The 130,656-nt window shown below is 30.3% G+C and overlaps 2 protein-coding genes across 2 annotated transcripts; both read left to right on the forward strand.

Annotated features, from left to right (window-relative positions):
- Window positions 1–2,664: 2,664 nt before the first annotated feature.
- On the forward strand, window positions 2,665–82,663 carry Tsp47F (Tetraspanin 47F). Its single transcript, XM_075362065.1, has 6 exons — window positions 2,665–2,727; window positions 51,349–51,537; window positions 54,086–54,256; window positions 62,441–62,671; window positions 69,130–69,191; window positions 82,471–82,663. The coding sequence occupies exons 1-6, from the start codon at window positions 2,665–2,667 to the stop codon at window positions 82,592–82,594; spliced, it is 840 nt and encodes a 279-aa protein (XP_075218180.1). The 3' UTR covers window positions 82,595–82,663.
- An 8,351-nt stretch (window positions 82,664–91,014) lies between these two features.
- Window positions 91,015–116,909, forward strand: LOC142324049 (uncharacterized). Its single transcript, XM_075364646.1, has 5 exons — window positions 91,015–91,268; window positions 97,632–97,865; window positions 101,581–101,857; window positions 107,202–107,373; window positions 116,486–116,909. The coding sequence occupies exons 1-5, from the start codon at window positions 91,121–91,123 to the stop codon at window positions 116,696–116,698; spliced, it is 1,044 nt and encodes a 347-aa protein (XP_075220761.1). The 5' UTR covers window positions 91,015–91,120; the 3' UTR covers window positions 116,699–116,909.
- Window positions 116,910–130,656: the final 13,747 nt, after the last annotated feature.

Genomic DNA, 130,656 nt, shown 5'->3' on the forward strand with positions numbered 1-130,656 from the left:
ATAATCATTCCAAACTGAAAGAGATAGCCGATAACCGAAAAACATGGTTCGCCAAAAGGCGCAGAACTGAACGAAAGAGAACAATGAAAAATTATCGGTTATTAGGAAGTTAATACGTAGGAGGCAACTTTAAAATTGTATTGAGCAGAAAAAGGGAACGTAAAATTGAGTTAATTTAAAAAACAGTCAAAAGAGAACATTTTTTTGAAGAGGAATTTCAGTGATGAAATGAACGAATGAATGAAATGAAATGATAGATTAACATATAAACCAAACTTTTTTTTCTTGTTTAACCTCCGGGGACCACCGTTAGGTATTGCTTCAGAGAATGAGATAAATGATCTGTAGCGTGTATGAAAAATGCCATGCCTGACCGGGTTTTAAATCCGGGACCTCCGGATGAAAGGCCGAGACGCTACCACTCGCGCCACGAAGGCCGCCATATAAACCACATTTGGAATAAAATAAGACCACGGTTATTATTTTGCCACCACTATGAAGCAAGATATAAACCTTAAAACATTGGCATAAACATAACGGATCTAGAATAATTTTATTTTCTTTCTTTTTCACTCTCTCTCTCTCTCTCTCTCTCTCTCTCTCTATATATATATATATATATATATATATATATATATGTGTGTGTGTGTGTGTGTGTGTGTGTGTGTGTGTGTGTGTGTGTGTGTGTGTGTTGTGTGTACGTGTTCAATTCTTTAAAATGTATTTTTGATGTTTATAACTCATTGAAAGTTATTTTAACGACAATAATTCAAGTAATAATTCAAGTAAGTACATTTCATTTGTACATATCCGCAACCATGTTTTAATTATTTTTATTTAAATATTATTTCTATATTTATAATCTTAACGTAAATCTAAAATTTTGTGATTATTATTTTTCTTTTAATTTGATTACTAATTCCTCAATCGAACTCGAAGCTTATGCGTAGGAATATGGAAATAGAAATATTGTCGCGTAAGAAACCTGGCATACCTGTAACCGGAATTCGAACCGGTGATCTTCCGTGTGAAAGGCCGAGACTCAAAGGATAATAGTGTAACTAGAACGGAAGGCAAAGTACGAAATGAAAATAAATGTGTGGAAAAAAATTATGATAATAGAGAGAATAAAGTAGTCAAAACAAAGTAATAAAGAATACATCGAGATGAAAATCACGGATAACTAGGGAGTATGCTCACGGAAAATCGAAAGTGTGAAGTAGAGATCGAGAGGAAAATGAGTAACGAGAAATTAAACCTTTAGAAAAAATGATCGAGAAGTATGCAGCGGTATGGATTTAACATTGAAGAAAACACCAGTCAAGTTTTAGGTACGGAGTGTCTTTTCCTTGAGAATTACACATGTACGGTATAAAAAAAAATAGCAAAGGAAAGAGATCGAAATGTTTCAAGAGGAAGGCGGAGAGTATAGCCCGGTGCGTGTATAAATCCAAAGAGTTATAAGACCGAAGTCCTACCCTTGGATCACGAATAACCATGGATCAAGAATAACTGGAGATAAAGTTGGTATAAGGAACTCGACAGAACACCTTATCATGATGTTTAAAATTATAAATTGTGCGATTGTTAAGAACTTCTGCCCTGCATATTAAACGGCAAAAAAATTAAACACAGTAATTTTCAGAATCATTGTAAATTCAGCAGGACAATTAATTACACAGCATTACTGAAACAGAAACATAAACGCAGAAATACTAGGACATTCACTGTAATAGGTAACTCAGCAAATAGTAGTAAACAAGAGAACGTGGAAATAATAATTAATGCAGAATTAAATTCCAATCTTCCGATAGCCACTTTGTTTTCCAATCAATAATTACAGTTTTCTTAAGAAAAAAAATACGTAAATGTACTTTATAGAAGAAATAACTGAATAAATCCTGGTAAAATTATTTCTCCGATGAAAATAAAATTATAAATACAAATAAACATCTTGGATAACAGGATACAATTCCGTCTTTGAAAATTACACATTATATAATCATAAAGAAATATGACACTTTGTGTCGGGTAGAATAACAGGAAAAAACCACAAACTTGACTTCTGTTGTTTATTTACTTATTTTTGTACTGTAGTAATAAATAACCAAACGAAAAAAATTGAAAATAAATATTAGATTGTCAGTAATGTCAATTTTATAATACATTTTAACAAGAAATACAGTATACCGATTTCAAAAGATATTTAATTCTATACAAAAGGAAATATCTATCCGCACGGGAAGTATATTTAAAGTTCGGACAGTTTTTTTTTTGTTTAGAGAAGAAAAATTGAATAATATATAAGGAAGAAAAATAAATTGAAGGCGGGAAAGAGGTAAAGTTTATCATTCATTTTTGAAATTTGACAAATCATCGAAGAATTAACAAGGTACAATTGTTGTGGTTTTTGGTTGCTAAGCGACTCGGTTGAATGGTTGTTGAGTGGGAAATAATAAACGTTCCCTATTCACAAAATACCTTATCCTCCGCTATGTCCGTACAAGTTAACATCAGTATAGGAATCGGAATCGTCAGAAGAAGTTAACTTAATCCGATCGAGATTGCTAATTGTTTTTTCAAATAATACGATAGCCGAACTTTATTATTTCAATTAAAAAACCCATATATTAATTATAATTATTAAAAAAACAACTAGAAAAAATGGAAGCCTGTAGCATGAGTGTAATTAAATATCTACTGTTTTTCTTCAATTTAATTTTTGCCGTAAGTTAAATATAATATAAGTAACATTGTATTAATTTTAAGGTATATTTTTAACACATAGTAGATAAATAAGGAATAGTTAATTAATTACAGGATAAATTAAAAACACTTTACATTCGTACAACTTATAAAATTAATGTTGTAAAAGACTTTTTTAAATAAACAATAATCGACGAAAAAACAAGCAAAAAGTTTTTAATTAAAAATTAATTATGAATTTTGAATAATAATTATTTAACTGTTTCTCAAATAATTATTTTTATCGATAAATAAGTATTTTTATTAACCCTTTAATGCTATTTCCGGTAACCTACTGCACTTAAAAAACTTCAAAACTAGATAGTTAATGGAGTGGCACGCCTCAAAATAGTAATACAACTCTTTAAATACGTACTCCTTAAAGAGTAATACAACTCTTTAAATATAATTCATGTATTTGGTGTTTCTTCATATAATTTGGGGACTTTTTTTTTTTAAGTTTTACCGTGTTTGTTAATTTCAGATTCTTGTAGAATTTAAGTATTTGGTCGCTTGAGACTTTGTTAGTCTACCGTTTTGAGAAAACAATAAAATAAAAAAACAAAATCCTACAGCAAACTACCTAACACACCGTTCCTGAAGTGTAAAAATTAAATCGCACTAAATACTATATCGGACAAACTGGACGAACATTCATTCACCCGCACACAAAAGGAACACGTACGGTCACTATTATCTTTTTGTTTACGTACACTAAAGCATTAACCACACCATTTTACTTAAATCTAACATATATATAAAAACTCATTTCAGCCATCGCAATATTACACCGTGAAAGTGTAAAAAAAAATCTTTCGAAAGATAGTCGAGGTAGTAACAAATAAAATTGCATGAATTTCTTTTCGAGCGTTGTTTATAATGACATGATTAATCAGTCTTAATTTATTAAAATAAAATTTCACAGAATTATTTAATGGCAAATGATCATTGTGTTTACCACATAATATATTTTTTACTCGTTAAACACAATATACACAACACAGGTAAAGCAGATTTTGGAAGATCCCGTAAAAAAATATACATAGAACAGGAAAATAATCTTTTCGTAAAATATATATATATATATATATATAACAAAATTATTTAATTTTATTACTGGATTTTTACAATTATTTAGAATTTATTTATTTATTTATTTTTTTATATATTCTTTTTAAAATTAATTTTGTTATAATTTTTTTTCTATTAAATAAATTCATATTCGTATAAATAACTAATAAAAGACTAGTTATGAATTACAATTTTTTGAAAAAAAAGTATTTTTTCAATGAAGTGTATTTTTACAAAAGTGTAAACATGCAACGACCAGAGAAATTTATTTTTTCCTTCTGATCTGTTTTATATATATATAAAAGCAATCCCCGTAGCGGTTTCGCCCGTGCTGTATGATTACTTGCATTTCCCGTCGCGATCAGGGGTTATTTAGCCGGTCATGGCTTGCTTCGCTCATCCTTCCCGTCTAGCCAGAAGGCTCTGTCCCCCCTTGGAGCCGCTGTGTTTATTAAACTCATGCTTGTGAGAATAATAATGATAAATAAAAATTAAAGCCTGTTCAATTTATTAAAAAAAAATCAGTGTATTATAATTTCTTCAGAGCCACAGTTTGGTCAATACAGTACCTGAAACTACAAACGATCTAAGAATCTGGGTTTCACAGTCGACCTCCATCTAAAAAATTTTAGTTATAGCTGGATAACTTAAAAAATTGACGTTTCACAAATTTATCGAAAATATATTTGTTCAAACGCCACAAAAAATGATCACTTTTTATCTGACTGCGGATATTAGATGAGTCTACCAACGTACACCGGACTGTAGATTAGAAATATCATTTTAATATAGTTCGATTGAAATTGTCTACCGCTAAAGAATTTGAGGGCTTCCTTAAGCCGATGAATAGATGGACTCATCTAGCGCTCGAGTGAGAATTTGCTCGAATCCAATCTGCATTTATTTTATTATATTCGATCGTAAGTAAATAAGTTTCAGGTTAAATAAGTTACATAAAGATTAGGAAAGCTAATTAATTTTTGTTTAATTATTATTAGTCTTTTTATTTTTCTTATATTATTTCAGAAGTAAAATATTTCTTCAAAGTTCACTTTAGAAGCACGTACAATATATAGTTTCGGAAGGAATATATACCAAAAAAGTATAGTTTCGTACATTTTTTCTACATCCCCGATTTCTTGCTTTGTATCTTACGTTCAAATTTCGTTCATCTCTGATTATTATTATTGCCGTCGCCCTTTGCACATATATAGTTTTGGAAAGAGGCCTCTGAGATCCACTCTTTAACAACTTATTAACGCTTGTAAATTTCATTTTAATCGGGCACAGATACTAGAAATAAAATAATACACAGCCAGTTCGACAGAACACGTTTAAGGAAGAAGTGTTGTTTTCTTAAGACTAGTAAACACTACTCTGAGCAAAAAATTACACGACTCGAGTTTGAAGCGTTATAAAAAAACAAATTATCCAACCGATTTCAAAACAAATTACATCAAAACTTACACAATTTTATTTTGCGTTTTTTGATACAAGGTTTTATTTTTTAATAATTAGAATTAAGGAAAATTATAAGTTTACTAATTATAGAAAGGCAAAAGACATCATTTTTTGTCTTCTTTCTCGCAGCTCGACTTTAATCGCGTCATTAAAAAAAATTACCCGCTCAAACCAACAGTTTCCGCTCAAAACTTTACACAAGAGAGCCCATCATATTAATATATCACACCTTAAATTTCAGATTTGTTCCTTTAATGGTTTACGACCTGTTATTCAATTTTTAAAACCATTTAATGTTCGAAACTTTACAATATAGAAACACAGGTCAAGACTCTATGATTTCATCGTTACTTTAGACGGCGGAATATCAAGTACCTGGGTATAAAAGTCATTACACGTATAGCGCACTGCACCTAGATTAGGATATCTTATAACAAACGAACTGCGCACCTTTAGATGTGTTAAATAAATAAATAAATGTACTCAAGTATTAATAACACTGTAATAATACGAAAACACTAATTAAAAAATGAAAGCAAATTTGTTTAATATAAATTATAAAAATACAGATGATACAATTTTACTTAAAAGATTTAAGTTCAAATTTAAGTCATACCTTTAAAAGCATTATTTATTAAAATACTCCAAACGTTTCACGTACTGCAGTCGGCCCGTTTCATAATATTTACTTATTTTGTTTTTTAAAAAGTCATTTCGATATCGAGTTATAGGATCTTTTAATTCTAACAGCTTCGCTTACACTTTTCAATTTGATATAAATATATGTTTGAAATTCTAAAAGAATATTTATAAAATCATTTAAACACGAGTGGGATTTATAAAACCTTCCATTAAATCGTGAGTGAAACGATTCGCAGCAGTTCGTTGTTCTTGCAGAACTAGCTGTGAAACTGGCCCTCATGGTTGATGGAAGTACTGCTTTTCCGATAATGTATCGATCAAATAATCTGAATATCGTTTTAATCTTTCGTTTTTTGGTTGATCACGTACTAACTCGAAAATGAAACAATCAAATACTTCAAAAGGTTCCAAAAATGGTAAACCAAATACATCTTTGAACCCTCTCCCCGCTTCATTTTTGGCAGTTTTGTACACTGTTACAAAACTTAGCTCTTGAAGTTTTCTTCACAGACACTGACCAAGATGAAAACGACAACCGATAAACTGCACTTCAAACGACAACTCATCAATTGATGACGAATTGTGAATTCTATTTTCGAAATCAACTATTACGTATTTAAGATTTAACTCGACATTTAAATTTAAGCGGTCGTTTTTTAATCGTTAAAATACATTTTGAATTTTCCATATCGTAAGAATTTTCCAGCTATTTTAATCGGGCACCACCAAAACGATTCACTATATTTCAACACTCCTAAAAAAAATTTCCTACCATCCAAATCACATCGTTAATTTTTTTCAAAAGCTTGCTTCATGGCATTAATTTAGTCACACACAACATCTTACGGTACAAATAGGCGAAAGAGTATTAATTAAACTGTAAATACTGATGGACAAGAAAGAGAAGGGATTTCCGGCAACCGGGGATTTCCATTATAAAAATCATATTTTTTAGGTATGTATATAAATATTTTTCAGATAATAACGGGTGGTAGGCTTGGTGCGCTATAGGGGTTGTTCTCTGCAAGTTTATCTAGCAGGAGGTAAAAAAGGATTAAACGGGTGCTCAGTTCGTGAACGCCCATTTTAAATTGATGAGTATCATATTTTATCTAAATTATCGCTACCCGAGTTCTTAATTCATTTAATTGAACTGCTAAAAGAGGGAAAATAATATAGAGCGGATCAATTTTCTACCTCGGCAACTTTCCTGTGGGTTGGTACTTGGAGTCGCTGAACTGTTTCTTCTGTACGTTTTTTTTATACTCTACTACTACTACTACTATTATTAGTGCTACATAAACTGGTTCGGGCCTCTCATTTTATTTTGCGACAGAAGTAAAAAAAAATAGTGCATTTTTCCGCTCTCGCAGCAAAAGTTTACCTTAAAAAATCAAAGTTCAACATTACCAAACACAGAATAAAATGATGTGAATTTTGATCGCATGTAATTTCTGCTCAGACAGTACATATTGTGTAGGCTACCCCATATTTATTCATCGGATCAGAGAAATCCTTAAACGATAAACGATTTCAATCAAGTTATATTAAACAATTTTTCTTATAAAAAGATCATGCGGTGCAGGCGGACGAGTCTAGTACCCTCAAACCTTTAATTACATCTTAAGATTCTCAGGACAGATTTATTTTAAAATTTATACATAGTGTTAAATTTGTAAGAATTTCTATAGTTTTTTATCAGTTTATTATATAAATCCAAAACATTTTTGTCAGACCGTTATTTCAATTAATTCTATTATCTTCCATGATTTATCGATCCATTTTCTTTTTAACCCTCAATCAAAATAGCAAAAAGAAAATTATCTTTTCAAATTTTGTTTATTTTAATTCTTGTTCCCCCTCTGTGAAATACTGCACTACTTTTACAGCATGAAAATAAAACAAATGCCCGTCAACATGGTGAAAGGAAGGCCAGTTTGAAATCAAAATTAATTTGATATTTATTTATTGGCAGTTGAAAATAACATAAACAATTTTATTCAACATATTTATCCATAACGCAGCTAGCAAAATAAACCTTGAGCGCTAGCCGCGAGTTCATATCATAACAGGATAATTATTCAAAATAACTAATTAAAAATACAAAATTTAACTAAAATATATGTTTTTTGTAACATGATACATAAAAAAAAACATAAATTTAAATTGAAAAATTAAGTTAAATAAAATAGACTTAAAAGAGAAAATACATAGAACCAGAATTAAAATTACTTAAATTGACGTTGAAATCAAATAAAATAAAATACAATAAATTCATGATCTAAAGAATGAGAAAAACGAATTTCATACTGGAGAAATAAAAACTTATACATTATAAGATAACATATGATGAGACAAGAAATATTCATAAGATAAGACAACTGAATACTACGTATTATGAATTTATACATCATTCTTAGTATTCACTTAAACATTCACAGTTTCATATATGTATATTTTTTAATGTTAATAAGTATATAATTTATTTTGTTGTACGCTATTCATTATAATATGTTACATTTATTTTTGTTAGTGTGGATTATTTTTATATTTCAATTTGGTAATTTAAAATACATATTGCCTTTCACCTATTCATCTATTTCTTTGATTAGATTACTTCTTATTATTTGGATGTTAAAATTATCGGGAACTTTGTTAGAAAATATACTGGAGTAATATGAAAATTGACGTTTGCAAACAGTTAATTTTGAAAGAATGCGGTATAGTATTTGTTACTGCTGAACGAGTATTGTACGGTGTATTTTTAAATTCAAAATCATTTATGTGTAGTAATATCATTTTCTTGAGATATATTTGCCACAAAGTAGGTGCTTTAAATTCTTCAAATAAGAGCGTACCGAGATATAACCTTGGTCTACCGAGAGCTGCTCTAATTAAATATTTCTGGAGAATAAATATTTTACTAAGATGGGTATCATATGTTCCTCCCCGTATCTCGATTCCATATTGAAAAAGTGAAAGAGCACATGAAAAATATATAATTCTTATTATTTCAAGATTTTTAATTTTGTTTATTTTGCTGTGAAATTTGTAAACGGTTGATCCATTTTTTTTTTTTTTTAGAATATCAGGCGATCTTCGTCTATCATAAATTCTTTATTGAATTACAGATTTACTCCATTATCTTATCATTTACGGAAGATACACGGTCAGCCGATTTCCATTTCTTTTATGACGCCTCAACACATATTTTTTCTAATTTTACTTCTGTAGAAATTAAATTTCTAGTAAAAATAAAAAACAAAACACAATAAATCTTCAAATTAACTGAATATTTTATTTATTTTTTTAAATAAACCAGCAAAAGCTTTTGCATAATTGTTACAACCGCTATTTTGTGAATTTCACTTCTCAAACACGGTTTCTTTGATTTGAATTATGTATTTAAATAAATTACTATTATTACGAGTATTTACATATAGAACACTTTATTTTAATGTATATTTTTAAAACCTATAAGTGATTCTCCAGACCACAAAAGAACCATTGACGAAATATACGTATTCCCTTATATAAAAAAAATTAGAATCACAAAATTAAATTTTTATAAAAAATGTGTAACAATCGGATAAAATTTTATTAAATTTATTGTATTAAGTAGATTAATACATGATTTATGTTTAACACCTACAGGTTAATATTTTTTTAAATATAATTATAAAATATGATTTTTTTAAATTACTTGCTATGTTTCAGGTTTACAAAACTTCCCTTGCCTGAACCACTTTTTGACTCATTATAATTTAACCTCTTAAGTGTCGTTAATGAAAGTAATTTTTGGTTCCCCCTCTCACTCAAGACTTTTTTTATGAATAATTTTGTTAAATTTTGGATGAAATTACCGTTGCGATCCGAACGAATCTTTTACTAAAAATATACCTACGAGTATTAAACTTGTAACACGGTTTCAGGCGTAAGTTTACCCGAAAAACTTCATTGTCAGGTGAACGGTAAAGTAAAAACAAAGTGTGTCGAATTTAACGGCTTCATAATAATTGCAGTTGCAGAATAAATCACGTTCTTTGAGAGATAAGCGTACGATTTAGGTGTATATAATTTAAGAAAAGACTTAATTTCATTTTGGTTTTTCCTTTTTAAAAATCGGGAAAAATTGTTAGATGTTTTTCTGTTTTGGTTTTTTTTATGAGCGATTTAATAGAAAGTTTTATTAAATCACGAATTTCGAACGTAAATACAAGACGTAATTTTTCATCGGAAACGTAATCTACACAATGATTTATATAATTAAAATTAAAACCAAAAAAGCTTTAGTTTCGACGAATTTTATTTCGATTGGCAAATATTAGATTTGTATCTTTTACCGCATTACATATGAACAACGACACGACCTGTTTTAAAGGAATTTGAACGGTAAACTTACCGGAATTCTAAAGAGCCACAGCAATTTACATGACTGAAACCTTATAGAATCTTCATACGAAAAATTTACCGTCGAGCAGCACCTCTTAAAGGAAAACAAATTTTTTATATCTACTCCATTAGAAAGAACTTAAGAAAAAAGTAATTGGATAAAAAATTAAACCCGCTCCTCCCCATTTATTAATATTTTTTTTGGTGATTTCCACCCTCTTATTCCACGTTAACAAAATTTCAAGCGATTATAGTCGTATACAAATTTCACAGAAACTGTGAAAATTAAAAAAAGTTCGTTTTGAAATTTCAAACTTCCTTTCACCATGTTGACGGAACTATTTTTCTTTTCATTCTTTAAATGAAATTAGCGCAATATTTCACCCCTACGGGGAACAAGAATGAAATAAAATTTGAAAAAACAATTTTTTTTTGCAATTTTAACTAGGGTTAGTTTCTGAAAAGTAAGTAAAATCTGATTCCTGGAGGGACACGGGTAATTAAGAGCTTATTATAATCATTACATTACAATTAAGATATTATAGAAAGAAAAATCGTTAAGAAAGAATTTCATTTGAAGTTTCATAACTCCTAAACTTTATCATAAATACATACACAATGTAATTTATTGACTTTTTCTTTATAATGATAATAACTAAAAAGCAAACACACTTATAGAAGGTAATAATAGAGTTTTAAAAATGCAGGGAACATAGCTGTTTCTTTACCACATGATTGTCGTAATATACAAATAATACATCCGACACGATCATTATTATTATCATCAGAAGAATAACAATATATATTATACCTTTCATTTTAATTAAAATTTAACCTTGAAACGTTGTTATATAACTACGTAAATATTCATAACTAAAAGAGCTTCATATGTACATTTTTTGCCATCGGAATTCGATTAGTTTAAAGTGATTTCTCTTCTTTTTTTTTCTGCTCCGAGATAATTTATTAAAATCAAAATATTTATCGGAAGCCTATCCTGAATAATATACTTTTTTCATAATAATATACTTTTCAATGGATTTTTTCAAACTTTTAACTTTTAGGCACAAGCATTATCACAAAAATTGAGCTTTTTCGGTTATCGATTTAAAAAAAAGAGGCCTCATTCGGATTTTGGGTACTCTATAGATTTTGCGCTGAACACGCATCTGAAAAACTGAGTAAATATCACTGGTGTAATAATTCTATTATCATTATGATTATTTTATCAATGATTTCGATAATTTTTGTTTAATGAATCGTGTTATTTTTCTAAGTAGGAGATTTTTAAAAATATAATTTCTTTCTGTACTATCGAATCGACGATTGACTCCAGATGTCTAAAGATTTATCCGTCGATCTAGTTCTACTTTTAAAAAATTGGGTTTTTTCTATCGCCTTGTAAAATTTCTTCGTTATTTCTTTGATAACCTACGTTATCGTAAACATTCTCCGGTACTGTAAAGGAGTTACAAAATTTTCTCTACTTTATTTCTAAAAGGTATCTCCTTCAAAATTCAAAAGGAAAATTCCCTTTTGAGAAGTAGCGAATGATTTTTGAGTTCTAAAACCGATTAAAGGAAAAAATTTGCAATCAAAAACAAACAAGAAAAATTTAGAACTTGAAAGAAAAAAATTTGTCTTATTATGATAAAGGCAAACGTATTCCTCGCTAAAAAAATATCATGGGAGAAAATATGAAATAAAATATAATGTCAGACAATCAAACATTTCCGAGATATATTTAAAGGAAAGATTTGACTGCGGACGAAACGAATTAAGGTATTTAGATTTATAAATAAGATGAAAATTGTTAAAACGACACTAAATCCAAAACAAGGGGCACATTAAAAGTAAGATGTGGTAAAGGACGAGAGACAAAAGTCTTCCGAGTTTCGAATAGTACTTCTTTCGTTCAGAGCGGTTTTATATAAATCGGGGAATGAAAATACCGACCGTTTATGTAATAAGAGTGGGTTAACTTTATAAATAGTAAATATTTTTGTCGTTTTTAAATATTTAATATCGGGAGCAGTTTCGAAGAAAAAGACCTGTTAGACCAAAAGAACCGAACGGCTTATACATTATTATATATTTATTCGTCCCTAAAAACAGAACACGAGTTTAAAAATAACGTTTTGAATAAAGCAGTATTTCGAGAAACCATCGATCCTGAGAGATTACTAGATCCGGAGAATCTTCCTGTACCGGAGAATCAGATCCACTACTTTTAATCGATCTACAATAACCGACTATCACGCAAGCAGTGCGAACACAAAACCAGTTCAGTATAATTTAATTTTTATAGATCTCTAGCGCATACGAAGTTCATATGGAACTGCCTATACACTCGACTGTATAGACCTTATGAGATTAATTATATTATTTTTACGATTTCAAATTAACAAGAAGAATTTATAAAAGATGGCCGAAGTAATTTCTTTGTACGATATACAGTCTTGCACAAGATTAGGTTTATTTTCAAACGTTTTTGAAACTCTTCGTAGGCGAGGATTAATTTATTTTTGCTTCCTGGCTACCACTAATTCGTTATCATCCACCGATCCCTATCGAAAGTAAGGCGGTACGCTGAAATCCTGTGATGGAAGGAGCTAAAAGTTCTTAGAGATGACAGTCTTTAAAGATTACGCAAGAATATCTTTATCTTATCATTTCTGGCGGCTTGTCATCCGGTTTGTTGGAACCAAAAATAAAGATTTCCACTTCTGAAAGTCGATAGAGAATCAGAACACAGAATTACAGAAAAATGATCAGGTAGTAATACTTCTGGGCGATATTTTAGATATGATATTATATTATATACCTGGGGGATATTTTTTTAGAATTTTGTAAATTCCCGAAAAATTCCTATTTTTGATCCGGCAGAAATATTACATTAAAATCATAAGACCCCTTATACGATCTGATTCTACGAATTAAGAGAATTAATAGATTCCTCGAACGAATCAAATGTTTCACTGTAAACCATGAAACATCAAAAACATTGAAATTAAAAAAAAAACAAAATTATTTTCACGATGTTGAAGTGACTTTCTATGCACTGAGGTGTAATAACGACTTTTTATATGTTACAAATATTAAAATAGTGTTTAAAACACTATTTCCTACACGAACAACGACTTAAGAAACAACGTTATTTAACCTAATTGATAATTATCGTTCGTTTTCATCTATTGTTGCCACCGATCGGTGTATTATCATAGATAAGGAATCAGCCGTAAAAATCTTGTCGAATTTATCACATACAAACTAAAAAGATCTGATAAAAATCTGTTTAAGTTATATACAAAAGTTCTGAAAGTTTATTACATTCTAAAATAATAATTCAAGTTAAACTGAACATACGTAATTTAATTAAAATATTTACGATACAGTTTGATTTATCCGTAACGCCTAACATTAAATACCGATTGCAGAGAAAGTTTTAAATAAATTTAATTGCTGAACACTTTTCCCCATTAACTACAGTTGGAAGAAGCCAACTTGGTTATCTGCACTTTTTTGGTAATGTGATAAAAAATCTAGCACCCTTTTCCCAAAATTATCGCAATGTTCAGAATTTTAATAAATTCTTTTGAATATGACACATCAGAATTGCATATACTGCAGATGTTTTATACACATACACATGCGCACACACACAAATTGTGTGTGTGTGTATATATATATATATATATATATATATAGCAATATAACATATAGACCAACTTTTCACATAGAAAAAAAACAAGACTGCATAACTAACTAACTGGATCAAATCACTTTTCGTTCCATTTAAGTTTAATTTGCAAGCAAACTCCATCGCCTTGTGGACGCTTCCGGTCGCCACAACCCCCCCCCCCTCACGGTTTCTAGCCCTGATGGTCTTTAACGGGAGTCGTCTTTCACCCTCTAACTTTTTACATTTCACAGTAATAAGTCAGACCTCGTTGGGATGCCACCGATGTAAATGTCTCGGTAGACATTTACATCAGTGATTTATAACTCAGTTTTTGCCTTCGCTGCAGGCCTCATCCGGACATCACGAACGGCCTACATCGTTCCCCTCTGAACTAGCTAACCGAGTTCGCGGAAGCAAGAACCCCGCGCCTAGTCTACACTTTACAGAGTCAATTTGTGCGTAAATGTCTCATAATATTTGAGGCGATTGAATAAATAACATACCGTTAAAAATATTATACGCAAGAACGGAATTTATTCATAGTTCCCTTAATGAACTCGACTTTCAGTTCACATCCCTCACTTAAGCAAACTCCAATTAACAACAGTCTTATAGATTATCGACTTATATGCCTAAACGTTTAAAAAATTTATGTGAAAATTATTATGTAAGTAATATTTAAAAAGGAACGTACGGTCAAGGTACCTTCTTCCTATTCGTTGGTAACTGTGTAAAGTGCTCGACTGACTCAGAATTCCTTTCTGATTTTGGAACCCATCCGCTTGCTGAATGGAAACAGTGTACATAATAAACTATCTTCTACACAAAACGCATAACGTATACTAATTTGCTCTTTAACGTCGTCCGTCCCAGAGATTCTTACGGCTTTATAACACCCGTTAGCACAAGACGGATTTAACAGTTAGTCCCTGTGATAAACAACTGAAACCGGCACTTGATGCGCCAAATATAACACGAATTTCGATGACCTCGATATGCTGATACGGAATTATTTATTCGGCTCAATGAAAAAGGTGAGGGAAACCGCTTTACTTCCAAGTATGCTTGCTTGGCATTGCATACTTCTTATTCCTGGGAATAGTCATATTTCGTGAACGATTTAACTTAATATCAGGTGATCTGACATATATAAATTAAGGTCACGATACTATACACACATACCAACATAAATATATATTTCCTACTAGTATATTGTATTTTTACGTGAAAGCTTTCTCCTTAGTGACATGCTAACACAATTTTTATGTATATCTTAACTTATCTTTAATTTTTATAATTAATTTTTCTATCTAATTTAAACATCAAAACTCGTAAATTTCTATTGAAATATTGGTACATGATATAAATATTGGTATATATATAAATATTGGTATATGATACATCATCATTATCTTCCTTATAAATCAGTAATTATTTTTGCAGTAATTGTCTGTCCGCTTTTATCTTTACTGCGAACTAAAAACCATTATAAATATAATTCGATTTAGAAAAAAAATAATAAACCAACAAGAAATTACTAAAAAAAATTAACTACTAGATGATAGCTATCAGGTAATCGAAATGTACATTTAATCAATATTTCATTTAAGTGAACAGTAAAAGTTAGAAAAAAGAAAATTAATTTATATTCAAAACAGTCGGATTAAAAAGATTATATACCCTTTAGGTTATAAATTAGTTATAAGCATCGCTACCGTGCGGCGGATGATATTTTTGTCACGAGGGGACGGCAAAAAAAAAAAATCTCTTTAATCCTTTGCATAGAATACTTAATCGGAATTAAAATTCCATCTTATTAAATATGTATTTAATTAAATTTGATTAATGACTGTCGATTCCTGTACTCGTTGATCGTGCTAAAAGGGAATATTTTCCATTTTATGTAAAAATGAAATATACCAGAAAAAAGTGTCTTTCTCAGATACTAAAGTTGACGACGTACTAAAAATATAAATTTCTATTCACGTATATTTATAAAAGAAAAACTACACCCTCCACGAATATGTTCCCACGCCGAATATTCATGGAGCTTTCCATTTCACCGGCCATATACTCTTACTTTGTAAATTACACAAAATATTTAAAAAATCCCTTCGGCACGCCGGAAGGCGGAAGTATATTTCACCGGTGCTAAGTAGGGGATGACAAATATTTCCACCTTAAAGTTAAGAAAAACTTCAAATTTACTCGATACGACAATGGTTGCATGTGAAAAGAAGCTTCACATGTTTAACATACGACAAGCCCCACCTTTGTACAATTCCAGCAATATTTTGGTCATCCCTTGCCGTAAGCCTTGTCATATAAAAGATTGTTTCAGACAAAAGTTTTGGGAAATCTTTACAGTACTAATGACCACTTTAAACCGATTCGATACTGTACCTATTAAGGAAGGTATGATTTATTTTGTCTTCGAAACCCCATCTTTTCCACCCCCTGGGCTAATGGTTGGTAATATCAAAAAACTTTACTTAGATAAGTTTTAGGCTCTTATCCAAAGAATAGTAAGAACCTTAAACGAATTCGATAGTTTACTTAATAAGAAAGTTATAGCGAAATTTTGTTTTTTTTTTCGAAAAAGTCTCCCCCATTTCCACTCCCATGGTTCGATTTTTCCCATTAACGAACTCAACCGAGATTTTGGATCGCTATATTTTATGTATCAATTTGAAAGTGATTGACACAAAATTACGTCAGTTATCGCGTCCACAAGAAAGTGAAATATATATTTTTTTAAGATTATATTTATATTTATGATTATATTTATGTATATAAAAACGTTTTAATTGACGGTGGTTTTGGGGGTCTGGGGGATGTGAAACGCGAAGATATGTCGAAATTTTCCGGAAGTCGAATCATGGTTCCCATTGCAATAGGTAGCTTTCTTATGAAATCTACCTAAAAATCTATTCGTGAACATTTTCCATTGAAAGCACTTTTAGCAGGTCCATTACAATCCACGATCCGATTCTTTGGATCCAGAAAGGGACTCTATTATCATTAGAATCAGTGAGGGTTCTATCCCGTAACCATCTTGATTAAAATGGGGAAAAATTGAATGTACGCGTTATTAAAACCGTTCGTTTTTGAAGAAAATTTTATATCATGAGACCGGTAAAAAATTCAAAGTCGTCTTAGTAGGGTTAACAAGATTCCATTGAACAACGATATTCGATTAACAATATTTTAATAATTCTTTAATTAAATACGGTAAAAGCTAATAAATTATTAGTCATTCGTACATATAAAATTTCAAACGTACGTGTATTAAAGTACAAAATACATGAGTATAAGCGTACACGTATTTTGTTCACGGGGCATTCTTCAAGTGTTTTTGTATTTTATCCAAAACTAAAATAATCAATTCTTTATTATGTAGGAATTTTTCATCACAGAAAAAACCTAGCGGAAAGAATTTTAAAAAAACTTGCAGAGAATGTTACTCTAATAAATAAATGAAACATACCCATCCTTACTTTAACACGAAAATATTTACCGGAGATTCTCTCTTTATGATTCTTTCTTCGTTTTTAAGTACGTATTATTCCTCGTTAATTATTTAAGTAAATGCATGTTACACTCTTCACAAAATGAACAGATCTCTACGATTCGTTTTTTATTTTGTAGAGGAAGTTTGTTTGGGAGGTCGCGTTTAAGTTCCCGTATAATTTGAACGAAGATTTTTTTTAACGAAAAATTCCATTATCGATATAGACCAGCGTTTCTTAACCTGGGGGTGACGGCGATATGAAAGGAGGGATAGCGAAATTAGCCAACATTTTATACGCAAACAGAAAAGAAATCATTTTATGATTTTTTAAAAGTAATAAAATTAACATTTTAGTAGATAATACGATACATAACCTTTAGGGATTCAGTATATATTAAATTCATAAATGAAAGAGCTCTTTACAACCACCAAATATCATTTACATTTTAATACGAATAAACACGTTTCAGTCTGCTTCAGTAACATATTTTGATATTACTATCATGTTGACATGATAGAAAGGATTCTTTTTGTTTACAGATTAAAAAAAAACACAAAAAACAGTATAGAAATATAAAAAATAACACAAAAAAATAGCGAATAATGTAATCATTAAATATTTTTATAAAATTCTTAATTATTAAAAAAATTATAATACTGACAATTTTAGATTCTTAAAATAAACGTTTAAATGTAAACGCTTTCCACAATCTCTTTCCTTCCAGTGAATACTTTAACCGGTTTGTAACTCGTAACGGGTAGATAAACGTTTTTCGCTAACCACACACATATTTCTTCGACGCTTTCTTCCCGGGAGTGATCCCGGCAATTTGATACAGCACAGTCCTGCATTTGTGAATGGCGAAAGAAAGAAAAACGAATTTCTAGCCTATAAAAACTACACAGCATTTCGACGTAAAAACGCGAAATATTTGTAAACAGAAAAAAAACTTGCAGCGCATACATGGAATTTACGTCAGTAAATACGCAGATTTTTTTTGTTGGTTTTTTTGGATACGCGATTTCTACAGAAATGTGTATCCAGGATGAAAGTCCTGGAAATCGCCGATAAATTAAATACGGCAGGGATGAATTTAAAGCTACTCTTAATTGGGTACGCCGATTTCTTTGCCGACATAATTTTTCTATTCGAAGAACCACGACGTTTTCTATTCAAAGAAGGTAGAACAGCGGGTACCGGAAGCATAAAGTGACAAAGTTTGAAAGATACTCACTCGTATGTCATAAATTTACGAAAAAGAAATAATTAGTCTCTAGATCAAATTGTGAATGCGGACCGAACACAGGTGACTTGCAAAATGCCATCGACAACAATTGAAAGTGTAGGCGCAAAGAGTTTTCAGATAGATATTATCATCCGGAGGACCCGGGTTTGACTCCCGGTCAGGCATGACATTTTTACACGCTACAAAAATTGTCATTGATCTCATCCTCTGAAGTAATATCTAACAGTGATCCCGAGGTGATAAAAAAGATAGATATTATCATAAGAAAAGGGATAGATGAAGGATGAATAATGAATCAGTAATGGACAGGGTTAAATCCGTGCGGGAGCGTCGACCAGACGCCTTATTACGACCGATGATGGGCAGTTTTAGGAGTCATACGACCGATGATGTAAAGCGAAGAACGTTTGCTGGAAAATGTGATCAGGTTATCTCTGGTGGAGTGACATCTATTCTTCTGCCTCTTGATATCTGCGTAAATCGACCGTTTAAAACCTCTCCGTAAACTTTACACAAATGAATGGCCCAGATGACACATGAGACTATATCATCCGGTAAAATTAATAAATCTGCATTTCTGATATAAATTATGAATGGATTATTGCGGCTTAGTCAGAAATACTGGATGATTAGTTTAAAAAATCGTTCAAGAAATGTATTTCTAACGCTCTCGATGGAAGCGAGAACGATAATTTGTGGCTAAACGATTACGAAGATAATTGTAATTCTACAGATGACGGAAACGAACGCTGATGCCAGTAATCAAGATAAATACCTACTATAATCTCTGTTTTTAATTAAATTACAGTATAGACTGATTTACTGACATTATGTAAATAACAAATACTGCTACACGTTCAATCTTCTATGGCAATTTTGTTAATAAAATGCAAAAAAATAAGAATTTTTTTTTACTTTTTTAAATTTTCCAAACCTGGGCGCGCGTAGTAAATGGATAAATACGGTAATATACGTTTGAAAACAATTTATAATTCTTTTCTGGGTCTTATTTGTATTGTGTAATATAGTAGTAACTCAGTTTCCTAAAACTGACACACTTAAGATTAATGAAATTTTATATACTAGTTTTAATTGCTACTCTTTATTATTAAATAAAACTTCTTGACAAATTTTTTTACTTTCAAATAGTATAATTTTTATATATTTAAATATGAATATCACTACAAAAATTAATTTTAGTCGACAAAATTTAAAGCATGATATAGTATACAATGTAGCACCTTATAAATATACATATTGTCTAAATACTTCCAACGACCAAATTATTCAGGGAATATGAAGAAATAACACGAAGGCCGGTCGGAAAGTTCTTGACATACAAAGAAAACACAAGATTTTTTTAGAATTTCTTTTATTTTTCAAATTAGTCGTCACCTTACAATCGGATACATTTAGTCCAACGACTTTCCAACTTTTTATTGCCTAAGTGTAATCGGATTTGTCCATCTCTGCAAAATAAGTGGTTATCTCGGCTTTAACCTCATCATTTCAAGCGAATCTTTGTCCAGCCAGCCGTTTCTTCAGGTGGAAGAGGAAGCAGTCGCTGGGAGCCAAATCAAACTGTGAAAATCCAATGTGGAAACATTTCGAAGCATAAATCATAATGATTTACTGTAACAATCCGAGACGCATTATGGTGATGAAAGGGGACTTGTTTTTGGCCAGATGTGGTGTGAATATCACCTTTCAATCGATCCAGTAATGAAGCGTAATACTCCCCTAAAGGGAAGTGATAATCTTTCCTTTATCCAGATAGTCTATGATAACCAGATCACGAGAATCCCAAAAACCGTAGCCGTGACTTTTCCTGCAGATCGAACCGTTTTCGCTTCCTTTGGCGCACTTTTACCTGCTCCCATCAACTGTTTCGACTACTGTTTGGCTCCGTCGTATAACGATGAAGCCATGTTATATCTACTACTGAATTTCACCTGGTCTCACAGACTGTTTGACTTTCGCGTGTAACGGTGTATCTATATTTTATATACTATTATAAAGCGTCGAAGAAATTCAGTAGTCCGTTTAAATAAGCCTAAACACCGACTTGTTCAGTCGAATACGTTTCATTTTTACTGTTATGAAACGCGGCACTCATCAAGCGGAAAGTTTTTCTTATTCCAAACATCGTATCAAATGTAGTGGATACAGCCTTTCGAGATGTTTACGATGTCAGCAAGCTGACGAACTTCCAGTCGGTTATCATTTAATACGGCATTGAATTTTGTGACGATTTCGTCGGTCGTAGCGGTTTTTGGCTGTCCCGAGCGTACATCATCTTCAATGGATGTACGACCACGTTTAAATGCAGCAGTCTACTTTAATACCATCGAAAACGAAGGGCAGAACAATTTAAGGATTAAGGATCAAACTTGCCTAATATTATAGTCATTTGGTCATAATTGTGGCATCTCTCGGTCAGGTCCAGATATTTCCGACCTTCCCTGGTATTTCGCTAGATTTTGTTTCTTTCAATAAGAAAAAATATATTACTGTTTTTGAAGGATAGATATTTTTAAATCATTTCTTTCTTAGTGGTCATAAAAAATAGATAAAAAAGACAAATAGAAATAAAATTTAAACCAAGATTTTTATAATTTACAATAATTAACTAATATAACTAAAGAGCTTTTAATTAAGATAATTCATATTAAAGATTGAGAAAGGTAATTAAAACAAATTTCAAAAGAAACCGTCCAAGGCAACAGCATTCACTCTTAATGCTTCTTAACGCAAACAAAGCTGCGTCAGACAACCTGACAAATTATTGCGGACCGTAAAGTTTAAAGGATAATTTCTCGTATAAATGATGTATGAGATTAGTTTGATTGACATCATGACATTATAAGATTAGTTTGATGTCAATCAAACTAATCTTTACGTTACAAAAACACGACATAAAGCAACGATGACGACTAAAAATAATATCTTAAAACCGTCAACGTAGTCTTTACAGTTAAAAGTATCTCCGTTTACTTTATAAGGAAAATCTTAAAACAGGACATCATGAAGAGCTTAAAGTACCAAATAAAAGTAGAATACTCGAAATCGGTCAACTGTTGGAAGAATAAAGATTTAATAAACAAACAATAACAATAATTATTTCCATGATGGACTCCCGAATCTCCTTCCTCTAACCTCCGATTCTCTCTCATCGAACCGATAAACTGCCGTCCATAAAGATTAAAAGTTTCGGGACAATGTAACGGTGAAAAGCCTTTTTAGAGTATTATTCGGGTAACGGTAGAACAATAAAAAACGATAAACGGTTCAAGAAAAACGGGTTTCTACAATAGAAATTAAAAAACCGATACACGAACGAGGGTATTTGAAATCAAGCAATCGAAAATCTAATTGTCAAGTTAGTTTCAACAAGTCTACTTTTAAATTCCATTTGGTTACAGAACGTATCAAAATTTTCTGATGTAACATTTGCTGTTCGAAGGCATCTAGGGATAAGGACGTTGATTATTTTAAAACTGAACATATTAAGTTCTAGTTGTTTTCATACCGATGTTCGTTGACATAACGCATGCTTTCTCAAGTCAAAATTTCCTGAAAAAATAAAATATCATTTAATTTTTCTAGTTATCTGAACGTCAATAATCGTTAAGTCGTCTCACACGATGCCATTTTTTCCGTAAATTTATCGGTGAACTTTTTTTCTAATCGAGACGAACGGTTGTTCAGACTTTCGATCGTTTAAGCTCGGTCTCGACGTATTCGAGGTGACTGCTTACAAGAGACTTGATGATCGAAGAGTGGATATCGATAATCCCGAAGCGACGATGTATTCGCGGGATCAACTTGAGATTCTTCCTCGGTTTACCTACGATAAACCGATGCGCCCAGATAAAGAAAACCTGCCTTACAGGAGTCGGTTCTGACAATCGTTTTAACAAGATAACATTTTGATCGTATTGTAAAAATTTAGGTAAAAAAAAAGTCGTTCCAGGTTTATAGATAGTAATATAGTAATAATATGTAGGTACGGATCAAGTTCAGAACCTCCCCCTGCTATTTCTTTTTTAAAACGGTTAAAAAGTAATTATATAGTTTTTCTAATTGCATGTCTTTCCATCTCCCATTACATCCGTCCCTTGAACCAGGGGCAGAAAGGATACTCTACCGAGAAGGGAGCAGGGATTAATAGAACAGTTTCAAGGAAGACCTTTGTTTACTGCATCCCCTGAACTGAGAAATTAATAAATAATAAAATAAAAAGCTTCCAACACTCATTCTAAAAAAGATAGAAATTTCTGCAACAATGATTATACATATATATATAAAATTACATGATATATATGTAAAATCAATTTAAGCATACTTCCGTAAGTCTTTAAAAAGAATTACCGTATATACTTAACAATCAATCAAGCGAATCCCCGGCAACATAACCTTCCAGGGAATGTCACGGTCGCATGAAACAGGCTTTGCGCCTAAGGTAAACCAAGGACGGGACTATCCGCCAAAATCCACACGAGTTGTAAATTAAAAACTAAATATTTGAAACAAGACTCAAATAGAAATCAAAGTAGAATCGGGAAACATCCACTCAAATTTCAAACTAGGTCATTAAATTAACTTAACTTTAAGCGACAATTAACATGCAAACTAGTCAAAATTAGAATAAAAGTGAAAAAAAAAATAGAATTAAAAAGTTAAAAAGAAAAAAGTAATTATAATTAAAATTAAATATTAGATTAAAATTAAAACCAAAGTTAAATTAATTAAATTAGAATCACAATCAAAACTCAAATTTAAATTAAATTTGAAAACAAAAGAAAAAGACTATTAAAAACATAATTAAATAACAAAAAATAAAATTACTTAAAAATATTAAACCGTTATTAAAAAACAAAAATAGCAGGTTTTTCAAGTTGTTTTTAAAAATAGAAATATTTAAAAAAAAAAATTGTATTCATTATATTACAGATCGCAGTATACCTATGTAAAGGAGAAATATTTCATCTCGATTTCCTTATGATTCGTACAAGAAAAAAGAAAAATCTCCTTAAAATATGCTCCAATACTCTTAGTGCAATGAAGTATCATCATTTGGAGATCGAAATGCAGAGTGAAGCGGTATTTTCTGCAATGTTTCAAGATTTTTAGATCAGTCTCTATGCCGATCTCTTCAGTCGATAAATTTTTCAATTTTGTTTTAAACTTACAAAGTAGCCGGCTTAAAAATCAATTCTGCTCTTTATGAATACTTTATTTCCGTACATTATCGATCATAGTTCCAAAAAATAGTCGCACATTAAGACAATTTCGGACTAGTGAAGTGTTTTTAACAAATGGTCACTTAATTACAAGCAATTAATTTAAAAAAATAATAAATAAATCTTTTGACTTCTCATGTAGAGATATTAAAATAAGCAATAATTTTTTTCTTAAAATATTTATATTCCTATTATATGTACCATAGGCTATAATCGTATAACAGATTGTAATTTTTAAGAGTTAGATCTACCTTTTATTTTTACATTTAATAATGTCGAAAAGAATTTTTTTAATTCGCAAATAAACATCAAACAGCTGCTAAATTACATTATTTATTTTATTTTTTTTCTTCATTTAGTTGAAGATACTGTAATAGAATGCGGAATCATCATCGGAGCCATTTTACTTCCCGTTCCCCAGCAAATTTTAAACTAGAGATGAGAGAATTCTACACTGATCATTACCGTACCTTTTTCGACGACCGACCCATTTTCTTTCTCACTCAATTACTCAAATCCATCGTTTCTGGTTTTTTGCTCTCTTTCTCTTCATCTTCTTTCAAACGTTAATCTTTACTTACCCCCCCCCCACGGTTGTATTTTATTTGAACACAAACTCGCTAAATACTAATATTAAAAATATTAGTATTAAGGAAAATCTTTTAACTTGTAAATTTGTTTTTTTCTTACACGCGATTTTGTTGATCTTAAATGATTATGTAACTAAGTAAATTCTGTAGAGATAAATAATGTTTATAGTTACAAAAAACTAGAATTTCTTAAAGAAGTAAACGATTATATAAAATATAGGCTCTATTACTTTCGGGAGAAAAAAACAAAAAGAATAATATTAATGAAATGTAATTTTAAATAAAAATAAACAAAAAATTTCTAAATTAAATTTAACCGTTTATAATTCTCGAATCATGCTACTTTCAGAAATATTTAATTTTATAAGATATTACATTATACTTTCATAAGGTGAAGGTAGAAAATAATAAATAAATATTTTATTTCGATAAAAATACGTTACGAGTACATAACAATACGTTTGTACATCATATCACTCCGTTCATTAAAAAAAAGAACTTCCCCAGCATTTGGCTCGATAATCAAGGGAAAATCGTCGGTCAACCTTTATCAGAGCAGCGATACAAAATGAACAATCTGTACCTATAAAACAACATGTTCTGACCGACTCATAATCAACGCTCAGCAAAATCTACTCCAGATAAATTGATAAAGATTTGTATACACGTTCTTCTTACGATATACGTGCATACTAAAAATTGAAATTTCAAGTTTAAAGGGTTGAAATGGAGTATCATTGAATTTTACTATTTTTTTAATTTCTAGCTAACAAATGAAGATATCATCAATTTGATTTTTGGTGTATGTAATCTTCATGTGAATATCTAATAACCAATTCTATTTTTTTCGAAATTCTAACTTGAAAGGGGAAAAAGAAAAGTAAAATTATTTTGAATAACCGCAAACTTTCCGCGTTTCCGACATTACTAAACAAGATATTCACTCGATCTCGGCTTGCAAATAACCTTCAGATAAATATCTATAAAAATCATTTTCGGTTTTTTGTAATTTCGATTTTTTAAGGTGTGCAACCGTGCACAGCGAGGCGGCTCATCCGACCCAGCCGCTGCCACTTTTATCTCCAAGTGCGACGCGACTGGCTGCACCTTTATTTTTTAAACCTCCGGGACTACCGTTAGGTATTGCTTCAGAGGATGAGACGAATGAAAATCTCTGTAACATGTGAAAATGCCAAAAGTGACCGGGATTCGAACCCGGAACCTCCGGATGAAAGGCCGAGACGCTACCACTGCACCACGGAGGCCGACGACTGGCTGCACCTATCTTCGATTACTTGAATAAAAAAATAAAATAAAATATATTATAAAAGATCTGACGTGGACAACACATGACTTCCCTGTAGGCCTATTAAATTATACCACTGCACCACGGAGGCCGGCGACTGGCTGCACCTGCCTTCGATTACTTGACTAAAAAACATAAAATAAAATATATTATAAAAAAATCTGATGTGGACAATACATGACTTCCCTGTAGGCCTATTAAATTACATTTACACATTTTTTTAAAAATGAAAAGTACATAAAATTTTATTCATTAATAACTTCTGATAGTTTTTCATATTTTATTTTTTTTGTTATTGAATATTATTCATCGTAAATTTTTTTTACTATCAGAGGTTAATAATTATTAATAAATCAATTTATTTAAATATAAAAAGATGTTAAAAAAAGGAAGTGAAGTCTGATTCGAACCGAAGTGTCTTCCCCTAAGATCCAAATATTCCATTAATTAAATATTATTTGACCATAACTCTAGAACCAATGAAAATAAGTACCACTTATGATATATCGTTGAAAAGCTTGAGGACTTAACTGCATTTAAGAAAAAGTCCAAAATCCAAATTGTTTGGATTTTGAGCTTTTTTAGAAACTTTTGGTTCAGTCGATTGCAATCAAAGGGGAGGTGTACAAATAGATGTTACAACGATCCTAAATCCAAACTTTCAGCATCCTACGTCTAATCGTTTTTGAGATATTCGAGACACATACGTCACGCCGAAACTAGTCAAAATGGACTCAGAGGTGGTCAAAAATGGATATTTCCGTTGAAATCTGGAAACCGAAATTTTTCGCGATCACAATACTTTCTTTAGTTCGTAAAAGGAAGTAAAAAACGAAATACGATCACTAGTGGTGTTTTACGGACAACGCTAAGAACCGAACAAAATACATTTTTACCCGTAAAAAAAACGAGTAATCAATTATAACTAATCATTTTAAGATGGAGGCCGACTATTTTGAAACCCACATTCTTCGGATCACTAAAAGTTCAGGTCCTATAATGGTCAAATTGTTATTCTGAACAAATTACACTACACTGATTTTTTTTATAAATTGAACAGGCTTTATTATTATTTATCATTATTATTTTCACAAACTTGAGTTTAACGATCACAGACGGGTCCAAGGAGCAGAGCTCCTTGATCAGCTAGGTAATTATATAATAAAAATAAACAACTTTTTAAACACCCATATTAACGCTTAAAAATAATAAAACGATTTTTTACATGTGAAAATACTAAATAAAATTAGCAGCTGAAAAAAAGTAAGAAAAATACCAATTTATAAGATGATATATGAGCTTTTGAACATATATTTGTACGAGTTAAATTTTTCTGAGTTATTCTTGGGATTTTAATTTTTTTTCTCAAGAAAATTTTAAGGAAAAGATATCCCTTTTTTCCAGAAACGTTTTTCGCCTGATTATTGGAATTTTAACGTCTCATAACTTCATTAAGGGATTATATTAAAAAGGACTACTCTTAATACAACCGTAAACAGTTATAATTATCGTTAAAAATGTTTGTAATAGTCGATTTCAAGGTAACGGCAGTTTTTAAAAAGTATTGCTAATTCGGCAGTCATGAAAGACTGGAAATATGAATTTTTTGTTACAGTGAACTGAGCCATGTATGTTAACACGCAAATACATATGCAGATTACACTACAGATTCCATTTAAAATTGCTGACTTCCGTCCTCCATGAAGCCCGACCGGATACTTGAGGATGATGTTTCATACCGAAAAATAGACTGTTTCGAGGTCGGAGCGTTTGCTAAATTTAACTATTTTATGTTCAACCGGAAAAAAAGTTATTTAAGGGTTGCAATATTTTGTTACACCCCTGATATATATTATTTCTTTTATAGTATTCATTTTTTTTTCTGAACATCAAAGATAGTTTATTTTTGTTAAAGTATTCCTGATATTTATTACAAAAAAATTACTTATTTACTAATTTTTTTACAATCGTTTTGATTTAATTAAAATAAAAATTTGAATTATCACTCGATAAACCTCGACGGGAGATAAAAGAGCCAGACCACGATCTAACCACCTATGCGAATTAAAAAACCCTATACGTAGTTTTTAGAAAGGAAAACAGGAAATGCAATTAACGTAACTCTAGTTTTAAGTATCGTTGATATAAGTACATAAAAATAAATAGTGATCAGGAGTACGGTAACAGATGACATATTTCGGAAGAGGTACGTAGCAGAGAATCGCACGGTTATGCCGGTGGATGAAGAAATGATAGATCGCTGTCGGGAGTTAAACCTGAACCGGCTAATCTAGAAGACAATACGGCTAACCACTACCCCCACACCAAAAAATGAAAAACCCACAACTGTAACGTGATAGAAGGGAAAACTTTTTAAATGATATAATTTAATTTCTCAGGATGAAAACGATAATTAAAATCTCATTGTTTATATTATATACATATATGCAGACACACACACTACGTGAGTGGTGAGTGATTGAGGTAGGTGTGTGTGTGTGTGTGTGTGTGTGTGTTACGTAGTAGCAACCCATATAAATTAGTAGTGGCTCATTGCAACAGTTGCTATGAAAATAATGAACAGTTTATAATCTGTAACAACGTAAAGCAGTGCTTTCCAGGTAAGAAAATAAATAATTTGTGACGATAATACAGATTACACGCTCGACAATACTAATTTCAAATTATAATGAGCTGATGTATTTAAATCGATTTAATAATAAATTCATGTGAATTTTATTTTTCCACCGTGTTAATTTACCCTACCCCTAATCACGAAGTACGATGACCTGTGTACAAATCATTCGGCGTAATTTTAAACGATACTTAGAATTTTATTAATAGAGTATCTTTTAAATCGAGGTTTAATTTCCTTTTTTTTCCTGTCTAGCCTCCGGAAATCACCGTCAGGTATTACTTCAGAAGGTATGAGTATAAGTGTACTGTTCTCTTGTACAGTCTCAGTTCGACTTCTTCCTGAGATGTGTGGTTAATTGAAACCCAACCACCAAAGAACACCGGTATCCACGATCTAGTATTCAAATCCTTATAAAAGTAACTGTCTTTACTAGGACTTGAACGCTGGAACTCTCGACTTTCAAATCAGCTGATTTGCAAAGACGCGTTCACCACTAGACCAACCCGGTGGATCGAGGTTTAATTTCCTTTTCTTTCTTTTTCCTGTTTAGCCTCCGGTAACTACCGTTTAGATAATTCTTCAGAGGATGAATGAGGATGATATGTATGAGTGTAAATGAAGTGTAGTCTTGTACATTCTCAGTTCGACCATTCCTGAGATGTGTGGTTAATTGAAACCCAACCACCAAAGAACACCGGTATCCACGATGTAGCATTCAAATCCATGTAAAAATAACTGGCTTTACTAGGACTTGAACGCTGGAACTCTCGGCTTCCAAATCAGCTGATTTGGAAAGACGCGTTCACCACTAGACCAACCCGGTGGGTTCAAGGTTTAATTTCCTGGGACACGTAAACTACACGCAGCTGATAAATTAAACTGCGTATATTTACATCATCAATATTTTCTTAACTACTTCGACTTGTTTGTGCAACGCGTAGGCATGTACACTCAAAACACGAAAATTTTATCGCTTTACTGAATACAGTCTACGTTATCGGGTACTTATTTGTACGAGTAATATGAAATACAAAAATAGATATATTTCACGGGTACGTATGATATATTTTACGACTTAATTCTAAAATACGATAGCTTTAAATTATTAAATAAATAAATAACATCAACAAAGAAAGGATCAATACTTTTTCAAAACAAACATCTGTACGAGTCGATGACGTATTTATACACTCGTATTAGATTTCTAACCGTTAAACCTATCCGAAAATAAAACAAGAAACTATTCACCCCATCGAGTAACAAAATAAAAAAATTATACGTTTCGACGACACCGTTTTGTATTTTTATCGCACGGCGAGCAGCAGAGTATTTCTAAACCGACACCACAACCGTTTATACGAGAGGTTATCTTTAACGTAAAGACCGTTTCATTGTAAGAACATTTATTCTGAAAACTTTATAAATATTTTTTTATTTCTTTTAAACTACTGCCTTATACTACTTCTCTATATAATCACTACATGAATTTAGAAATTTATCGTAGCGATACCCCAGCTTCAATATACCCTCGTCGTATTCTTCTACCGCCAGTCCATTTAGCAAAACAGCATTTTTAAGTTCATCGTCACCCGCGAATTGCTTACCACTCAAAAGTTCTTTCAATTTCCCAAACAAATGTTAATCACACGGAGCTAAGTCCGGACTATATGGTGGGTGATCGTAAATTTACTATCCAAATATTCTAAGTAACTCACATGTCGGACCCGCAACATGTAGACGTGCATTATCGTGCAGCAGGACGACGCCGTTGGTCAGCCGCCCACGTCGCCGATTTTGAATGGAAAGCCATTCCGTAACTTACGTAGAGTTTCGCAATAGGCTTCTACATTTATAGTCGTTCCACGTGGCATGAAATCGATCAGCAGTATGCCAAACCGATTCCAAAAGACTGTGGCCATCAGTTTGCGTCCAAATGGCTGTGGCTTGAACTTTGTTGGTCTGGGCTTGAACTTTGTTGGTCTGGTTAGTGATTGAGTATGACGCCATTCACTTGACTGCCGTTTTCTCTCTAGCGTGTAATACGAAATCCATGTTTCATTGCCGGTAACATTTGAATTAAGGAACTCATCGCCTTTTCCTGTGTAGCGCATCAATAATTCTAAAACAGATCCCATTCGGATTTTCTTGTGACGTTCTGTTAAGACGTGCGCCACAAGACATGCACAAACCTTTCTGAAGTCTAAATGGTGATGAACAATGCGACCGATAACAGTTCTTGAACATCAGGAAAATGAAGGGCCAGGTCGGAACTCGTTGAGCGACGATCTTTTCTGATTTCATCATCGACGCGATTTAACAAGTCCTCAGTGATTATCGAGGGCCTCCCCGAAAGTTCTTCATCATGCACATTAACTCTGTTATTTCTAAATCTTTCACACCATTTTTGGACGTTTCTTTCATTCATTGCATTAATACCGTACACAGCAACCAACTGCCTATGAATTTCAGCCGGCTTAACGTTTTGATTGTTTAAAAAAGTATGACCACGTATTTCACAGTAGGCGGCAACATCGATTTTCCTATTCATTTTATATACGTAATCAAAGATACAACAAAGCGACAACTTACAGACAACAATGCAGTGTATTCATTACTAGCGTGGCCATGAACGACACAGGTTCGCCAACCTTATGGAGAGAAATCTCGCAGCGGTCTTTACTTTAGAGATATTCCTTGTAACTTACGCCATCAATAAAAATGTAACTTTTTTTTCTGGGCGCGAAATGAAGTGTCGTCATTAGCGTTCGGACACATAATATATTAATAAATTACATTAAAACGATAAAATTTCCATCTGAAATACGCCAAATGCCATAAATATCTCAAACACACTAAAGTAACTCAAATCTTTGAATACAAACGAAAGGCCCGAAGAAATCGTAAAAGGTAAGATAACATCGTTTCATTATTACTTAGCATATTTCGCACGTTAGCCCCTAGTTTAAACTGGTGAAGCGTTGCCGCACAACACATACAATCCACAAGGATGTGGTGTACAGTTAGCTGGCAGTTGCAGCGAGCAAAAATTGGGTGCATCTGTTTGAGGGATCAGATATATCCATGAATGAGACTAAAGTGCCCTATTCGCAAACGGCAAATAACAAATTCCACTCGACGGTTTTTCCTGCATGAGGAGCTCCACGGTGACACAGTGTTCTTAAATAAAAGAAGTCTACTGTTGATGGTAGCATTCCATTCACTTTGCCGCTCATCATGAACCACCATCTTTAGAAAACAGACAAGATCGTTCGAAACAACGCGATTAGCGAAAGGATGCTGGAAACAGGCCTCTTTTACCGCACTATTAGCGCGCCTGTTGCCTGAAATTCTAATAATGCTGGGGATCCAGCAGAAGCTCACAGTTTTATTATGTTGAGTTATGTGAAAAATAACACACTGAATCTCACAGACGATAGGGTGTCTGGAGTACATACCACCGATCGCCTGTACCGCATTCATGGAATCTGAGCAGATAAGTACGTGTTGAATGTTGGGCTAATTATATTTAAGGCCTTATTAATAGCATACAGATCCGCAACAAAAATATTGGCGATGCTGGGTAGTCCAAATATATATGTTCTGTTGCCAACCACAAAAGCACAACCAACAGAATTAACGTTTCTCGAACCGTCCGTATAAACTACAGCATCAGGATTCACGCTGTTTATAATATTATAAAATTTTTCTCGTAATTTAACCGGGTTTGTGTTCTTATCACAGCGACAAAGACCAAAGCAGTAATTTACTAGAGAAGGCCGCCAAAGGGGGTAATAACATGGAGCAACGGTAAGAACTGGAAGTAATTGTATATTTAGAGCTAAGAAAAGGCGTTGAGCTCTGATGCCTAGCGGAGTAGCAGATCATGGTCGTTCCTCATATCCATTAACATGCTGGTTGGAGAATACCGCATCAACGTTCGGATGATTTGGTTACACTTTAATGCAAGCCGCATAGGAGCATATCATTTTGTTTCGTCTATTCCAAAGAGATGGGTCACCACTGTCCACCGGCAGACTTACCATGGGGCTTGAACGAAACGCACCTGCAGCCAGACGAAGTTACAAATGAATGTAACTTTTCTACCGTCAGCGAAACGAGGGTTCTAAATTTGGCGAGCTAATAAAAATAATACAATTTATTTTATAACTAAAGACCATTTTAGCTTTGGAAAATCGGTCGAGTTAAGAAATAATTTTGAATTTCGGGTGACTTCATTATATTCTCAGACTCCTATCCATTTTTTCTTTTCTTTTTACGTTTTGTACCCCAATACGGTAAGAAATAAAAGTACACCGCCGGATAGATATCCTTCAAAATTTTAATGACTTTCTACTCAAAACTTAAATCGTAAAAAAGGAAGTAGGCAAATTTTTAGCGATCTTTAAATTTTGGGTTTATACTTTTTTCACACGCCTACGTACGAAAATATTAAAAGTCCCGGATCACGATTTTTGTACACCGATTACAACATAAGACAAAGAGTTACCGACTAGGTCCAAGAGTAAATCGAAGGCAGTATAATTTTATATACCTCATAATCCTAAGCGTGTGTTCGGCTAAAATCTACTTCGCTTAAGATCGGTGCAATATATATCTGTTATTAATCCACAGTAGCGGCTAAACTATCTACTGTCATGGTCCCGAATATTAAATATCACAAAAATGTATTAATAAATATTTTATTCTGATCGTTAAATAAATAATACATAGAACGCTTTAGAAAATGGATATGTATAAAAAAAAATCCGCTTGATGTGAAAAAAAATGTCTGATGTGTACACCACATGACTTCCTTGTACGCCTATTAAATTACATATACACATTTTTTTTTAAATGAAAAGTAGATAAAATTTTATTTCATTAATAACTTCTGATATTTTTTCATATTTTTTATTGTTATCGAATTATTATTTATCGTAATTTTTTTTACAGTCAGAGCTTAAAAATTATTAATAAATCAATATATTTAAATTAAAAAAAAGGAGGGGAAGTCTGAATCGAACCGATGTGCCTTCCCTTTGTAAGATCAAAATATTTCTATAATTAAAATTTTATTTGGTTATAACTCTGGAACTAATGAAAATAAGCACCACTTATGATATACATTTGAAAATCTCTCAGTGAGGGCTTATTACTGCAGTTAAGAGAAAGTCCAAAATCCAAATGTTTTTGAATTTTGGGTTTTTTTGGACACTTGGTTCAGTCGATTGCAATCAAAATGGGGAGGTGCACAACTAGATACAGTCCTAAATCCAAAATTTCAACATCCTACGACTAATCGTTTCTGAGTTATGCGAGATACGTACGTACGTACGTACGTACAGACGTCACGCCAAAACTAGTCAAAATGGATTCAGGGATGGTCAAAATGGATACTTCCGTTGAAATTTGAAACCGAAATTTTTCGCGATCACAATACTTCCTTTACTTTGTACAAGGAAGTAAAAAACGACTACCGTATTTTAGGTTAAGCGAGCGCGTTGTGAACAGTACAACAACTGATTTCGGTTATTTCCAATTCTGTTATCTTTCGTCACGCATCTAAAAATATCACAGTAAAGCTATCGAATACATCAGAATAAATAAATTATAGGTGAAAGATGCCATTTATTGTTAAAAATACAACGAGCATGGACTTTCTTACGTTTCGGATCTGCAGAATATCCAAGATATTCAGAATATTTCGTCTTTGTTACTGCAGACCCCTCTACTACGATGGCTGTCGCTTCGTGTTCAGATCGTAGCTGTACATCCGATTTATATCGCTCGTGAAGGTTCTAGAGGTGAAATTTGTCAACGACCTTCTTTTGAATTTCGTAGTTCACATCGACAAGCCTCTGCTTTAATCGACTGACAAGACCCGAAGCAAAAAACGGAAGATCGTTCAGCACCACAGGTTCCGTATATAACCGACTCGACCGATTCAAAAAATCATTTATTGTGCATCGGATCATTCCATATCAAATCACTCGATCTAAAATTAAACATTCGCATGACCGTTTCTAATTTCTGTAATTTTTTGTATATTCATTCTTTCATATTTCATCAGTTTAAAAACAATTCTTTTTTTTTATTTTTAAAAAATCGTTTGTAAGCGCTTGGTTAAATTTTACAATCGGCACGCCAATTTTTGCATTTTACGGTGATTGCGGTTTTTTCAATATCTCAAACTAATCGACTTAGTTGAAACAAAGACCGTTGTATTCTACAAAAAAAAAATTACAACATACATTATGTATACATAATTTTCTTATCTTATATATTTATGTCCTAAAATTATCTCTGAATCAGAGAGTTTAAAATTCAGAAATTTCAGTTTTTTTACGAGTGAATTTCACCGGTGAAAGAAACAGACATCAGTTTTAATATTTATACCCCCTTCTTAACATATTTCTATTATACATAGTATTTAATTGTTTTAAGCTGGTTTTATTGCTTGCGTCTGTATTTTTTTATTTTTATAAAATATTTAATACTTAGTTAGAATCTGCCGCGTTTTTACATGTGTTGTTTTTAATAAACTTCGAAATTCTTACGTTTGTATTTAGTTTCTGGACTTTATTCATACTGTTTCACCCAGAATTAATTTCTTTCTCTAAAACTTTTATATGTTTATTATCACCCATTTAACACAGTTATTTTAAGCCAAATATAACTTAAAACAGGATGTTTTTGACCGTAAACTTTGGTTTTTATCCCATATTTCTCGAGAAATAGTAAAAATACAGTTCTAGGACCAATTTTTTTTCCTCAATTTTTTACTTAGATATCATGTAAAACCATTTAATTTGGGTGCCAAAAATTACAACCTGGCTTAATTTTACCGAAGGCGCAGAAATCAGGGCGAAATCTTTCGCCAGCGGACATTCACTAATGAAACGTTTGTCTATGTCTATGTCTATGTCTATGACGTTTGTCTAAGTCTATGTGAATTTTCTTCTTTATTTTCACTAGAAGAACATATACTGAAAGTCTGTTTCTTCTTAAAAACCCATTATGTATATATATATTATTTTTCTAAAATCGATCCTTTCGGGAATCATATTCCTCTGCATCATACATATATATATACACGTTTGCATTACCCGGTGTTTCCTATTTGTGCTTTATTTTGACTTAGTCCATTTTCTTGACCACATTATTTCCATTTTATATAAATTCATCCATTAATTTTAAGTAAAGGCTTTTTTTAATAAATTCTGTTAAAGAGCATTTACTTATTCAGTAAACGGTGTTGATAATAGCTTTTCTAATTAAATACCGGCAAATTCACTTTTAAATAATTTTAATGATAATGTTTTGAGCGGGCAGCTCATTTATAAATATATATATATATATATATTTAACAAGATGAAAATTAAGCGTACACCTAGCATTAACTGTACGTGTAATATGTAGCATTACACGTACATGAATATTTATAACGCTGACACAGAGCAGAGGCAGTGAACACAAAAAAAACTGTTTCATAACAGAAAAAGGGCTACATTAACTCAACGCCTCGCTCTATCTATCACGGTCCCTTAATAGCTGAGATGCACGTAAGCCATCAGAGCGAGGTACATGAGATAGAAAAGGTGCTAACATCAATTAAAACAGCTCGTTCGAGCCGACCGTCACTCCACATCAACAATTTTATTATATAAATAAATAACTTTTTTTTTAAATAATGAAATTACATGTATAGACAATTCATAAAGAACAAACCACGTTAGAATTAATGCAAGTTACAAAATTCAAAACTACTCACCGATAATAAAGATACCGCAGAATATTTTTAGATTATTCTTCTTTAAATTTATCACTGTAAGTCGATTACTTCTTTTCAAGTACGATCGCATAAGCGTCTTTTACTTTTTAATTAGGCTGAAAAAGCAGAATAAAAAAATTAAACAACATAAAAATAAAATTAATAAGTTTACATCGATCAAATAATAAAAACATTTCGAGGGATTCGTAAATAACATAATCACTCCTCTATTCGGTTAGATTTATTGACCGAGAATCGGTTTAGTTCAGAATAAATAAGAATGATTTAATTAAAATTTCGCTATACGAAGTTACATCTGCACGAGAAAGTGATAAATTTCAGGTAAACACTTAAGAATAACCGACACGATCCATTATCACAGAAATTTTTCAGTTCGGTATTAGAACATGCACTAAGTAAGCTCGAATAAGAAAATAAAGGAATACAATTATTAACTGTGTTAGATTAATTAATCTAATTTATCGTTTGCTCATAACATTGTACTCGCATTAAACTGTAAAGAACCACAACGCAACGATTAAAAACTTGAGTACGGTTCAAAACCGGATTATATCAGAAATAAAAATAATAGAGTGACCGATCGATTCGATAAAAGTCACTGGATAATAAAACTAGGGTCATTACAAAGTTACTTTGTTCGTATATTGAATATATCTGAAGTTTACCACACCCACAAATGTAACAACAGGATTAATTTGAACAAAAAATTAAAAAAAACAGGGGTGAAGCTGATAGCATCAAATTATTAAAACCTATACGGGTAGGAAGGAGCTGTTAATCCAAGACATTCAGAAAACCAAACGATGATGGATTACAAAATATTTAATAGTAGGAATAATTATGAAAACGAAGAAGAAATCTCATTTAAACAGTAAATTTGGGACACACAACTTACATAAAGAAAAATTCCAACTTGAACGGTCGATTTCAGTTGAGCGGTACAGATTTTGAAAAATAAAAAGAATATTAGTTATGAATAGCATAAGAAAAGAAAACAGAGCGTTAATATTTTATTATTATTTTATCCTACTGATGATTTACAATTCTGAAACTCTGCCTTACTTATCGATGTACAAAGATGAGGAAAAAAAATAATAGAAAAAGGAAATTTTGTTAATGAACTTTTCCAGCATTCGAGTAATAATCTTGATTTTTTTACAGTTGCGATCGAATTTGTTTAAAGTAAATAATAAAACAAACTCTAGACGGTTTGTTCATGGTAAGTGTTTACAAAATTTATGCTCTTTGCCTGAAATAACATTTGAAAATTATTTCAGTATTATAATGTCTCATTAAACAAAAATTAAAAAAAAAAATTATTTGCTCTTTAAGTAAGACGGTACAAAAATTTGTAATATTTTTAGGAACGAGGTACATTTTTCTATAATTCTCTGATAAGGGTAAAAATTCATTAATTCCCTAATAACCACCTTCTTAGAGAAAGATAATTTTAAAATTCCAATCCGGATCATAATAATAAATTAAAACTCCAATTTTTAAGGAATTTTTTTAAAAAAAGTTCGTTTTTATAAAAACGAAATACATGTAAATAAAACTTAAATTTAGTCTAACCGTTTTCAAAAAAATACACGGTCTTAATATCGTTCTATTTTTCGACTAATTTAAAAAAAAAAATTATAGTATTGATTCGTTTAACGCAAAGCCACTACGTCAAATTTCACATGTTGAACAGTTCCTGACCAACAAAACTAGTAAATTCTGAAACATCTTTGCAAATGTTTTGTTTTTTGGACTCAAGGACATCAAAATATAGAGAAATACAAAAACCTAAAAGGATATTTTTAGATTGTCATGGTACTTTCCCTCCATTATACATTACAACGACCAGGAATCTGAAATGAAATGACTTTTAGAATATTCAATTCGATTTACTAAAACCAAAGAACTAATAATAAAAAAGGCTGAGATACTGATGATGAACATAAAGAAAAAATTATTACATTACACGTATTAACAGAAGAAACTAGATTAAGAAGGCATAAGAATAAGAGAAATGACTGAAATCTGCATCAAAAATCTAATAGAATGATTAAAAAAAAGAGTAAGAATATAAAAAACTGATTAAAACTAAGTACCACACAATAAATACTGAAAAAGATGAAGCAAAAATATTCAAAAAGTACTTGAATGGTGGGTGGCCTTGGCCGTTTCATCAATCCCATCTGAAAAAAAGGTAGCATCTATGGCTTTGATAAGGAGGTTTTTGGATTCAAATCTATTTCTTGAGGTACTTTCACTTTAAAATTCAGCAAAATAACCATAATGAAGAGCTATCGGTTCAACTGTTGTTAATGTTCAAACTAAATAAATAAATAATGAAGTAAATAATAAATTAAAAAAATGCTAAGTAACAATTTGCAAAAGCTTTCAAAAAACTAAATTTTTATTTATTATTTTCAAATTATTTAAATATTTAATTATTTTTTTATTTAGTACTGTTAAAATCTTTCTATTTCACGAAGAAATTCTAGAACTCTGATTTAGATAATCGCATGATAAAATATTTTGCAATGTTAGCTTTACAAGATTGATTAAATGTTTGAAAACAAAAATGGATTTTACCATTTGGTTTTTGAAAATAAAAACACATATAAAGTAATAATAACTCTTATTTAAATATAATTACTCGTACATAAAAAATATTATTTACAAATACAATATTATAAAATCAGAAAAAAAGTCGCTCGTAAAATTATAATTCAAAAGTAAAACTAACATTATGCGGTTTAGGTTAACATAATATCGAAAAAACAACTTAAGTGTCAATAAGAAAAGATATTAAGAAAACAAGTAATAACAACATTGCTAAAACTGCAACTTGCTTTTTATGACTGTAATCACTGAACTCATGCAACAGATATTATAAGAAAGAAAAATAGGGTAAAAGGTCATTAGAAGTAAAAATCCAATATTCTTTTAACATCAGAGTACAATACTTTAGAAACAAGTAAACCATATTAAAACAAAATTTTTAAAAAATTCAATTTTTTTTTAATAAGGATTAGAACAAAAATTTAATCTAATGAACTTCAGTCAGTCATTTAAATATTGAGTACAGTTAACTTTAAATTTATTAAAACCAATTTCACATTTTTATTTGCATTTAATCCTTATACTACTGGCTTGTTCATCCTCCCATTTTAAGATTCTACACTCAGTACCTTAAATGCCAAGGCTTTAGATGAAATACACTTTACCTCTTTTATTATTAGCTACAGTAAGATTAACTTAGGAATTTATTCAAGGTTAGGTTTAGTTTTGTTACTTTGATCATGTAGTACAAAATCAGAGAAGGTTGTAAAACAGCAAGTTTTGACAAATCTATGGAGATTTCTTTCAATGAATCTTTTATACAGATTGTGCTGTCAGAGTCGAGTGTTTTTAATATAATTCATGGAAACTACACATATCATTACTTTTTAAATGTTCATGTCATGTCATTAATTCTCAATCTTATTACTATATTTTTAAATGTAGGTTTTATTTAAAATAGAAAGGATAAACAGTTGACCATAACTTCTTTTTGTTTTTGAGTGATCAATCTGTCAATCGATTTCATGCTATTCTTCATCCCTTTCTGTTTTGTGTTAATATTTTAATTTATACATATGTACGAGTATTTACTACAGTCTGCACCCTTAATTATTTGTTTAATTTATTCCAATTACTGCCAATTTACAGTTTTTACCTATTAAAAACCCCTCCATCACCACATGTAGCTGATCGAACTAGTCTATCTCTAAACAAGTTCTGCCAGAAATTTCTTTCATCACCTTTTCATTTCAGATTTTATTCAATATCCTCCAGAAACATTATATTTCAAAGACCTGTATTCTTTCTTTTCTGTTTCCTTATCATCCACATTTCACTACTGTACAGCTATACTCCTTACAAATATTTTTAAAGAAATCTTTCTAATTCTTACATACATATTACATATCAGTAGGTACTTTTGCATGAATGGTCTCCTGCTTGTGATGTCTGTATTACTTTGTCCATCCTTTGTAAATTCTAAATAACAAAATTCTGCCACATTTTATTATCTCTCTTTTACTCTTATCTATTCTCAAACTGAATTATTTCTATCCTCATAATAAATCTAAGCCATTCATTATTTCTTCTAACTAATGTTTGGTTTCTGCTAAAAGAATAATGTCATCAGTAAATCTCGACAATTAAATATTTTGCTCTCGAGTAGTTATGCAATGCCCAAATTTATTTTTTGATTCTTGTACTGGTTCTCTATGGAAAAGTTTAAAAACAATGGGTATGCCTTCATTGTTCCATTCTACTCAAATCTGAAAAGTAGGAATATTCATCATTTTTACATTACGTAACAAATTTGGCAAACAAGAACTAAAGAAAATAAATATGATAAATTGAGAAAGAATGCAGGTTGTTACAAAATTAAATTTGAAGCACCTTCTTGACATTATACATTCCAGAGTAGAAGATTGAAAAAATAATTAATACCAAATTTTATAGTCACTTTTAAAACATACCAGTATATATTATGCAAAAAGAAATATTGTTGTAATGAAACAGTGATTTAGTATATAAAAAAATAATTAATTAAACTAAGTAAAAATACAATAAATACACAATCATTAGCTTGTACGTGATAAAATACTTTGAATAAAAATAAATTAGATGGGATAGTGTTTCCACCGATCCGGTCAATAGGTACAGATTATGAAAAACACATTTATAGCAGAATTAATCTTATAAGAAGGGACTTGGAAATTTCAATCTATTAGTCGGGAAAAAGCCATTTGTTTCCCCCCAAAGAATAATAAACTTTATGAATTAAAGTGAGCATCAATATCTTGGTTATTTTGCCATCTTCATGTTTAACATAAAATTATCAGAAATATTGTTTCTATTATAAATACAATTACTTTTTTATTTTAATTAAAAATTCTTGGAATACAAACACCCAAAAACATTAATACTGATAAAATAAGCAGGTTGCCATTGTGTTCAAAGAGTAGTGTTCATTTTTGATGAGGTAAATTTTAGCAAAATAAAAATCAATCTTTGAAAATCAGAAACAAAATAGATTTATTACCTAAGAACCAACAATCTAACCGTGCCAAAGTCTGTATTACTCCATTAACTAGCCTCTACAGAAGTCAAGCTGAGCAGTTTGGCTGTAGTCTAAATGAAAATTCCACATTACATACATTTCCAGGAACAAGGAGTGTGCTCCTTTGAGAACAGCGACTCTAACCAAACTTACTCTACCTATTCGTGGCTCTAACCAACCTAATCAATCTATTCTCTGGTAGCTCTTTGATTTCTGAGGTAAAATAATTTTCTGTTGCAGCATTTACTTAAGTCATTCAATGTAAAATTAATGATTGTTCAGTGTTTTTTCCATTCTGTAAAAAATTTACTAACAGACCGGTGGAGATTTCAAAACTATTCTCTGGAGAAGTTGTTTGCCAACCCTGTGCTTCCTTCTAGAGAAGATCACTTTTCTCATCTGCGACTCATATTCCTTCCTCTTGATTTTCTTTTTCTCTACTTTGGGTCATGTAGATCAGACCCTGATTACATAAATAATCAGGATGCAGGTGCTGGTAAAATCTCCATGCAAACCTGTGCATCAATGGTATTATCTGGTGGGGAGAACCTACTTTCAAAGAAACTATCTCCTGTTAAATAACTGCTCTAGAATTTTATTACATAAGCTAAATGGCTGAAATGACTATCAAGTAAAAGGTAAGACCTTCTAATCCCTCCTAAACTACTCCAATATTTCAGGTATTATGCTATCTTCACATATTACTATAAAACCTTAATAAAGTTTACAGAACAATTTTAATTAATTGCAAGAGATTTAAAAAAATAAAAATCTTATTTTTAAATTAAAAATAAAAATAAACTTGACAATTTTTTTATTTATTTTACTTTAGTTATTTATATAACTCTGGTTATTTCTAATGACCCAAAAAGTAAACAAAGTTTATATACTCATAATAAATTGCGAGTAAATGCTTGTAATATAAATCTGAAAGATAAGAAAGTTTTGATCATTTTATTCAAAGGAAGAATGATAATAAAAGGGAATGAATATAGCCAAATATCATTGGGTAAATGTAGGGAGGGAATTTATATGGCACTATGCTAATATAAATGGTAATGTTAATGGGTATTTCATACTCGATGCAGCACAAAATGTTAATGATAATATTCATGTATATGTAAGGTATACAATTACATGACAGCTATATACATCAATAGTTCTGTGATGTAAAACATCTGTTCAGCAATTATAGAATTACTACCTACACGCATACATGTACTGTGTATTAATGAAATACATACCTATACTGAGTACACGTATTAACAAAACTAACAAATTTATGAAACTGTAAAAAGTGATTTTTAATAATACTTAATAATTTTATATACAAATTTATATTTTTTAATAAAGAATCAATTTTTAAAAAAAATTACACTAAAAGATAGAACTTTTAGTTATCTGTTAAGAATTTAGACTTCAGAGATCAGTAGCAAAATTAATAACTCCTTAATAATTTATAATTTTGTGTTATGTTCAAAAAGTTAAAATTTTTAAAACTGACAAAGTTTTTATTCATGTTTTTTTTTAAAAGTTTATTTACATTTCTATTTGTTTCATTTTTCCTTAAAAACGGATAGCCGATAAACAACACTACACGTGTGAAAAAGCCATTCATTAGAAACATGATTAGGAATTAGTATTTCAAAAAGAATGATGACAAAAGTAATGTTGTATAAAGTAATGAAAAGACTGCATATATGTGAGCTAAGACTCTGTGAAATGATTGAATATGTTTCAGTTTTTTAACTGTCAGTTTTCCAAATAGTTTTCTTGAACTTTTAGATGAAAATATTTAAAAAATCAGAATGACATCAATTATTAATTGTTATGCTATAACAATCAAATGAATAGTAATAATGATAAAAGAACTAAAAATACACTTAAGTGCCAATAAGTTTTTGTTTTAAAAAAATCTTGCGCTAAAGTTATATGAAAAATACTTAAAATAAGTTCACCAAAGGATCTTGTCAAATCATGATCTATAAAATAAGAAAACAAATTATAAAAACTGGACTGTTTCGTCAAAAGAAAGATTTGAGCATGAAATGGAAAATAATGATAATGTTTTTACAAATTTAAAAACGCTCAACTTTCCACATTTTTGGGATACATTATGGTTTAATTAATAAATTAGATTATATCAGAAACAGGTAGAAATATCACTCCATCACTCCACAGATACCAAAAGAATTGCCCCAGTATTTACTTAAAAGGATCAAAGCAAAAAGAAAAAATTTCTTGAACAGAGCACCATCATGAAGTATAAAATTAATAAATAAAGCAGAAAAGTGATTTACGTTCATATTAAAATTAAAAAAATAGAAATTATAGTGATGTAAAAATGTAATACATTAAACCAGTGTAGAATACAATAACAACTTTGAAACTTAACAAAAAAGTGTTTGTGTTTAATAAAGGATACAAAAAAATCAGTTTATTTAACTATTATTATATAAAGATTCTTTATTGCAGTTATAATGTTTTATCTGAAATTAAATCATTTAACTTAATTTTAAATAAATTAGTCTATGATGGCAGTTTGGAAATTCCTCAGTCTGACAAAGAAAACACAAGATTTTTCTATTTTTTTTTTTCAAGATAATCATCTTACAATTGGATACATTAGACCAATGACTTCCCAACTTTTTAATACCCATGATATAATGCGATTTGACCAACTCTGCAAAATAAATGGTTGCCACAGCTTTCATCTCATTATTTTGTTGTGAATTTTCTCGTCTAGCTACCAATTTCTTGAAGTTAGAAAATAAGAAGTTATTGCTGGGCGCCAAATATGACACACGTGGAAGCATTTTGAAGCCTATGGGATGTAGTTAGCAACAATCCAAGATGTGTGCACAGGTGGATTATTGTGGTGAAAGATCACTTTCGTTTTGGCCAGATGTGGCCTGAATATCATTTTTCAATTGGTCCAATAATGAAGCATAATAATTTCCTGTGATATTCCTTCCTTTCTTTAAGTCATCTATGAGAACCATACCATGAAAATCCCAAAACAAACTGAAGCTAGAATTTTTCCTGCAGATGGAACCATTTTCACTTCTTTAGCAAACTTTAACCCGCTTCCCTTAATGCACTTTCAACTATTGTATGGTTTCTATCATGTAATGATAAAGCCATGTTTCATATACTGTTATAAAATGTCATAGAAACTTAGCGAAGTTGCGTTTAAATAAATCTAAACACCCTTCAAAAGTATTCAATCTAATGCATTTTGACCAAATGTTAGCAAATGCTACACCCACCGAGCAGAAAGTTCATACTCAAAACATTGTATAAAATGTAACGGACACAGTCTATCGAGATGTTTACAATGTCAGCAAGCTCGCATATCTTCAGTCTGCAATTATTTTATACAGAATTGAGGATTTTTGCAATGATTTCATTATTCATAATGGGTTTGAGAGTCCCAAACAATCATCATTCCATTTATTTTGGATGGATACACGACCATGTTTAAATTCAGCCATCTACCTTTTTACCGTGGAAAATGAAGGGGAAATGAAGGCTCCTTTAAAGTGGAATCTAAATCTCTTTTGTAAATGTGCTCCTGAGTAAACCTTTTAAAACAAAGTGCTTTGTAACACCTTGAACTGCAATTGTATCCAGAAAATGTAAAAACTTGTTTAATTTACTCAATCTCTACTAATAAGCAACTAAATGCACACGTTTAAACTTCACACCACACTAGTTACAGGATCATACATGATAGGTATCATAATCATTTGATCATACTTACACCATATATGTGTTGGAATGCGAACTTTCCAAACAGCTCTGCTGCATATCTTTCAAATTCTCAATAAAATTACTCTGATGTCATTGGAAGCACAGAAAACTCTTCTGCCTAGGTTAAAGTATTATGTCATAAAGTAAATGCTGGCAGAAATTCCTGGTTTGATAGAAGCATATAGTGTTTTGTTTTAAGAATAAATGACTTTTTTTTAGGAAAAAGAGCATACCCAAAAAAAATAACCTTCAGAAAAGTTAGAATTAAGTGTTAGCAACAGAAAGTTAAAAATTAAAATTAACCTATGGAAAAGGTATTTTCTTATAAATAAATATTAGTCTACATAATTTCTAATTAATAGTACCAAATAAAGATCTAACAGACCATTTTTATATCCTGAAAATTCATTCTGACTTCTAATGAAGCCCTAAAATCCATTTCTGACAGTTGGGAATATATATTACATAGGCATAATAAATAGTTGATAATGATGGTAAATACAGTATTGATATTAAATAATATACTTTCATTAAAAATTTGAACTATTTTTATCAAAAAATAGGTTTTAATGTTTTTAGACAATACATATTGATTATTCCCCTCTAGTTGTGACTAGAGTCACGAGACAAGAAGTTCATACCAGTAATAGCAAAAGGATTTGCCCCTAAATTATCTAGTTACAGTATTACGATGTGAATTTTAAACTCTATCAAATTTGCTTTGGTTTCTCACTTAAAATTTAAACAGTTTTATAAGAAATTTATTTTAACAGAACGGTTCCATAATTTCAACAATTAGAGGATAGAAATAAAATTGATGGTATGCTATTATCAAATTATTTACTTACTTTAACAAAAGCAAAAGTCTGATGCCCTCTGTAACAGCTGCCGATGGACGAAAATGAATTCTGTAGGATGAAAAAATGAAAATGAAAAAATGTTATGCCTGACAGGGATATTCAAACCCACATCTTCCAAATGAAGGCAGAGATGCTACAGTCTGCCAGATATATATATATATATATATATATTATAAATATTTTAAAAATACGTTTGGAATATGTAAAATAAATTGTTAGGGATGTAGGGGGTATACCGAAATGAAACGACTAGCACTAGATAGGGAATCTTGGAGAGCTGCATCAAACCAGTCAAATGACTGAACACAAAAAAAATAATAATAATACAATATATATATATATATATTTTATAATAATTTTGATAAGTATGGCCCATTGGTATATAAAAAAAAACCGCTTACAAACAAATGAATTTGACGCGTTCAAGCGCTTTCGGAATTAAATTCCATCCTCAGGAACTCACATTATTCGTCATATTTGTAACAATAATTAAAACTTCACATGTTAATTGTATGAAAGTTGTGATATTTGTGTAATTATAGGTATTGATAGCGACTGTAATTTAGTGATAATGAAATGTAAATTGGGATTTAAAAACCTTAGGAAAAGGTGTCAGATGAATTGGTGGAATTTAGAGAAGCTTTAGGAAGAGGAGGTAAAGAAGATTTTTGAGGAGGACATTGCAAGAGGTCTGAGCAAAAAAGGTAAGGTAGAAAATATAGAAGAAGAATGGGAGAATGTTAAAAAGGAAATTCTTAAATCAGCAGAAACAAATTTAGGCAGAACAAAGAAAACTGGTAGAAAACCTTGGATAACAGAGGATATATTGCAGCTGATGGATGAACATACAAAATATAAGAATGCTAGTGATGAAGAAAATAAAAGGAACTATCAACAACTAAGAAATACTATAAACAAGAAGTGCAAACTAGTGAAAGAAGAGTGAATTAAAAGAAGGTGTTCAGAAGTGGAAAGAGAAATGATCATTGGTAAAATAGATGGAGCATTCAGGAAAGTTAAGGAAAATTTTGCAGTACATAAATTAAAAACTAATAAAGTGTTTAACAAAGATGGTACACCAATATGTAATACGAAAGGTAAAGTCGATAGATGGGTGGAATATATTGAAGAGTAATACGGAGGAAATGAATTAGAAAATGGTGTTATAGAGGAAGAAGAGGAAGTTGAGGAGGATGAAATGGGAGAAACAATACTGAGATCTGAATTTAAGAGAGCATTAAAAGATTTAAATGGCAGAAAGGCTCCTGGAATAGACGGAATACCTGTAGAATTATTGCGGAGTGCAGCTGAGGAAGCGATAGATAAATTATACAAACTGGTGTGTAATATTTACGATAAAGGGAAAATTCCATCTAGACTTCAAAAAGAATGTTATTGTCATAATACCAAAGAAAGCAAGAGCAGATAAATGTGAAGAATACATAACAATTAGCTTAAATACTCAAGCATTAAAAATCTTAACTAAAGTTCTGTACAAAAGAATTGAGAGGAGAGTGGAAGAAATGTTAGGAGAAGACCAATTTGGTTTCAGAAAAAGTATAATAAGGACAAGGGAAGCAATTTTATCACTCAGATTAATAGTAGAAGGACCAACATACTTGGCATTTATAGACCTAGGAAAGGTATTTGATAACAAAGACTGGGATAAAATGTTCAGCATTTAAAAAAAATTAGGGTTCAAGTATAGAGATTGAAGAACAATTGCTAACATTTAGAGGAACCAAACTGCAACAGTAATAATTGAAGAACATAAGAAAGAAGCCATAATAAAAAAGAGGGAGTCCAACAAGGTTGTTCCCTATCTCTGTTACTTTTTAATCTTTACATCTTTAATGATGTTAAAGAGCAATTTAGATCCAGAGTAACGGTATAAGGTGAAAAGATAAAGATGCTACGATTTTCTTATGATATAGTAATTCTAGCTGAGAATAAAAAGGATTTAGAAGAAACAATAAACAGCATGGATGAAGTCCTATGCAAGAACTACTGCATGAAAATAAACAAGAACCAAACGAAAGTAATGAATGTAGTAGAAATAATGTAGATGGACCACTGAATATAAAAATAGGAAGAGAAAAGATTACAGAGGTAGAAGAATTTTGTTATTTGGGAAGTAGAATTATTAAAGATGGACAAAGCAGGAGCAATATAAAATGCCGAACAGCACAGGTGAAATGAGCCTTCATTCAGAAATATAATTTGTTTACATCAAAAATTAATTTAAACATCAGGAAAACATTTTTGAAAGTATATGTTTGGAGCATAGCTTTATTTGGAAGTGAAACTTTGACAATCGCAGTACCTGAGAAGAAAAGCTTAGAAGCGTTTGAAACTTGGTGCTATAAGAGAATGTTAAAAATCAGGTAGGTGGATAAACTGACAAATGAAGAGGTGTTGCAGCAAATTGATGAAGAGAGAAGCATTTGGAAAAATATAGTTAAAAGAAGAGACTGACTTACAGGCCAGACTGAAGGCATCCTGGATTAGTCACTTTAATATTGAAGGGACAGGTAGAAGGAAAAAATTGTGTAGGCAGGCAACGTATGGAATATGTAAAACAAATTGTTAGGGATGTAGGATATAGGAGGTATATCGAAATGAAATGACTCGCACTAGAAAGGGGATCTTGGGGAACTGCATCAGATCAGTCAAATGACTGAAGACAAAAAAAAACATTTTCTTATCTTATATTCTTATTTAGATGTCATTCTTACCTTATTGGACCATGGGATGACTTGTTCATGCTGTACATGATGAAAAAGGAATAAAAATGCTTAAGAACACAGAGGATTTTGTTACAAAAAAATAATTCATTTAATAGGTAAAATGATATGAATCTAACAAACAAGGATCACAAAGCTCCAACTGAACACAGAAATGTTTATTAAAACTGTAACAATTGGCTATAAAAAATGCTAAATATTGGTTATAGCCAGATAAAGTAAACTAAAAATAATTAACTAACCAACAAATTTAAACTTTTTAAATGACTTTGATGAAAATAGCTGCATTTAAAGTATTTTGTGTCCTAAATTCAAAAATTATATGCAAAATCTTTAACATGTACATTTTTTTTTGTTACAGAGGTTGGAAGGTTTGACTAAAAACAGAAGACGACATACTTTTGCAATGCAATGTATATTGAATAAAAAATTTATACGTTTATCTAAAACATGTTAAACTAATTAAAGATGTTTTACTAACCACCATATGCAGTAAAAAATATAAAAAGTACATACAGTGACAAAATATTTTACTCTTTCTCTTGTGTTCAGTAAAACCTTCTCTTTTTAAAAACCAGTAATAGTTGCCCATTGTAAAGGGTCCCAGCATCCATTGATTGTTCTGATGAAATCTCTCTACTTGTTTGTCACTTACTGTATTCAAATCTTCCAGAAAAAAATCCAAATGAGTGCAAAGTTGCATTTTTAGGGAAATGCGACATCTTAGTTATTCATAGGCTTTTAAGAGTTCATCTATGCGGGCTTTATAGTTCTAATCTATTTTATTAGCCAGAAATCCCTTCACTACACTCATAAAACAGTTCCAAGCTGCCAATTCTTTATCATTTAATTTTTCAATAAAAAGATCACTTAAAAGTTTCCTTATTTGAGGCCCAATATAGATTCCATCTTTTAGTTTTGCATCACTTAACTGAAAAATAATTCTTTTAAGTACTTGAAACCACTACCTTTTATATACGTAGCTTTAACAAAGTTTTTCATTAGTCCAAGCTTAATATGGAGAGGCAGGAGAAGTAACTTTTTGGATCAACGAGGGAAGCATACTTTATATTTGAAGTACCTAGTTCAAAAGAAGTTCTATGAGGCTAATCTCTCTTAATGAAATGTTTTTTTGTTACTCAGGTGTCCCATAGGCATAAAAAACAATACTTTGTAAAACTCTCTTAAAGTCTTGAAGCAATATACTTATAACTTTTACAAATATGCCACTGATACTATTCATATTTAACTTTATTTAGTATGGGAGCCAAGTTATCATAGTTTACTTTCATTGTCACTGAATAAGCTAAAGGAGTAGATGGTTTTTTGTTTTAATGATCCATTATGAAACAAGACTGCCTTTAGGATATTTTTGATGAATCTATGAAAATATGCCACTTAGAACATATGTTCCATATTAAGTTCATTCAATAAACCAACAATAACATAACATAACAGATACACAGCGATCCTTCCATTATATAAAAACCTGAAAATGTGAAATTCCATTTTTGGTAAAATGAAACTCTTATGTTTTTGTCGCAACAGGTTTCACTGTTGAAGTCTGAAACCATGACGTTCAGCTTTTTGTTTTGACAAACCTAGGTCACATACCATATCATTTAATTCATTTTGAGTTATTAAATGAGGCTTACTGGTGGTTGGTAAAAACGTAGAGTCACTACTAATGGTCTCAGGAAATTGTGAATCACATCCTGATGAAGAATAAGAACATTGAGAAATGTAACATTATCCAAGCTTGAAGGTGCAATTGGCACTAGTAATTCCGGGCTGTGCAGAATGGACCTTAGTGCTGATGGGAAATTTGGATACTCAATTTTTCCCTTTTGCTTTTTTGAATATCTCTCTTTTAGTAATGCAGAAGTAGTAATCACTTACATAGTCAGAAGGTTCTCTCCATACTACAAGAATAGCAAACGGCATAAAAGTTTTCTTGCCATGCATCCACTGAACTAGATTTATGTTACAACTCATGCAGCAAACATGAGGAATCCATATTTGCCTTGATATTCAATGTGGGACTTAAAAATATAACTATGGCTTTTTTTACTTCCTGAGACACAAATCTAGTCAGTGACTTTAAAGTAAATCTTCCACATATATAACAAAACTTATCTACTGAATTTTTGTGACATTGATGACTAGAACTTGCCATTTTATACAAAATATAACAAAATCACTATAAAACACTTGACTGTATGCAAGACAGAATCAAACTAAATTTTAAAGAAACATAAGAGAGTCTATAAAGGCTCATAGAATGCAGTGGGAATACCCAGTAAAGCCAGGAATTGTAAAAACAATTCCATGCAATTCAAAACAGGTTACAGGTACTCTGAAATGGAATGTGGTAGGGCATTTTTGTGAACAGATATTTTAATAACTAGCAAAATGAAACACAAAAAGAGCATTTTCATTAGCGATACAAAAATCATGTCATCCAGTGTAAATCAGTTCACCATTATCTATTTGAAATAAGACAGGGGAGATAAATTTGTTATATATAATTTTTTTTTATGTTAATAATGTAATAATTTTTTCAGGTCTCAGGAATTGTGATTATTGTTGTGGGAGCAGCAGCACTACTTGATGTTGGAGAGTATAGCCATTTTTTAGAAAGCAAAGTACTTGCACCGCCAATAATATTAGTTATTACTGGAGTTATAGTGTTTCTGATTGCATTTCTTGGGTGTTGTGGAGCAATTAAAGAAAGTTACTGGATGCTAATTGCTGTAAGATTATAAATAAGTTTTTATTTTACAGTAGATGTGATGAACTGTTTTAGTACCAGTTCATACATCTAAACTAAATAACATCTAGTACCTATTTTAAAACATCAAAAACTGTACTCTCATTTCAGTTCCAAGAATTACTAGGAAATAATTTTTATCTTCAATTTATTCAAATTTAAATGCATCCTTTGCATTCACATTGTAATTTATATTTGCATATGTAATACATATTTTCATGCACTGTTATCTGTATACACTGAAACGGCTTCCAGTGATAATCAACACTTCTCTCTTAAGTAATACATTTAACAATTACATACATTCTTTGAAAACTTTTTTTAATTAACAAACATCAGTAACAAAAAAGACATTATAAACTACTTAATAAAATAAAAACTATTTTTACATTATGATCATATACTCATTTTACATTTGTATCTACCACAAGTTAACAGAAATACTTTAATAATTTAAAAATCTGGATGAACAAAACTAGATATTAAGACAGAGTCTGTAACAAAATTGTATATAAATTTATAACCACATATAATTTTTATAACCACATCAATCAGGATAAAACTAAACTTTCTGAAAGGATATGTATAGCATTGATTTTCTCATGGTTTTTTAATTTTCATTCCTGGTAAATCAAATTACTTAATTTTATGGTAATCAATTTACAAGTAATTTACACACATTAGAGATTTTATCAGTTATACATTGAATTAGAGATTGCATTATTAAGAATTGATTCCTTGTCAAACAGAACAAAACGCAAGGAAAGGGTGGCGATCCTTTTCAAAACGTGTATTTTTTCTTCTAGTAGAGCAAGAGCCAATTGGAGATTTATGCCCAATGAACTGCTGTGTGGTGAAGGCTTTGATAACCTAATATGCCCGTTTATGACAGAACTGTTGGTAACGTTTTACTGAGGGTAATATTTTTAATGATGTAATATAGAAATTGATGTGATTTTCTGTTCTTGTTTGTTGGTATTCATTTACATAAATGATTCATGTTTACATTCTGTATTATACACCATAGATGTTACCAGTTTCGTACTAACTAGAACCTTCATACTTGTTAAAAAACCGAATTAATTAAATTTAAGAAATTCTAGCTTGTGACATATCTTAAATCTCTTTAAGTCTGAAAATATGCTTTTAATGAAGTCCAATTTCATTCTTTGATAATTATGTTTTAGTTATAATTACAGTTTAGTTGTAAATTCGTATTATTTTTTTATTTTTACCCAGAATACCCCACTGTGTCACTGATCTCTATATAACTGGATAGGGGATCCTTATGGTGTAAAATACAAATTAAGTGTTTAATATTGAAGCTACCTCAGCGCCACAGAATGAGCGGCTGAGAACTAAATAAAACCACTGTACACTTGTGCAACTATAATCATGATGGTAGGGATGTTTATTTTACTTAAGTCAGATAACCAAAAGAACCCACCAGGTTGGTCTAGTGGTGAACACGTCTTCACAAATCAGCTAATTTTCGAAGTCCAAAGTTCTAAGGTTCAAATCCTAGTAAAGGTAGTTACTTTTATGTGGTTTTGAATACTAGATCATGAATATGGATGTTCTTTGGCGATTGGGTTTCAATTAACCACACATCTCACAAATGGTCGACCTGAGACTGTACAAGACTACACAAACGAAAGTTTATAAAAGATAAACAGTGATTAAAAGTTTACAATAATACACTTCATTTCATTTACACTCATACATATCATCCTCTGAAGTAATCCTGACAGTGGTTCCACAGGCTAAACAGTAGAAAAAAAGTAATTTTTGCAACACAAGCAGAAATTTACAGACAGTTGTAGAAAATATATATAGAAATCTAATATATAATTATACAGAGATCAGCGTTCAAAATACAAAATTAGAACACTTCTACTGCGTTGGTTTAAAACATGGTTTTATCCCTACTCTAACACTTACCTCTACACATGCGCCATTTCATTTTATTTAGTTCTACCACTCATTTAGTGGTGCTAGTTTATGCTTCAAATTTTACTAATTCCAGTACAGGGGATCCCCTATCCAGTTATATGGATATCGGTGCATTGTGTAGATAATGCTGCAGTTTAATATCTTTGTTTCCCATTCTCTTAGTTTATAAGTAGACGTTTCTTATGGTTTATGTAAGAGTCGATTAGAAAGAAATGGAAGAATTAAATAAAACCTCCATGGACCACTGAACTTTGCCATACTCCTTGTTCTATTGATAATTTCTACAAGAATTATTTTATTTACTAAATTACATAATAGTATTTCATTTACCATTTTTATTTATATCTCTTCATCTATCATTATCTGTTATCCGTGTTAATATTATATTTTCTAAAACTTAACAGACTATTTATTTACCCCTTACTTTAAATATAACAGTAAACTAAAACATTGTACTTTAATTGAGAGAGTTGTCTATCTAGTTTGTGTATGCTGTATGCTTTATTTCCCTAATGCAAGATATATTCATTCAAATTTAATCATTATGTAATAATTTTAAGTTTTAAATGTTTATTCAGTTTGCAGTACTATTGCTTGTAATATTTATTGTTGAAATGGCTGTTGGTATTGCTGCAAGTGTTACCAAAGATGAATTCAGTAATGCAATGAGGACTTCACTTAAAAAATCAATGAGCAATTATACTATTAATGATTTAGATCGTAAAGCATGGGATACAGTGCAAAGAAAGGTAACATTTTATCTTATAATATTTCTAACTTGATTTTTTGTTATTGTAACTAGTACACTGAAGACTATGGGTTTAATTATCAGTAGAGCTTGATAATTTTTTATGTTGCTGCATACTTCATCACTTACACAGAAATTATTCATTAGAGCTCTTTTTTTTAAAGGTATCATGCATATTACATAAAACCATTAATTTTTAACAAAATACAAACCAAATTTGGTTTAGCTTAATATCCTTTAGTTACGTCCCAGAAAAATATAATTTATAAGTAAGTAGTAAATTTATTAAACATTACAAAACATAATGACTATATATGAAACTATTTAGTTCCCTATTTACAACATCCTAGCAGAAATCTTTTAATCCTTCTCAACACAACAAATCATACACGTCAGTAAAATATACTAGAAAAAGTATTCTGATGACACTATCTGATTATTTCTAAACTTCTGTTGGCAAAACAATACAAAACAGTATGAAAAATTCTTAATATGCATAAACAAAATACATCATGAATGAAACTTTACAACTTTGTATGAATGCAATAAAGAAAACATTTTTCATTATAAAAAAAAAAACAATTAGCAAAAGCAATATTTCAATTCATTGTACAAGATGTTGTTGCATGACAATACGTTATGATAACACTAAAATTATAAACGATCAGTTTCAAATTAATGGAGAACCTTTTCTTCATTTAAAATATCTTGCAATTTCAATACAGGATTTGATTTAGTACTACTTTTATTTACTGTTGAAAAGACTTAGCATCTATAGTATTAGAGAAGCTGCTTATAATTTCCTAAAGTTATGACTTTACCAATTGTAAACAGGTTAGTTTTTTCTTTTGATAAGAAGTGCATGTAAATTGTAAGTTTTCACTTAAAGATCCTCACAGGGAAGTCTCCTTGGCCATTGCTTTTCTTATTGTTTATTAATAATTAAAGATTCTGAATTTTCATAAACATAGGGTATAGAAATGGCATCAGATATATAATTAAAATAGTGCAACTATAAGTACGAGGTCCGTTCAGAAAATAACTTAACATTTTTAAATACATGCCAACAGAGATATTTAGTAATGTATGGTTGGCTACATTGTGTTCCGAATAGCCTCCTCTTGGAGGACCACGTGAACATAACCAGATGTTCTTAACTCATTTAGTTTTCGTGTTATTGTTATTTGAGTCCAACGTGTTAAAGTATTAGCAATTTTTGTATTGTTTTTTTTATATTATCCTCTTTGCAGATGACACATCTATATATGTATCCAAAGATAATTATTTAAAAGGACTTCAAAATATTATGTCATCAATTCAACAAATTACATTGGATGTATATTACACTCTAACGGCCTTCAAAACAGCTCAAAATAAAATATACTGCACGTTCAAATTACCACTTTATAAAACATTTACTGATTATTTGTTTTTGTAATACAATTATGAAGTTTTGAAGTTTCAGAAATACATATCTTTAACATAATTGATGCATAATTTTCTGGAGCATTCCATATACACGGGCTGTTTACACTTTATGCACATGTTGTTAGGTTTTCTGTGTTTTGTATATAAACATAAAGAACAGTTTTTTCTTTTTTCCACTTTATCATTGGCGATTGTAGATGAAGTATCAGCAATTTCCCTGTCTTCTGTTCCTCTTGCTGTACACTCAAGAGTGATATATTTTTCGATCAAGCTCCTACATTCATTAGAGATTTTTGGGTTTTGGAGCCGCTCAAAGAGGAATGGAACCATCATCTATATGGCTAGTTTTTTAATAAAAATATTTATTTTTTGCACATCACTGGCTACAAAACACTGATCTACTATGAAAGAGTTAACCATATTTATGGCTACCATGCCACTCAGTATACACAATGGCCAGCGAACATCTTTTCTTTGTGGGGAGTACACAATGTAATGGAAATCCAAAGTATCCACCCCCCCCGCTTTTGTTCTATTGTAGAAGGCTATACTCTCCGGTTTGCCTGTTTCTTCATCAATTCCATTGCTACTGTACATACTTGATACAAGAAGGATAATGCGGTTGCTCTACACTTTCCAAGAGAGGAGTGTCATGCCATTTGAAAAACCATAAAGCGTATCATTCAAAAACCATAAAGCGCTGTCGACAAGTAACCAGAAATTCAGGGGGGGATCCCCTTCCTTTTCTTTTTGAGGTGCCAACATAGGTGAGTCCTCGCTTTCTCAGCTTGAATGTAGCTGAAATAATTGTCGGCAGTTATGTTTCTATTTGTGCCATGGAGGGGCTTTGAAGCTTGAAGTAAGGCCTGAGTAGACACCATGAGATTTTTCTCTTCAAGAGACAGAGTTTTGCCGTCTGAGCCTCTACCCTGATAAATGTAGGAGTTGTATAAGTGGGACTTTTTGCACTCATTAAATTCACTGATTTGATGCTGTACTTTACTGGCTTGTTTGGCATATAGGTAGTGAATTGGACGTTTTCCTCTAAATGGCAAAAGCATTTCAACTGTGCAATGTTCACTAGGAACAAACATTTTTTGATAGCTGCCCATCAGAATGATAAAAATATTAGATATTGGGGCAGCTAGATCCATAGCCTTCTGAGTTGTTTGTGTGTAAGGATTATCAAACTCTAATGCCTCTTATAGCTGTGAATCTGCTAACAGACATAGCTGCTCTAAATATAGGATGCCCGTTACTTTATTGAAAAGCGAACTACCACTTTGACAGTTGGACTTAGTGATGAACGAAAGCACCAGCATGCCCATGAAAGTGTTCAGTTCTGAGTAGGATAAGTCCTTGTGGTAGCTCAAACTTTTTTCTCCCAAACGTGCTCTGACGAATGTGAAATGGAGGTTTGCATACTTCAAAATTTCTTCCATAATATTTGGAAAAAAAAATTGGTCCCAAACTTTTAGTTCTGTAGGCGAATCTCCCAGAATTTCTTTACTGTAACGCGTAAGTCCTGGCAGCATGTGAAGATTTATGATGTTCTGAGCGGGTGGCCTGATTTGATTTCAACTTGGAAAGATCTTACTGCATTATGTTCCTGAGCTGCAGCCTCCACTTTGTCATCAACATAGTCTTCACTTGAATCTTCATTTTCTAATTCAGACAGAGGGGTGAATAATTTGGATCTTCTTTACTGTCATCAGAAGTTAGTGGATCAGGAATAGGTGTTTCTGATTGAATCTCAGCCAGCCAAAATAAAAAACAAGTAAATAAATATTTTAGTTATTTTTGTGCAAGAAAAAGTGAGAAAAATAAAAAATGCTATTCAAAACTAAGTGTAACTAGATAAAAATTAAACTTACACAATCATCAACTTCAGTCTCATACACTTCATCTTCTATATCTGTCACTAAAAGCTATCTCACCGTCTCTGCAAATCCAAGATCATCTGTACAGTAAATATTCTTCCTTATATCTTTAGAACTAGGTTGATCCATCTAATGTTAGAAAAGAAAAGACTTAGAGAAACAACTAATATGCATGTTAATAATAAAGTGATAAGCATGTAAACAAATATCGATATAAATATTATTGCAACAGAGCCAGCAAAGAAGAATAAGTCAAAGGATGTTAAAAACTACCCACCACTTGTAGGACTCTGAGGCACATGTAGGTAAAAATTACCATCCATCCCCTGGGCTCTGTGTCACATGTGGGTAATATTTACCAGGTGTGTACAAAGAAGGCTTACCTGGCTTCCAAAGAAACTTGATAAATAAATACCTCAGCACTAGGACCGAGAATAACTGGCACGAATTTACATGGGGCCTTTCTCCTGCCCAACCATCAGGTTGGCCAATACAAAAAACACAATTTCCCTATGGGTAATTTTTACCTACTTGTGATAGTACGGGTTAAGATATATAAATAGGCTGTCAGATCATTATCTGGTATCCATAAGTACAAATCATGTAGACTGATATTTAGGACATTAAATATGTTAACTTATCCTTGTGATTATATTTATGAATGTGCCCACCCTTGCTAACAGAATAACCACTTATTCTTAGAAAATAATAATAACCTCAAAAATCAGAGAACAGAACTGCTTTCATGAACTTCAACACAATACTTTAGCTAAGTAAATACCTTATTAAGCTTTCATTGACATTTTTCATAAATTACTGAACCTTAAAAAAAAATCTCATCAGTTAATTAAAAAAATTATAAATTAGTTGCACAAAGATATTTTTTTACAGAAACAGTAGAACTCTGCCCCTGAGTTTTTAAATAATATTAATCCAAAAATTAAACAAAAAACTTGATTTTTTTCTCCTTTCAATGTGCTCAAGTAATTTTCATTATCTTTTGAATTGTGATTAATTTTTGTAGTTAATTTTTATATTAATTATCTTCACATACTTACCTTAATATTATTTAATGTGTTTATATTTTAAATAATTAATATGTATTTAATCATATCTATTTTATACTTTAAAATTAGTTAACTCTGCCCTAAGGATTGGGAATCTAGCTGCAAGCAATAGAGCACATCCCTGGATTGCGGGTAGGGGTGAGTTATTAATATGATGGTCAGCTATGATTAAAAGGATAACCTAAATAAGTAATAATGACAGGCAGCAGCAGTCTGAGGCATTGTGGAGTACTGATTAAGGGGGATGAGCAGGGCACCTACAAAATAACATATGAAAATGTCAGGACAAATATCTGCCACCACTAAAATAAATTGATAAATACCTTTTACACAACAGTGAAAGTTGAGATCAACAAGATCAGCAGTGTATAAGAATAAAAAAACCTCTATGACTTACAAATATATTGTAACACTGGATCTGGGCAACTGGCTTCCACTAAACCCATAATTTCAATAGTTGCATAACAGTAAAAAATCAACTATGACTACTCCAAGTGGTAACTGGAAACATGAATCTATTGTTGCTATAAATAGCAGTGTGGGGCTAGATTCTGGAGAGCCCCAACCACCATGCTCAAAGGTATTAGAGCCTTCTAAAAACCCTGCACACTAATTGTAAATCAAACAAACATAGACTCGCTCTTAAAAATCTATAAATTCAAGCATCTCACCACAAAATATTAAACTCCCAGAAAATCTCAGTAATAGCATTATGGGAGAACAAGTACATAGATACATAGTACAGCTTTCAATCAGACAAATTTTAGAATATATAAAAGTAAACCAGAAATATGGGTCAAAATAAACCTGCAACATGGGCACAGCTTTTGCAGTAAATCAAACCATAATAAACTCGGGCTAGACTTTAGATCAACACCAAACATCCTAATAATGAAACATGCAAATAAAGTATTCAATATAATAAAAGCATATGCTCCAATAAATGCAGATATTAAAATTAACCCACAAAAAGTACAAGAATTTTAAACCTCCTTGAAACTAAAATGGACCAAGTCCCCCAAAAGTATGTTAAGATTCTACTAGGAGACTTCAATGCCCAGTTGGGGCAAAATGAGAGAACTAGAAGTTAGAAAATATACAGCCTACAAACAAACCAACAGGAATAAAGAAAGACTCATCTCTTTTTGTAAAAAAAGATCTCAAAGTAATGATAACATGTTTTAAACTACTCCCAAAGAGAATGAAAAGATGGAAATCTTTCTGTGAGAAACTTGGCCAGTTCCAAATTTGATCGTGTTGCCATTTCCGCACCAAACATCAAAGAAATTATGAACACTAAGCTCAAGAAAGGTCTTAAAGTCGACTCAAATCATTACTTGATCTCAGTCAAGATGAAATTCTTCCCACCATGAAAAAACAGATGAACGTAATCCAAGATCCTAAGAAAAGATCCCAAAAACTCCTTGGTAATAAACAGATGTTTAAATAAGGCTCAAAAATCTCAAAACTGGTTAGAGTTAAAGAAAAATCTTATAGAAACAACTCAGAAGATAGCCCACAATGCTAACAAACATTAACACAGTTGGTGAAATGAACAGTGCAACAAAGCAATCCACCAAAGATCACAAGCATGGAACAACTGGTAAGCAAACAAGACAGCAGAAACAAACAAAAATTCAACACAAAGAAAACAAACTTACAAAACCCTTCAAAAAAGAGAAAACTAGAATTTAAAAACAATCTTCTAGAACAGATAGACAGAATGTTAGAATAACTGTGTAGAATACTATTGAGCATTTAAACTGAAATTAACTAAATACATACCATCAAGCTTATACTTCAAACAAAAAAATGGAGATGTAGTGACCAGCAACAAAGAGAATTGTGGAATCTTAACCAGATACTTTGAAAGCCTACTGAATTGTGAAGAACCCAAAAAAGATCCCTGGAAGTCAGTAACAAACACAAACCTAACTCAGGTACACCAAGCTTACAAAACATCAAAAGTGCAATCCAAGAATTCAAAATCGATGAAGCATGTGGGGAGAAGGAAATGACTAAAAAAAATAGAACAATGAAAATCTTTTGAAAAAACAGAGCTCACATAACAAACATAAAAAAGGCATCCAAATACCTTAGCACAAGATATGGTAAAAACAAGAGAGCTGTCAGCTTCAGTTACCTTGAAGTAATACAATTAGATAAAAAAGCAAATAAAACTAGGATCACCAAACCTTATAGCATTACCAAGAATATTTAACTAGAAACTAACCTAAAAAATGGATTAACTGAGGCATTACACAACAGCAGTAAGACCTGAGGTACTATATGTGGTTGAATTCACAATCTTAGACTAGGAAGAAATAAACAAACATGAAAATATAAAAATAAAAAAACAGAGGAAAATATTAATACCCAGAAATGAAGATGATTGCAAACTACGATAAAACAATGAACTTTACCGGAGGGTAGACAAATTGTTAAGACGTGATTAGGAAACCGAACCTTGATGAGAATGGATGAATACAGACTAACCAAGGAAACAACAGAAAGACAACTACTAAGAGTTAAAATATTTCAAAGGCGATCTAAAAGAAGCAAAGGCTGAAACAGAAAATCACAGACATGTTCAGACAAAAACTCAAAACATGTGAAGTTTTCAGAAGAAAATAGCAAGGGCATAATGAACCTAGCAAAGGCAAGAACATTCATACAAAATAAAAAAGTATTGAGAATAAAAAAATGAGATGCCAGCAGTGGCGTAGCGTGGGTTTCAGCCGCCCGGGGCGTAAGCCAAATTCACTGCCCCCTTATTTAGGTGTTTAAATCCAAAAGGGTCCAAAATTTATAGAAATTCTTAAGAACTTTTCGGCCAGAATAAATTTGTTATTGTATATTGTAAAGGATACAAATAGAAAAGTCATGTATGTTTTTTAATAAACACATTTGTTACAGAAGTTCTTATACGTATGCCATTTATTGATATATACACCACATTTATGATACGCGTCGACAAGATTAAGTTACTATTACATAAAATTAACAACACAAAATTTTTGACAAAGTTCAATAATTTAATAATCACAACACCCACTTAAAGAAATTCATGAATTGAGGTTAATTGAGTCAATGTGACTCTCCACTCATTACGACTGATGATGCAGGTGTTATTAGACAATACTGAACTCTATTTACAAGAAAGAATTAATTCTCGCTGTATATTCGTCGTGAACAATCAGAGCACAAAATAAAACATGGGGAATTACAAGGCAATTGGTTAGTACAGACGATGTTACCAGTCGCTAGAGCAGCGAGATGACGATACTCCCTAATAGAAAAGGGATTCCCCGTTTCTGTCACAGATTAAATAATAAAAAGATCCGTGCACACTTTAATCGGTTCCGAATTATAGGAGCAACAAAAATATGAAAAGAAATTGTTCAAATTTTTAGTTCAGATTGCAAGATATTATTACTATTATTATTTATTGTGAAATGTTGCCACCCTCGCTTCACTACACCACTGGATACCAGTAAGTGAAACTAATTATTGTGTTCCTAGAGGGAGTACACACAAAAAAAATTGTATGTACTCGGACAATACAATAAATGAATGACAACCTCTATTCTAATAAAATAACATATACTCGTATTTCTGTGATAATTAAATAATATATAAATAAAATTAATAATTATACTATTAAATAATTACTATAATGTTGTATTAATTTAATAATATATTAATTTCATAACTTATTACTTTATTTTACAGGCGATGATAACGCGAAATTGTTTTTCACCCATTCAAAAAAAAAAACTTTATTTTAATGCATTTATTTTTTTTTTCCAGTTACAGTGTTGCGGAGTTGATAATCCAAAAGGATGGATAACAATATTTCCTAACAATAATGTGCCAGGATCATGTTGTAGAGAACCTCCTGTAAATGCAAATGGTTTCTGTTCGAACACAATTGATGATCACCTTGTATTTCAAGAAGGATGTTACCAAAAGTTAAAAAATAAAGTTAAAGACAATATTATAACAATTATGGGTGTTGGAATCGGTATTGCGTTTGTGGAGGTTTGTATTTTTATATTGTTTTAAAGAAATCATTGTTTATAAAATAAATGATCTGGTTATAAATAATACTTTAAAGGAAACATGTAAGCATATAAATTTCTGGAGATTTGACATTGTGAAATCATGTATTTGCTAAATTCATTTCATGGGCAAATCTCATCCAAAGACTTCTACCCATTTTATACTAAAGTGATGCAAAATAATTTTTTTAGAATTTTTAAATAAATAAAAGAAAAAACAAAATTAAATACCCTGATTAGATACCCTAGCTTATTATTAAACTATATTTTTATTTCTTTTATGTATTATTGAATTTTATTATTATTGATACAAATTCATGCAGAAAATTTGCTTGTTCATTCCCAATAGAAAAGGAAGGTCCAACACTGAACAGCATTGGATCAATGTTAGTATAATACACAATAATAATAATAATAGTAATGAGAAAAATGGTAAAATTATTTATCATTTTTTAACAAAATTACTTAGGCTTAAACATATAAATATCTTGTAAAAAGATTGTTTATCACGTTCAGTGCTGAGCACTTGCAGGCATTTGGTCTGTGCATACATGAAATCTGCAGACCAGCAGCTTTTATATCTCTACTAGTAGGGATCAGCATGTTACCGTTGACTCTGTATCATATGTTAGTGCGTCAAGAAAGTTTTATGTTTTTGTATTGGGCAGTTCATTCATTGTTTCATTGAACTGGCTTTTTTTTGGTGGAATTTTAAAATTGCATGGTTTCATCATTTCTGAAAGACGATAGATTAATAATAAATAGCTATATTTTATAATTACACATTTATACTGTTATTTTAATTTTAAATAATATATTTTGGCGATTATTTATGTTCTTTATAATAAAAAAAATGTTACATAAATATTTTTGATTTTATTACTAATCTTTTAAAAAAAACCATTGAAATACACAAAATATTGTTTCATTATGAGTTTAAAACATAAATAGTAGTTAGTTTACTTGTTCGTCAGATCAGTTCTAAAACATTCAGAAGAATTTAGGTAAAAACTAACTTTCAGGTTGTAAACAAGTCATATGATAGATGAAATCAAATGAAATTAGACTGTAAATTAATCTGATATAAATGTAAAATAAAAATTTCTAAACCAATTATTGATGTATGGAATAAACTGAGGATTTATTGCACATAAATGTAACATAGACTAATAAAATCCACAAACTTAGTTCTTTCTTTTTTCATAAAACGAAGAATAAATAATTAAATAAATATTTCATAACTAAATAAAATTTGTATTTTTCTAACTTTTCTTTGTTTTATTCAACTTATCTTACATTATTTTGTTCAGAATTAAATTCTCTACAAGTTCTATGTGATTATTACCTATTTAAGAAAGTTATTGTATATCGAACATAAAAAACAGGGTTTTTTACTCCAATTTATTGGTTTTCACCCAAAATTTCTCAAAAACTACCACAAATATGGTTTTGGGACCTATTTTATTCAATTTTTCAGGTCAAAAACCATAAGAAATCATTAATTCTGCTCCTTAATTAACGTCTAAAATATTTCAGTACTACCTCATTTCACCGGGGCAGCTGAAATCTGAGCAAAATCTTTCATTAGCCGTAACTCACAAACGAAGCATTTTAGGATATATTATTTATATGAACTTTTTCCATTATTTTTCACAAGTAGAATAGGTTTTGAAAGTCCCAGAAGAACCTTGTGATACACTCTGTATAAATGTTGATAACTAGTATACTTAAGTGAGATAAAAGCAAAAAAATAATTCAGCATGGAGGGTTAATACACTGATAAAAAGCCAGTAGTGAATGTGTTATAATATATAGTGCATCATGAAGTATGGTCATCCTTATCACGTTGGCTGCCATGAGATGCGCCAGTGTTACTCAGGATTGATTTATGTACAAGCTGTAAGATGCGCCAACAGTTCTCAAGATTCCATTACAAGCAGGCTGTGAGTAGCCATGCTGGCTCCTCAAACATAGTTTTACATTATACACTGTTATATATCTTGGCCTGTTTTGAATGCTTTATTGTTTGTGTGTGGCTTATAAGGAATTTCAGACAATGTGATTGCACAGTGGCACCATTTTCTGACGCTTCATTTTTCTATTTTATGAACTTACTGTTGTCAAATGAGTGAGTTATTGTATGTTGTTAATGTTATTATTTTTGCTTAACATAGAAAATGTATATGTACATTGTAATTTTAAGCCATTAATAAAAAATTAAATTTTATTAGAAGAAATTAATTGGGAGATTAATGCCGGTGATACTCATGGCACATGAATGATACATGCATGAGGCAGTGAGTAGCACCAGTGCACTCACTTTCTTTTATATATAATATTAATACAAATAAATATATTAAATATTAATAATAATATATAATATAATATTTTTCTAATTTTAACTATATGTGCATATAAAAATATGTCTTAAACATTAAAAACAGTTGTTATTTGTAACTGCCTGATAGACAGGTTTTCCATTATATACTGCCAAAGTGTTAAATAATTTTTTAATGGTAAAAACATAGAAAAATATAATTTAGCAAATGGTCCATCGTAAGAGATATATTTTTTTCAACAACCGTACATCTAAGCTCATACTGGGGCCAATTTAAAATGGAAAGGTTAGGGTTTTAACAGATGATTTTAATAGGTATTGAAAAACAAAAATTTTTATTTAGTATGCTTCAGGCTACAACTCTAATCAAATTGGCAGCCAATTAATATTTTTCACAGCTAATTTCAAAAGTGGCTTACTGTACACGTTAAATAATGATCTCATACTGAAAAATAGATAATTTTGAGTGGAATATTTGGTAAATTTAATTTTTTAATATTTCAATATTAAGCAATTATTTAAGAGGTACTGTAGACCAGTTTAAAAATTAACTGAAAAGCATTAAATAGTTAACATTTTGTAACAATTAAATTTGGTTAGAGTTGTAGCAAAAGGTTTTTTCAAGTAAAAATTATTATTTTTCATGTCCTTTAAAATAATGTCACACACAACCATACCTTTTCATTTAAAATTTTTGAAACCATTTTGAATTTAGAGTAGGGGAACTCCCTCCTACCACCTTGGGAAAGGGCATCAATAAACTCAGTTAAAAGCTGACCACTGCCTGACCTTGTGAGTAGTTAAATTTTCTCCATTTCATGGATTGAAAAATGAAAATTTTAACAAAGATTCCTTTTAATTCAAATTAAAAATCAAAATTATTTGTCTTTAAAATGTATATTTCCAAAGCTTAATAACAGAAATGGTAAAATAAGCAGTTGAAGATCTATAATGAAGTTATAAAAAACTTTTGGAAATGTGGACTGATCATTTTATTTTAAATTTATTCATCTGAATCATAATAAATCTGTAACCCCCGTAAATTAAATTCTTTTAATTTTGTAATCTGTAATTATTAATTTTGCTTCTTATCTATCTTTTTTGGGGGATCTTGGGAGGTCTTTTCTGAGATATTTAAGATGAGTGTAAAAATAGTCTCAAATTTTCATTATTGTAATTTCTTGTATGTTTATATGACATAGAGACTTGAACCTGAGATCTCTTGGTTAAGATATTAGAATGCTCACCACTTCACTACTCACTACTGCCAATAGTGTGTTTATACAAACAAATTAAATAAGTAGTAAATAATAATATATAAATAAATTTAATGAGTTAGTTAAATCATTTGAAAATCTTTAAATTGAACCATGTTGGAAGTTGCAATTTTGGATTTAAAGTACAGACTTCCTCCTACTGTCCTGCAAAAGCACATTAATAAATTCTGTTTATCCAAATTTTAATTTGTAAGATCTATTTTCTAAGTATTTGATTATGTATTAAGCGTTAACGTGATGTGTTTTTGGTGTATTTTTATTTTTATTGTATTTCATTTTCTATCATTGCCAACCATCAAAACATACAAATAAAAAAGATATGTTAAATTAATTTTGGTAATTTTTATTCTGTACCTTAGAGACTCATTATGTAGCAAAATAGGAATTAAATTCTTTTTAATGTGAAATCCACGCCCTTTAGAATGCTTTTAGGTAGATTTCATAAGAAAGTTACCTATTGCAATGGGTACCTTGATTTGACTTCCAAAAAATTTTACATATCATCACGTTTCACATCCCCCAGATCCCAAAACCACTGTCATTTCAAAGTTTATATAGAATATATATATTCGAGGTATATTGAAAAAGTAACGAGAATTTTTGTTTTTTTGGAAAGAATTTTATTTATTCATCTACATTAATGTTATCCCCTTCAAAATAGTCCCCGTTAGATATTATACACTTACGTCAGTGCTTATTCCAATCCCTGAAACACTTTTGGAACTCGATCTTTAGAATCGTGTTTACTTCTTTCAGCTCTTCACTTTTAATATCATCTATGCTTGTAAAATGACGGCCCTTTAACGTTCTCTTTATTTTTGAAAATAGAAAAAGGTCACACGGGGCCATGTCTGGCGAATATGGCGGCTGGGGTATCATTACAGTGTTGTTTTTGGCTAAAAATTGAACAAGCAATGAAGTGTGAGCAAGTGCATTATCGTGGTGCAAAAGCCATGAATTGTTTCGTCACAAATCTGGGCGTTTTTTACGGATTGCTTCATGCAAACGGCGTTGAACTCGTAGGTAGTTCTCCTTATTGATCGTTTGACCTTCTGGCAAGAACTCATGATGCACTATGCCGTTAAAATCGAAGAACACGGTGATCGCAACCTTCACATTTGACCGTACTTGTTGATCTTTTTTCGGTCTTGGTTGGGACGATTGAGCCTTAGTTTCGACATCATATCCGTAAATCTGTTTCATCACCTGTTATGACACGGTTCAGTAGTTCTATATCGTTATTGACTTAATTTAGCGACTCCTGAGCAAATTCCATTCGCCGCTGTTTTTGTTCGAAATTCAACAATTTTGGAACAAATTTTGATGTCACACGTTTCATATCCAAAACATCCGAAAAAACTTCATGGCATGAGCCAATTGATATCCCATCATCATCAACGGCGTCTCTGATTGTGATTCGGCGATCATTCATAATCATTTCTTTCACTTTTTCCATGTTTTCACCGGTTGTTTACGTGCTGTGGTGTCCGGGGCACAAGTCATCTTCAACTTCTTCACAGCCTTCTTGGAAACGCTTATACCACTGGTAAACACTTGCTTGACTCATAGAAGACTCACCAAAAGCAATATTTAACATTTTTTAAACATTGCTACACTTTATTCCATTCTTATAGCAAAATTTAATAGAAATTCTCTGATCCATTTTTTATACAAATAAAAAATCGCCAGTCGTACCAAAACACGTGTTATCCTTTTGACAGCTGACAGCAGACTGAACATCCAATATAGTTAAAAATGTACAGATACTTTTCAGACATATTTACCAATAAAACAACGAAAAAATCCTGAGAATCGGACTAATACAACCCGCGAAATTTCAAAATTCTCGTTACTTTTTGAACACATCTCGTGTATATATATTTCACTTTCTTGTGAACACGGTAACTGCCATAATTTTGTGCGAATCACTTTCAAATTGATACATAAAATATAATGACCCAAAATCTTGGTCAAGTTCACTAATGGGCAAAATCGGACCATTGGAGTAGAAATGGGAGAGGGCTTTTTTGAAGAAACAAAATATTGCTATAACTTTTTTATTAAGTAAAATATCGAATTTTTTTAAAGTTCCTACTATTCTTTGGATAACGGCCTAAAACTTATCTAAGTAAATTTTTTTTATATCACCAGTTATTGGCTCAGGGGGTTGAAAAAATGGGGTTTTGAAGACAAAAAAGAATCATACCTTCCTTAATAGGCACAGTTTCAAATCAGTCTGAAGTGGTCGTTAGTCCTCTAAACATTAACTAAAACTTTTGTCTGAAACAGTTTTTTATATGACCAACCCTTACGGCAAGGGATGGCGGGATGGTCAAATTTTAATTGTAAGAAGATGGGGCTTGTCGTATGCTAAACATGTGAAACTTTTTTCACATGCCACCATTGTCATGTTAAGTATTTCTTAACTTTAAGGCAGAAATCTTTTTTATCCCCTACTTAGCACTGGTGAAACCTACCTCCGCCTTCCAGCATGTTGAAAGAAATTTTTATTTTCCAACACATGAGTTTTATAATCATAATTTATTAATCAGAATATTCAACTTATCAGCATATGTTGTAAATATGTATCTACACCAGTGATTTTGCTCATACATGTGAGGATGTCTTGGTGATATTTTACTGCCACAATTATAAATAACAATCTTGATTGGTTTATAATACGTTTTATTAAAATTTACATTTTGTTTATCTACTTAATTCATGTAACATCATAATTTGGTGAATGTTTAAAAACCTTTTTCTACACTAAGTTAGGTTTATTTCAATATTCTAATGTCTATTGTTTGTTTTTTTGTCTCATAGCTTGCTGGTATAGTTCTTGCATGTTGTCTTGCTTCTGCAATTAAACGAGAAGAAGAATTAAAGTAAGCATCCTTCAGTTTTTTGTTTGTTTTTTTTTTTTTTAATTTACAATTATTGTGTGCATGTATATGATAAAGAAATTTTTAATTATGACACATTTATAATTAATTAATAAAAAGTTATAAAAACAAATGTAAAACCCATATAAGAATGGTGTTTGTCTTAAAAGCTTACAGAATGATCGCTTTCATTTTAAACAGTAATTTAAAGGTAAATTATAGTTTATCTAAAATGCATGTGTCATGCTGTATGTTACATGGTTTTATTCCATAAAAATAAAATTGCAGCAGTACATTGGCATGTCATACTGCTGATTAATTATGCAGGTCGTGATCACTTTAAAAGGTGCCATATTGTGATGATTCTGCTTCTTTATTTAACTGGTTTTTTTTTGTTTTTTTTATAAAATCAAAGCAATTTATTAGTATAAAAACCAGAAAAGAAAATTAAAATTATCAATTCTAAACAGCTCTTAACTTAATAATTAAAAAACTAAGTATTCTTAGATTTAATTAATATTTTAAATTTATGAGAATAACTACTATTTTGTTAGCATTAAATATGTGCCAATTAAATGTATATAAAATATATTACAAAATGTGTTAACTAAATAATTAAAAATAATAATAAATAAATAAAGTGCTGTATGGTTTATTGTCAAATGCTGAAAATGTATAACAAATGTATGTTTTGGTAACATAAAGCATCAAATCATGTAACAAAAATTATTTAGATACCATTTGGTCCAACATTTCCTGGAAAAAACCTGTATTTTATACAATTACACTTTCGAATTATAAAAATATTTACAACATTATAGATTATGTTACACTTTTTATTATAAAAAAGTGAATTGTAAGAAAAATATTTTTAAAATATTATAAAATGACTTAAGTTTTATAGTTCAGTTACAGTAAAAATTTAATAATTCTTCATGTTTATCTACTACAAATATGATTTTGTTTTATAATTGGGAACAGGTAATAAAGTAGAAAACAGATACAGAAAATTTTAAAACTGATTGTTTTGAATTACTTAGATTAACCTAAGTAGGTATGAAAGTTGTTTGGAAAATTCTCGAACTGACAAACAAAATTTTTCAGAAATCTTTATTTTCAACTGTTATTTTTGATGCCTTTCCAACTTTTAAGTACCCTCAATATAATGTGATTTATGCAGCTTTGCAAAATAAACATTTGTCTCAGCTTTCACCTCGTGATCCGATTGAATCTGTCCAGCAAGCCTTCAGGTTTGGGTAGAGGAAGTGAATATGGCACATAGGAAAACACTTCATAATGTAGGACATGGAGTTTTACAGCAACAACCTAAGGCATATGTGTGTAGTGCATTATTGTTCTGAAAGAGCACTTTCTTTTTGGCCACATGTAGATGTTTAGCCTGAATAGCACCTGAGTATCCATAATTTTGAATGAATGTATGACAACGTTTAAGTTCAGCAGCACACATTTTTTTTGTTGAAAACAAGAGGAAGAATCCTTTAAAGTGGAATCTAACTTTTTATATGTCATTCAGGGTTAATCTTTTAAAACAAAATACTTTATGAAAGCTTGAACAGTTGTATCCATTTTTTCAGAAAATGTCAAAACTTGTTTGCTTTATTTAATCATCACAAACATCAACTAAATGTACACATGTGAAACTTCATAGCACACCATCTAAAGATAAAGGATTATATTTGGCAAATATAGTCATTTGGTCATATTTGCATCACCTCTATGTCAGACCAAGAATTTTCCAAACAACCCTGTTGTTTTAGTTAAATATTACTATATTTACATGTTTGAGATGCTTTGTCCTCTTCCATTAGCTGGGCTTATAAAAAAAATTATTTCAGTTAAACAATTCATAAAATAAATCTTTATTTATTAAATTTTTCTGCTAAACTTTATCTATTAAACTTATTTTTTTATAAATTTGTTATTATTAAAAAAAAATTGAATAATTATTGTTGTACTAATATTTCTTGTAATTTCAGGATAGCTGATATACTTGTTTTAAACATTACATTTAGAAAGGTCGAGTACTTTCTGTTCCTTATATCACTAAATACATTTGTTTAATGTAAGTTCTATTTACCTGTTACAAACTGCTTCTTCATTAACCGTTTTAAAATGGCTGGTTGAAGAGTAAAATGGTATAGTCATTTACCCTTGGAGCTCTTGGTTTGATACACCATTGTTCAAGAATATGATGGGCTCAGCTAGAAGGGAACAGTAAAGTGTTTCACTGCACCCTTTCGTTTGTAAAAGCCTACCATGGAATGCTTTTTATTTTGTTAATGTAACATAAGACAGTCTGTAATCTTTCTTATTATGCTTTGTAAACATACAAGTACTGTGTAAGACTTTTTAAATTGTTCACATTGCTTTGTATGTCACTGCAGTTATATTGTAATAATAATCATAAGGAGGATAAACATGTTAATGTTGCTTTAGTGACTTTTACATGTGTTTTGTTTCATTATTGCTTTTATAATAGGAACATTCAGAATTTAATGTCCCCCAAATAAGATTCATCTATTATCTTTTTACCAAAAACATTACATTTTCCAGCACACAGTTTTTGTTTTAGTTGTCTTGAAAAGACCATTAGTCTTCTTAAAAATTTGGCCAAAAATTTATTTAAACTAATTCTTTTTGCATTCCTCTGAATTTCAGAACTTAAAATAAGTAATAATGGACTAAAGGTTTATGTTTAAACAGTAATATCATCATTTAATTGGTGGCAAACCAGTATCACTGAAATTGTGTTCTTCACTTTTATTTTAATACCTTGAGATCAAATATCCTACCTCAAGTTGACATTCTATTGTTAACTCTATCAAGCTTGTACTTTATGACAATTTAACAAAATTTTTAAAGACGTACTGCAGAACATTTGTCAGACAACAGCTTACAAAGTTCCTGTTGTAAAGTTGCCTAACTTATGGTTATTTTAAAACATTCTCCAGTTATGAATCATCAATAACTTTCTATAATAAGGCAGAATCTCTAAACAGCTGAATGATTTATTTTAAAGTAAAATTTATGAGAGTGTGATATACATTTATAAACAAAGAAAACAATCATGATCATTTATTTAGTTTATTAATGTACACAGATAATTTACTTACTGCAGGAAACAACAAAGTAACTCATTATTTTGAGTGTAGTAAATATCTGTACTTGACACGTTATTTCAAGAATTATAACACAAAAAGATTAATATAATTCAAAAAATTGTTTAATATGTAGTGAAAGGGAAAAAAATTCAATAAGTTTCTTTTTTGCTTAGTGTAAGTATATCTGGACTTAGGGTTAGTCTACAATGTGTTATTGTAATTTGACCTTCTGGAACATAGCAAGTGTTTGATTTCAGTAAAAGGTTTTTAAATATTATATATTTTAATTATTGATTTATTGCATTATATTTACTTACAGAAAATCTTTAAAAGAAAAATCTTGCAGTTTTTAATGAATTTTGAAAAGTAAAAAATTTACTTTTTTTACTTTCTGCTGTTAAATATAACATGTACAGGTGTTCATTTTATTTGATCTTTTCTCTTTATTTATAAATTTTAAAAATATTACAAGTAACAGATTTGATCTAATAAGGTCATTTTACTTTATCGTTCACAATATATATTAAATGGCGATTGAGAAATGTGAAAAAGTTAAGTTGCAGAGAAACTAATTGTTTTATTTGCAAACATAAATATTTGTGAAAATTTACTTCACACTGTTAGATTCTGTACTTTGGTGTATAATCACTAAACTATACAATTTTTTTATTCTTCACATTTTTCTTATATGGAAAATAATTTATGGCATTATCTAAACAAACAATTCTGAATTAAATGATTGTCGGCCTTGTTATATTTTAAATAATAAAAATGACAGAACAAATAGACTGAAGAATATTGAAAATAACCAATATCAAAATGAGATTTATTTTCTGATAAATTACCTGTTTTTGCTACAATACCAAGTGATTTTTGTTTAGTTTAAATGCAAATATAAAGCCACATCAATTTGTAAATCATCAAATGCATAGCTCTAAGAGTGTTTCTTCATGACAAAAAATCATAAACATAAGTTATTAATCTAGGCTTGGTCTACAAGCAAGATGGGCAGACCGCAAACTTTACATGCTTTACACACTTTACCTCCAACCCCTGGAATGTCTTTAGGAACAGTAATGTGAAAATAACTTTTTATCATGAACTAAGAATAAGATACCAATGGTTAAAGCCATGTTTAATAAACTAGCCTCTGTAAATTATTGAAGTTAAAAATAAAATTAACTTTTGAATTATTAGACACATGTTTGTGTTAAGTAATTGATCACTATAGCAATTGATATCCGTACAAACAATCAATCAACCTAAAGCTTATCAAATTACTATAAATTCTTGGGTAGTTGAAACAAAAATTGTGTTAACCAAAATCTGATAGATTTTGGCTCTCAGCATAATTTTGTTTTTATGCAAGTGATGTTATTATACACATACTTTTGTTGTTATACATACTAAACAAGCATATTTTGCACTAAGAATAAATGTATGATTAATATTTAACAGATGTGGATTAAATTATTCTTTTTAACTTTTCTATTGCATCAAATTTATTCTACAGCCACTAATGTATATTAACAATAATAAATTTAACTTTATATTTTATTGTTAAGATATGTATTTTCATTATATGTTCTTTTAAACATATTATGTTATTTAGCTTATAACTTATTAAAACCTTTTGCAGCTGTCTTAAAGCTACAATATTTAAGACTTCTTCATGCACAGATAATATTCTATCTTCAAAGTATATATATATATATATATATAGCTCTTTATAATCCATTTTTTTTTTTTTTTTTGTCTAATATTAAAGGGGAACACTGTTAATTGAATAGTTTATTTGCAGAGACTTGTGCAATATATGATTTTTTATGCAGCAGGCGTTAAACAGCAGTGAGGATCTCACTGAATAGTGTATAGTTCAGTTTGATAATTCCACATGCTACACAATTTTGGGGTTAGGGGTTAGGAACCCTGTACCTGTCTCAGGTAGCTCTTTATTCCTGGAGTAAAAAATTTTCAATTTTGCATATATTTTAATTGGTCAACATAAAATTATTTGATCAGTAATGTGCTATTCCCATCTATGTAAAAATGGCTTGAGCTATCCTCTGTCTTTTGCAGTAGTATCTCCAAAGATTTATCCTTTTTCACTGACAATCTCATTATCATTATCCTTGATCCCTTTTCTGAGGGTATATCTAAGGGTGATATTAGAAAAAATGTTTAATTAGATTAAAATCGCAATTTTAATCAGAAAATTTGATTTAGTTATCAAGTGAGTCACGATAATATAAAAAACAAGATGACCGCCATATCGCTTAAGGCCTACTTTTTACAATAACTGTTTTTTTCGTCGGATTTTTACGACTAAGGTGTCGTTTTGTTTACAAAAAAATGGTTCATAATTTTTATAATACAACACAATTTGATAAATCTAATAATTCCTAAGATATTTAAGATTGAAAAATTGAAATGACAGCCATTTTAAAATTTGTCAATGAAGAGTATTGTTATTTTTTTTCCTATTAAAAAATGTTAGTTTAAAATAAAGTACAAAATTTTGTTGTATTATCTCCAACCGTTCTTGAAAAATAATTTTTTTTTAAACAATACACAATGGGGGACAGACAGAAAAATATACACATTTTTGGACCTATGTTCACAGGACATTTTTTGTTCAGTATGTTAAGTATAATCGCTTCCTATAGTTTGGCCTCACCTTTTAAGGACATGTATATATTCTGATATAAAGTGTCATCTCTTGGAGGCTACCCTTAAAACCTCAATGGATTTTTAATAGGTAATTTAGTTGTCAGATCATTATCTGTCCTCCATAAGTATGAATTGTGTAGAACTATATTTAGAAAATTAAATATCATAACTTATCCTTGCATTTATATTTATAAATGTTCGAGCTTTACTAAAAAGAATGTTTACTTAATCTTAAAAAATAACCAATAACACCACCATTACCAGACCAGACAACGGAACTGTTTTCATACAACTTAACACAGTACCTAAGTTTTCATACTACTTAGCACATTACCTAAGTTTATGAGAAAGGGCCTTATTATGCCTCCATTGCCACTTTTAATAAATTAATGAATCATTTGAAAAATCTTTCCACCAATTTATTTAAAATACAATTAAAAGATATTCTTTAGTGGGAACAATATTATTTTGTTGATGAATTTTAAATAATACTAATTAAAAATAAAACAAAATACTCACCTTATCTGCATCCTGTTCAATGTATACATAAATATGTGCTTAAAATAATTTTCAGCAACAGCTTCTGAATTGTAAATTATTTAGTAGTAATTTTTTATATTTAATGTATTTACCTTAATGTTATTTCATTTATTTAAATAATTAATATGGACTTTAAATCACATCAATTTTTTATTTTATAATTAGTTTTTATATTTATAATTTGTCTTTTATTGATGTGATCTATAGAATGTATTTGTATGTTCCAATAAGAATAAAGATTTATTTAATTTTTAATGTTAGCTTAGCACATTTTTTTTTTTTTTGTAAATTGTATGAGTGAACTGTTTGTTTACTCATTTAATTATATACAATTCCATGATATTTATTGACATGAAATGTTTAATCTACCATCAAAGACCAGGGGATGAAGTTTAATTTTATATTTGGGACAATGCAGTGATAAATTATTGTGCGTTTTTAAAAACCATTTATTCAAGTATTTTGTTTTATAGTGTGTTAAAGGATAAATCTTACTTTTGTTACTGAATTATTATTTTATTGTTTTTATCATTATGTATCATTTTCTTTAAATTTTGAAATTTTATTTAGATTATAAAGTTTTGTTTATTAGGACATTTCAAAAGTTTTACTCCCCAAGCTAGTGTTTTTTTATTTATATAAAAATTATATATTTAATTTTAAATTTTATTATATATGTATAGTTCAGATAATCTGAAATTAGTCCATAATTTTTTTGTAACTACATTCTGTGAATGAAGTAAAACCTTTGTTCATTTTTTTTCTGGTAAATATATTTTAATAGAAATACATAAATTAGTGATTAAATATTTGTTAACTACATGTGCTGTTTCATTTTTGGTAAAATTTAAATTTATTTCTGATAGTAATACTACTGCTTATTGAAGAATCTCTGCTGCTTCATTCTTCAATTTAACTGCCGGCTTAGAAAAATTTATCATCATGCCAACGCATGTATAAAAATTTTACTGCAACAGCACTCAGCAGTATTTAGGTATTTTGTAAAAAGTGAATGTATATATATGTAGTTATTGCTTATTTGTCTGTGGTATTATTTTTACACATTTACTTATGCTTTATTATTTTTTTTTTGGTTTGCTTTATTGCACTTATTAATTAATTATATTAACAATTTTTTCATCATCATAGTTATTTATTACTCTATTTTGTAAGCAAGTAAGCGCCAAATTTTTTTTGTCTAAAGGAGATAGAATGCAATAGATGCTGGGTTATTCACAAAGCAGTTGATAACTAAAAAGATGTATTTGTAACTTTACTTTATAATTGAACACTAGAAGAAAGGTATTATGAATGCTTAATATCAGAAAATTTAGATGCCTCTTGTTTGCTCCCTAAGAAAAACTCTGCACTTCCCAAAGTTTTTTTTTGTGAACAAACACAAAAGGAAGTTAACACTTTCAATGCAGATGCAACCTGGAATCACATAATGCTGATCTTAAACTGCAGACAATAGTTCCTCCAATCAAAATTATAAACTAATGATGTTATTAACTTGGAATTTTTTATACATGCTCTAAAAATATAGTGAATATCATTGCTGTAAGAAATTTTTTAAAGTAAATTATATTTATATCGACTTTAAAGTATTTATATGTATTTGAACAAAAAGCTTTAAAAATATTTTTTGACAAGAAAAAAATAACTTAATTATTTTCTGTGTAAATAATTAAATTTTTGAATAAATATATGTGAAATCACACTCATGCTCACATTAGTATGAGTGCTATAAAGCAGCTGCATTTAAATTTAGATAATTTCATTTCAAGCTGAAACCTATTTTCAATTTTTTTTTTACTATAACCATATTTTTTTAAATTATAGATTATTTATTATTATTTTCAATTTAAACATAAAATACCATGATGGATGTGTTCTGGAATAGCATAATGCTGATCTTAGACTACATCAAGATTATAAAATGAATGATATTATTAACTTTAAAATTACTCAAAATAATAGTGATGCATTTATGAAACCTTGTTCTATAAAGTATATAGCTCTATTCCCTCTCATTAGAATATCCAGGTCTGTTGTGATACAAGTTGAGTTGCTAACTGGAAAGTGGCTTGTCTGCATTAGAAAGTTTGATACTTTGTTAAGGTCTATATTAATATTTATATAACAAACTACTTAAAAAAAAAAAAAAACTAGTCATAAAAATATATATTTATTTTTTTTAAACTGGATCAGTTCAGGAACCCATCTACAGTTTTACTAATATTAAAAAAATTTCTTCATTTTGTTGTCAGTAGTAACTAACTATTTTTGTCTGCACTAAATATTTTAATATATTCATATATTCATTGTGGATCTACAAGAGGTGACTGAAATGTATTGCATACTGGAACATAACTAAAGAACAAATGTTACACAAAGCGACAGATGCTGCCATCTTGTAGTTTTACATACCAAAAAACTCATTAACCTGCACCCTCTCATTTTCTGTCAGTCAAGAAAGCCTTAATGAGTCAACATATAAAAAACAATGTGCAGTGATTGAATTTTTAACAGGAGAAAAAGTGAATGCTAGTGACATTCATAATTGTATAATGATGAAACTGTTATAGAAAGAAGTACTGTGAATAGATGGGTGATAAAGTGTTGTGGATCAGAAGCTGGTAAACTTAGTATTTGGAGGATGAACATTGCAAGTGGTCGACCAGTTTCTGCAAATGATGAGAAGCACCAAGGTGCTTCTAAAACAGTGCTAAAGCACCTTAGGAGGTGTGTGTTTCGTATTTGGCCCTCCATGGAACCAATAATTCTGCTGTGTGATAATGCTCAGACACGCACATCACATGCAACTGCCAAATGAAATGACAAGTGCAGTTGAATTTGAACTTATTCTACACCCTCCATACTCACCATATTTGGCACCTTGTGATTTTTCACTTTCTTTGCAATCAAAGAGGGATATTAAGGATATTTATTTCACCATGGATGGATGATGAACTAAAGGACACAGTGAGGTCATTGATCAAAAAAAGACGGCATTCTTCATTGACGGATTGAGAAAACTGGTTCACCATTGGGAGAAATGTGTAGGTGTAAATGATGGCTACATGGAAAAAAAAGTGTAAATTTAAGTAGCAATTAAAAGTAATTTATGCCATATTTGTTTCATTTGACTATTTTTTTATTTATTTTCGAGCAGCTGTGAATTACATTTCAACCACCCCTCATGGTTCAGAACAACATTAATATACTTGTTTCCTTGTTTACAGTTGCATATAAAGTTAATTACAGTTACTCCATAATGAAATATATTTATATGTCACTATATTTCTTATATTTTATCTGTATACTCTTTTTATATTGTTTACACTTTACAAAACTTGGAAATAGTCTTCATTCAGCATGAGGTTAAAAAGATTACATCTGAATAGATTCATGGATATGAAGAAATATTTTTACTTACTACATGGACAATAAATAACAAACTCTTTATAAAAATTTTTTTTTTGTACTGAATTAAATCAATAACTGACTAATCTCTCTACTACAAAATTTTATAATTTTTGTCAGTATGTTAAATTATCTTAATATTATATTTCATTAAGGGTGTAAAGAAATATATTTATCCCTTTTTGAAAGAAATTCTTATGTGCAGGGCAGTATAAAACTTCCTTAAATACTTGAATTACTCCTCTAAAAGATTGCTTAAACTTATCAACTTTATAACCGATTCAAGAAATGTATACTGATACCTATTATAATACTAAATACTATCTAGGTGAGTTTATTTTAAACAAATTTTTTGTAGAAGAACTATAAAATTGGCTTTAATGTAGCTTGACCAGCCAAGCTATATCGAAAAAAAAAAATAAACAACAGAAGTTGCATTTTACCTGTTCCAGGTGATTGGTGTCAATGATATTTGTTATTAGCTTGTTTAACAGATAATAAACATGGTTATTGGTGTTCTATCGCCTTACTATCATGCATTGGTCACAGCAAATCTATATTTTCACTTTTTAGTATACATTTTCCTTGGACACTGCTCCTGGCCAAGTAGCAATTGCTATCCAATAATAATATTACTTAATGAAATTATATATGTATATTTTTTTACTGAAATTAATCTTTTTAAGATTCATATTATTCCTCTTTATTGTTAAATTATATATACTCTTAAATAAACCACCTAGTACAGAATATTGAGATAAGACATATTTTACCTTAATTTTTCATGAAAGTACTTTGCAGGATCCTGCATCCTCAGTCATGATTGAAATAATTCCATTATTGCATAATAAAAATCTAAAAATAAAAATACTAAAGTAATGATAATTGCATTTTAATTTAGTTTAGTGCTACTATCTGCTTTTTATAACACCATTTCCCTCAAACTGTGTGATGATTTATCAAATTAAAATTTTGTTTGTATTTACAAATTATGTATTATTTTTCTAATATATTTAATTTTTTGTCATCTATTAATTTCTAATATTTCTAAATCTGTGTTAATATCAGAAATAGAATGTTTGTTATTTATTAGATCTGCCATATTAGATAAACCTAATTTATTATTTTTGTAATTTCTACAATGTTCAAGAAATCTAGTTAACAAATAGATCCTTTAAAACTAGATTTCTTAAACATATAGAAATTACGAAAATAATAAATTAGGTTTATCTAATATGACAGACCATCTAATAAACAATGTATTTCTGATATTAACACAGATTTAGAAATTAATAAGATTACATAAAATTAAATATATTAGAAAAATATTACTTACGTAAATACAAACAAAACTTCAATTTGATAAACCATCAAACAGTGTTTGAGGAAGATGGTCATATAAAAACTTCTAACAGTTAGCAGCACTCATGTAAATTAAAATGTAATTCTCATTATTTTAGTATTTTTACTTTTAAATTTTTATTATGCAATAACGGAATTATTTCTATCAAGACTGAGTGTGGGACCGCAAAAGTAATTTCATGAAAAATTAAGGTAATATATGTCTTATCCGTATTCTGTACTAGGTGGTTTATTTAATAGAATTTAAATATGTATATGTGTGCGACTATTACTTATTTCTTCACTTTATTAAAATCATTCTTAAAAAAACTTGCTTATAAAACTTTCAACAATAGGTAATCTTTTATTTATTTTTTGCACTAAATATTTATGATTCATCATACATGTTGGTTTGTATTTCTGTGTTTCAATTTTTTTTAAATTGTAAATTTCTAATAAATTAGAATAAGTAATAGCCTAATTTATTTTCAAAAACTTATAGAAGTGAGAATGCAAACTTTTTCGGTCCATATACGTTAGAGCAATCAGGTACAGTACTGGGCTTAGATATCACAGACTGGTGAAATATTAATTGAGGTGCATCACAAAGTTGTGGTCTCTTGTATATTATTTTTAATCACAGGTGAGCCAGTAAAACCAGTGATACAAAATATTTTATATACCAAGTTTTCAGTAACTTCTTTAATCATTTACTGTTTAGCCATGACTTTTTCCTTAAAGTGCACTCTTTTATTATTCATTGATGCTCTTGGTTTTCCAACTATATCAGTATGTTCAACTAATTGAACATTGTGGATGAGTGTGTACCATTTATTAACTGTTCATTTCTCTATAATAAAATTGCTAAAAAAAAGTCTTTAACATTTTCACTACATTAGAGCACTTCTTTCGTTTTGCACAAAATATTATATATACTCTTTATTCTCTTTTTATAAACTATTAAACAACAAAAAAACTTTCTTGAAACTTAAGTCATAACTCCATGTCTAGTATATTTGCACATGTAGACAGAAACATATGAAGGATAAATGTACAGTAAAATAAGCTTTTCATTTGAGTATTTTTATCTTGTAAAATTCAAAAGTTGCATGATATTCTGATTGAACCTCAAATCAACAATTCACGTTTAGCTGTTTCAGATTTGCATATCAATGCTCAAATAGTATTGTCCAAAATAAAATTATATCTAACCCATTGTATGTATTACTGCAGATAATCTAATATATTTATAGATTAATCTTTATGGGTAAATGTTTGTATAAATTAGTGAATATATATATATATTTAATACTAATCAAACTATGGTATAACATCCAGTTATATATATATTCTGTATATATATTACAGAAGTTGTTAATTTGTAACAAAGATATAGTAGGTTTTTCTTTAACTTTCAAGAATGGGAAACATGAAACAATTATTATTCATCTAATAATTACCAATTAAATTATTATAATATTTATTTTAGTTCTACATATGTAAATTTGTAAGTAAAATAAAGCTGTTGTGAAACAGTTCACCTGTTTTGAAAAAATAAAGAAGTATTTCAATGCTAAGATTGTTATGCATTATCAGTTTTAAAAAGAAAAATTTTTGGAAGATTCATTGTGGAGTTAAAGGATTGTTGAGGCATAATAAGCTTATCACAATTTTATCACTGTTGCCTGTAGCATTGAATTATTATTTTACTTACAAGTCACTTTATTATCTGTCTGCTAGCAATGACATGATATATCTTTTCTAGTTTGGAGTGCTCACCAGTGCACTAAGGCAATCTATCAAGTAGTAGATTTTTAGAACAGGACACATGATAAACAACTCATCTCACTATTATTTAATTTATTAACGAATCAGTGAAACTCCCCCTTACTAAAATTTTACTTATAATTTCCCTCAGAAAGATTCTCCAGTCATACTTAAATGAATTAATGTCTTCCTTTTAATTTGATATATATTCATTATCTTGTAATAATATAATTAATCAACATAATTTTTTTCTGAAAAATGAATCTGATGAGTACCATATAATCACCTTATAACTTATATATCACTCATTTAATTTCATCATTTACATTTGTAATAAAATATGATTAATTTATTTACAGTAACACATTGTAGATAATATTATGTATATGTATATTTAATTTTATGTAAACTAACAGAAAAGTGACTGTATTGAGAATCTGGTCTGAAATAGAAGAAGACAACCGGAGGTGGAAGCAAACAGAAACAGCACCAGAACAACACATTCCTTCAGCAGTGGCAGCAGCATTGACGCCAACTTAGCGGCTGTTGCTCGAACTGGTCTAATCTCTTCAACCCCTTTGGTTATATCTACTTTACCCATATAAAGAATCAAACAATAGTTTTATAATTTTACCGATTACATTTTGCTTGACTTCTGTTTCTTTAGAAAAAAATTGTTAATTAATTAGTATATTAAAAAATAATTGTTTTATGCTTTGAAAAGGAACAAGTTAATGTTAAGTATTTTAATACTGAAAAAATTACTTCAGTGAACAAATAATGAAAAACTATAAACTTTTAAAACATATAACTCAAAATATACGAAGTTGGGCTTACAGAAGAACTTTTTGGAACTTATACAGCTCTTTTTTCAATGGAATTGAAGAAGTCACAATATAGTTGTCTCCTACAATGCCAATGATGAAGGATCCATATTATAGTAGTTCAAAAAAGATGATCTGGAAGCACAGTTCTATTTGTTTAAAAGCCTTATTATTAATATTTTGTAAAGTTATTTTTTGTTAATTAAGTAAGTTTATCTACACTTCATTTATGCCCTATAAACATATCTTCTTACTTTATGTTTGTAGTTATATTTTATAACTTGAATAATATTTGTTATAATTTTTCTAAATTAAATCAACAAAAATGTTATTTTTACATGTGAAATATTATTTCTTTAATGGAAAATTTCCTGCTGATTTTATGACTACAAGTAATTATTGTATTAATAGATTGACTGTTAAAAAGTTAATCTTATTCTTTGATTAAATTTCAAATATAGCGAATTATTGATAATACAAAGTTGACAGGGGAACGTAAACACTTTGAATTATCAAATTTAAATCTGGCAAGTTGTAACTTTATCTGTAAAAATATATTGAAACACAATTTTCTCTTGACTAATGGAGGTTTTCATAGGTATTACACACTCTGAAATAACATAAATTTAGGAATAGCATTTTATGTATTTATTACTATTCCTTTTTTTTAATAGAAATTTGAACATTTACTGTTACAATATTAAGAATATTTGTACCATTTGTGCTCACTTAACAAACAGCCCAATGATTATTTCTTTAAAAGAAAAAAAATAACCTTGTCTTAAAATTAAAATTTACCACTCTGCAGATCTACATGGAGTGGTACATCTCGGTGGTTCATCCAAAATGTTTTACATTCTTCCATTTGAGCTTAATTTTTCATATGTTAAAATTTACTCACCAGATTTAAGCTTATACAATTAATCATCTAAAAATGAAAATATAGAGCAAATTCAACTTTAAATCCAATTAAAACCTCTTTCAATGGAATATTTTTCTTACTACTTGCATAAATTATTTTGCTGATAAATTTTAGGGGTTTCTTTCTCCATTCACTCTTTCTCATTGACTTTTTATTTTTTTTATAATTGCAAAAATTATTTTATAATATTTATTAGACCATAAAGGTTGTCTTAGCCAAAATAAAGTTAGAAAAGAAAATATTATAGCCCAATTTTGTGGTGATTAAAAAATGTTATTCAAGTAGTTGTAATTAAGCAAGTTTCACAGTATGAGTGAAATAAAATAGGTTGATTTTTTTTTTAATTTTATGTGTGTTTTCTTCAACAAATAATAATATTCACACATTTTTCTTCAATTTAACAGATTTTGGTGTACTCTACCTTTTATTGAGGCTTATCAAAGTTTTTCTTTTTATTTATTTTTCCTGTTTTAATAATTAGATGTCCTATTTTTCAAAGCTTTCATAATACTTCTAAATTATCCTTATATTAGCAAACAGTTTAATATTTTTTTGAGAAGAGAATTCTTATTACTTTTTTTTACAGGAATTTACTTTTTTAGCTTTTAATATCCTTTACCTTACTTATAAAGCACCAGGCCTTCTAACTTAGTTCAGACAGTGGACCTCACCTGGGTGAGAGCAGTCATTTTACTTTAATAGTATGAAATCCCTTATGGCTATTTACTAATATTTAGAGTTATATTTTTCTGGTAAAAAATCTGAAAAGTATTTTTTAAACATGTACTGTCCACTATCTGTTATGAAAGTTCCCTAGAAAATAGTGTCAGGCCACCACATTATTCTGTGTATAGAATTCCAGGGCTGTACTGACTCATAAAGTTTTATAAAATAGTTTTTTTTTTTAAATTTACTTTCAAACTAATGTTTGTTTTTATTTTATGATTTTTTCTTGTTAACTATTTTGTATACAGAGCATAAAATGAATCATATGTTTTGATAATATAATGAACACAAAAACTAATTTTTAAAGTGTGTTTACATTTCAAATGTTAAAACTTAGTATATGATGTAGTTCACTTCATTAAAATGACTCTTCACTATGTTATGTAAGTTTTGTGTAGTATGACATTTATTTTTATAACAGTTTTGTCAGGTATCTGGAATTACATAATAAATAGAATATTTTACCTTGCAATTGTAACAAAAATTGTTGTTAACAATTAATTAGTTATACAACAAATACTTATAAATTACTGGTAGTAGATTAGTACAGTTTATTTATTGTTATAAATAAAATATTATAACCATTAAAATAATATAACATCAGAGGATAGTTTTATTCTTTATAGTTATGTAGAAACAGATTGTTTCTCACACAATATTCAGTATTATTGGATGGTTTTATTTAAAGTTTTCACCTCGGTATTTAAAACTGATGTGTTTAAGGGCAAATATTTCAGATAAAAGTTGTTTTGCATCATGGGAGAATGGATAATTTTTTTTAACTGATAAGGTCGCTTCTACTTTTTAACTGACAAAAAAGAGGTCCTCAATTCAATCTTTGTTTTTGTTCAAACCATTCCTTTTAACAAAATGTGTGATAATTTTTTAATTTTCAAGAGAAAGTTACTTCACGGGTACCATTGTCATCATTTTCCAAATAACTGAAGTGGATATTTTTTAAACAAATAATTACATCATCTATGTATGTTTCTTCCTATGGGTTACTTCCTTTTTTGTCTTAATTTCTTAGTATCAATTTTTCATAGAGTGCTTAGTCTGATGTCATTTTAACATTCCATTGTGCAAAAATTGAATAAACTAATGGTTATAAAACTTTGGATTAAGGAATAAAATAAGATATTTTCTAATTCCTATAAAAAAAGTGCAGCTCATGTTTGACAACAGTCACTTTACTTCTCTCTGCATTCCTTTTCGTTTTTTTATAAAATTTTTCTGAAATTCTACATAGTTCAATATATTATAGATATTAATAACAATGTATATATTATAAATATTATATATTTATAGAATTTTTCTGTATTAAAAGAAGCAAACATTATCTAGATACTATTTTCTAGAAATAAAACCATATCAATAGAAACAGTTGGTTTCTATTCTAGTGAAAATAATATTTTGAATTAAAGTATTGATGTACATATATTGATAATATAATATCAAATGCATTTTATGTTTCTAATTACTGCATGGCTACATTGACTTTAATTTTCACTCCATCCAAAAATTTTGTTTGGAAATGTGCGGTGGTATTGTTTATTTTCAACACTTAAATGTTAAAAATGTCATATTTTACTCATGTCTTCAAAACATAAATGATAAGAATTTTGATACAAATATTTATATTTCCACAAAACATATCTTTATGCAGTTATTAAAAAAAATATTAGAATGAGCAAAATTCCTTGTTTGCTTTACATTCGTATAATATTTGAGTCTTGATTTATTTTTATAGTCTATGTTGATTGTTGAATATGTAAAACTGAAATTTTGAAGTGTAAGATTAAAAATATTATATTTCTTCTTCCGATATAAGAATATATATGTTTGATTTTAATGCACAATGTTAGAACTATAACAATAATATTTTGTGTGTGTGTATATATATATATATATACACACACACATATATATATATATATATATATATATATATATATATATATATATATATATATATATATGTGTGATATATTTAGTTTATATATTTTACACATATATATATATATATATATATATATATATATATATATGTATGTAAAATATTATCACATATTTTCAATCAGTGTTGGAAATAATATGATGAATTTTTTACAGTATCTTAAAAATTATTGGCTAAATAAGAAATGTTTAGAACTCTTTTTTTATGAATCTATTAAGAAAGCACAGATATATATTTAAAAACACAGAGTTAAAAAAGCAGTGATCTTCAGATGAAATGATTTAAGATATTGGTTTGTTATTTTATGGAAATGAATATTTTATTTATCCAATTTTAAAGTGATTAAGTTCAATAGAAACATTTTCTTTTTCTATTTAAGTTGGTGTTGTGTGTTTTTTCTAAAAAAAAATATTTATTGTATTGCCAACCTAATTGAGTAAAATTTACAGTATTTTTTGTTTACAAGTAATGAATGGATTATGAGAAATATGTATACAAAGAATTAAGGTTGTATTTAAGAATTTTTGCAAATTTGATTTTGTATTTAAATAATTTTGGCTTTAAAACTGTACTAATGTATTATTTAATTTAAAAAAAATCATCTTGTCATTTTTTCAATACTTAAACCTCATTTTTTCTTCATATATATATATATATATATATATGTATGAAGTTATTTTATCACACATTTATTTGTAGCTTTGTAGCACTTGATTACTTTTATTTGTATCTAAATCAAGAAAAAAGGTATATTCCTCTGTAATAAAATATATCATATTATAATCAATATAAAATTTTTATACATGCAGAAACTTTTAGCACTATTATTTTTAATTTATGTAAATTGTGTAAATAAAGAAAATTTAACCAATCGCACGGTTTTTTTACTGGAATAAATGTTTATCAAGTTACTAATTTTCAGATTTTGTTTTTCCTTTTTTCAAAATATTCCTATTGTGAAATTTATTTTTTTAAAGTATATTCTTTTATTGTTGCTTAAAATAAAAAAATGAGATATTGTCATTTTTAGCCATGTAACTTTTGAAAACTGAATAACCAAATGGAAGAGCTGTTATAGTTGCTAAAGAACAAAAAATAAATAATTACATAGCTTTTAAGATTTACTTAAGAGTTGGGTAAGTTTCAGTGGAGTAAAACTTAACAATTCCTATTTGACTTACATGAAATTCAAAATTGTAGAATATTACAAAAACTGTAATTTATCTGATATAAATGAAATAACATTTAACAAATTATATTTAGAAAAATATTCGATTGAAACAAGTAAAATGTTAATTGTTTTAAATAACAAATCTATTTTGTTTTTGTTGAGAATCTAATAAATTTTGTATTATTGAGTTTGATTACCACTTCTACATTAGATCATATAAACTTGTGGTACATCATGTTTGTTCCTGGTATAGTGTTTTTTTTCTGTTTATCCAAAAACCAAAAAGTAACAATGTTTCTTTGATACTTTTATTGAATCTTTAAAAAATCCAACTCTTTTCTCTTACTAAAATGTTCTTTTTTCTGGTTAATTGGGTGGATGAATGCTGTATCAGATTAAATAATCTATAATGTTATGCCAACAGTATGGGATGCACAAGGCATAATCTAAAATTTTCCCGCAGTCTTTACAAAAGATACAAAAACGCCTTCTTTGGAGCACTTTCACCAAACTACCCGTTGGTTTGCTTTTTCTTTTGGTGCTGGTGATAAATCTATAAAACAGAAATTAATCTGGATTATATTTAAACCACGCATAGAGGTGATTTATTGATTGTGATATCCACCTTGCCAATAGCATTTTCATGTATTTATTGTAAATGTAGCAAACATGTTCATTTGAGAAGTTTAGAATGTCAAGTCTCATAAACCTGTATTGATGATCTTCTAAAACAAGACATACTTATATTTTTTTACCTATAAAATTATACTGAATAACTATATAGTGTACTATGTAAGGGAGAATATTCTTAATCAGGTTAGATTTTGCTATTCTTAACATTTTATGACCCCCTCTAAAAAAAAAAAAAAACAACATAATTTTAGTTAGCCTTGGAATATACTAGATGTATGTTGGCCTGTATTTTTCTTGATATCTTCAGGCCGGATTAACTGATTTTTAAGAAATTTTATATGATTTCTGAATATGAGTCATTAATACCATTTAATTTTGGTTACAATTGAACAAGAGTGTGGGGAGATATTATCACGATGGATTATAAGAATTTTACCCAAAAGAGTGGAATAATTTTTTTACATATATGTAATTACCTGTTTTTATGTATGTAAATTGCCTATTTACATACGTCAATGATATATTTAATTTTCCTTCTAAAAAGTAGTCTGTCGAGGGCTAAGTCCTTAGAACTCGTGCGTTATCATTTTAGGATGTCCAGTGCGTGTTTTGTGAGTGAGAGACCACATCTGAATTTTCAAAACCAAAAATAAATTATTGATTTCAATGGTGTAGAGAAAACCAAATCATTACCCCTGTTAATGATATCTTCAGGTGTTAAATTTTTCAAAAATAAATATTTAATCACAGTTTGTTATTAAATATTACTCATTTACTTCCCCTTCTCATTTTTTTTTGTCTAAGAATAAACAGAAATTGTCTCTAACAAATGACTGTAACAATTAAAACTAATTGATGGAGTGACAAGTCCTGGCAAAGGAATCTTGTAAAGATTGGTTCTTGTCAGTGACCATATCAGTTATTTGTCACTGCTGCAATATTGGGTAATTGTCAAATGCTTCTCATAATGCACAAAGTTGAGTTCCCCTCAAAAATTGACTTTAAAAAATATTTCTCCACAGTCGGTAATCCCTTAAAAAAGTGAAAATACATTAGACATGGAGGTTGTTTTTCTTACAGAATGATATGTTGGTGTTTGCTGTAAAAAGTAAATGTGTATAAATGAAAGTACTACAGAATAACAAACAGTATATTTTAACAACATTGAAAGAAATTTTTCTTAAAATGAAAAAGTTAAAAAAATTTTACCAAAACTGTAAGGTCAGTTTATTTACAAAGTATTAATTTTAAGTTAGGTATATAAAAATCTATATATTCCCAATCGACATTCTTTTGCGTTTGTCATTTTATTAAAATGGCTTTAATAATCAAGACCTACTTAGCAGCTTCCAGAATGGATCTTTACGTGTCAAATCGCAAAATTATTAAGGCTATTATTCACCTCATTCAAGTACAGCTCAATTTAATTAATTCAGCAATACATATAAAATTTCATTTTCTTGTAAGCATATTACTGGAAAGATAGCAAAAAAATGCAAATAGGTGTCTTCTGGTCTAAAGTTCAATAATAATAGTGGATGTTTGTGCCTAATTATCATCAAACCCCATAATCCTATTTGCACTTCAATTTCATAATCACCAAAAGTTTAATATTAAAACTAAAAAATGTTCACGCTGTTAAACATGGTTGCAGTATCATAACAAAATTATCACTATGCCGAAACAACATGTTTTAATGGTGTATGAATTCAAAAAAAATTGACCATGATAACAATTCACCTTTAAAGGCTAGCTACCTTTTACTATAAGTTGGTGCTTCTACGATTTAAAAATCATTTTTTTAGTTTTTAAAACAGCACATTATAGATATTGATAGATTACATAACAAAATTTAAATAAATTGCATACACATTGACAAACGCAAGATATAATGAAAGCACTTTATCTCAATATTTATCTTAATATGAATTTGTGGGAGGCCAAAGCCATAAATGGCCAGCACTGGAAATTTTTTTCGGGCAGTTCAGCACTGCTTTAAGTCATAATTGTTAATTAATTAATTATTTTCAAATTAGTGGAGTTTTTGAAATGAAAATTAAAAACAAAAAATAATATATCAAAATCTCTATTAGATGACATTAACACAGAAAATACAATGAACACAGAAAAATTAATTATTTAATACAAAGAAATTAATGGCTTTAAATTATTAAAAAGATTCTTATAGATGAACTCAGTTGAAATTTTTTGTGAAACTGTTTAATTGTGAAGCCCACTGGTTCTCCCTTTTTCTATTTAGCCTCCGTAAAGTATTACTTCGGAGGATAATATGTATGATTGTAAATGAAGTATGGTCTTGTACAGTCCCAGGTCGACTATTCCTGAGATGTGTGGTTATTTGAAGCCCAAGCACCAACGAACACGATCTAGTATTCAAATCCGTATAAAAGTAGTAACTACCTGATGCTGGCCATCAAAAAACGCCCCGAAGCTAAGTCATTTGTATTTGTACAATTATGAAAACAAACAAAAAATCGTTATTCGTATTAATATTTTTTTTGGCTAGTAAACATGGTTTTTATTAGCAACACTATATTGTCAAGGGTTGTTATTTAATAGCTACGATTTAAAACACCCGCAAATTCTACGAGAAGACTTCTTTGTATATTTAAATGCATTTTGTAATTGACCTGGTGCGAGGCTAGAGCACATCTGCGGTACGTATTTTAAGCTTCTCTGTGACATATGATCACTATCTATGGGGAGAGCGCACAAAAATAACTGCTCTTTGGAATGGTTCGACAGCTGTGAGTACCATGTGTGACGTCATGGGGGTTTGTGATCGATAGAAGCTAGCGCGTTAGCTTGCAGTATGGTTGTTATTGATGATTTTCGTAAGCAAATACTTTACCAAAGACTTAATCTTGGTTACGATTGTACGTTTTGTAAAAAGAAATTTTACAGTAAACGTGAACAGCTTCAGCATTTGCAAGAGGTCCATTTGAACCCTCGAAAGAAAGGTATGCCATGTACTTAATATGAAAGGGTTGACAATTAAGTGACTAATCAAGCTTTTTTTATGGTTATTTTACTATCAGTAGAATATTTTATTAGCCTGTTATTTTTTAAAGGTATTATTATAAGACTGAATGAACTTTCGCAATTATTTAAAAATGCATTATTGCGTACATTTGAATGGTTACATTTTATATTCATACAAAAACTGTTAATGCAGTTATTTTTTTTTTTAATTTTGCCCAACAAAAATCTATAAGTCGGGAGTCTGAGAGGCTTCTAATAAAAGTCATAATACATCAAATGATAGATTTCCTTAATATTATCGAGAACTAACATAATTAAACTACTTGGATATTAAGAGTTTTAATTCTCTAACCTCATTTTCACCCTTGAATCTGAGAAAATAAATTTCCACAGGAAGGGTGAATGAAGTAAACAAAAAAAAAAATATATTACCATTAGACCTAAGTGTCATCAGAACTTTTTTGAAATTATAAATTTTTAAATTTAATTGAATTGTTTACCATGTCCTCCCTATAATTTCCTTTATTACTGATGTTATGTAAATCTGTTTATTGCTTGCAAACATTGCTAATAGTCGGTTAGCAGGAAGTATAATCTCTGCTACATTTATTATAATTCCATTGTCAGTAAGCCTAATCAGGTGAGGTATTCTAATCTTTTGTCCTTCTCTGTGTATTATACCCTCTTTCCTGCAATAATGAAACTAACATCCTGTTTAAAAACTAATAAACTTTTCTCTTCTAAACTCACCTTCTTCATATGATCTTGACAGATTGTTAAATGTTTTCTATTCTTCATTTTTCTGATATTTTTATCTATTCTTTCTCTTATTTACCATGAAATTAGCAACATTGTGATCTTAATGTGGTAATTAATAATAAGGTTGGTACCATTGTTGAAGAATTTTGTGTGCTGAATTTACCATGTGTTGTAAACAAATTTCTGAGGTGCACTATAGAATACTCAAAATGTACATATCATCTGATATTGATGATGAGTAATAAACATTACATTTAGTATATAAGTTACAAAACCACCAGGTCGGTCGTGTGGTGAACGCGTCTTCCCAAATCAGCTGATTAGGAAGTTGAGAGTTCCTGCATTCAAGTCCCAGTAAATTCAGTTATTTTTACACGGATTTGAATACTAGATTGTGGATACCGGTATTCTTTGGTGGTTGGGTTTCAATTAACCCCACATCTCAGGAATGGTCAAACAGAGACTGTACAAGACCACTTCATTTACCACTCATACACATCATCCTCATTCATCCTCTGAAGTATTATCCGAATGGTAATTACCGGAGGCTAATCAGGAAAAGAAAGAAGTATATAAGTTACAACAGTAAATCAAAATATTAAAACCACATAGTCAGTCTGTACTTTTATTTATAATTGTTAGCTGTCATTATTTATAGTTTTGGTTAACCATGTTGATAGCTGTTATTGTATCAAAATGAAATTTAGGCAATTGAAATTGTATTTACAATATTTGCTCAATTTTTTATCATTACAGTGGTGGAGAAATAATTATTAAATAATAAATATTTCTTTAATTTATATTTTACATTAACAGTCTGCCAGTGCAGGAAAAATCCAAAATAATTTTATGTTGTATAAAATTGTCTTCCATTGCTGTTTGTTTATTCTTTCTTGAAGAAATAGTACAACAGTAGTTCAAGTTTGTTGAGTACATAATAGAAGATGAAGGATCTCAAGATGTTGAATCATCTGTTTTTTCTTTGTCTTACATCATGTAGCAGGAACCACTTCCCATCACAGCATAACCTTTTGTAAATATGATCAATAAAATTAAAGAAAATTGCTATACAAATATATGAATATATATCTACATTATTGTATATACGTTTTCATATATATATATTTATATAAAACACTATAGGTGTGGCTAAGTTGACATTGTACATAAAAAACCAATTGACTCCACAATCATATGGTTACGAATACAAATCAGTTCCAAGCATCCAATACACCTGGTAATATATTAAGCATTGGTATATATTAAACCCGGTATTAAGCATTGTTATTTTCTTTTATCATTGCTAATAAATATAACAAATGTTGTTATTACTATTTGTATTCAGTATGGATATTAATATTTAATTTTGCTTTGTTTATTAATGAAATTTAGTTTTATTGTTAAAATTAGTCTACTAGTTCTTTTATTATTTTATAGTCAATGTCATCATGTTTTTAATATTTATATTCCAACAGTTAAAACTAAACAAGGTTAGTCAGCAATTATGAGAAAACTGTATATTCATAGCGAAAGTGGTGGAAGTATTATTAGCAATGCTATTAAATAATTTTATGAAATAAAAACAAGTATATTACTTCAATATCAAGATGTTAGTTTTCTCCTCCTACATGTGAAGTTAAGTTGGATGCACTGTAGATTGGTATTGATTTTAGCACTGTATCAATCAATTCCAGATGCAGTGTTAATTTGGTCATGGTACATTTGGTCATATATACACACACAACACACAGTATCATGTAAATTAATTCAAACACAGATGCTATTTAATAAAAAGTAACTTTATTTAGAAAAAAAGAATCATACCGGCACAGTTTGTAAATATCTAGTAATTAATATGCCCTCCTTTATTCTTAAATACACAAGCGTACTACACATTTTTTAATTTCTTCATCATGAAACCATACTGAATTAATGAGGTTAATTAATGAATTACTGTTAATTAATGAGGTCAATTTTTATGATACAATTCATTTTTAAGAGTTTTTTTGACTATTGCCCAAAGATTTTCAATTGGGTTTAAGTCTGGGGAGTTGCCTGGCCACGAGAGCACTTTAATGTTTCATTATTTGAAAGATTTTTCCACTTTTTTGGCAGTATGGCATGGTGCCAAATCGTAATAGAATGCTTGTTGCCTTCTAAAAATTTTTGTTGAAGTTTTTGTCACAACTCTCCCTCAAAATCTTGATATGCCCATCACTTTTCAATATACTATCTACTGGAAGTAACGTACAAGGGCCTTCAAATGAGAAACAACCACAAAACAATTTTTCTGGCGATGTTAAACTGATTGTTAGGTATGAGCCGGTGATGTAAGAGGTCTTTCAAATTGAGTGCAAAAAACTGACAGATTATGGTGGCAATGTTGTTTTTTTTTAATTTTTCAAGCATCATTTGTTTTCAGTAGCTTATGACAAATCATCAGGAACGCTACATGCCTCAACAACATTTACAAAAGATAAAAATTTATTATCTAAGTATGGAATCAGTTACAGCACATATCATGCACGTTGTGATATTTAAGGTGTGCTTAATCAGCCATACAAAAGCTAAGTTCATCGTTTGGTTAAAAAATTTGAAGAGAATCTTTTCTACTTGATGTTGAAACACCAGTTCACAAAAAAAATCCCAGGAGTCAAGAGAGTATTGCTGCTTAAGTGCAAGTGTTCATGAAAACCTAAATCTATTGGTATCACATTATTCAGTAGAATTGGGCTCTTCAACAACAACATTGTGAATTTTGTGTCAAGATCGTGGCCTACACCCATATAAGATTCGACTGACTCAAGAATTAAATCCATGGGACCATTCGTTGGTTGATGGTTTGCTGACTAGACTCTAGAACAGCCCAAAGTGGATCTAAATTTTCATTTAAAAAAATCACCTTTTCAGATCAGGCTCATTTTTGGCTCTTATGGCTTTATAAACAAGCAAAATTGCCATATTTTGGGTGATTCCAATCCACAAATGATTAAACAGCAACCATTACATCTAAAAATGTTACAGTTTGGTGTGGATTATGGCCTGGTGGCATCATTGGCCCATTTTTTTTCAAATATGAGCTAGTAGATGGTATATGGTAAATTGTGAACATTATGTAGTTATGCTTAATGATTTTTTGTTTGCAAATTTGAAAAATTTTGATTTAAATGAGATGTGATTTCAACAGGATGGCACCATATGCTGCACAGCTGCTGAAACAATTCATTTATTTCTTCAAATGTTTGGTGATTCGATAATTTCATAAAACGGTAATGTCAGTTGGCCACTGAGATCATGTGATTTGACTCCCATAGATGTTTTTCTCTGGGGTTAATGTTGTCACAAGTCTATATCCACAAACTGTTACTATTGATTGGTGACTTGAAAGCAAATATTTGACTCGTTCCTAATGGAATTCAAGCTGACTCGTGCGAAAGAATCACACAAAATTTTGTTGATAGACTTGGCGACGTCAAGCAAACCCTTTGAGGCCATATGACTGATATTGTTTTTCGAACACAATGCAATGTTATAAGTTTCAAAATAAAATAAAAAATTGGTTAATATTTCACATATTTTTTGTTTTATTGCAAATTTATTTTATGTTCTGAAAGTGAAAGGCCCTTTCATCTGATACTTTTCTAGCATATGGAACCCCTTGCCTGTGAACATAAAAATCTGACTTGTTGGAAAACACAACATTTTTTCAGTCTTCTTTGGTCCAGTTAGCATGTGCTTTGGCCCATAAGAGCCTTGTTTTGAAAATTGCTGGTGTTAAAAGCCATTTTTTAGCTGGCTGACGAGCCTTCTGTCCAGCTGCAAGAAGTCTATGCCTAACCATTGTCACATTTAAATCTGTTCCACTGGTTGCTAACCTGTGATTTAAGTATACAGTAGATAATTTTGGATCAAGCTTACTTTTTCTCATTAATAACCGATCCTATGTTGGAGTAGTTTTCTTTTACAGCCTTTTTTTTTTGTTAACGAGGTGGAGGAACCCCATTTATGGGTGCTAAGGCAGTGTCGGGCTTGCTAACAGTTCCACAAGAAGTTAAGTGTATATGTGTACCTGCGCACTACTGACTAAACCTCCTTATTCCTCTCACATTCACTGTCCCTAGTTCAACACCACACCCAGAAGCTATTTGTCATTGTGTCATACTATTATATGCAGAGAGATAATCTTCTAATGCTTTCTTAAAGTTATGACCATCATTATATATTTAAGACATACGAACAGAACAAAAAATATGAAAGTATGGTTTAAAAAAAAAAAATAAAGTAAATAAACTTTCACAAAACACTATTTTTAACATGAAAATTGCTAAATAACCAAAGAACAATAACCTCACATTACACAACTTAAAGAATGAGTATGGTTAAGCAGTGTAACCACAATTTAGAAGTAAACAACAAATTCCCCGTATTCAGATTAATTTTCAAGTTATTGTGTGTATATATATATATATATATATATATATATACACACATATATATGAGAATTATCTAACCTATTACTGTTAGATTAACTGCAAAACAGTAGGTAATATGTGGTCATTTTACGTCAGTAAATCCTATAAGATTTTTTAATACTAATTTTGTCTTGTTTAGGTACTTTATTTTTGTGTACATTACTAAATCAAACATTCAGACTGGTTTGAATCTTTTCATTTTAATGAAAAGATTAATTGTTACATAATAAAAGATTAATTGTTTACAATTAATCTTTTGAATCTTCAAAGCTTTACAAATGCCAGATTTTGTGTTAGTCTTCATACGAGTGTGTCCTATATATAGAACTTAGTTAATTTGATTTTTACTCTGATGTGCCTTCTAGGCAAATTCTGTTCCTGTCATCCATCTACGAATCTTCTTCCTACAAAGAACTTGTTGCATCTACTTTTTAAATTCATATACACCCATATAGTTTTTTTAATTGGCTTTTGTATCTTTGCTTTTAGTATATTCTGAGGTTATTGCTTGCTTAAACAAGCAATAATAAATAATTGGTTTGGTTTTATTGTTCTTTTATTTTTTACATGTAAATTAATCAATTAGATAAATACTGATAATACCCATTGTTCACAGCCATGGATGTATTGGATTGCTCTTGAACATTTTAAGAAGAATGATTTAATTGGCACACCAAAGCATTGAAGACATTATTGCAAACATATACATTATGAATTGCTTTATCAGTTTTTGACAGTTTTCTCTCCACTTTTTGGTGAAAACTTCTGAAGATATTTGTACAGTATAATTGGGAAAATTTAAGTAAATAATATTTTCTAGTTTCTTGTATGTTTAATTGTCTTAAATCCTCTGCCAAAAACACCATATATGTAAATAAATCCTTTCGGAAGTTCAGTTTATGTGAAATATAAGTTTAAAAAAAAATTATATACAAAATTTTTATCTTGTAAGGTGTTAGAGTTACAAGTCAATTTTTAAATTTACTAAATACATAAATTTGTCTGTATCAGTAGAGTTTTGCGAATACTTGGGTGTTTTGACTAGTTAAAGGTTAAAATATGGGAAACAATTTTTTATAATTATTTATATATTTTTACATTATGTTACAGAACACATAGAATGCCCAAAATGTGGTAAAGTATTTGGTCACATACAGATTTATCAATTACATCTACAAATTCATACGTTAAGTGAATCAGATTCAAATAAATCATCATCAAGTTCAGAAAATGGAAGTCATCAAACCCCTGAGTCACTTATATCAAGTAGTAAGCAAACAGCAACAGTACAGTCACCTCAGTCTTCTCATACCAAAGATAAACAAAGACCTACTGCAGCGGCACGTAAGTAATTTAATGTTTCTTTTATTTAAAAATAAAATTATACCTTTTATAAGAATTATTAAATATGACAATGTGGCAAGTAGTTCTTTATGGCCAGCTTTTTAACTCTTGGTGCAAAGTATTAATGAGCTTTCATTACTGACTTAAGCACTGAGATTTTTGGAAAATTATTATACCCATCAGTATTAATGGGATTATATCAAAAGTTTTATTGAAAATATTTGGTTATGCAGAGAGTGCCCTGTGAGATGTTGATCAAACCTAAGTGACTGATTCAGGACATCAAATTAAATAAAAAAAGTTCATGTGGACAAGTACCCTATCTTGCTTCATTTTCTATCTCCCCAACATTTTGTGTTTTTTCAATAAAATTCTGTATCTTAAGAACAATTAAATCTTTAATGAAATTTGGTGTACATGTACCCAACATCATCTACAAAATAAATATATTGAACATTTTATTTTTGGAAATTCAAAAATGGCAGCTATTTAAAGCCAAGCTGGATAAATACATAATGACCTAATTGTCTCCATTAATTAGGACCGTTAGTTGGGCAGTTTACAAGTTATTTGGTTATTTTTAGAGTGGTCATGGAGCACAAACAATGCTAAACTTTCTGGTCAGCCTATTGAGATTACAGGTGCCGAGAATATTGAAAAAAGAGCCATGTTGTGAAAAAGGATAGAAGATTGAATGTGCGTGAGACTGCTAAGACAATAGGCATTTCAAATGAACAGGTGGATTGGATGTTACATTAATATGTGAAAACTGTCTGCAAGATCGGTGCCATATTCACTCACAATTGATAAAAAGATTAAATGAATAAATATTTCTAAGCATGGTTTGTGCCTCTTTCTATATAATCGAGAGGAATTTTTGCACTATTTCATAACAATTGATAAAACTTAAATACATCATTACTGCCTAGGAAAAGTTGAAACAGTGAGTTGTGATTGGGGAGACCGCTCCAAAGAAGGCAAAAACCATTCCATCAGCAGGAAATTTTATGACCATTGTCTTTTGAGTTGCTTATGACATAATCTTCATTGACTTTCTGGAGAAGGTTAAAACAATAACCGGGCAATATTATGCATCTTTACCAGATCATCTAAATGGGAAAGAAAAAAAAATGACCACAATTAACAAAAAAGAAGGTTCTTTTTCACTAGAGAATATATCAGCTCACTCTTCTATGACTATGCCAGCAAAACTATTTTAAATTATCTACCCATTAACTTAAACTCCCGACTGCAAATCATTTTAGAACTTTCCATGTAAGATATCAGATCTTTCTGCCCTAGCTGATAGTTTCTGTTTCAATTCATCCTTTAAAGAAATTTTGACTGTATTGACTTTGTTCAAATTACATTTCAAAATTCTTCTGCGTCGTCTACTCACCAGGCTTATCACTTTTGGCTTATATGTTTCCAAATATGAAGAAATGGCTTACTGATGTGACTTTAATTGAAATGATAAAGTTATTAGTGAAATGGTGCCTATTTTGAAGACTTGCTCAAGTCATATTATAAGGATGGGATCAAAAAGCTTGAGCATTGGTAGACTAACTGTATAGGCTTGAAAGAAGATTATGTTAAAAAACAAAAACGAGATTTTTCCTGAAAAATTGTCTTCTTTATTTTTGCATAAATTTATCAAATACCCCGTTTGCATTAATACATTAAAAGATTAATTCACATATTTTTGACTGTATTATATTAATCATATCACAGATTTCCTTTCTGATAATAGAATAAAAAATGAACCAACAAAAGGTATGAACAGAAATGCTCTAGAAGAAAAGGAATTAGGAGATGATTAATATATAAAGGAGAATAAATTATAAAACATTCACAGATGGCATAGTTTTTTCTTTAGGATTTGAAGTATAGGACATTCAACAGGAAATTTCAAAATTAGAAGGCACTGTGTTGCAGTACGGCATGAAAATGAATGTTAGGAAAAAAGTAATGAAAATAGAAGACAACAAGCCAATAAATTTCTGGTATAAAAGAAAAAAGAATTTAAAAAATTAAACAGTACAAATGTTTAGGTATGTTTAGAAGATTGCAAAAGTGAAAACAAAATAAAAATGTTATGATAACTATGACTAAATAATTATAACATTTAGCAGAAACAGTTATTATGTAGTTAGGGTTCTTAAGTTATTATATATTTATGAAATTAGTTTTGAAGTGTATTATAAAGTGTTATGTTTGGAATATATTTTTCTATAGATGTAAAACATGGAAACTAAAAAAAAAAAAAAAAATAAATACTTGAGACATTTAAAATGTGAGCATATGCGAGTTAATGGAAAAACAGTGAAAAATGAACAAGTAATGAGGAGAGTGAACAGGAATAAAAACTTAAGCAGAACAATTCAGATTAGGAAAGCTAACTGACCAGTACATTTTATTGGAGAAGGATTGATTATAACAGCATTAAAAGGTGAAAAATTAGAGAGGCCAGAAAAGAATTAAAATTACAGACAATTTAAAAGGAAGTGGAAGCTATCAGGATCTTAAAAATTTATCTTGGAAGAGAGGAGAATAAAGATGGGTCCAGTACAAGGATCTATTACAGGGTAGATAACGTATGATGATTATTATTTTATTTTTCAGCTGTATAAAGAATAGAGTATAAAATTTATTTTAAAGATTACTAGATGACTCCTGCTGAAGTATTGTAGTCTTAACCAGTATATAGATTGCCATGGCAAAATTTTTATCTTTATAATGTGTGCAAACTTATGAACTGAAGAGTTAACTACTAGTGTACCATATATTTATAGCATTTATAATTTGTGCGGTGCTTCATCCTTATTTACGTGTTTTCAAATCTGGATGTTCTTTAGCTGAGAATTTATATTTGGTGACAAAGTTTTTAATACACATAATCTGTTTATTAAGATCTCAGTTAAATTTAATTTATTTTATTTTGATTTCCTATGTTATGTACACTACATTAATGAAAAAAATTAACTTATGATTTCTATGTTGAGAACTGTTGATCTTTCTTAGCTTCATTCTTTTATTATATGTTGACATGTTTCAGAATAACCCCATAGTTAAAACTTATTGTATTACTATTTGAGTAAAGTTACTTTACTTATTGAGTAGAACAATAAGTTTTGACAATGAAGTTATTCTGAAATGCATCAACATATAATAAAAAATTGAAGGTAAGAAAGGTAAACAGTACTCAACATAGAAATCATAGTGTTCTTAGTAGAAAATATAATAATAATTATTTTTATCTTATTAACAGCAATTTTAATTTATAATCCATTATATTATATACCATTGCTGATTTCTTACAAACCTTTTTATGTTTCTAATGTATGACAAAATTAAATGTTTTAAGTAATAAAATAATTAAAAATTATAATATAATTTTGCAACAAAGTTTAAATTATCTTTTTATTGTCATACATTACTCTAATCTTGATAAAAGAAATTCTTTTTGTAGAATTACTATAATGATTTAATTTTTCAAAAATCTGCCTCCTACATTTAAAGATTTTAGAATATTGACATTGAAGTCAATAAAAAACAATTTTTTATTTTTTATTTTTGGTAGTTTAAAGCTGCTGCAATGAAATTTATAATTTTTCTTAAGGTTATGTAGAAGTAGGTTATTGCTCTTTAAAAAAAATATTATTCAGATGTATTACTTTTAATACACGTTAATTATATGGTTTATTAATGTTTTTAGAAAAGAAAGCCATTGGATTAACCAAAATCAGGATGGAAGATTGTTTAAGATGTGATGCTTGCTCTTGCATATATATTGACCAGAGTGATTATTATAAACATATGCGAAACTTTCATAAAGTTAATACTATGAATAATGTAGATAATCCAGTATCAGTTACTATAAAACCACCTTTGATTATAAAAACGGTTTCTTGTAAGACTACATCATCATCCAAAGCAGCTGTAACAGCATCTATAACAACAAATCCACCAACAGTGACAACAACAACAGCAAGGTGTGTGTGATAACTCAGCTATACAATAATTTAAGAGGGGAATTGTTTCAAAGGCAGAAATACTACCCCTTTGTCATTTATAAAAAATCTTTTTTCTAATTGTACTTTTTAATTTATACATAAACTGAACAAAGTTGCTTTTCTTGTTTGATTTATTACCCAGGTAGTGTTTATGATTTTTAATAGATTGCCACCTAAGAATTTATTTAACATATAAACCGTAATTATTTTAAATAAGTGTGAGCTTATAATTTTTTTAAAATGTAATTTGTTTAAATAAGAACTTTTTCAATATGTAAGGAAACCTACCATTTTTTCCCTTCTCTGTGATAAAATGATTCCCAGTAAAGGAAATTGTTGATTCTTCTGCCCAGCAAGTACACTTCCTTGTTTCTCTCAATAACTCAATGCCGTGTGATTGAATACAGCTTAACAATATTAAAAACCACAGCCAACATGAAACAAAGTAATTGCTAATACTCCCAAACAAGCTGTGAGAATTGAACTGGTGAGAGCTGATTACATTAAGTGAAGCTTGGTAGTCTGAGAAGATAAGAGTTTACCAGATGAGCTTATTTTTCTTCATATATAAGATTTGTAAAAAGGTTTCTCTCAAAAACATTGTAAAAACTTAACTTTATTTTAAATTATATACCCCAACTGCAAACCATCTAAGAGCATTCCCCATAAGATATCAGATATTCTCCTTCTATCCTAGCTGATTGTAATTGTTCTGTTGTTATACTGATTGTTTTGTTAATTTTTTAAACAAATTTTGCCCTGGTGATTTTGCCAATAAAGTTTCATTCAATGTGTGGTCCAACTACATGTCCAGCGCAAAATCCTGTAGATGTGATCGAATAACTGATGAACTGTGTTGGTTAAAGTTTGTGAAGGTATTATTTTTTTCAACTGTTGTTTTATGAAGGTATAAAGTATTGGTATTGTTATAATTATATTATAATTAATTACATGATAATTAAAAAAAAAACAATATATTAAAAATGAATTTAGATTTTAATTCTGCTAAAAGCAGAATTTGTTGAAGAAAAAAATACATAATGAAATCCTCATTAAATCACATACTTAGCATATTGTTGGATAATTTTCTTCAGTAAACCTGATATTGGGTTCTAGATAAGACAGTAAACTTTATATAAACATTTCTTTACAATCTGAGAGTTCTGCAATACTGGAATATTTCGGGGAATAGCATTCTGGAAATTGAAGAGTATAAAGAAGGGATAAATGCTGACATCCAGTTTTCATTGACAGCCATAATAAAAGGACACTGTGGGTGTGGTTTCACTATATACTACTGGTATTTCTTTGTAGGTAATGCATATACCAATTGATACCATTTTTTAATGTACAAAAAATACATTATTTTTTAAATATTATTGTAATTTGAAAAAAAGCAGCTAAGAGTTGCATAAATTTCTCAGGTGTGCTGTGAAAGTTATGCTCTACCAAAGCCTTTGCCTTCGACAGACTATTATGTAGGACTAAAATTAAGTGAAACATTGAATTATGTAAGTGTGCAAGTAAAGAGTTATATAAAAAATTATCCTGCTCTGAGTAAAATTTAAAAATACAGGATCCTATTAACCATATCTTCCTCCCTATGACAAACTGTAACCAAAATAATTGGCCAATGCTTTATATTCAGAAGTCATATAAAATTTCATAAAAATTGGTTAATCTAATCTGAAAAGATATCAAGCAAAACAAAACCTGAGAAAAAAAGCAAAAATTGAAGCTTATTATCTCCCAAACCTGAATGAAATAGCCAAATACATACTTCTTTCTTTTTCCTGTTTAGCCTCTGGTAAATACCTTTCAGATAATACTTCAAAAGATGAATGAGGATGATATGTATGAGTGTAAATGAAGTGTAGTCTTGTGCAGTCTCAGTTCGACCATTCTTGAGATGTATGGTTAATTGAAACTCAACCACCAAAGAACACCGGTATCCATGATCTAGTATTCAAATCTGTGTAAAAATAACTGACTACTTGAACGCTGGAAAAATACTTCAATTACACGATTACATTAGGAATGTCACATTGGTATTCTAATAACATATTACTAATTCACTAACATACTAATGTAATAGAATCCTCTAATTAATACAGGAATGTAACTTTGAGTCCAGAAAAAAGGTTTATTGTCCCTTTCCTTTTATGGGGGTTTGAACAAGACCGAAGACCATCAGGACATTAAATTATGTATAAAAACTTATCTTTCCTTTAAAGAAAATTTTGAGTTGCAGGAGACCCATAAGATTCACATCCTCTGCTTCAACCAAATTTCACCAAAATTAAATGGCTTCAGTGCCCCATATACAGAAATCATTATGTCAAATTATTCCAAATTAGTCCACCTTGATATGTCCAGTTTGGACATACAAAGAAAAAAACAGGTCAACATATATTAATGCTTATACACAAACCTACATTTTTCTGGAATTTTTCTCTGTTAAAATAGTCATTTTATTATTTTTTTGTTAAAGGGGTTTATGAAACTATAACATCTGCAAAAACCTTGACTCTATTTTGACCTGAACCTTGACCCTGCAAATTTTGGCCTGATCAGTATACTTTCCCTAATGGTAGTATACAGTTGGTATAACTGAACTGTACAGCTGAGGGGGGGGGGGGGGAATAAGGGTAAATTTTGAAATAAGCTGCCAATTTTATGATTAATGATTTACCTAACCATGAAAGATTTAATCCATTTAAGTGATTATGAGTTATGTTAGTGATTTAGTGTATCCACAAGATCAACAAATGAACTTTAAAATAATTCTACTACCAACATAAAACTTTTTATTTATCAATAAGGTTTGTGATCATTATCACTAATTTTACTTATCATAAATTTCTTGCATGTACTAATTACACTGTTTGGTAATATTTTTTGTTACAGTTATAACAAAAATCTTTGTGTATTTTGAATGAAAACTTTTATCCCCTCCACAGATTGTGACACTTGTCTATACAAAAACTGAATAATCAACTAAGTAATTATTTAAAAATTACTCAACAGGATTAAAAAATTCTGCATTAGCAGATCAAAAAGAAACACTAATTATTCATATGTAATTTTATACAGGTAATTTAGGAGGAAAGGGAAATAATTTGGGAACTGATTCTAGAGCTTGAAATAAGGAAAAATGTTTATACAAACATACATCTGAAAATACTTTGTTATCTAGTTATGGCTAATGAAGCATTTTTTGTGGATTTCAGTTCCCCTGGTAAAATGAGATCAAACTGAGATTTTATGACATTATGTAAGGAGTAAACTTGATGGTTTCTTTTCTTTTTTTTAACTGAAAAATTGAATAAAAGTAGTCCCAGAACTGTATCTCTCATAGCTTTCATGATATCCAACATTAAAACAGAAAAATTTGATGACTAATATAACATTTTTTTTAGGTTTGAAGTCATCTAACATTTTTAGATGACTAATAAATGTGTAGATATTTTTATCAAAAGTTATAAAGAATTTAATTCTGAGAAAATTAATGTAATAAAGTTTGAAAAAAAAAAATCAACAACAGAAAAATGTTATGAATTTGTAAAAATTAAAAACTGTTGTTTTTAGTAAAGTATACAAACTATACAGTATTTTTTAGAATTTTTATTAATATTCGTGAAAATATTTCCACACTTCCCAACTCTCCCCACTATATATTCCCCACTTCCCAGCACTCATGTTTAATCTGAACATCAACCAGTACATGATGATGAAAGGGAAAACATTCTTCAAGTGGTATAGTATCTTAATCCTACAATGAGCACACGAAGAATTTCTACACAACTCAACATTTTACAAAATACAGTATGGAGGACATTACATGCTCATGGACTGCATCCTTATCATGTTCAGAATAACACCTTCAGCTCGGTGACCATGCCAGACAACTGGAGTTTTATCAATGGGTTAACAGTAATTACCACTTAATTCTGTTCATATAATCTTCACAAAGTACGTTTGCCTGTAATGGCGTAACGACACATGAAATTCACACCCTTAGTCCAATGAAAACGCACATGCTGTAGCTGAATCAAATTTATAGCAACAATTTTCGTGAACTTTTGGTATGGCATGATCTACAACCATTAATAAGCCCTTTCATACTGAAACAATGTATCATAGGGAGAAATTATCTGAAGTCTTTAAACATTTCTTGCAGTGACTGAAAATTTTGAATTGGAATGTACTATCAACTTGATGAAACACCAACGCATTTCCAACTTAATTAAGACAGTTCTTAGATGAAAAATTTACTGGTAAATGGATTAGATATAGAGGGCTGGTAAATTGGCCACCTGGATCACCAGACTTTGCTTCTTTAGATTACCGTTTATGGGAATGGATGAAATGCGAGGTATATAACCAAAAAGTAGATGCACGTGATGAACTGATTGCTCCCATTCTCAGTGCTGCTGCCCTCATCAAGGAATGCATATATATCGTTAGGTCGGCAACAGAAAAGGTAAGGAAACAAGTTGAAAAATGCATCCATGTCAATACTGGAATTTTCAAACATTTATTGTAAATTAATATGGTGTAAACCACAGTGAGAATTTTTTTTAAAAGTAAATTAAAGTATTTTAATTTATAAATACAGTTATGGGACCTATTTTATTCAATTTTTCAAGTCAAAAAACATTAGAAAGCATCAAGTTTACCCCCTTATATAGTGCCTTAAAAATTTCATTGTGACCTAATTTCACCAGCAAACAGAAATCCAGGGGAAATATTTTGTTAGCCTTGACAGCATTTCTGGACATATAAGAAGTAAGTAAGAAAGTAAGAAGTAAGTAAGTAAGAAATTTTTGTTTATTTCAACTGTAGAATCGGTAACCAAATTATTTATCTTTCTTCCTAAATCACTCTGTATATAAAACTATTCAGCATATAATACTGCATTCTCATGTATTATGTAATTATATATAAATATATAGCAATTAATCACTTCAGAAATGACTACTGATTTTATTTGCTTAAATTAAACTACTTTCTGTTTTTATTAATCAATTTTGTCTGCATTATGTTACTGTGATGATTTTCTATGGTTTCCTTAGTCCCTCCAGACAGTTACTAATACACCTTCTTAGTATGTTGAAATAGTGAATCTATCATTCACGTGATCTGTATTACATGGAATTATGTTACAATCTGCATTAGGTATTTGTTTGTATGATGCCTTCCGTGAAAATTGTTAGCTAGATCTTTTAAAAATTTTATATGTTTATCTGCAGCTCTTTATATAATTGGTTACAATTTTTTAATTTTATTTTTATTACGCTATAACAAAATGTTTTTATTGTAGTCCACAGAACAAGTGCAGATCATGTTGTAAGCAATGCCGTGGTAATCATATAGGGGAATTACATAATCATCATAAACATTATTATCAGCATCGACACAATCGTGCATCTAGAATTATTCAAAGAAGTAATGGTAATGAGTTATTTAAATTTAGTATGCAGGATAATATAAAGGTAAGTTTAAATCAAATCATTATTAGTCATTGTACAGAGTGAGCAACATAAAGAAAACTACAGACTAAAGCAACTTACCGAAACTTACGGACTGAATAGTTATGAATGAAATGAAGAAAAAAACATAAATTAAATAAAATTAAATTCTGTATTTCATTAGCAAAAGTTTACATATATACCATATATTTACAGAAGATTTTCAAAGTGAATGCTCTGCACAGCGGTGCACTTATGTGACCATATTGAGTCACTTATACAAATCATTGTTAATGCCTGTTGATTTTTGTTAAATGTTCATCTTCATTTTATTGATAGTATGGGGATTTGATTTATAAAATCTATCTTTCAAATAGCCCCAAAAGAATAAAATCATAACTAGTCAAATTTGGGGAACTGTCGACCGCCTTCTGCTGACAGTTGTGGTTCTATAAAAGCAGTGTGAACGTGTGCTAGTGGCATGATGCTCCATCTTTTGTGTATTCCTTTACTTGATCTATTAACTGAACGTAGAATTCTTCAGAAATTATTTGGTACACTTCTTCATTGACAGTTCAGTCAAAAAATATTGGCTCCATTATATGACTACCAGAAACAGCACACCATACATTGATTTTCTCGTTGTGAAGTGGGTGATAAAACATCTGGTGAGGATTTTCATCATCCAATACCTGGTGTGTGAATTAATGTGGCAAGATAAATGAAATTGTGCCTTGTCTGACATGAAACACATCATCAGGTCTATGTGTCCATCAACAATGTTTTTGAGAAGCTAGTTGCAGTAATTAAGATGTTCTGGTTTGTATGTTCTCTTAAGTTGTTGTAAAGTTGTTACACAATATGGTTTCATATTTAAATCATGAAGCACCTTACGGCACGATATATTTTACACCACTTTGTTGTGATATATAAATTTTTTTGGACCAGCAGAAATTTTTCTTTGATATTGGTTATGGCCTGTGGAGTCCTAATTGTTTTGTTTAGCATTTGAAACCAAACCCATTGTACACCATTTTATAACCAAATCATGTATCCTACTCTTTGCTGGGTTAGTGGCATTTTAAAATTTTTCCATGTATATTTGATATGTTTCTTGAAAAGATCCAGATTGTACATAAGCTTCCACTATAACAGCCCTTTCATCAGTCAAGCAAGGCGTTTAGAAACAAAAGTGCATAGAATGAAACTATACTGCACTGAAGCATGTACAGTTCACTAGCAGCAATAGAAGGAGAGTAGTAACATACATAACCGAGAGTGGGAACTAGTAGTAGCAGCATTAAAGGTGACCTCAAATAATTATATTCTGAGACAGTTCAGTTTGATTTTAAGTTGCTCACCCTGTACAATAGGTTAATACATGACCAATAGGCTTATTTTTTATGGTTATTTATTATTTGTGATAGTTAGATGAGGAATGCTTAATGATTATGATTTAAATTAGGTATTTGGATCATTATGCTGAAACAAGATGAATTCACTTTTGCTGTTTGAATTTCCATTCTGCTTTTTAGAATTCATCTCTAATCAACAATGACATTGCACTTCGGTTTGGACATATGATTTCAGAATCATTCCATTTTCTCTGAAAATTGATGCATTTTTACCAGTAGTCTGTGGAGAAAAAATGAAGTTAGAATATTAAGAGAACATGAATCATTTTTAAGGCCCTTTGTGAATTTATTTTGATTTGATTATCATTCTTCTCAAAAACATTACACTGTACTTGGCCTGGAGCATTGTCTACATATAGGATCTACATCTGTAGTTAGCAATATAAGAGTGGTTTTCCTCGTCCATACAAATATAATTCTAAGCTTTTCCAGTAAATTGTGAAACTGTTGAAAGCTTACAATTTGTAATAACACTTTTAGTAGGCATGTGGAATTAAAGTGTAAGTAAAACCTTCGGATTTAAGGTTGTTAATGTCCATAACAAAAATGATGAATTTTGTGATAAAATCTGTTAAATTTGTAGTGACAGAATTTGTCCTGCAGGTTTCGTGATAGACTTTGCCTGAACTGTGTAATTTTTCTCAACATATTATTTCTTACAGAAATAATTATAATATATCAAATTATGATAAAAGTAATATTATTGAAAGTATGATATTATAATCAAATTTAAAAAAATTATATTCATTTGCACTTAGAATTGTTTCAGTGATGTGCTGAATTGCTTCAAAGTAAAATAAATATTTTTTTGAGATAATAAATTTAAATGTATTTCTATATTACAAAAAAAAAAATATATTAAAAATGTTGTAATATGAATGCACAAGTACTTTAAAAGAACCATTTATTACACAAGCTTTTTATCTAAGTACATGGGACTTGTTTCATTTACATTTTTCATATAACTTTCTCTGGCTCTTGAAGTATTTGTCCGTGTTTGTATTGGTATCCTGTTGCAGATATTTATGAGTTCCATATATCTAACATGAATGTTGTCCTTTGACAGATGTACTCAAAATCCCTAACTCTCAAAAACAATCAGAATAATAATTAGAAATTTATTTCAATGTTATGAAAGATTTACAAGATGATCTGCACATGGGAACTTGTTTTATTTTGAATGCAAATACTTGTTTCTGAGTCTGAACACTAGCTTCTGCCAATGATGTGTGCATTATTTTGTGATTAAAGAAGTATTGATAAGGACATTCTCAAGAAAGTCAAGAATGTCTCTGCTTCCTGAGAGAGAGAGAGAGAGAGATTGTGTGAATGAATATTTGTGTGTGTGCTCACATACATTTGGGAACTAAACATTTTTTTACCCAGGCATACAACAAAATGTCATTATCAGTGCCTGGATAAATAAATATTAAAAAGTAACAATTAAAGATTAATTTAAAAACTAAACGACAGTAATATAAAAATGCAGTATTAATGGAAAAACCTATGATGTATGTTAAAAGTGAAATAAAACCACAATGAGTGTAACACTAAAAATTTAACTTAAAAGAATAAAGTTACCATCTGGCATATGCCAAATGGTATAAATAGAAGATAAAATTATACAAATAATCAAATCTTTGAATTCAGATGCATGGCCTTAAGAAATCTTAAGAAATTTGATAACACTGTTATGTTGTTCCCTAACATATTTTGGATGTTAGCCCCTAGTTTAAACTTCTGACGCAATGGTGCATAAGAAAAACAGTCTGCAAGGATGAGGTCTACCATTAGTTGGCAGTCAAAGTGTGCACAGACATATGCGTCGGTCTGTTTTATGAGGTGTCCATGAGTAAGCTTATTGTGTCCTATTCGCAAACGACAAATAATAACCTCCTCTTGATGGTTATTCCTGCATGAGAAGTTCCACAGTGATGTAATGTTCTTAACTGGATGTTGTGTACTGTTGATGGTTGCATTCCATTCACTTCACGAGCCACCCTCTTCAGAAAATAGACAAGATTATTCGAAACAATGCAGTTAGTGAAAGGATGCTGTAAGCAAGCCTCTTTTGCCACACAATCAGCATGTTCATGCCCTGAAATTCCAATATGACTAGGTCCAGCAGAAGCTCACATTTGTGTTACACTGAGACAATTCAAAGGTAACAGACTGTACGAGGTGCGACAATAAAGTAATGAAACTGATTTTTCTTTGCAAGATGTGGCAACCCTGCAGCTTGCGTAGGCACACCATCTTTGACCTTGGTCTATAAGCTACTTCTCGTCCAAGCGGCACATTGATGCAACTGCTCAGTCGTGAATTGTGCTGTAATAAATGAACACGTGTTTGTGTCCCTCGTCACAGCTTTTTGGACATCTTGTGTTGTTTGAAAATGGTGTCCCTTGATCGCCATTTTGACTCTTGGAAATAGAAAAAAGTCGCACGGAACGATATCTGGTGAATAAGGTGGCTGTGATAGTACTGAAATTTGTTTTGAGGTTAAAAATTGCTGTACTGACAGAGCAGTATGGGATGGCGCATTATCGTGATGCAGAATCCAGTTATCAGCAATGTTGCCACGAACACGAAGAACTCGTTTACGAAGTCTTTCTAAAATTTCTTTGTAGAAATATTGATTAACTGTTTGTCCAGGAGGCACCCACTCTTTATGAACAATTCCCTTGGAATCGAAGAAGCACACAAGCATGCATTTCACTTTTGACTTTGACATGCAAGCTTTTTTTGGTCTGGGTGATCCCTTTGAGCACCATTGCAAACTTTGGCGTTTTGTCTCTGGATCGTATTGAGTGATAACACGGCTCAACAAATCTGGATTGATTTCCGTTTGCTCTAACAGATCGGCTGTCACATTTTTTCGTGTTTCTCGCTGTTGTGTGAGATTTTTGGGGACCATTTTTGGACAAATCTTTCTCATACCAAGATCTTCAGTTAATATTAGACGAACCATTTCTCGATTGATGTTGAGTTCTTCTGCAATCATTTTCACGGATAATCTTTGATCAGATCGTACGATTTCACGCACCCTGGCCAAGTTGACATCTGTCTGTGAGGTTGATGGTCGTCCATTGCGGTCTTCATCTTCAACATTCGTTCTGCCTTCACTAAAAATTTTATGCCACCGAAAAACTTGAGCTGTTGACATAACCTCCTCTCCAAAAGCCTTCTGAAGCTTACCATGAGTTGTCGTCGCGTTTTCACCCAATTTAACGCAAAAAGAAATGGCATACCGTTGCGCAGTATTTTGTGGTTTCATTTCTGCAATGAGAGACACAAACACGTGTTCATTTATTACAGCACAACTCACGACTGAGCAGTTGCATCAATGTGCCACTAGGACTAGAAGTAGCTTATAGACCAAGGTCAAAGATGGTGTACCTACGCAAGCTGCAGGGTTGCCACATCTTGCAAAGAAAAATCAGTCTCATTACTTTATTGTCGCACCTCGTATATCACAGACAGCAGGGTGTCTGGAGGCACTATTCACCTGCAAGGCATTCATGGGATCTGAACAGAAAAGTACATGTTGGACTAAGTATATTTAAGGCCTTATTAATAGCGAAGCACATGTATGTTCTGTTGCCAACCACAAAAGCACAATCAACAGAATTATCATGTCTAGAGCCGTCTGTATAAATTACAGCATCAGGATTCATGCTCTTTATAGTATTAAAAATTTTTCTCTAAGATAACCGGATTTGTGTTCTGTTTTTGATATCGACCAAGACTAAAGCAATTATTCACAAGAGAAGGCCACCAAAGGGGATAATATCGTTGAGTAACAGGAGATACTGGAAGTAATTGTATATTTAGAGGTAAGAAAAGACGATGAGCTCTGATGGCTAGCGGGGGAATAGATCTTGGCTATTCCTCATATTGATTAACGTGCTGTTTGGAGAACACCACATCAAAGGTAGGGTGATTTGGTTGCACTTTAATATGCCCAGAGAAAACCACAATGATGTTGCTTAAGGGCCAATTGGCTGCTTCCCGATGAATCCAGGTTCAGATGACTGGTCTCCCCATTCAGTACGTTATGGCTCAAAAATACCTGGATGTTATCTTTGAGGAGAATTTTCAGTTCAAGGAACATCTACAGTATGTAGCAAAAAAGGCCGCTGATGCTTTTTATGGATTTTTTTTTTTTTTTTGTGGTGTAGCAACTGGTAACATCACAAGGTGGGTGTCTTTCCCCTATGGGGTTGGGATGCACTTTAATACAAGTTATATAGGAGCAGATCATTTGGTTTTGTCTATTCCAAAGAGATAGCTCACCATTGTCCACTAGTAAACTTACCATGGGGCTTGAGCAAAATGCATCTGTAGCAAGACAGATAAATGAGTGATGGACTGCATTGAGCATCTTTAGACCAGTTACCCATTCTAAATATGCTGCCTGTTCTATGGCTGCAAATAAGCCATGCAGCCATAGTCTAAGTGGGAACAGATCAGAGCTTGATAGAAGTGCAACATGCATACTCTATCAGCTGACAGAGTATTAGATAGAACTCTCAGCATGTCTAGCATATTTAGACATTTTACATTCAGCTCCTTTAAATGTGTTACCTATGTTAGTTGTCAGTCAAACCACAATCCCAAAAATCTAACCCACATGCATGGTTCAACTGGCTCACCATGTAAAAACTGTTGAGGGCCAACATGTTCCCTCGAGCATAAAAAGCAAATCCATTTTGTTTTCTCTGGAGAAAATGTGAATCCAGTTGTTTTACACCGCAATTTTAAATGGGTTAATGTGTTTTGGAGCACCTCTTGGCAATAACTAAAGTTCTACAAGAAACGTAAGTTTAAAAATCATCTACAAATGACAAAAACATAACAGATTCCCACATGTAGTTTGTTATAGTTTTTATGGCTATGGCAAACAAGGTAAAAATTAGGACACTTCCTACTGGTATTGCATTTTCTATCGTAAAATTCTTGGATACTGTTCGTAGGGGAAGACGCCTACCCCCCTTTAAAAAAAACATTGTATGGCAAACAGCCCTTGCATTGCAAAAGATGCAGCAGAGCAATTCAGTCATAGGCCTTCGATTGAAATTATGTAAAGCCCTGCAACGATTCCTGAGTGCACGCCTTTAGTTTTCATCCCACCAAGGAACAGCAGACCATCATGGCTTTTCAGATGTTAAAGGGATAGGTTGTTTTGTGCTATTAAGTATCAGGTGTGTAAACTGGCAAGTTGGCAGATCATGCTACCACTTTTGTCATATTGGTCAAAGGAATCCTTGTGTTCGATCTAGTCTGTTTTCTGAACCACTGATCTGTGTGACTGACTGAGGCAAATCACTATTACTACTGAGATAACTGGTCTGTGATCGCTTCCAAAGAAGTTTTTGGAAACATGCCAAGTAAGACATGGGAGTAGGGATGCTGAACACAAGGATAGATTGATGCATGTAAATGTACCTGATGAAGATGACATAAATGTGTACAACCTATTTTTCAATAAGTAGAGATCTAAGTTTGCCGCAGTTGATCAACTATGCCTCAGGAAGAACTTGATGATGAACCCCATGAATAGTGATTAGCATTGAAACTGCCAATTATTAGGCAGGATAAAGGAATCTCTGAAAACAGATTGGATAAATCATTTTCACCGAAATCAGAATTTGGTGTTAGATATAAGTTGCAGATACTCATTTTAAAAGGCGCCAATATCTTCACTGAGACTGCAGGGATGTTTGTCACTATCAGAATACATGCAGTAAATACAATTTCCTTCAAGACAACAGCCGCACCTTCACTCTTCTGCCCTTAGTTTGATGGTCGCATCTTTCGCAGACATAATTGCAAAAGGACACATCATCCTAGGGATGAAGGTGACTCTCCTGCAGACCCAGTATTAAAGGATTTTCTTCCTTTAGTAGGATTTCCATATCCTCATGGTGAGAACAGAGACTACAAACATTCCAGTGATTAATATTATACCCATAACAATACTCTTTTCCTGTTATATAAAAAACTCTGCATGCAGATTATTTGTCAAATATTATCCGGTTTTTTTTTTTTAATATTGATTACTTTTAGGGAGTGCTTTGCTTCTTTGGGCACTTTATCAGCCTCGATATTCTTGAAGAGACCTCAGAGTAGTGGTGGAGAAGCCTATGAGGTCAGATATACCTTACTAGCCAACAGTTTTTTAATAGATCCCTTCATAGGGATCAATTAAATCTATCTAGTAGGGATCTATCATTTTAGTAGTTTTCTGTTTGTGTTGTTGGTGCAGCAGGAATTTTATTTGGTGATGTACTAAATGAAGTGGTTCGGGTAAATTTTTGTCGGTCTTTCCAGCAAAAATACCTTCTTGACAAACTCATAGTTAGCTTGGAAATAGTGGCTGTGAGCAAAGCAGCCTGTTCAGATAACATCTGAACAAACTGTTGTAACTCACTGCTGGATCCACACTGTTGACTCGCATTTTCAGTGGCTTGCTTTGCTGTAGCAGCAGCAAAAGAGACATCTGGTTTAACTAGGTTCTGGGAGTTCAAGGTCATTTTATATTCTCTTCGTGCAGCTGGAAGATATAGATGGTACAAATTTTGAGAATTGCCTTCTCTTCTTTAAATGTTAGGCAATCTCGTGAGTGAGCTGAATGTGATCCACTACAGTTAGCACATTTTTCTTCCTCCTGACTGTTAGTATCGCTGACACTCTTTAGCACATCAAGCATGTATTGTAGTTTTTGAACAAAATGTGTAGTGTGGCCATACACTCGACATTGGAAACATCTCCATGAGTTGGGGATGAATGGTCGCACTTGAATCAACAGGTAACCTACTCCAATGGTATTTTCTCCAGTGGTATGGAAAGGTTGAAAACGTTAGTATAAGAGAGAAAGTAGGTTTTTCTCCTCTGCTCTGACATTCCACTTCTACAACAACTTGCAGACGAAGCTCATTGGCAATCGATCTCCAAAAGGTCCTGGCAAAAGGTTACTCTTCAGCTGGTATTCAAGGATTTTTGGTATATCACCTTTATGTTGGCACCACCCAGATTTGCGAGATACAAGAGTAATCGAATCTGTTTGTCACTAAACGTTTTGACCAGTATCAATCTGTCTGTTGACTTCCTGACCTATTTAGTGATCAACTTGAACCCATTATCACTTTATTTACGTGGAAAGGTGAAATATTTTGAAGGGAGCCTCCTTCCTGATTGTTTAGAACTACAACAAATCTTATATTTTTATATTCTGGATGGAATTTGTCGCCATTTAAACTATTTTCTTCAGTACAGTTCTTATCCTCATTAGACAACACTGAGTGAGGTCTTTTCATTTGACATTGTGTAATGGTTTTTTCACATGGACCACCAACCATCTTAGAATTTTTTTGAGTACTATTAATTTTGGTCCCACGAGTATCGGGGAAATACAAGACAACCTTTATAGTGCCCACACAAACAGAGGCTAGAGCTAAATGCAAATGGGTTCGTCCAGGTTCCAAGAGGACATCATTCAAGACTCACTATGTAGGGGCCGATAGTGGTAGTATCTTACCAAGAAACAAGCTTTTTAAATATTTTTTCATACTTTATGGGATTTACTATTTAAAGAGAAAATTGAGGCAGCTTGTGGGAAGAGTAATATGGATTTTTTCTCATTCACAGATAAGTGTTGCAGATTTTACTTGCTATTATTCTTACTGTTATATAATTATTAATCATGAATTTATTTTTAGGATCGTTGGAGCAGAATGGTATCGCATCGATTATTAGGATCTGAGGAACACCAGCAGTCCCAGTTACAACAAAATCATATACAAATCAAACCTGATCCAGATGCTGAAACGGAATTTGAAATTCAGAACAGTGTTGTTGATTCTGATGAAATGACACATCTTTTAAGTCAAGTTGAAGTAAAAATAAAAACCGAGCCTGCTGATGAACGATAATGATTACTACTTTAAATATATATAATAATTTTATGTTTGGCAATAAAAAAAAATTGTAGCATTGGTAATTTTACAATAATGGAAATAGCTTTCCAAAATGCTTCTGTGTAATTTTTTTAATGTAAAAATGTTATAATTTTTCTAAGTCATGGTTATTTTATGATAGATGTATTTAATTCTAAAATGTTAGATTATAATTTTTTTATTCTTATTCAAAGATTTTTTTTAGTAGTAAATATTGATGAGTATACATAATTATTTTTAACCCTTTGCAACTGGTAAGATTAACTTTTAGCAGATACCTGCATTTGTTTGGAAAAAAGTCGTCCACCTAACAGAAATTAATTTATTAACATCATGCTTAGAGATACATGATTATAGGTTATTAATAATTGCTATGGATTTCTGTTTAAATTGCAAAGGTATTGGTAGCCCTTTCATTACTGATATCATAGTTTTGTTAATGTTAGTAAACTGCTTGAAGAAAGATGAATGAAACAAAAAAATAATCACCAGCTCTTTACTACACAAAGGTAATTTCATACATGGATGCTTAGTTTGGTGACGATGAATTGGTCATTTGTTCAGAAGTGGTAGTTAGTTGTACAAAGGCTGCAGCCAAAGTTAGACATACTAGTCTGCATTAAATGGGGAGTATTATGAAGTAAGTAAATCAGTATATTTTATAGAAGGTCGGGGTGCAATGGAACTAAAAATGTGGGATGGTGGAACTAATTGTTTCTTTCTGTGTGTAAGTTTTATAGTCACATTGTGTTACAGTTTTAATGGCCTGAGTACTGTATTTCATGTAAAACAACCTTGTATATCTTCTTTCTTTTAAATGAATTCAACTAGTTAAATTGACTTCATGCTTCACGAGTTAAAAATCCGTTTTTTAATTGTGAAAGATGAAATGTTTCTTTTCTGACTTTCACAGGCTGCAGTAGTGATTTAAATTTGAGTGATATGGACGAGTCTAAAGAAAAAATATGTAAAGTGAATCAAAAACACAGCCTGGAGCATACAAATGAGTGGTCATGTTTTATTTCTGTAATGGCTAAGTTGACTAATTTTTTATTTAATACTAATTATTGTAAACATGATTTTTTGATAGTAAATGATGTTTGCTGTGATTGCAGGTGACATTTTGTTTCTAAAGTGCATGTAGAAAATTGTCTGAGTAAAAGTAATTCTAAATTGATGACATTTTAAAGTAGTGAGTTCCAATAGTGAAAATACCATCATTAATTTGGAATTGTTGTTTATGAATTTAATCAGTAATTGATTATTGATTGACCATCTTAAAAGTTCATATATCATCTGTACATATAAATTCCCATCTATGAAATTTTTTCTCCAATTTAAATTTCAACATTTAAAAAATTGATTAAATAATGTTTGCAAAAAACTGGAACAATTATTATTTGTTTGCCTGAAAAATGATCATTATGTGGCTTTCTGCCAGTTGGCAGGTTCATGGCACCACTGTTATTTCTATTTGTTTCTGTCCTATGCTTTTCTTTTCATTTCATCATAACCTTTACTACCCTTTATGTCATTTATTAACTTCAGCCTCTTCCTTTTTCACTCAACGGGACCTTCAAGAACTTTATTATTCCGTTTTCCCTAATTATATGCCTGATACAATTTCCTTTCTTCCTTCTGATATTTGCAAGTATTGTTCTATCTTCATTTATTCTTCGTAATTCTTCTACATTACTTACTATGTCCACCCATTCTATTTTCTCCAACCTCCTTCAGACCTACATCTCAAAAGCCTCAATCATCTTTTCTTTTCCTTTTTCCCAGTGCCATTTCTCAGGTTCAGATCTATGTTGCTGCAGAGTAGGTTTTACTTTCTAAAAAAGGTTTCCTTTACCATTGCATTTCTCACCTTAATCTCTTACTTTACTTTTCCAGTCTTCAGTTTATACTGTCCTGAGATATCTATCATTTCTAATTATTCAATTTTTCCTTCTGCTGTTACAACATCCATTTCTTCCCTCTCATTCACCTTCATAACTTTTGTTTTCCTCACATTTATTCATCCTATGTTCTTTCATTCCTATTTCCACTGGTTTTATCATTCCTTTAATGTTTGAATGTTTCAGCTACAATCAACTGATCATCAGCAAATCTAACAATTTATATTTCCTCCAGCTATACTTATTCCTTTTTGGCCATTCTTTCAACATTTCCTTGACATAAAGAGTGAACAGTATTGGTGATGAACAGCAGCCTTGCTTCACTCCTTTGCCTATTTCTAATCAATTCTTGAGAATCTTATTTATTTTCACAGCTGCTTTTTGCTTTATATGCAATTCTCTGATCAGTCTCCTATCCTTCCAATCAACTCTCTTTTCTTTCAGAATCTCAAATAACTTTTCCCATTGTACTCTATCAAATGCCTTTTCCATATCTATAAAACACAAGCTCAATCCTCTTCCTCTTTCAAAACATCTCCCTCCAATCATTCTGATCAGTCCTGCAGCTTCTCTTGTTCCTTTTCCTTTTATGAATCCAAACTGTTCTTCCCCAGCATTCTCCTCCATTTTTGTAAACAACCGTCTATTTATAACTCTTAGCTTTATTTTTGTAGCAGCTGATTGATTACCTACAGTACAGTAATATAACATTATTAGCACTGCAACGTCAAATGAATGAAAAAGAGCATTATATTTTATAACTAGTCAAATGTAGTAGTGATATTCATAGTCAAAGAAAGAAAAACTTTCTTGGATAATCGCTATATTATTATAACCCTCCTGTTTTGTATGTCTGTAGAGAATGATGCTATATAAGTAGAGCTTATCTACTTATTATGCATTTAAATATTTATTGTTTAAGGTTTATTATGTATATGGTATTTTAAAATAATACTTGGCTGTAAATAAAAATTTCTAAGAATGGTAAATTCCATTCCATTTATGGTAACTCTAGCAAATTAACGTTTCATTTACCATAGAACTAATACTGATGGGACTAATCCATATAAAAATATTTTACTTTTCTAAGTTAAAATATATAATAATCTTTGTTAGTAGGTAAAAAATTAGCTCTGCGCGCTTAATTGAAATGTACTCTGTAATCTTCACTTTATTCAACTGATTGTTTAAAGACATGGTCTGTAGCTGGTTAATTAATAAACCAACAAATTGCAAAGGGTTAGGATAAAACAAACCAAATTTTAAATATTTCAGAGGTTTATATCAAAATTGGAACCATCAAGTAAGTACATTTATGTACTTATAACTATCCACTGTTTTTTTTTTTTTTTAATATCATATGCACTTTTTTAATTCTTATATGTGACTTCCCACTGAAAAAAGTGTTAGTAACAATTCCAGCTGGAATTTCCATGCAACAATAAATACTACATTTAGTTGCTGAATGAAGCTGTACGTGTTTAATTGAAAACTTATTCATTTAAATAAAAAACCTTCAGTCATTTTTTAAGATAGTCTAAACTGCTAAGATTTTTAGCTAACAGTATGCAGTTATCCAAATGAAAAGAAACCATATCTGACATTATTTTATTCAAACAGTGTTCAAATTTAAATTATAATTTATTATTTCTTCAAAAAGTAACATTAAACAAGTTAAATTACACACTGTTATTTTTCAACATAGGCTACCTCTTTGTTTTCTGATGGCAAGGAGCAGTTCATTCTCAACCATCTTTAAAAGATTTTTTCCATTTATAGATGATTTTGTTTGCCAACGTTTACATACCAAACTGTCTTTTAAATTGTTTACAAATTTATAAGTGTTTTCACATTTTCTTGTGGTTAAACAGTTAGCATATAACAGCTAGGTTCTGAATGACTGGCATAAGTTCCGCACTAATTCAATGACCATTTTGAATAAATGTGTTAATCATGTCAGCCATTTCCTGTTGTCAGTATTTTCAGACTGCAAGGAGCAGTTCATTCTCTACACATTTTCAACCATCTTTAAAAGATTTACTCCATTTATTGATGATTTTGTTTGTTTGTCAATGTTTATACCGCAAACTGTCTTTTAAATTGTTCACAAATAAGTGTTTTCACATTTTCTTGTGGTTAAACAATTAGCATATCACAGCTGGGTGCTGATTGACTAGAATAAGTTAGTGCTTGCTTCTTTCTGCCCCTCAGATAGTGCTACCAACTTCAACCTTTATTTCTTTTACTTGTCACCAAATTTATATTGTAATTTAAATTTTAACATTAGTCATATTAATGATTTAAAAGAAATAATTTATTGAATATGGTTTCAATTGTTATCATATTTTTCTAATTTGGTTTGGTGTATGTCATTTTTAAAATAACTATTTTTTTTAATCAAATTTACTTTTATTGCTTATTATAAATTTTGTAATTAAAATTAAAACATATTAAAAGTAAGATCTAGTCATGTTATTGCTTTATGTAGATTATATTGGTATAAAATGTTAATTATAATTTTGATTAAATGATAATTATTATTAAAATAATAATAGTGTATTTTAAAGACACAGCATTTCATATATATACCAAAACCTTGTCTATTCAGACAAACGCAGACCAAATCCATTACAAGATACTGGAATTTTTAATTATAGAATATTTTTTTATAAATTATTTTTTTTCATGCTTTAATTAAAGCTGTTGGCTAGTAAGTATTTTGAAGACACATCTGTGTAACTATAAAAGGTTCGTATATCTGAATCCATGAGTTTAAGGTCTTGTATTCAATAAAAACTCATACAGTAAAGTTAAAATAAAGCATAAGTCTTATGTTGACAATTTTAAAAAGATGTAAAGAACCTGATGAATTAATTCTGTGATTTTTAAGTATCATACATAGATTTTTTTATGGGAAATAGAAGAAAACAAGTAATCATCAATTAATGGAACAATAAAGTAAGTTAATATAGTACCTTGTATTATAAATTTTCTTTATGTACTGAACCTAAAGTAATATGAGTTTATTTTTGTCTTAAACATTTTTTAAATCATTGTTCTTATTTGTAATCTTTAATAACAATTCAGTATATTTTCCTTTTTTTGCTTAATTTAATGGTTTTACTTTTTTATTTTTTTCTGTCTTTTCAAATCGGTGAGTTATAAACTACTGAGGTTTTGGTGTATAATGAAAATCGTGTTTTTATTAGGTAAAACCAAAGTTTTTTCTATTCAATAAACAAGGCTTATCACTCCTTGTTTACCATATAATATTTAATTTTTTATTAACATGAGACTAAATACGATGGATGTTGTTTTGTAATATAAATGTTTCCTACTTATTTTGAAATAGAATTAATAAATTTCTAGTGATTATGTACAAACTATATAGTCAACACAAAGTATAATGCTCTGAAATTACTAAAGGAAGTTGGAAGTTGACATTAGTTCTGATTGCCAAAGATTGTCTCGACAATATAATCTTTCTCCTGAACAGAGTATTTTGCATTATAAAAATTACGTAAAAATTAGAGGTGTATTGTGCTTTATGTTTGTATTTGGTGTTATTATATGTGTGTATTATATATTGTTATGTCATGACAATGGATGAGGAATATCTCTCTTCCTTTCCTTTTCTATATCATTATGTTTTTTTAAGTCCTGTGTGTAGCAGAAACAGTACCATTCCTCTGAATGAAGACTTCTTTGATTTTTTTCTGGCACATAAAGACAGTTACTTCTTACTTAGCACTGAATCCGTACTAACTTTTTTTTACAATTATTATTATAATTATTTTTTTAATTGAATTTATTACTTCAAAATACCAGTCTTATTACCTAAACATGATTTATATCTAGAAAAACAAAATATTTACAAGAAGAACCTGGCCGTTCGCTTTGGAGAATCCACTTTTGCTTCCTTGACATTCTCAATTTTGTCATTCACTATCAGTGCTTCAGTGTAGTCTTGCCATTCTGTTGTACCAAGATCTATGGACTAATTTTCTGCTAAGATGTTCAATTGATCTTCTAAAACGTTTCTTAGAATCCCTGCGAGTTGGTATGCATTCAGTGTTAGGTAAGAAGTGTCTGTCTCTGGTCAGAAAAAATCAAAAATGTCTTCATTCAGAGGAATAGTTCTGTTTTCGCTAAACACAGGATTTAAGTAGTTTTGACATCTTTATTGATGGCAGCTTGCTGAAATTTGTTATTGGTAGCATTTTGAAGGCTCATTTTTTCATAATTTTTTCCATTTCCTACTTTGTTTTCCATCCCTTTTTTCAGTCATGTACTCTAATATGTTTAAGTCTTCCTAGTACTTCCCCTGTATGAAGTGAAATAGGATTGTTGGACTGTTAGAACATCAGTTGTGGCCAGAGATAGAATATCCGATTTGCACATTTTCTTATAAGTCATTAGTACTCGTTGACCAGAATAGTTGAAACACATTGAACTCGACCTCAAAATGACAAGAGCATTCAAATATTTGCTGGCAGCCTTTTCAACAGTCTCTTGTATTGTTTTCTTTTTGACTATTGACCGTATAAGTGGCCCCAGTGGGAAATAAGTGTGTCTTATGCGTCTGCTTGTACTGACGAGCATAAGATTGGCTAGGGTTTCAATAACTCCTTTTATCCTCTTAGGAGGCTGGCCGGCAGTTGTACTGAAAATTTTGTTGATTTCTGGAATGTGGCTTAAGTTTCTTGTTAAGGCAGCTTTCCATTCCTCCTGATAAACGGCATTCAGTGTTCTACAAAGCATAATTACAGCTGTCGTCTTTGGTCTAATTGATTGTGCTTATGAGCTCTTTTTGTCTGACAGAAAAATGATACCCTCTAATAGCACATGATAGGTGTTGTTTAGTTCATAGGAAGAAACAGGGATTTTGTCAGCATCACCCTTAGCAGTTAGAATGTTGTGGTGACCCACTCTAAGTTCATTGAGCCTAAGCATGAAACTGACGATATAGTTCTTATAAGATGCGATTGTCCCATATCAATGATTTCTATCTCCTTTTCTTGGCCTTTAAGATCATACATACCTGCAGTATTTCTTACTAGCTCTAAAAAGAATTCCATTAGGACAGTCTCTCCTATTTCATTTGTCACACTTTTATCTCTAGCCTTGGTTGACAGGTTACTAAAATTACCTTAAGCTTAGGCAACAAGTCAACAAATATTCAGAATGCTAGTTATTTTGTAATCATGTCTAACTGCTGTGCTGTATTTTCAAGTTATAGCTAGAGTGTCAGCAATTTTTAAATAAGCTGTTGTCAACATTTTAAATATTCTTGCATTCTGGCCCTGATAAAGTTCAAGCCTTTCTTGCTTTTGAATGGTCTGATCAATATACATGATACTGAGTGCTTAAATGTGCTTTGCATGAGAGTTTTTTTACTCTGCCAATCAAAAAGAAATTATTTATTTATTTTTCCTCTGGGGTTATGGGCATCGATTGCTATGGTCATTAGTCCTTTACCCAAACAAAAAATAAAAAAAATTCTTATCTTTCCTGGTAAAATAACTAGTGATGTTAGCAGAAAACTAGTCTTGTCAGACAGAATCCAAAATATACTTGTTATCGGACATTAAAAACCCCAAAAGATTACATGATGACAAATGTTTATAAAAACGTACATCCATATCTAAAGAAATGTTCATATCTGTCAGTATGGTTGTAATAATCCTGCAATTCTTAAAAACTCATCCTTAATGAAAATTTATTAAAAAACTTATAAAACTACCTACTACCTGGGTTTACCCTTAGGCCATCCTTTTTTGCTTCTTTTTTCCATCCTCCTAATGGCCACCATCTCTGATTCCAGGGTTTCTGAGTTCTCAGAAATGGAATCTTCTGATTCATCTTCACAATAAATCACGAAGGATTCCTTGCTGCTGGCATCAGTTGATGCTGATCCAGATGGTATGGTGAGCATTGCATCACAGTCTTTGCTTGATATGCAGTCCCTGCTAAAATGTTTGTGGCGACAGGTGAACTGTTCGTTTTCTCTTTTAGAGGCCTCTGTACTTTCAGGGACTTCATTGTTGCTTAGTCAACAGTCTCTTTTACAATTATTATTACGTCTTTCTTGATTCCCTGAAGACGATATTCTCAATCTGTACTTTGCAATGCTTTTGCTTGAGCTTTTGCTTCATTTTCTGTGACCTTAGAACTGGTTGAAAGCTCATTCCTTGGTGAAGAAATCTTTGTTTTAATAATATCTGCTACCTTCTATACTGGTTTTTGGCTGGTTTCTCTATTTGGTTGACTTTTCAGTTTTTCATTGATTCATTCGACCATATTAGTTAGGGTTGATGCTAGTTTTTTGTTTTAAAAAAAAACTGCAGCAACCTGAGCATAAGATGTAACCTTCAGTGATCTGCTAAACTCAATTTTCCTAGAATTGAAGTAGCTGACCTTAAGTATGGTCTTCACCTCCTGAATTGCTACTTCTTCTTTATAAATTGGACAATTTCACTATATCACAGAGTAATGCCCATGACAATTGACACAGACATGTGGATCCCTGCACAAGTCATCAGGATGCAATGACATACCACAAGTACAGATTTGCTTTCTCATGCATCATGCTACTTGTGTTGAAATTTCTGACATCCAAAACACCGCATTGCAGTCAGGATGAAAGGATGAACATCTTGTCTATGAAAGGCAGCTTTAATCTTCTCTGGAGACTTGAGTATGTTGAAAGTCAGGACATGTAATAAGGAGGGTAGAACTTCTCCATTTCGATGTTTAAAAGTCGACAAGCAACAACAGTTTGTTCATGAAGTTTTTCTACAATTTCCTCTTCCATGCAGTTCAGTAAGTCCTTGCACACTACTACTCCCTTTGAGGTATTTAACGTACCATGGGGTGCAACTTCAGTGTCAAAGACCCCAATCTTTTTGGCTTTAAATAACCGTGATGATTTTAGGTCGTTGACAGTTTCAATGAAAAGTCCCCTAGCAGTCTTTCTTGTCTCCTTTCTGCAGTTCACAGGTTCTCTTGCAGTTTCTGTGATGCCTCAGGCTATCACAAAAGTACTAACTTTCGAGAAATCTCTTTCTTTTTTTCATATTGCCAAAAAGTGATGGTGATGGTAGGCTTTTTAAAAAAATGAATGTCTACTATCAAGCATTATATCAAAGCAATTTCTTCCGATTAATAAATAGTTTTAGAATAGACATATGAAAATATAATATTCATTAAAATTAATTTTTTTTTATAAATTCTTAGCTTTATGTGTATGAGAAAATATTTTTGTATACACTAACAGTGTAAATAAGGCAATTAAATTCTCTTCGGGTAGGTTAATGCGTGTTTAAAATCCATCCTTAATATTTTTATCATTGGCAGTTGATTTTAGCTTGTACAAAGTATGATATACTGTTAACAGCATGACAGACAGTCGATTAAATATTTATAGTGAATTTATTTTTTCATTAACTTTTTCTCTTCTTACTAGCTACTGATTCAAATTTATAAAGGGCAACAATTTGTCAAAATGTCTAGTGAAAAAATTGTAGAGATATAATACTATACAGAGATAATTTTTATAAAATTCCTTGCACCATCAAAGTAAATTGATAAACAACATGAAATCTGATGAAAGTGACTTGATCATATTTTTGCATGACAACTGTATATGTTTGCAAGTTGTTTTATCTAATTTATAGAGGTTTGAAATCATGTACATGAAAAAAAATAGAATAAAAATATATTCCTCATCATTGCTATCTACATATTGTAATGTTTTCATTACTGTTTTTTACTTATTTCAATATAATGCCAATTTTTTTTAATGTTCTAGTCATTTTTATTGTTGTGTATGTAGTGTTTATTGTATATTTTATGTTTAAATATTTATTTGTTTTTTATTGTTGTGTGCTTAAAATATTTATGACTAATATTATGTAGTGAATTTTTTATACAGCTGTGTAATCAGTTATAGAAATTATTTTATTAAATGCTGCAAGGTACAAAAATAAATTGTTTACCATAAAACTTCTTAACCATGATCCTGACTAATTGTCAGGTTGGGAACAGGTAGCCAAGCCCGACTCATATAGATAGATTTTGTCTTTTTAATAGTAACTAAATCAGGGCATCAGTTTCTATGAAATTTCTTTTTCAAGAATACTCTTGTTTTATCCTGCCATGACTGAACTGTAAGCATATATTAATTGTAAAATGATTTTTTAAAACTCTGCCAATTTTCAACAGTATTGTCAATGAATAAATTAAATAACATAGGTGATAATGGACACCCTTGTCTAACTGACTCGATTTATTTCACGCATTCTTCTAGTAACCTGATTACCCAACTTAACATTAATATGGGTATTATAATAGAGACTTTGTACTGTCGTAATTAAGTGTTCTGGGACACCTTTCTTTTGTAAAACTTCCTCCAACTCAAATGAGACACCTTATTGAAACCTTCCGAGTGTCAGTGAAAGCTACAAATGTTGGAATATTAAATTCAAGGGATATTTCTCTATCAGGTGTCCCAGTGCAAATACACAGTCTGTTCAAGATTGTCCTCTGTGAAATCAATGTTGTTGTTCCTCTCCTAACTTCACTTTCACCATACCCTTTAATCGAATAGTTATTATTTTAGCATAAATTTTGTATCCAGCATTCAGCAAGTATATACCCATATAATTTTCACAATCTTGTCTGTTGCCTCTTAAAAACAGTTATTACCAGAGATTACATCCAAGATTCTGGTACACTCCCAACTTCCAGTAACCATTATAGAAGGAAAGTAATCTCATCTTGAATCTCAGTGTTGCATATTTAATTCAGCTCCTTATTCATTTTGTCAGGCCTTTGCACCTTCCTATTTCTGCAGCTCTTTAGAGTATTACTAAGCTCCTCCATCATCAGATCAACATTTGTATCATTTTGTATGTTTATGACATTACCCTCTCCTGAAATCAATAAAAATTGAAAGTAATTTTACCATCTATCTTTTGAAATTGTATTTACTTCAAAGTTCAACTGATTTATAATTTTATGTCGTATTTTACTTTCATAAGCATATATGCCTTGTATTTTCACTTTTGTAAAATACAGGGTCCCGTTTCAATGTTATGTGTTACTTTGATGCACAGAAGATTCATCTTTATAGTAAATCTTAAGGTTAAAGGTAACAAAGCTTGTTAGAAACCATGTTATCCTTTTTACCCATCAGAAATTAGAAAAAGACAAAATCATGCCTTAAGAGTCTGCACCGAAATACAGCAACATAAAATATTAATCATATCTTTTCATTATTTTCAGAAAAAATAACAATTCTGTTGTTTACAGAAATATGAAATTAATTTTGTCTTTTCTGTATTTTAATATAATTTTTTATTGGTTTACGTTATGGAAAAGGCTGTTTACTTGGTAAATAAATGGTTACCTAATTTCTTTAATGATATGGATTTTTGTTTTACTACTATCCAGATTTAGGGTAATTTTTTTTATCTTCGCCTTAAGTTATTCTCATCTTTTCAGATAAATTTGACATTACTTGCTGCATAAAAGCTTAAAATAATGGATTAATACAAATAAATCATTAATAATGAAAATAAACTTGCTGCACATTTACCTAAAGTTTTATATGATATCTCATTTATGGCAGTCTGTAGATTTTAAACCCTTAAACTCCAAAACGTTGACATATTAATAACATGTTCATGGTTGAGGAATGCTAGTTTATTTTAAATTGATAGAAACAATCTAGTAATGTTTTTCGTTTTACAGGAAAAAACTTATCTATTACTTCAAGCTAGTCTACTACAAATCTTGCTGTACTATAGATGATGTTTAAACTAATCTTTAGGCTGGTGGCAACAAGTAGCCATTTGACACATGAAATTAACTTTTAAGGTTAACTGTTATTCAGAAAATAGCTTTAAATTAAATAATGATGAAACAATTTACCCTAGCATTAATTAGGGTTAATTAACTACCAGTAACATTATTACAAATTGTACTTAACAGTTCTGTAGTCAATTTTATATATAGATTTAAATTAATATTATTGTTATTATATATGAAGTCTGATATCTACACATAATAATATTTAATTGTATAAATTTGTTACCTTTAGTTGTTCTTTGAAATTAGCCCTTCCTAAGCTAAAACATTCTTTAGCATGAAACATTCAGAGCGAATCTTTTTTTCATAAAGAATCTGAAGTACAATACATTTTTTAAATAAAAAGATTTAAAATATATCTCTAGTTTTGGTTACAATAATGTAACTGAAAAATATTACAAAACTACAAAATATTTATTCAAGTATTACTATATCATTTCTATAAATTCATCAATTATCACTAAAGTCCATGAGTTCATTTTGTACTAACCTGATTCAATTTCACTTGAAATTGTAAAAAACCAGCTTATACTCTAAAATAAAGTAAAACTAAAAAAAAATTCTGTAAAACAAAAAATAGAATTCCATTTCTTCTGTCAGTTTTCATATCATACCTCTGACTGTTCATAATTAATTGCGAATCAATTTTTCTATTCACAAAGATCTAGCCTCAGAAAATTTTTTTTCAGTCTAAAGAAGTGTTCTCTTTCCTGATTTTGATGCATTATGATAGCTCTCAAGATTTCTCCATGTATTTTTATTAATTTCTACTGTCACAAACTCTTTATCTTTAAGTAGACATTTTGCCAGTTTTTGTAGGACATTCTCTTGTTAAATAGGCCATCAAAATTCATTAGTTTGTTTTTACCAGTAGTGCATCTGGTAGGAATAATATTTTCTGCTGCATCTAGAACAGTTGTAAATGTTGTAAAAATTGTATTTAAATGGTTAAAAATTGTTGATTTGTTTTCATTGCTGTTACACCTATAATGAAGTAGGATTGGTCGTTTCTATTTCACTGTGTAGTTTATGAACAATTGTTACTCAGTAATCTCAAAAAAGCAATTAGTGTGCTTTGAAAAAGGCAAAGAAATTTCTTCATGTTCATCAGTTATCAGATTTTTTTTTCCAAATTTTATCCTTATTCATGTATGTAACAAACATACAGAAGATCAAATAATAGAGTTGTCTTAACAATGACTATTTTGATGTGACTGTCACACAGTTCTCTTAGTTGTTTTTGGGGATGTTTTCAGTTCAGAAGCTTCATTTAATTCTGTTCCTAGAAAAAAGTTAATTTGATGAGTAGGTTAACTTTTTCATTTTGAAGTGGCATCATTACTGTTTCAGACAGTTTTTCTCTTTTTTAACATTGTTCTTTTGCTGTTATATTGAAACTGAGAAGTTTATTTGGAATTGAATACTTTATTTCGATCAAATTCTATTTTCAATCGGCGATAGTGAACCTATTTTCTACAGAAATTTGAGGTCTTGAGTTTATAAAAAACTATCTGGTAAATCAGAAAATCCTCACAGATAGACCCAGCTGGGCATTACACAATCCTTGGTATTGTATGTCAGGTGAAATGAAGGACAGAATAAAGAAATCAACTTCATCATTTTCACTAGTTTTCTAGGCATGATGCTGTGAACTATACTTAGCATTACTTGGAATAAATTAAAGCAAAAATTGAAACAGATTAGTTAGCACCATATAAATATAAATGTATTGAGCTGTCAGTTATCAATTACTTTGTAATTTATTTCTTATTTTAGAAACAGTTACAAATCTGTGTGTGTATGCACACAGTTTTTTTACATAAGAATAATGTTAATAAATATAACCAACTAATAATTTTTAGTGTGCTTTCTTGTGAATATATGTTTTTTTTAGTTTGGGAAGGTTTAAGAAAGGTGGAACTTTTTTATATTTCAGATAATACAGGGTTATAATCAATGGAATAATTTGTACTTATTTTTAAATATTCAGTTATTTGGCTGAAGATGAGCCTAACAAATGTGCCTGAATTAATATAGTATTACGTTTGGACAACAGGATTCATTTTCAAGTGAAAAGTATTTGAAATTTATTATTAAATAAAAGTTTTTAGTTAAAATGTTTATTATAAAAAAGTATTATTTAATATTTATGAATTGTCATTT

This window comes from Lycorma delicatula, chromosome 4, assembly GCF_047948215.1.
Source record: "Lycorma delicatula isolate Av1 chromosome 4, ASM4794821v1, whole genome shotgun sequence".
Lineage (NCBI taxonomy): Eukaryota > Metazoa > Arthropoda > Insecta > Hemiptera > Fulgoridae > Lycorma > Lycorma delicatula.

Bases quoted from the DNA above. Each gene is read 5' to 3' on its own strand.
- LOC142324049 (XM_075364646.1), top strand. From the start codon at position 91,121: ATGGTTGTTATTGATGATTTTCGTAAGCAAATACTTTACCAAAGACTT. The intron at 97,866-101,580 runs GTAAGTAATTTA...TAATGTTTTTAG, and splicing joins AAGACCTACTGCAGCGGCAC to AAAAGAAAGCCATTGGATTA. The intron at 107,374-116,485 runs GTAAGTTTAAAT...ATTTATTTTTAG, and splicing joins GTATGCAGGATAATATAAAG to GATCGTTGGAGCAGAATGGT.
- Tsp47F (XM_075362065.1), top strand. From the start codon at position 2,665: ATGGAAGCCTGTAGCATGAGTGTAATTAAATATCTACTGTTTTTCTTC. The intron at 51,538-54,085 runs GTAAGATTATAA...ATGTTTATTCAG, and splicing joins GTTACTGGATGCTAATTGCT to TTTGCAGTACTATTGCTTGT. The intron at 69,192-82,470 runs GTAAGCATCCTT...GTAAACTAACAG, and splicing joins AAACGAGAAGAAGAATTAAA to AAAAGTGACTGTATTGAGAA.